Genomic DNA, 144,179 nt, shown 5'->3' on the forward strand with positions numbered 1-144,179 from the left:
AGGTAGGAGATTAAATAGTTTTGATGGGTTGTAATTTTTAATCTCACACACACCTGTTACATACTTAATCGGTAAATTTTCAATATATTGTATAACCTCTCTTTTCGTGAAACATTTATATAAAACGTATATTAAGATTGTAGTGTATATTATAGTATATTATATATTCTTTACAATCAATACTTAATTGTAAACTTTAACAATAATTTAATAAATCTTATTGTAAAGTAGGTAATTCATTGTGGTAGTAAAATGATCACACGTTTTAGCTAAAACTAATCTGAACTAGCAGTATTACAGTTCACCTGTCTATAATATTCATATTCTATTAATATTCACTTTAAGTACGTAAATATATTAGCGTCTTAAAGTCGACAATATCGTAATATTAGGCTTTCAAGTCGTGGTCGTATTGTGTTAATTGTACAATTAATTATAATCTAGCGTTTATAAATAACAAGAATTATAACTCTATTGCTTTTTATTGAATTATTTGCAAAATTCTAACAAAACCTGCCAAATACTTTGAAAATGTCAAAGGGGTCTTTGAAAAATCACAAGGTGTCAAAAATGAAACCAAAAACGGAGTGAAAAGTTTCTGAATGGACCCAATTAAGATTGGCCAGTTAATTGAGGGAAGTATTAAACGTCCGATCGCATTCCGGATGAGAGATGAGCTTTTGTTTACTGTCTCGACCATAAACCCCCCTCATCCCCACCACTCCTACAGGACAGTGGGAGTGATGGGCGGGGGTGGGGGGAGTAGGAGAGGCAGTCTTCACTCTACAGAACAGTTCAGTGTCCCCGGAACCCCCCTGCAGAGTGAAGGTACGTACCTCGCTATCCTTATATACGTAAACTTTACACCATATTGTCACAGGGAAAACTATTTCGGAAAATTGCATGCGTTTCAGGTAACTTTCGCCCAAAGTTTCGTCAGATCGCTGAGAAAAAGTTTTAGAAGTTGATAGAATTTTAAGTTACATTAAAATATCAACGTAATTTTCTGCAACCTACTGCTCTGATTTGTAAAACCATTTCACAAATATAAATAAAAAAAAAACTCAATAATATACTTTTTTGTATCTGTGAGGCCTTTCGTACTCAAGGAGCTCATCATCAGACCAACATAACTGAATAAAAGTGGTTACAATAATAATATAAACAATTTTGTAGTAAACAAAACATTTTGTCAGAAAAAATTTAGTACAAAATTGTTGATATTATTATTGTAACCACTTTTATTCAGTTATGTGGGTCTGATGATGTGTTCCATGAGCACGAAAGGCCTCACAGAAGTAAAAAAGTATTTTATTGGGGAGTTTGTTTTAAATTTATAACTGATTCCAATAGGAAAAGAGCTTCTAGAATGTATTTCCCAACTAGTAAAAATGATCGTGGTATTAAAATTAACGAGTGTTTGGAATATAATTCTTCAAAATTCTACAGTTGTCAAAACAAGCTGTAATTTACTTTATGATAGCACGAAATTTACATAGATTAGAAATAATTTGTGGCACTATTTCCCGTTATTTTCATAAGTAACAGATCATTATTCATGCTCACAGATCTTACTGAACAGCTGCAGTAATTCCATTATATTCTAGGAAGATTTCTATAAACTTATGGAAGTTCACAATATGTTTTGTGTGCGTAGGTAGCATAGCAATATCATTCTTATCAACTCAAAGAATTAAATTCTCATAGCCTTTTAAAGTAGAAAATGCTTCCTCTAGGGAAGCAAATATCGAGTAAATTAAATATTTCATAATGTTAAAACTTAATTATGTAATACTTATATACTAGTTTACACAATTTAGTCATACATTCAAAAGTTATTTTGAATGAGACAAATTATTTTTATTTAGTTTAATTATTACTTATATCTTTTCATGTGTTTCTTTCAATGTTCTATATGAAATGGCTTAGTTGTCTTTCATCAGCCTTTTATTGGCTAGTTCAACAGTAGGTGGCTGTTTTATAATTGTGTTTATATATTATGTATGACGAGTATTTATTTTATAATTGCTTGATTATGGGACCACACGTTTGGGCCTTGTATAGGCCTTATTGTTGCCTTATTATTACATTTTATATGCATAAGTTTGAATATCAATATTCTTCATTTTCATTTACAATATAATGGTAGCAGTGTTTTATTTTGTCTGTATTTTAGGAAACAGTGGATCTTATGTACAAAATGAAATAATCGATACAATATTGACAGGATTGCCTGTTGAATTGGATATACGACCTTTCATGAACCTGTGTCTACCTTCTACTTCAGGAGTCAAATCCTAAAACTCAAGAGTGTTTTGAACGTAAACAATTCAGACACGTAGGGATGAACACACAAAACACGAACACGACATATGCATACGTGTGGTGCAAAACACGAACAACTTAACTTTTTAATACCTTTGAGAGTTATTTACTTTTTACGCGTGTCTCAGAGAAAGGGAGCACACGCTAGCTCTCAAAAAGGTGATTTTTGTAAACGATTACAAATGCCTATATTGCTTTTATTAATTCAAATCAGCTATTTTTAATTTCATAATAACATCTTCATAAGCACAACCCATTAAATTCTCATAGACTCCATACTTGAAATAAATTATATGACGATGAGGCTAAATTTTAAGGCTAAACGTAAATTAAATTGTTAATGTACAAAATGCTAGAAGGAAGAGCTTCAACTAAAAAATGTTTAAACTTATCGAATGCTTTATACTAGCATTTTGTCTAAAATTATTTGTACCTTGCTGAGCAGTAAAATAAATCAATCAATTTTGATACAATATGTACAGATTTTGTACGTACTACTACTAAATAGGAATTATTGTGTCAAACGTATAAGGAGGGCTTTTTTAATTATTAATGTAAAAATGTACGAAAATTCCCTCAATGATAAATCTTAAATGACTAGCATTTAGTATCGTATACCCTCTAGTCTGTAGATACTTGAATTAATAAAACTTCATAATAAATACTTAATAGGTCATGAAATATGATATTAGATGTGTTCCAAATGTTAACACAACAGATAAAATCGTTTTTATTTCTGTTCCCTCGTTCCTACAGACATACACAAAGAAACGAATATAAAATTGCCCGAACGACAGAAAGTTTAATTCGATTGTCAATCCATGTTTTAACGTAACCGATTCAACAGGCAATCCTGTCAATATTGTATCGATTATGTCATTTTGTACATTAGATAAAGATCCATTGATTTCCTAAAATTACACACAACATTCACCAACATTCTACTCTCATTTTCACGAAGCTTAATGTTTGACATCAATGAATCCGTAAATATGTGGAATTTACCTTACAGCTATTACCGACTTTCCTTCTTTATTTATAAAATTAAATAATTCCCTTTATATAGAAACTACTAGACACAGGGTTACTAATATTGTAATCATACATCGTCTAAGATATTATGATATTGACGAATTTTACATAGTTTAACAATGTCAGTTCCTCGTGAATTTTGATAGTAAAAATATGTACACTTGTAATAAATACGCTTGAATCTGAAAGCGTTATCAGCGATTCTTGGCTAACTAATAAGTTCTTTAAATTATTTTAGATAATTTGACACAAGCTTCAGTATATAGTTAAAACTTTCGAGTTTTTGTAAAGATCTGTTTAAATTTTATTTACAGATTAAGTGCCTATTTGTGTTACCGTTCTCGAATATTTCATGGTTTCTTCGTTCATGTTCTCCATACCTCCAAATTTCTAAATAGGATTTTTGAAAATCCAGATTCAATTAATGGGGAGATAGAGGTCGCACAAATTTATATAGATTTACATCTTGGCTACAAGCGACTATTTAGGCCTGTAGCCTCTGAGACATTGATAATTATTGATTTGGAAAATCTCACTAAGCACCAGCAAAGTAATATTTTGAATTCTATTCCATTAAGCTAGAGAATTCAGTGCATTCTGAATACTATTGACAGTGTTAGAATTCGTTGCTGACAAGTGTACTGTGAGTAAACAGAGGCTCACGTAACAGCAATTCTCAGTGCACCACTTTACAAACCAAAACACCAAGTAGATTTTCAAAACAGTAAGAATTACTATATTCTCACAACTATTTTCTTCATTTCCTGTGGCTACAAAACGAATTTTAAAATGTATTGATATTAATCGTGATCTTTGTGTTGCTTACAAATTGAAAATAATTTGTAATATAATAAAAATAATAATTGCACCCTTGTGCAAATCTGGGAACATCCATTTCTTTTCCAATCGGATTTGGTAAAGTTATTGTGGATTTGGGATGAGGTTAAATAGCAAATCCATTATTTGAGGGGGGGTGTGTGCTTTTTTACATGACACAATCCTCAATTTTCATGCACTACCGTGATTGATGGAAACGGGATAGCGGACATTGATGTTAAAATTATGAATACGTTATAAGATATGACGTATCGACAACTAGAACCTCCAGTATACGAATCTCGTGCATCAAGAAGAAGGAATTGTGCTAGAGGTTATATGATTCCTGACTTATACACTAGGAATACATTAAGCTAAATCAGCTCTCAATGTGTGGTGGTATGTAGAACAGAGCATCTGTCTTGTCTGATAACACTAATCATTGATCTCTACGACAGCTTTTATCGCTTTCGATCGGGAAAAACATCCAAATTCCATAACATGGGGCTAGGAATTGTGATTCATCCGTTTAAAATGTACTAACACTTTTAGAACGAAGTAATTCTAGGTAAAACATTAGTGATAAGCATAATTTTTCAATGCTTTTCTATTTTAATCCATTCATTATATACAATTTTATTATCTCTTTAATTGAATCATTCTGAAAGATAGGCTTATGTCAATCTGTATCGGCCCACATTTCTTTTATCGGTACTATGTCTTACTGCAAAGACATCACAATTACAGCAATTTATTTTTCTATTAGCATTCGCTAACAAATTTCATAAAGTCTTTAATTTCCAATGTTTTAAACTCAATTATATAAATTTCATTATCCCTTCTATTCTTTAAAATGTGTCTTCAGTTTCCTTAATGCAATTATGTTTTGTTCCTTTTTTTCCTGGAAATTATAAAAAGTATGTGTTATATGAAATTAATGAGTACAGAGTACGTAATCTTTATTTTACGGCTCACAGCCAATAGCTAGCAGATTAGTTTGTACCGGAGTATTTGTAATCTTAAATGATGAAAAAGTATAAAAAAGAAGCGCTCACCAGTTTTTGAGCGGTGCGACGACTGGAAGATTCCCAGTAAATGAAAAATTCACACCGTAAATAAATTGTCTGGTGATTAAATGAATTTAGAGCTTTTCATAAGAAGAAAGAATTATTTCGTTGCTTTAAAAGCTGTTTACGGTATTTAAAAAAAAAGTCATGCAGTGACGAAATTAGTTTCCCTTAGTCTCGGGTTTGAGTTGAAAATGCAGTTTTAGTCACAGCATAGCCAAGTGTTTGGATACCTGTTCTCCAAGTCACACGATACATATTTTAGTTTGCTCCCAGAAGGTTAGAGAAATGTCAATTAGATAAGGTATTGAGATTGAATTGCAATTATTTTCGGCTTCTCTCACTTCTACTTCAATACTTCAAGTTACTCCAGACCATGTGTCGCGTAACGGGCCTAAATAGATTTCAAGGCAATGGGTGTTTCCTTAACTGTATCCTGATTGGATGAGGGACATCCATTAAGGAAACGTGTACCATCATCAGACTTGATCCAGACTATTTAAAAATAAAGTTTCATCCAAACTTCAAGCTCATAGCTTAATTAACTCTTAACTTACTTGTGGGTGATACACGCTTAATCTGAAATCCTAGAAGGTAACATGCACCATCATCGAATTCAGTCTTGTCTATGTAGAAATGGTGTTTTACCTAAAATTTAAAATCGGTAGCTCAATTTGTTCTTAGATATCACTTTGCATGATAGGCTTCGCTAAGACTCAGCTAATCCTATGAACTGGTTTTGCACCATTATCAAAGTTTCAAGTCCATAACTCATTCCGTTGTCGAGATCCAGCGGAGAGTTAGTAAATCCAAGCTTCACTATTATTTTTTGACATCATATTCCAACTTGTGAGACAGTCTACCAATTTTCATAATTTGCTGGCAAAATAAAGATTTCCCACGGATGAGATCTGTACGCCCCCCGCTTATTATTCAAGCCAGGTTCGCAGTTTAAAATGCATGAAGAGTGACAATGACAAAAATATTTACTGCCTTTAAAGATCACTCACTAGAATATTAACTCTCCCTCGAAGCAGTTTCAGAGAAGATATCAATAGAGTTTTTACATTTCTTTACGAAATTAGGGCAATGGCAATCAACACTTTATAGGAAAATAATTTATAGCTGTCAAATGACTTCATAGCTTTTAAATAGTCTTCAGATTCTAAATTCGGCGAAGGAAGGAGGAGATCGTACTTAAGTTCCAGTAACCTCAGGTATAAAAGTAGTTGGGTATTCGAATAGTAAAGTGCTCACTAACACGAGTGTCCGTTCTATTCGAATACTCGATTACTTTGAAAAATAATTCGAATACTTTAATGAATGATTTTAGATACTAGTTTTTATTGAACAATGTTTAATAAATACTACTTATGAATAAAGAAAATACCTTTAATGAATGGGTGTTAGAATATACTATGTAATGAATGATCGCCGTGTATTCATTCACCTTTAACGAACTTTTGATACATTTATCGTTATAAAAAAAATTGAGACCTGTAAATATACATTTGTTTCAAAATGTTTTCTCAATGAATATTTTGAAGTGTAAATAAGTATAGTTTGCAAGATTATTTCACGAAACTGAAATATTTCAAGTATAATAATCTAATCTAACGTAAAAATAAAAGTACTGTAGAGGTATTACTTTAGAAGACTTTTTAATTATTAAATTTAATCCAACACATTTAACACGTTTTCTCTTGTTTATTTAAATAATTTTCAATAATTTTGTTAACTGTAAATAAAAGGGAATTTAATTAATATATCTTATTAATATTTTTATTTGGATTACATATCCACAATGGGAAGAACGAAGAATGAGAAATAACTTTATTTGTTATTGGATTGTTATTCACAGTGCCTTTTCAGGCACTGTGAATAACAATAAATTGAGAGAAATGAATGAATGAATGAATTATATAAATGATTCGTAGTTATATCAAAACATAGCATCAATTAATATCATTATGACATTATTTCTATAATTGTTATTGATAATTAGGTGCATGAAATGAAAGTTATTTTTATGTGAATTATGTAAATGAAATTCCGTTGTTAATTTAAATTCTAACACGATCTCACTGCCTTCATTACAGAATGTGTTTCTTCATAGTGATACAAGAAGACAAGTGAACTAGATGGCAATGACCTGAACAATTGTTCAGCATTTTTCCTCCTCCTCCTCCAACAGCAGAATAGAGAACCGTTCAATCTTAAACCTCTTCGAAATTAAAACTTAACTTGAATACACTGAACTGCCATTGTCTTTTTTTTGACACCGAGAAAAATTTCAAACCGATCACTACCAATTCATTGAGAACTTAAGGTATAAGTGAAATCTACTCCATATTATACTGGTCCAAAAGAACAACCAATACCACATTACAAATAATTTAAATCTTAAACTTTTGTATTTAAAATAATAAAACAAAATTTATTTTTATTGAATGTATTATTAGACTCGCTTTTGCATTAAAAGCTAGATTTGTGTTAATTTAGATGCATTGACATAACGTCGTATGTTTGATTCCTAACGCTTACAAGTTAGTGCTTTTGAGTGTGTTTTGCTGCAATTTTTTTGGTTATTTTTACCTGGGATATATTGAATCACAAGTCTCGAACCAGAGTGTTTCTGGACTTTTCTTTCTGGTAAATCTTAGTAATTATTCTGTCACTAACTTTCCTGTTTCTAGATGAATTGTCTGCAGCGAAGCTATCGAGTTTCAATCTTTCCGTTTTTTTTTTTATTTCAGGCAATGGATGTCACTAAAGTTACAAACCCTAGTCACCAAGTTACCATCCTTTTGAATGATTAAGAAACGTTCTCAGTTTTCCTTAGGAAAATCCATAGAATTTTCCAATCTCATTTGTATGGATTAAAAATGTCACCAGAAGACATGTTTATGGATTTCAAAAGTAGTACTTCTCTCACTCCCAATTTTGGCAGTAGGATGGGGGAAATTAAAAAAATAAAATTTAAATTTATTTCAAAATGACTGAAATGAATGTATTTCAAACTTGAAAACTTTCAAGTGATAGCTGAGGCGAAACGAATCTAACGGCAGCAGTAAATTTCAATTTTTACCACTTGAGATCTCCTAGCGAAGCACCCGTCATGTTAACAGCTTCAATTCCGAAAAGTGGGGTTAGAGGTGGGCAGGAGAAGCTTCTCTTACGTCGGTCCCACCATGTATAATGATCTCCTGAAAGTTTAACGGATCTCTCGAGTTTAAAGTTTAAGAGCCATCTAAATGCGTTGTGTCAGTCTAGCTGATAAGGATGATTTATTTTACTTAGTAATCAGGGCTGGATTTACATATGGGCTGAATTGGCTATAGCCCAGAGCGGCAGAATCCAGGGGGCGGCAAATTTTTGTAAAAAGGTAAAAAATAAATTATTTCAAAAGTCAAAAACATAATTTTCAGATGACCTAAATTCTAAATCTAAGTATTATTAAAATCACAGTCCAGTTATTGTATTGTAATTCCTAAATTTATCTTCTTTAAATTGATTGTTCTTTAATCCAACAGAAATATTTCGACTTTATTTTCATGATTCTTTAGTAATTTTCCAGTTGATAAATGTTGTGACATCTCATATTTTATGTTAAAAACAATAATTGCAACGATAATAGTAGCGTAACTTAATATTGACAATTCAACCTATTTTATTTGAGTTTTATTCCAAGCTTAGCGTGGCCGTCTCGCTGCGCCGCGTCGACCCACCGCGGTACCAAGGTAAAGTATACATGCTTGGTGGGAGGGGGTGGGCGGCAAATTGTGGATAGCCCAGGAGCGGCAAATATTCAAATCCGTCTGTGTTAGTAATAATATTAATCATTAGTCTGATGTTTGACATTGAGTTGGTCTGTAAACCAGAACTATTTATGAGAAAAGGTTGCAATAAGAGGCATTTGTATTTATTTATTCATCCAATATTAGGACTTTTCACGAGGATACAACTATAATTCCTATTGGAGGCTATGTTGTATTGACTGCGTAAAGGCGACTAACTTACATTGTTCTTCTTCTTCTATCGAGATTTTCAAGTGCCGCAAGAAATACCCATTCCCAAAATTGTTGCAAAAGATTTTGACACAACCCTATGGTGAAACACTAAATTTTATGGGGACACTCCAGTATTTACACCTGTGGTTGTATTCATCTGTTTGAAAAGTTCCAAGCTAACACAGATAGGCTGGATATCAAACCAGCGTCACGTGAGTCGAAAGAGGGAACTTTTAATCAAAATGGGAACGAAAATTAGATATGTTCACCTAATAGGGGAATTCATTCCTAATATGATACTTTTCTCTTTTTGAAAACTCTTTTTGAAAACTAGTCTTGTTCACTAAACTAAAAAACTTTCAAAGTAGGAATTTAAATAACGGAATAAATTAAAATAAAATATTTTCCTATGAAATACAGACATAGGACGGTAAGCTAAGCAATACAAGACTGCACTTTAAATGACGTATCTTTATACTAACCTTACAAATCAAATGGTAATTTCCGATAGAGTAATTTATGGAAATCCCGTATAAACTTAGAAACGGAGGTAGGTTTAGGTTTTGGGAGCCATGTTCGATGAATTTGTGTAGAAAATCTTCATACGTACTCTCATGAGGAGAGGACAATTGCAATAAACTGATTTTGTAAACAAGGACCTAAAACAACTAAAAACAAACCTTTTAACACATACAGAAGAAAGTTGTGATTTATAAATCAAATATGCATTTATGTTTTCATGGATTTCATAGCTTGACTGTACAAAATTTGAAGCTATGAAGAGGTCTCAATGGCTGAGATGATAGATATCATCCAAAAATGCATTTGAATAGATGTACCATACTTCTAGTAATAAAAACCTTAGGCTATATCGAAGTTCTTATCAAAGACTGTTCTAAATTTTTCATTTATCATTAATTCAAACATTTTTCAAAAGTGTTTGCTTTTGGTTTCGAGGAGTTGGATTTTATAATTATACAGTATATACTTCTGACATAAGCTAACAGTCTCTCCAATAAGATTAAGCCAGACAGGATAACAACATTATTCTGAAATCTTAAAATTTCATCATTATCATTCCTATAATTAAATTTGCTAATGAGAGGCCGATCTCCTCTTTTAAACCTTACACTGTCGTTCTCAAAAGAAGATTGTTGGTACATCCAATAATCCAATATTTAATTACTCGTCAATTTAATTTTCACTAATGACTTATGTATCGCTGTTTTAATCACGAAACGGGTTGTAATCCAGACCTTACTTAAATCTTAAATTAAATCCAATTAAATTCCTCTATATCTGACGACACGGTACAGTTCTTTCAGTAGTACCTAAAACAAATTTACAACCATTTCTTGATATTAAATCAGACATTTAGTGTTAATTGAGTTATAAATTAGACAGTGTATAATGCAAGTTTAGTTACTAGTTAGACTAATGATCGTTTGTTTAACTAACTGTCAGAAGTTAAAGTAGGACAAGCCTGGAATACTTTAATAAGGCAGGACATTAGTCAATTGTTACTACTACCACTTTGTGTATAAATGTAATTTGGTTGAAGTTCGTTTGTGATAATATTGGTTTTAAGTTCGTAACATTATTCAAAGGTCAACTATTGGATTAAGTTGGATAAAATAAATTATAAGTCACGGAAATCCCGTTGGAAACGAAAATAATCCTGTAAGGTAACTATTTGAAATAAAAAAAAACACGTTTCTCATTTCAAGAGTCGACACCGTAATGTTATGTAGACACTAATGATCACGTTTTCCTATATATATATATAGTTTTTTATATATGTTATATTATTATATATATATATTACAAGTTGCTTTGATTTAAGTCGCATTTAAACTTTATCAGGTAATCAAAACGCATAATTTTGTTTGACCTGGAAGCCAAAGTTACGGGACGCTCTATTAAAAATCTCTCTGCGCATTGAGATCACTTGCGAGTTTAAATCTCCTGTGAATCGAACGATATAAGAAATGTCCAGTTAAATTTTAAGAACCTCAATGCCGTGTGATATGTTTGAAATGTGTTCATAGAGATCTTGGTTTAATTTGAGAAGGGCTTCCCAACAGAGCCTATTGCCTGGTAACAGAGATTAATCAGGCTGATTGGCTCTGTAAGTAATGATCCTGACTTCTTTGCAGACCATCTCAAAAGCGTCCAAGTAAGTGTTCAAGACTAAAGATGGTCCTAGGGCAGGATCTGAAACACGGACACAATCATCGCTCTATGGGAAACTGAACTTGCATCTTTCAAGGGAATAGACCGATGGAAATGTGCAGTATCACATGAAAGGGAGGGGGAAAGGATTGCTGTCATTTCTTAGAGCCAAGCTGTTATTAAATATCTGAGTTCCTCTGTGATACGTTCAAACATGCACAGCATCAATCGTCATAAGTAATGAAATATTCTTGGCAGGAAAAATAAAGTTTCCCTCATAACTGTCATATATGACCACACTGTTTCAGTAAACAATGAAAGGGGTATCAAACTAACTATCTAGTCAGCTTTATATTGGGCCACAGAATTTGGATGTTGGTCACCTTCTGAAAATCTGGAATAATAGATATTCTACCTCAGATTACCACAAGCTGAAAAACCCCAGCTTTGGGTTTTTGGCTTGGCAAGAATGAACTAGTGATTGTAAATATCTCTTCTTATAGATTATCGCAAATTGAAGAAAATAAATAAATAAGGAGACAAAAGCAGGAAAAAGACTTTCTATTGATTTTGCCTAGAAGAAGAATATCTTTTGGCATAATGTGAGCTTTGGCATCAAAAGCGCTTAAATCTTTGGAAAACGAATCCTGAATTCACGTAACGCACAATATCTCTCATTTATATAGTTCAGTGAACTATATAAATTTAATATATAACTATATAAAAATCCATTTCATCCAAGAGTCGGGTTTGTTAGAACAAGAAGCAATGGCAGGAGGAGTAAAATGTATCTAGAATGATAATTTATTCTCAATTCTCCCTCATTAATATGAATATTACTGGTTAAAGTAAGAAGATACAAATGCGAATGATTTACACCTTTTCGCGACATTACTAGTTGCGAATTACACATTTTATTGATCGAGCCTACTTAAAAAATATAATGGGCAATTGTTATCAACTAAAGCACGAATATTTCCAATGTTTTTAAACTGTACAGGACCAAACACACTTATTGTATCTGTTGGCTTTTAGCTTTAGTGTTCTAGCTACAATTAGAATTTCCTCGAACCATTTTATACTGTTTACCACTAACTGAATTGTTCGCGCCACTTTTACAAAATGAAATATCAAAGTATTCATAGCAAATATTCCACGCCAATAATAAGTTTGTTTGAACTTTATGCCCCTGCGCGGCTATATAAACTACATCACAGATCTTTAGTAAAGGCTGTTGTCATGGACGTGCAACATAACATAAAGGATGCTACTTCACAGAGTTGGAAGTGACACACACAACGCCACATTTACTTCTGTTATCGTCCAAGGTTAATTTTAAACTTTAGAGCAACCTTCTTGATTTAAAGAGTATACAATTTGTAAATATAAGGGCCGTGTGTTTTTTTATACATTAAAACAGAAGCAAAGATAAATCCTTTCGCCTCAACGGTTCACGTCGTTTATAATCAGTTGATTTTCTGAACCGTGTTCATAACTTTATAAAAATCTATAAAAATTTAAAATCGATTTAAATGTAATTAATTTTTTTATGAGTATCAGAGTTTACCCCACACACGCGCGCGCGCGCGCACACACACACGCACCACGCACACACACACACATATATATATATATATATATATATATAATATAATTTGAAAAATATAGTGAAATAGATAAGTATTCCATTAAATTTGTATAAGTGGCAATGTATATATGGCAATGTATATATATATATATATATATATATATATATATATATATATATATATATTATATATATTGCCACTTATACAAATTTAATGGAATACTTATCTATTTCACTATATTTTTCAAATTCTCGATAACCCAGAAGGGTTTAATGATTTAAATGAGGTTAGATTTAAATCATTTAGCTTTTAAATGATTAAAAGGCCATAGAAGAACTATATTACGTTCCTCAACGTCCTAGAGAGATGAAATTTGACATATCCATGTCTCATGCTCTCAATAGATATATACAAGATATTTCTTAGTCATCAACCATCCAATAGGCTTTAAATGGGGTTGAAATTAGAAGAGCTGTATTTTTTCCAAATTCCCAATATCTTGGAAAGATTAAATTTGACACACGTTCCTGCTCACGCTCAGCAAATTCCCATGGAGTGAAAGCCTCCCATCATCGAACTTAGTATTGCTCATACAGAAGTGAAGCTTCATGCCAAATTTCAAGGATGAAGGTGATTTCGTTTTCGAAATACCGTACGAACAGACAGACAGAAATACAATTTTTCCAGACTCTCGAGTGATAGGCTTCGCTACAGGTCAACCAGTTATATTACGTAAATACATTGTCAAGATCTGTTTTAAAGTTAAAAAGTCTCGTCATATTAATAAAACTGCTGTAAAAAAATTAGTTTCCATAAATTGTATTTGTAAGCCTACACAATAAACGTAAATACTCGATCTGTGGTTACAATAACCCCCCCCCCCTCTCTCTCTCCCTCTCATCAAACCCTAAGTATATCCAAATGATTTGAAATGTGGGATTCTCTATTTACGGGCTTTAGAGAAAATAGATATGATACCAGCTCCCAATTTTAGTTTCAAATATACTCGAAAGCTCCAAGAAAGGTATACTAGTAATTAATATAAAATAAATTAACTCCAACTCTTTTGTGGGGATACGCAACGGGTCCCTATCATTTTAATTTTCACAAATCATACATAGCCGATGATGGCTTGATGCCGATGCATGATGGTTGGGGGATGGCGGGGGTATCTTCACCCAACATAACTTCTGAATAAATTGATGGTCCACATTAGAACTGACCATCCCTGCCAGAACACGGCTGAGCCAACCTTGCTGATATACGGCGAGGAGGCACTTGCTTAAAGAGTGGTGCCATTATCTGCAGAACCTTTTATATTTCTATTCTTCCTCACAACGAGAAATCGTTCCAGTTCAGAGAATTTTTATTCACAGCAATAACTTTACTGCTATGAATAACTTTTCTGTTACAATTCCTTACACATGACAATTTTGCACAAGGTCCCAGTTTTTTTTTTTTTTTTTTTTTTTTTTTTTTTTTTTTTACTACAAAATAAATTATCAACAAATTTCAACACACAATTGATCCAATACATTTTATTCAACCAGAAAAGGACACGAAGTCTGAGTGAAGTACTAGAGAAAAATTGATGGATAAAATGAAGTAGTGAGTGAGTAACAATACATAATATTATAGAAAAAAGTGAAACGCAGCAATTTCCACAGTAGGTTGAGTACTTCACAACTTCCTTTAAATCATTCACCAAGAATGAACGCAGAGACTGAGAGGAAGGTGGTCTCACAATATGATACGCGATTATTGTGGTATAGCCAATAAAGTGTGGTACAGGTAATCCAGGAAAAACATACACCATCTAAAGAAAATTCAGTTTTCAATTATATTCGTTCAGTTCGTTTATTCTTCTTTTGAATACCTACACCCACCGATAAGTATGTTTACTTATTGCGTCTCCTTTAAAACCTTATATTGTTTTTTCTTGTAGACCACTATGAATTTTATCTATATTTATACATTTTCCAAATTCCACATACTTCTGGAGTTTTTTTAACGTAAACAAAATGTTTAATTGTCTTATTTCCCTAAGGAACTTATTTTTGAATGAATGGGACTCATTCTCTCACACATAGATTTTGATTGATTGATATTTACATCTGAATAAATACCAAACAAATTCTTTCAGATACTAAAGATTCTAAAGATCTGCACTCTCACAAGCAAAAATATAAACAAAGTATAGTATAAGTATAAGCAAAAATGCTAACAAAGAAATACTTTTGTCTGCTAAAACTGCTAAAACTCTTGTTGGCATTGGTGAAATTCCAATTCATCTATTCATAGTTCCAAGAATTCCTCGAGATAAAAAGTCAAAATAATACTGTGGAATTGCCAGTCTCTGACAGTACGGGTGAGAACTATAGCGGACATAGTTATGCAAGAGTTGTTTGCACAAGCACATATAAAATGGAAGAACACTTTAAAGACGGGATTTAAACATATTCTAAGGCTCACTTAAGATCGAAGTTGTCTTCCTTCATCTGGCCCTCAACGATCGTGTACATTCTAAATGTCTTGAGATTGGAGCAGAAATCCAGCGTTCACCTTGTCTCACAAGCCACCTTGATTGGCGCGAACTTTAACACCCACAAATTGAGTCACTTTTAACTGAAGGATATTATTTAGAGATAAAGGCTATTAAGGAGTGTTCACAGTGGCAGTCGCATCATCACGTTTGTCAGTCTTTGTGTACTTCTACGACACCAATCCCTCAGCGCTTGTATCAATGCGGTTTGTGTATTTTCCTAAGCCTTCGACTAAATCGTGTCTCTCCTCCGGGAGCGATCTGAGAAACTGAAACAGCTGTCTTGTTATTAAATGGTTCTAGATGTTCCACACTATTCTGAATATTTCCTTTTTGTCAATCCTATTTAGTAGAATGCGTTGTTGGTAGTATCGATGGTTTTAAAATCATCTAAGAAGATGCAACAGAGAATTTTAATACAAAAACAAGATATTATAGTATGGTTCGGGCCTGCCATTATTTATGGATAGATGACCAGAGCCGCATCTGGAGGGGACGCAGGAGGGTCATTTGCCCCCAGCGGCAAATATAATATAGAAGACTGCGTCGTTGCATCAAAATTAATTGTTTACGCGTAGTTTTGTCGTTCTACTTACGCCAAAGTACATGTACGAGTACAATGGCTATAAACATACACTTCTGACAGATTTTCTTGATCGTGGCAACAAGGTTGGCGTTGGAAATATAATTCACTTGAATCAGAAGTGCTCATACACGGGCAAGACTTACGAAAAGCGTGCGAAACCGCGGGAAACAGCTAGTTGATGGATATTATTTATAGATCAGGCCGTAAAGAAATGAACGCACACGTGCGTCACAACAGTAACGACGTGACGATCATCCCATCATCGTGATTACCTCATCTACTCTTATGTTGTCCCGTAGGACGCCAGCCCCTCAGTGCTTGTAATCGATGCGCAAAAGCCTTGTGTATTTTGTGGCTAAGCTAAATCATGTCCACCCTTCGTGTTTAACCTGATCAACTGAAACTGCCATTTTATTTAAGTTCCAGCAGTCGCCCTTGAAAAATAAATTTATTGTGATCATATTATTTTCAGTCTTATTTGGTACGTTGTTGAAAGCTTTACAGCCAGATAAAACAGCGAATGGAACCGGAAACAAACGAGGACTTATAGGATAGTCGTGGTCTTGCCATTATTTATGGATCTGACCCCAATACCTACGTGTTACATATACGTGCTACATGTACGTGATCCCCTGGAATAATGTTGTGTCTGTTTACCTGTATTTATTAACTTAGTGTTTTTTTTTTTTTTCTCATTGTATTCAGTTTCAGAGTTACTGATTAATAATATTTTATCATAATATCAAGCTTTATAATGTGTTATTTTTAAATTTATAGTCACAACTCCAAGGTACCTTCCTAAAATGCAGGAAAAATATACAAAATGATTTCACGAGGAGTCTCAAATATTTACAGTAATTCGGAACACGTTCAGCAAATCAGTCTTATGAAAAAAGCTCAATAATATTTCTTTGAATATTTTCTTGTATGATATATAACTAAAGTAAAATACAATTTTAAAAGTTAAATATCCTTAAGTGATATTTTATTTTAAAAGTATATAGTTAAGTAGAAATGTTAATGTTTAAAAATGTACATACTTGAACAAATTTACATTTTTATCTCTTCCAGTTTATACTTAGGTCTTGTAATAATTCCTAATTTTATTACACAAAAATTTGACGTGAAATGATAAAAACTGTCTATATTTTTCTAGTCTTCAGGGAAGTTTTTGCCTTAAAGGACTGACGTAGTAAAATAAAAACTAAAAACTGATTACACCAAGTAATTTTTTGTTTAACATAGTTATATCTCATAAATATAAATAAATCGCAAAATGTGTATATTGAGAACGGTGGACCAATTCGCTTTTTGAAGGAAGTAGATTTCCGAGAGCTACATACTATTTTTTTACCGGAACAATAAGGAAAACTATACTGTGACACAGTAAGTGAATTCAACCGGCCGGAAGTAGACTTCTTTTAACCGACGTAAGCTTCTCTGTCCTACGTATGTATATATTGTTTCTTCGTCCGGATACTAAGTGAATTCAACCGGCCGGAAGTAGACATCTTTTAACCGACGTAAGCTTCTCAGTCCTACGTATGTATATATTGTTTATTCGTCCGGATAACAAGTGAATTCAACCGGCCGGAAGTAGACATCTTTTAACCGACGTAAGCGTTTCAGTCCTACGTATGTATATATTGTTTCTTCGTCCGGATAACAAGTGAATTCAACCGGCCGGAAGTAGACATCTTTTAACCGACGTAAGCTTCTCAGTCCTACGTATGTATATATTGTTTCTTCGTCCGGATACTAAGTGAATTCAAACCGGCCGGAAGTAGACATCTTTTAACCGACGTAAGCTTCTCAGTCCTACGTATGTATATATTGTTTCTTCGTCCGGATAACAAGTGAATTCAACCGGCCGGAAGTAGACATCTTTTAACCGACGTAAGCTTCTCAGTCCTACGTATGTATATATTGTTTCTTCGTCCGGATAACAAGTGAATTCAACCGGCCAGAAGTAGACATCTTTTTAACCGACGTAAGCTTCTCAGTCCTACGTATGTATATATTGTTTATTCGTCCGGATAACAAGTGAATTCAACCGGCCGGAAGTAGACATCTTTTAACCGACGTAAGCGTTTCAGTCCTACGTATGTATATATTGTTTCTTCGTCCGGATAACAAGTGAATTCAACCGGCCGGAAGTAGACATCTTTTAACCGACGTAAGCTTCTCAGTCCTACGTACGTATGTATATATTGTTTCTTCGTCCGGATACTAAGTGAATTCAACCGGCCGGAAGTAGACATCTTTTAACCGACGTAAGCTTCTCAGTCCTACGTATGTATATATTGTTTCTTCGTCCGGATAACAAGTGAATTCAACCGGCCGGAAGTAGACATCTTTTAACCGACGTAAGCTTCTCAGTCCTACGTATGTATATATATTGTTTCTTCGTCCGGATAACAAGTGAATTCAACCGGCCAGAAGTAGACATCTTTTAACCGACGTAAGCTTCTCAGTCCTACGTATGTATATATTGTTTCTTCGTCCGGATAACAAGTGAATTCAACGGCTAGAAGTAGACATCTTTTAACCGACGTAAGCTTCTCAGTCCTACGTATGTATATATTGTTTCTTCGTCCGGATAACAAGTGAATTCAACCGGCCGGAAGTAGAAATCTTTTAACCAACGTAAGCGTCTCAGTCCTTATATTGTTTCTTCGTCCGGATAACAAGTGAATTCAACCGGCCGGAAGTAGAAATCTTTTAACCAACGTAAGCGTCTCAGTCCTTATATTGTTTCTTCGTCCGGATAACAAGTATATTACGTGATATATTAAACACTTTTTGTCTGAAATAGGTTTCCGAGACCTGTATATTTGTATTCTCTTGATTGGGGTAACTAGGAAGATATTTGAACCAAATATTCTCCTACACGTGCAAAACAAGATATAAGAGCCGGTTAAATTCTGATACACTTCACCATAAACACTTAAATAATATCTACCTGATGTATACTTACTTACGCTTGAAACATTTAATGGGATATAATACTTCATAACTTTTTAATAAATAATATAAGAACTTTGAGTTTAAGAACTGCGAGCGAAGCCGCGGATAACAGCTAGTTACTAATATGGGACTCATTATATCATACAATTATCCAATATCCAAGATCGAATAAATAAATGGTTTAATGCTATACTAATGTACAGACTAATGTGTATATAAACTAAGTGATAGAATACTAGACAGGGAAACAAGTAATATGCGCAGAGTCTCTGTTTGCGAATTTCAAGTAATCGAAATATAATTGTCTATTCTCAGTCTCAGTTCTGGATGGTTTCCGTTCACAATTAAATGGGTGCCAAAGTTAATTTGGGTGGGTCATCTGCAATTGTCTAATGTATTTGGCGCGTCGACGACATCCTCTTATAGTACATTATACGAACATGTTGAGTAAAATTAGAATTAGTTTGGATGTAAACCAACCGAGTTGGAAATTAAAATTGGCGCTTTTTAATTTATGCTATCTTATGGCATCGAATGTCGCAATATTTTTTCAAAGTAAACTCTATCCTGAAATGTTGCCAATTAATATGTCGTTATTCTTAGAATCATAGAATATTTTATGAATAGATCTGTATATGATTTGGATACTGGATTGGAAATAATAATTTCACTTTGAAACAAGTCAGTATTGTTTTTTTTTTTTTTTTTTTTTTTTTTTTTTTTTTGTATTATTTAAGTTCGAAAAAACACTTGAATTTGTATTTAATTTGTAAGTACAATCTTTAAGTAATTATGAAAGAAAGCTCTTCAAAATATTGCATAGTGACTTTTCTAATATTTTAGGATTATATTTTAAGATATACTACTTACTTAAGATAGCATTACTAGAGAAAGAACCAATCTTTAATAATCGGTCTCGTTTCATTGTGTGTGCAATCTTATATCTTTTAACCTGTCTTTCAGGTTTTTTATGTGAAAGTTTGAAATATCATCTAAAAAGGTTTATTCATACTAAAATTTTTCTATATTTTAGATGTCGTTTTTCATCATTATTGTACTATATTACAAACAGTAATTAAATACGTAATGCAATAAAAGAATACTAGTATGAAATAGGTCAAACACAAAACCACGATCAGAGCAAACCAGTCGAGAATAATATGTACAAGAGAGTTGTAACAAATTCACATACTCTTTGTAACAGAAGATCTGTCATCTTGGCGAGTGTATTGCAGAATGGACTGGCAATGCTACCATCTCAATCGACGTCTGCCAAACATTTCACTCTCAATTAAAGTCTCATCTGTGCAGGTTCTGATTTAGTATTAAAACTTGTATAAGCGGTTGGCTGTCTTTTTAGTTAGAAAACTAACAGCTTAATAATGGTTGTAAATTGGCATTTTATCAATATCACTTTCTACTACACTCTAGGGTATATTACAGTTAACAAAGAATTTTATTCAGGGCAATCATGGTGTTTTTAAAGTAGCCTTTTGAGTAAACACGCATTGACTCTGAGATTTTGTAAGGGTCCTTGATGTGCAAGGATGAAAGATGCACGGCCAAATTAAATTACTTAAAAAGAAAGACCCGCCTAGTCCACCGTTGCAAATGGCCAAGGAATTCCTACAATGGCTTTCATTAAAAATTGCTATGGACTTGATATCTCGTAAATTCCATAGATCAGAAGGACGCAATATTTATTCCCAAAAGAAATTATTTTAAAGACCCGCCTGGTCCACCGTTGCAAATGACCAAGAAATCCCAACTATTGCAAGAGCGGTCTGTCTTTGACTAAAAATTGCATTGACCCTGAAATCTCGTAAATTGGCCAATGGTCAGAAGGACGCAATATTTATTCCCAAAAGAAATTACTTTACTGTTTACTTTAAAGACCCGCCTGATCCACCACTGCAAAAGGTCAAGAAATCTCTACACGTCCAAAAGCTGATTTTCCTCAGCCCGCCTACAATTCCCAACCTATTAAGTTTTCTATACTTAAGAAAGAAAATAAAAATAATTAATGTTAAGCCTTGTGCTTATAAAGTCCTGCAAAATAATTTATCGAGCCATTACATGTAAGCATTGGATCTATTTATGTGTACGTAGTCCATGTGTTTGTTGTCGCACCATTTTACTTCATCCATATATCTGGGACCTAACGGCAGTATATTCAATCCGGTAGTTTGTGTTTACAATCTATTCTAGTTAGGGATACGGATTAGATAATTGCCGCTGATCTCTATACTCGAGTGATTCGTTACCATACTGTCATTATTAAATAAATCTATCAAATTTGTCGTTTCCTGATTGTTCTATATAATATCAATTAAAACTATACTTATTTCGGTACTTTGAAATTATCTGGAGGCTACTATTAAAAAAATCTTAACGAGGACCTAAAAACCTACAATATTAAAAACAACAGACCTTATTTGACTTAATGTGAAAATTACATATTGTTACGACGATCGGTTCTTGTTTTATGTTCCCCGAAAAGAAGCGATATCGGCAAGAAGAATCCACTCTGTCCCTTTTCTACTATTTGTTACTAAGGCTCTACATGTATTACGTATTATAAATATAAAAAGTTTCAAGTTGACATTTACGAGCGCTCACGTGATCTGAGATAGAAATTAGGTACTATCTCGAAGGATGTTTTTCTTCTTTTGCCAGAAGTGCGAGGTAGCGACGAGGGTGTCACAGAAGCTGATCATAATGATAGCCAGGGGCATTTCCGATCAATTATTTCTCGACCTAAGATCATGTGCCAGATCGTCTAACGTGATCTGACGTCGGAAATTTTAGAATTTTGGAAATTCCACGGCCATCAGTACGGTTTCACGAAAAAAGGAAAACATTATTCGTGATTGTACCCATATTCAAACTCAGATCACGTGAGCGTTCGTAAAGGTTATATGTAACTTTGGAACCAGTAGTAACATATCTATGATAACCTAATCTAAACCTACTTATATATCACGTAGAACAAGAAGTAGATAGGATCAGAATCGCCTACTTACCGCTTCCTTTTTTGGGAGACAAAAACAAGAACCGAACGTCATAATGGGATGTAATTTTTACAGTCAAATAAAGTCACTTCTTTCTTATTAGAAAGAAGGGGGACATAGAAACTACATTATTATGTAGTTTCTATGTCCCCGGTAAGAAAACGTGTTCCAAAAATAGAAGCCTCCAGACAATACCAAAGTACTTTTATTTCAATAAATCTATAACCTTTAAATACCTTTTTAAATAACTAACAATATACTTGAATTCTTTAATGTCTCATATGGGCTCTCGCTTAAGAAAATAAGCAGTGATAACTCTACTGAAATAGATTTTATTTATAATCCACATAGTCTAATTCTAAAATAAAATTATGCTGTTTGTCATTGTTTATGTTCGTACTAGTGTTGCCACAGGAATCGAAGGTAAAAAATTAATAAATTTAGAATTATTTTGAAAATCTATTGATTTAGTAAAATTTTTGTAAAAGTTACATTATAAGGTATTTAAAATCAAACATATATTTACACAACATTGGCCATAAAAGATATGGACAATGTAAAACATAAAACATTATGTCCTTCAACTAGGACAGCTAATAAAGAAAGAAATTTAATTAAACATAATTTCTCCCTTTAATAATAAAATAATATTAAATGAATATAGTGATAGCATTCGTTCAAAGTAACGGTTATATCAAATAATAAAAAACAACAGAATGAAGATTATATGTTAAAGCATTTTAAGGGAACGGTCCAAACAATCAGAGTTCGCGATGAATAAAGTAGACTGGGAATAAATGCCATATATTTGATCAGCTAAGCCTTTCTCTGTGTAGCGATATTGAAATTCGTCGGCTTTGAAGCCTACAGAAGACTTATAAATAGAGATGATGTATCAGGTAAACACTGTTAGTAGCAATATTGGCGTTGGCTACAGCCGCAGCTGGCCTGACAGCAGCAGAGAGTTAACAAGTATGATCCATTGTTATGATGTCGCGCTCTCTGCGGCCGCCTGCGCCAAAACATTGTTTGATGAAGTTGCACAGTAAACATCCCCACAATACGAGAATCGACAATGGGCGAGATTACGACACACTGGAGTGTGCTTTGCGTCCGTGTCCGGTACAATAAAGCATAAAAAAGAGATATGCGCTTTTATATGTCGTAAAATATTAATGGGTTCTTTGAAACGAATCTTTGTGTCCGAAATAGTACAATAATTACACTTTGTAGGATTAGATTTGTGGTATTGTCATAGGAAGGATGATTACACAAGAAACAAGGGAATTACATATAACTTACGACTTTCACCTCAAAAAAGTAACGATAAGAAATTGAGCCATTAAATTAGTACTAAACAGAAACTTGTTGATTTTTATTAGTACTTTAGTTCTATTTGAAACTGCTGCTGTTTTTAACTAGTTTTGCTTTTTTTACATATTTTGTTTTTTATAATTCTGAACGTTAATATTTTTTTAGTGTGCGTAATGTAAGAGATATGTACAAACTAGTCATTACTCCTCTCTTACAGTTGAAAAATTCAAGATTTTTTTGAGGGGAAATGCCTTAGTATCAAACTCGGATTAACCATTTTGCATATATTTTGGAACACCTGATTGAATAATGGCTACTTCAGGTAAACTCTCACTTGTAATTACACTCTAAACTCTTTACAAATTATTTGAAATAGGAAGGACTTGAGGAAAAATAGTATTAGTAACAATGTTTTCCTAAGTGTTCCCATATGGCACATCCCTCATATAAGATAAACTAGTACTTTAGATAAAATAATACGAAATTATACTGGTAATGTTCATTTTATTTCATATTTTATTTCTGTCACAGCAAATGAAACGTGTTCAATTCATTTTTATTTAGACAAATTGTCATACTTAAATTGTATACTTTAATCGTTAGTTTGGTAGATGGGGTGTCTTCACCCAACATAACTTCTGAATGAATTGATGGTCCACATTAGGACTGGCTAACTTTGCCAGAACACGGCTAAGCCAACCTTGTTGATATACGAGGGAAACGTACTTGTTTAAAGAATGGAACCATTATCTGCAGAGAACCTTTTATATTTCTATTCTTCTTCAGAACCGTAAATTGTTTCAGTTCAGAGAATGTTGAAGTTATATTCACAGTAATAAATGTTATGCTATGAAAGAGTTTACAAACTGTCACATTAGTTTTTAATTATTATTAGCATTAAAAGAGTTTCATTTTTAACAATAATTTAACTCACTAATGTCTATATATAAAAAGCAAACACTTTACTCACACTCTTACTCATCACTATTTCTCAAATTTCACAATATCCCAGAATTGGCGTACGTGACTTAAACAGAAATACTAAAGCATTTTTATTAAGATATAACAATTATGAGGATTGAAATGAGGATATAACTCCTACGACAGCTTTATTTCGTTTCTTAACTTCTCAATGTCATTGAAAGTTGAAATTTGGCACATACGAGCCTCATGAGCTGTATAGAAAATCAAAAGGAATATGATCAAAAATAAACATCCACAGGACTTGGAAAGAAGTTGCAACCACCTAAAAGTGCTATATTTTGTTTTTCATCTCCCCTCATACTCTAAAAAGACAAATAATTGTTTCCATGAGGATTAACCACCCACGAGGTTGAAATGGGGTTGCAACACTTAGAAGAACAATATTTTTGTTTTTCCAACTCCCGATGTCTCAGAGATACACATATCATGACTTATATAAAAAATTAAAATAAAAGATTCTTAAACATCAAACATTTATAGGGGTTGAAATGGGATTGTAGGCGCTAGACTAACTGTATTATAACTTGTTATAACCATGTACCAGAAAATGGAATTAAAACACACTATCCTCATCGCCTGCATAGAAAAAATCATTTTCATTAAGGTCAACTACAAAGAAGTATGAAGTATGGGTTTAAATTCCAGTTGAAATACTAAAAAACTATATCTTTGTTTATTAAATATCCAGCTACCCTAGAAAGGTGACACTTGGCACACATTATGCTCTTAACAGACTACCGGTATACGAAATACCTTAAACCAGAAGTAGATTATAATGCCAGGAATTAGTCTATTTGTGGTCGAAGTAGACTTCACATCCTAACTTACTATTGTGCCAGAAACACATTAGACCAGAAGAATGTTATTTTATGTGTTATTTATACTGTTTGACCGAAGAACATATTTAAGGCCTATTAATGAATACATTTTCTTGGTCGGAACCTCAATGCTAATGCTACTACGCTCCATAAACATCTTAGACCGAAAGTAAATTGCAACAAACTGGGATCTTTTTTAAATTGTTATTATATAACAAAGCAACCCCTTTTATGGCACCGGGAATAACTTAGACCGGGAGAATATTAAAAGGGGGGGAAGTATACACTTTTTGACTAAAGTAGGCTTTCCAGATCGATAATATATTTTGATCGGAAAACAAATATAACTAGTATAGCGTGTATGTAATTAATCCGAATCAGAAATGCTTCCCCCACACGCTAAACTTGAATTAAGAGGCAGTGGAAATTTTTTGACCTTTTGAACCTCTTAGAAATGAACATTGAAATAATACGTACCATAACAAGTCTAATTCCGATTTAAATTATGATAGGGATCCATCATACTACACCATACTGTATGTGCTTCCACTAAGATATACTAGTACAATACATAAGAAAGTCGACATAGGAATACACTAGGATAGACTTAGTATTCCTCCCTCTGGCCTTAAATATTTTAAGTATTACTGAAATTATCGGAACTATTTGTTCAAATATTATAAAATGTTACAGAGAAATTTGTGTATTTCATAGGTAATTATAAAAATTACTTCACTCTCCAACTCTAAATTTTAGTTATTCTAAATCTGATCTGGAGGTTAGAAAATCTCCTGTGAATATCAGTCATTTTCAGGAATGTGTATTGTTAATAACGTCACATATTATTATAACGTACGGTATTGTTTAATATGAAGTCTAGTGTAAAGCCGCGGGTAACTGCTATGCTTTGATAAATTTCAACAGCTAACCTATGCACTATAGTACATGATTGGGTACGAGTGGGGAATGTGGTAAAAGACTAAAGTTAAATAGACTAGAGCAAACATTTGTGGATAGAATATAGTAATGGATACTCCATAACAAAACACATGGAGGTATATCAGGGCTGAAAAGAACAATTGCCACAGTTGGGTGAAGTATATCACAAGTTGCTACTAATCATGTAGTGTGATAAGATTTTGAGACAGAAGTCTGATATACCTACATGAACGAGATAACAAGAAGTATTTGTTAAAGAAAATTAAATAAGCTACCAAAGAAGTTAGGTTTGTTCTACAGTCAGTTGCCTGAATTATTCCAACTGATTTAATGGATATATTCTGACCAATTTACTGAATGTAAAGTCAAAACAGTAAACAAAAGTTGGATTCCTAGATCTTAAAAGCAACTTTAATATTAAGAATCAATATCAATACTAATTAAGAGTCAGCTGAACAAAATAACAGTTAAGCCTTGCAAGATTTCTTTCACAAGATCTCGTATGGAATAACAGAGCAAAGGCTTGGCACGAAAGGTTTTGTAATCTTGTTTTGTAAGGTACCATGACCTAAACTTATATTGACTACACGGTCAAATTTACAAAGGAACTAAAAAAAATAAGTCTTAATAGCTATTTAAGAAGAATTATTTGTAAGTGTGAGGTAATGCTAATAAAACGAGGTATGCCAGTCTATGTTCCACCTCTTACGTAAACCACTCTAATTGGTGCGAACTTTAACATAAATACAGTCTTTGTTAATTGAAGTACGTTATTTATACCAGAGACTAACGCCATAAAAGTGTGTACACAAGCGTGACGCAACGATTACGACGCGACAGCCTCATCGTCGTGTTTGTCAGTCTTTGTGTACATCTACGACGCCAATCCCTCAGCGCTTATAATCAATGCAGTTTGTGTGTTTTCCTAAGCCTTCGGTTAAATCATGTCCCTCCTCCAGGAGTGATTTGGCAAATTGAAACCGTTATCCTTTTAAGGGTTCTAGCAGTCCGCTCCGCGCTCTTGAGAAATTAATGTAGCCTACTATATGTTATTGTCGGTCTTATTAAGTAACACACGCTGTTGGAAGCTACCAAGAAAGATAAAACGATAAATTGAAACGGAAACAAACAAGGAATTATAGGATTGTCGTGGTCTTGCCATTGTTTATGGATCTGACCCAAATACCTACGTGGTACATATACATGATACATTGAAAGAATAATGTTATGATGGGTTTTATTAACTTTATTTTTTTATTGTATTGCGTCATAAGATTACTGATTAGCAATATTTTATTACCATTTAATACGGTGTAATCTGTTTTTTTAAATACAGTATTAGCCATAATAAACAGTACTGAAACTGAATCTGCTGTAGTTACCTTCTCGATCGGCTGATTCAACTGTCGATTGTTGCCACGGCTTCGTGTTCATTACTTCTTTCTTATTTGAGGTTAGTTTTTGCTAACATGGTGCTAACAACGGTAGACAAAATTTTTACCCTTGAGCATTATTTTCGCTCATACGGAACTGGACGTGCGGGTGGGCCAAGCTTCTCATACACTGCATTACGTTTTCAGGAACATTTCCACAAAAACCCGCCTAGTAATGCTGTGATTCTTAGTGTTGTTGAAACATTTCGAAGAACAGGTAGTGTTTTGACACAGCTTCTCTGGACGCCCAACTACTGTCTGTGTGTCAGCGCTGTGTAGGCTTCGTGTTCCGCCAAACCACGGAAGTGTTACAGCAAGTGTTACAGTCACCGAAAATAAGCCTAATGCGAGCTTCTCTTAAACTGAATATTAGCAATACGTCAATGCGAAGAATGTTCAAAAACATTGGTGGTTTTCCATACAGGATACAAACTGGACAACCTTTGAACTGCAGAAACAAACTAGCCAGAGTTCAGTACTGTGCTTCAATGTTAGCAATATGCTATGAAGAACCTGAGTTTCTGAGTGATGTATGGTTTACAACGAATGTCATGTGCACCTTAGTGGTTTCATAAACAAGCAGACAACACGTTTCCTTGGATTTGAACGTCCTGACATTGGTGTACAGAGGCCACAGCACAGTAAGCCTCTAACCATTTGGTGCGCTGTGTCTGGGAGGGGTATAGTGGGACCATACTTTTTTGAATGCAACAATGGAGAGAAATTTACTGTAAATCAGTATCGATATAGGGGCTATTTTTTGATCGTTTTGTGACCTCAAGACCTCAGGAGATTTTTTCGTGTACGAAACCTGCCGTTAAATTCACAGTGGCTCCAGCAAGATGGCGCAACCAGTAAAACTGCCGTTAACAACATTGCTTTCCTCCAACAAACCTTTGGCAACCGTTTCATCTCCCCTTTAGAACAAACTTTCCTTACCCAGCCCACTCCCCCGATCTTACAACACCGGACGTCTACGTCTGAAAAAAAAAAACATTTTCCGCAAGAACCATCCATCAACCATCGTCCAACTCAAAGAGAAAGTATCCATGTGTATTAGGAAAATGGACAACCCCTATTCATAAAAATGATGCAAAACCTACAAGAACGGTACGAGTGTTGCCTCAAACTGAACGGGGGTCATATTGAGTTTAACCAATTTTGCTTCCTTTGACTTGTATTTATTGGTAAAATCTATATGTAATGTTACTGAACGGTACGAGTGTTGCCTCAAACTGAACGGGGGTCATATTGAGTTTAACCGAGTGCTTACCTTAATAAAATATTACCATTTCAGTACTGTTTATTTTGGCTAATACTGTAAATGAGTAAAGACCCAATATAATCTTCCTTTCAAGATAAGTAGTTAAATATATTCGTACATGTGGCACGATTAAAGGGGCTGTGACATTAGATTAATACCAATTTAAATCCTTAAATGGTATTTTATTTCAATTTTATTTAAAATTTCGTACTATAAAGATGCACACACTGAAAACACATACTTACCTGCACCAGTTTATTCTTTGGTATGCTAACAAAATTGCCAAAAATGTCCCTTTAAATGTCCCTTTAATTACAAGAACTCTTCATGAAATGTTAAAAATATTTTTTCAAATCCTCATGGAAGTAGCTATGGTTAACTCTATTATTATAACTCTATTTTATATTCCGCTTAGTGTTAGGGTCTTCGACAGCGTCATATTTGACGTTTTCCACGTTACGTGTAGAAAACTCGGTTGCTCCAGCGTCCTTTAGAAACGTGCCTAAACCAACGTAGTGCAGTCTATTGTGCACCTTATGAGACAATGAGATCATCTCTTCATCTAGATTACACTTGATTTTTGCATTTTAGGTGAGTCAGATGTCGAATGGTGTTTCGAGTTCATTTTGAGCTTCGTAACCTATTTTGATATCACTTCAAACTGACGTGAACTCCAGATTTCAGGAGTCAAGTCTATGGTAGCGTCAGGTTTCAGACGGTGCACTAGGCGGAAGGTGAAATGTAGCTGAAATTAACATGTGCATTTAAGGAACTCGTCATCGTAAAGTCTAAGACACTAAAATATAAAAGCAATAACTAAACTTGAAACCGATTATCTAACAATAATACAAAATAAAATAGGCATTTTAAAATTGACCTAATATTGTTATTTATCGTCCAAGAGATTACCTTAGACAATAATCCGATGTCAAAAATCGGTTAGATATACGAGGCACGTCCAGAAAGTAAGTGTACTGGTACTCTCACAGCTGTAGGGAATACATTTTTGACATGTTGGCAATACTGCCGCGTAATCTGAATCCTCCCCTTCAAAACGAGACCAATCCCAGGTTAGTGTGTTGAAAAATCTTGACACAGTAGCATCTCTCGCGAAAAATGTTGATCATATCTCCCGCCAAAGTGCGAAATTCGCGCCGTCATTCGCTACCTCGTTGTGAAGGGAAAACTTTAAAATAAAGACGCAGGCATTGACTGCTTATATACTTATACACTACGTAATTCATAGTAACACACAATGTGCGCAGTTAATTCTCTTTTCGAGTTTCAAGTAATTGAAATAAATTTATTCTAATCTCGGTCTCAGTTCTGGATGGTTTGTGTTCACAATTAAATCGGTGCCAAAGTTAATTTGGATGGGTCCCCTGTAATTGTCTAATGTATTTGGCGCGACTACAACAATCTCTTATAGTACGTTAGGTGAATATGTTGAGTAAAATTAGAACTGTTTATCATTTAAACCATACTGGTGGGGAAAAAAAGGGCATTTTATCATTTTAATGTCGAATTAAGTTTTATATTACAATTTTTTATTTATTTTAAAAGAAAGCACTTCAAAATTACGTAGAATCGATTTTTTAATAGTTGTGTATTACAGGTATATTGTAAGGCTAATCACTTAAGTTAAACCTTGTACAGAAGGCAACCAATCCTTAATAACTAGTCTTCTTTCTCTAAATATGCAATCTCGTATTTGTTAACCAGTTTTCTGGTACTCTGCTGCTTATTTGCAGGATTAAAAGGTCATATACATCATACTGTACTTTAAATCATTTTAGATATTTACTTATTCATAAAATTTATACATTAGGTGTTAAATATGTACTGAAATAAATAATCCTGGTAAGAAACAGTTCAAAAACAAAACCACGATCAGAGCAGACCAGTCAAGAATAATGTCTACAAGAGTGTTGTATAATATTCATATATTCTTTGAAACTAGAGATTGTCTGTGATCTTAGCGAGTCTATTGCAGAATGGACTAACAATGGACTCAATCGACGCCTGCCAAATATTTCATCACCAATTAAATATCTCTCAATCTGTGAAGCGTCTCATATATTATTAACACTGGTATAACTGGAGATGCAGCTAATAGCTTAATGATGTTTGTAAATTGGCTTTATATCGATATTATCTTCAGCTACACTCTAGGGTATATTGCAGTTAGCATGGAATTCAATTCTGGCTAATCATAGGGTTTTTTTAAGGAAGCCTTTGAGTGAAAACATCTTCACTCTTAGATTTTGTAACACTCCATGGGTTGCAAAAACGGAAGCTCAGCTCCAAATTAAATTACTTATAAATTTAAGTCCGTCTTGGCCATCGTTAAAAAGGTCAGGAATTCGTAATATTTTTAAGAGGTATTTCCAGGCGTTTTTTAAACCCAGAAAGAAAAATCAAAAGTTACCAAAGTTAAGTCTTGTGAGTAAAGTTCTAAAATAGTTACCATAAATCTGTTTGTGTGTACGTAGTCCATGTGTGTTTGTTGTCGTACCATTTTACTTCATCCTAAGTACTTCACCTAACGGCAGAATATCTTCCGGGAAGTCTGTGTTTATAACCTTTTTTAGGAAGGAACAAGGAATTGGATAACCTCCGCGAATCTATACCAGACTGATTCGTTACCATACTGTCATTATTAAAGAAATTTATAAAATATATCGATTCCATGATGAATCTGTACAGGGCTGGATCTACATATGGGCTGAATGGGCTATAGCCCAGGGCAGAAGAATTCAGGAGGGGGCAAATTTTGGTATGAAAGTAAAAAATAAATTATTACAAAAGTTAAAAATATGTGAAGAAATTACTTGTAATAAATTTTTAAACATAACAATTTGTAAATTGGAATTGTTTAAACAGTCATTCACTTAATATACTCAATTTATTTCGTAGTCCTAACATTAACGAAATATACTATGTTCCGGGCGCGACAGTATTCGGCCGCAAGTTTATTTAGGCTGACCTTTTGATTTCTGTTGTGTGTTTAATCTACATTACATTCGTAATGTTTAATTTCACATTATAAAAATTACAACTCAATTCATTGTCATCCAGAATTTTATTTCTCCCGTTTCCTTTTTTTTATTATTTAAATTTCTAATTAAATATGTGCAAATTACAAAACAATAAATTTTCAGATTTAAGAAATGACCTAAATCCTAGATCTAAGTATTATTGAAATCAGAGTCAAGTTATTGCATTGTAATTCCTAAATATATCTTATTTTAATTTCATTGGCCTTAATACAACAGACCAGGCCAAATTTTTCGACTTTCTGTTTATGATTTTTTTAGTAATTTGCCAGTTGATAAATGCTGGGACATCTCATATTTTATGGTGAAAGCAATAACTGCAACTATATAAGAAGCGCAACTTCAATGTTGACAATTCTACCTATTTTATTTGAGTTTTATTACAAGCTTTGCGTGGCCGCCTCGCTGCCGCCGATGTCACGTCGACCCACAGCGGTAGTAAGGGAGGCCTACAATATTGTAGGTGGGGGTGAGGGAAGGGCGGCAAATCTTCAAATCCGCCTCTGGTTCTGTATAATATAACTTAAAACTGTAAAACTTGTTTCACTAAAACCGTAAATTTTAAATACTTTTAAATGACTAACAATACATTTGACTTTTAAAATCAATCCTAGGGACTCTCACTCTAGCAAATAAGCAACGACAAATCTAACTAAATGAATTTTATTTACAATGCACATAATTTAATTCTACAAGAAAATTATGCTGTTTGCCGTTGTTTGTATAGGGCTAATGTTACTATAGGCAAATAAAAGTATAAAATAAAATAACAATATTAAAAGTATATAAAACAACGGTGATATGGTTCTTTTAAACTGTGGTGAATGAGTATCAGTTTATTTTAAATAAAGAGTAATGCACTAACTACAGTTGATTTCGTAGTCTAAAACTGTATAGCCTACTACATCCCACAAGTAACCATGTACTATATCCATGTTTTTTGGTAATAAGCATACTATATAGTTTTAAATAAACTTAACTTTTAAAAACGTGTAATTTTTAGGATTTTAACAGGGCATTAAAAGTTACTAAAGTTTTATTGGTCATCATTGAAATCATTGTGCAAATTCAGAATTATATACTTACTTTTTTATTGATAATTTGTAATGAATCGGGGTGTCTACATGAATTTCTATTTTTTTTTTAATCCTAACCTAACCTAACCAATGGCATATTATTATTACAGGGAATCAGATAAATTGATTAGGACTCTATTCGTTTTCCCGGATTTTATAGATTGGCTGATACATATTTCGTGTCCATATGATTTTGAATATGTGTCGCTACAAAGTTCATATTTTAATTGTTTCCCTCGTTGTTCACGTATATTCGATTTTTGTTATATTGCTTTAAGCTAATTAGGCACTCTATTTTGTTGTTTACATTTGTACATCATTTGTACATTTAAAACCTGTTAGTAATGGTTCAAATGTTTTGTATGAAAAGAGTTAAGTTTAAAAAACGTTACAGATTCCCAGTGTAGTTAGCTATCTACGTACGCCCATAAATTATATGCATAATTTCTGGCTCTACAGTAAGTTTATAATTATAATTAGGGCCTTTAATAATTAGGAAAATTAAAATAAATGTAGTTTTAACATTCACTCACATCTACCTGTAGATTATAGCTACCATGATGACTAAAGAAAGTTAATATACAATACCACAGTATCCTATATAGCTACCAGTAGGAAAATGTCGGTTAAGCTGTTGTCATTTACCATTTTAATCAAATTAAATAAAAATCGTCACAAATTTCCCTTATACACAATATTTAAATGAGTATAAGGGAACAATCCAAACAATACGTACGCGATGGATGAAGTACGCTGCGAGTGAATGCATGTTTGATAGCTAAGCCTTTCTCTGTGTAGCGATATTGAAATTCGTCGGCTTTGAAGCCTACAGAAGACTTATAAATAGAGATGATCTATCAGGTAAACAATGTTAGTAGCAATATTGGCGTTGGCTACAGCCGCAGCTGGCCTGACAGCAGCAGAGAGTTAACAAGTATGATCCATTGTTATGATGTCGCGCTCTCTGCGGCCGCCTGCGCCAACAAAACATTGTTTGATGAAGTTGCACAGTAAACGTCCCCACAATACGAGAATCGACAGAGACAATGGGCGAGATTGCGACACACTGGAGTGTGCTCTGCGTCTGTGTCCGGTACAATAAAGCATGAAAGGGTTACGCGCTTTTATATGTTTTAAAATATTAATGGGTCTGAAACAAATCTTTGTGTTTGTAGTATCCGAAATACTGCAATACTAACACTTTGTAAGATTGTTTCTGTTATTGTAATATAAATGGAGATTGGAAAAGAATGTAGGGAATTACATTTATCTTATAACGTTCACAGCAAGTTTATCTTAGTAATGTAGGCCTACTATAACAATGTACTCTTTAATTTCATTGTACTACATTTAGTTTAAAGAGTTTGACTATGTAGGTCTTGTAGGTTGTTATTTTGCAGAGTGGAAAGTTATTATTCTCTATACAACTAAGTGGTTTAGAAAAGTTTGATTCTTGCGAGTCAACATGGGTGTACTCACAATACCAATGTTAAAATATTCACTCAAACCCTATGGCGTGACATGCGCCTTGGTGTTTCATGTATAGAAATGCAGTTTCTTGCAAAATTTCAAGTCTATAGGTTAGTTTGTTCTCATTATATCGTGTGGACAGACAGATATATTGACAGACATAAATGATTTTTCCAATCCCTCTTAGGTTTAGCTAATGCTCAGCCAGAAATAGATCAATATTATTCAGCACTCGTATGACTCAACAGAATTTAAAAAAATGAAGTATAATTCGAAGGAAACACAACCACGACAATTATCTGTTAGGGGATCAAGTTATCTATAGTTACCACGTATATGACGGGGTCATATCCATAAATAATGGCACGACTGCGAAATTTCTATTATTTCTTTCCGTTTTAATTCTCTGCTTTATCTTGTTAGAAGAACTAAAACCACCGATGCTTCCAACAAAGCATACTACTAAATGATGCCGACAAAAACTATTCTGAATGACGCGGAACAGACAGATAGAACCGTTTAATAAAAAGACAGCTGTTTCAGTTTGCCTGATCGCGCTCTGAGGAGAGACAAGATTTAGCGAAGGCCAGGATGACACAAAAACCATATTGATAACAAGCGCTGAGGAATTAGCATCGTAGATGTGCACAAAGACGGACAACCGTTGCAAGCCTTGTGTATCATGATTGTGTACACCTGTTTACGGCCTTTATAATGTACTCACGATCGTATAGAGATGGTATAGTAATGACTAAGATATGTTTTCCTGTGGATGGACCCTACTCACCACTGTCTTGTTTAATCGGCATAACCTCTCTCATTGTTACTTCGCACGAATCAACTTGGCTTGTGATACCAAGAACGTAGCCAGAAAAACATTTTGAGGTGATCCAGGCAACTGATTTTTTTCCCGTAGTGGACATAGAGTAAGGCCCATTTTGTTCCTTAAAAAGTTATTGACCCCTTTATTTGTTGAGAATGATCTTTTAGTAGTACATGTCAGTAATACTGAATTATTTAAATAATAAACGTTTACTAAAAAAGTAATTGAAAAGATTAAAAATTGGGGGGGGGGGTCCTGACTCCTTTGGACCCACTCTCTGGCTACGACCTTGTGTGAGACAGAGGGTGAATGCTGTGCTTCTGCTCAAACTCAATAAATACATTTAAGCAGTGTACGAGTTTATCAAGACATTTAGAATGTACTTACGACCATATAAAATTGTTGTAGTAATGACTAGGAGATAGCGTACTGTGGACGAGGAGATACTTACCGCTGCTTATCTTTATATAGCTATTAATTCTCTCGACTTCATTTTACTGTTTTAGCATTACACAGCTGTGTCCTCCCTCAGCTGCGGTACCTACCAAAGACCTTATAAAACCTTTTGCTTAGCGATCGACCTGTAAACTTAAGTTAGCCCTAGATGACATTCTACAATCTTGAACGATTAACGAAGAGCGACTTGTAATTACAATTATATTGCTATTTGACATTACTTTAATCTCAAAGAATTTCATAACATTGGAATTGGGCCGTTGACATTTCCAAGTAATTTCTTGGCATTGCATAAGGGGGAGGGGAGGGTTAGTCGGTACAGTCAGTTAAGGGCAATAGCTCTGGTAAAAAGTGCAAGGTCACATACAAGATTTGAACTTCCTCTATCTCTAACTCGTTTCCTAAGTCAGTGGAGGTATTCAAATATTTAAATAAATTATATTTTTTTTAGATAAATTATATTTACAATATTATAATTTAATTTTCCTTGTAATCTGGCTCAGATATATCGCACCCCCAGCTGAACATCCCTGCATTTAATGTTACTTGTTCAAGAAAGTTGTAAAATACATGACCTAACTCTAGCTAATGTTCTTTTGCTGTATAAGTTATATTTACTTTATCCCAGCCAACAATATATACTCTAGTACTTTACTCATGTACTTATTTTGTTGAATAAAATGTATTGAAACGTCAGTGTGTCAACTTTATCAATGACGATTAAACATTTTTATTTTTAACGTATGATTTGAAAACTGATGTAGGACTTCATAAAAAATGTAAATGTATAACGAATTAAATAACAGTTCTGAGACATAATAATGGCATTATTCTTTAAACAAATCCCTCCTCTCCGTGTATCAGTAGGGCTGGCTTAGCTGTGTTCTGTCAAGGTTAGCCAGCCAGTCCTAATATGGACCATCCTGGAATGGACCATTCAGAAGTTGTATTTGGAGAAGATAACCAATCTCCCAACACATCATCATAACATCACGGTCATGAAGGATTTGTTCAAAAAAAATAATTGAGGGCATTTAATTTTCTCCGTTATAAATAAATTATAAATGAAGAAAGAGAATAGTGGTAATCTTGTATTGTTATATCAATTTCTAGTTTATCTTTCATGAGGGATGAACTATTATTAGAATACACAATACCATTGGGGGCTGGTATGACCCTGGTGGACAATACTACAGGGCCTACACTACATTTCAAATAATTTGGCAAGACTTTGGACTCTCATGGGATGAGACGATTATCTGATTAGGGATGTATCGTTTAAAATTATTACCCTTTTTTCCAAAGTGACAGAGATAGTTCCCGTTATTCCTTTTCATGACGTCATGGGATCTTGACATAAGGGTCCCGAATCCACAACCTTAGTCATCCTGAATCACTCACTTCGAATATATGCAAGTGCAATGAAAGTTTTCCCACATTTTCCTACAATAGAACCAAAACTGCACCAAATAGTTGTTGAAACCCGCAATTAATATAGTTCGGCAAAACTTTGAAATTTCAGGGAAGGGACAAGTATCCTAGATAAAGATTGATATTTTCAAATATCCATTATTTAATCAAGCTATTCCAAATATGAGAAAAAAGGTTGATTTGAGTTCGGTATCAATGGTGTCATTACTTTTTACCCTCAAAACTTTATACAATTTGTAACATTGAGAGGAATTATTAGTAGTTACTTTTTATACATTTCATACAAATACGCGTTAAACAATACAAAATCGATATCTTAATAACAAACTGAAAATTTAAAAACGCAAAAGCAGTTTCAAACGCAGTTACAGTACATCAGTTTTTATTTGATACTATTCAGCTTATTCCGTTTTAATTTATTTATTTTGAAAAGTCACAACATGTGTGTAACTCCGTTAATTCTTTTCCAGTCTCTCTTCCTGTTACAATACCAGAAATAATCCTACAAAGTTTTAGTATTTTCCTATTTCAGAAACAAGGAGTTGTACCAAAGAACCCATTAATGTTTTACGGCATATAAAAGCGCACATCTCTGTCATGCTTTATTGTACCGGACACAGACGCAAAGCACACTCCAGTGTGTCGTAATCTCGCCCATTGTCTCTGTCGATTCTCGTATTGTGGGGACGTTTACTGTGCAACTTCATCAAACAATGTTTTGGCGCAGGCGGCCGCAGAGAGCGCGACATCATAACAATGGATCATACTTGTTAACTCTCTGCTGCTGTCAGGCCAGCTGCGGCTGTAGCCAACGCCAATATTGCTACTAACATTGTTTACCTGATACATCATCTCTATTTATAAGTCTTCTGTAGGCTTCAAAGCCGGTGGATTTTAATATCGCTACACAGAGAAAGGCTTTACTGATCAAATGTATGGCTTTTACTCCCAGTCTACTTTACTCATCGCGAACTTATTGTTTGGACGAGGAAGGCATCGGTTATTAGCTGCATATCAGTATTAAATGCTGATTAGATTCGTATTAGTAAAATATCAGTATGAGCAAATAATCATTATTAGTAAAATACCATTCATGACAAATAATCAGTATCATAAAGTATTGATTTTAGCAAATTGTCAATATTTATATATTTGAAAATTAGGAAAAGGACTTCAACTGGTATTGCTTATTACTTTAATTCAACAAAATTGTAATGTGAGTGATGTTTTTGCGACATTAATTAATGAAAGAAAAAGTAACGAAATTACATTATATCTATCTAATTTGATAATAAATCCTACAATAAAATTGAAATACTTTAAAGTTAAAAGTATGTTTATAATACAATATCAGAACGTCCTAGAGAAAATGCCATCTAAGTTTAACTGCTAAATCTAATGGCTTAATGTTCACATGTCGACATGGATTTGGCTTAATGTTCCTTTAATGTCTTTACGTTACAAATAATTTGGAAATAATCAGTGAAATTCGCTGTCATACAAAATGCAAAAAGAGTGTCCGTTTATTACTCTACTCTAATGTTTTATACCCGAAATATATCTAATTTTAATTTAAGTCTACCATGTTTATCTAAAGTACTATAAAAAGCTGACGTAGCCCTTTTGACGTTGGCACATTGGACAATTGCGAATGGCTCACCCAAGTTATCTTTTCACCCATTTAATATTGTAAACACAAACCAAACAGAAATGAGGCCGAGAGCAAAATTGTTACTTTTCAATAACTGGGAATCTACAATCTAGTAACTGCGCTCAACATATCATTCGTTTTATTTTTAGACATTGGTGTAACTTTGGACTGGCTTAGTAAATATTTTGACCGTTACTAAAATTAGGGCTGACTGTCTCAAAAGAAAGAAAACGACATATTCATGACTAAACACGTAACTGCAGATGCGTGTTCTGTTCAAAAGTAGAAGCCAAATAACTGAAACTTAAAATAAATTTCAATTGACTTGGCTTCAGTTGACGGGGTTTGCAACAGTTAAAGAAATGTTTGCAATGAAAATGGTTGAGTTTCGAAATAAAAATATAAACTTAGAATAATAAAAAGTGAATAATAAATACGTCATTTTGTATTTAGGCTGATATGCTAGAAAAACATACACGCAGGATATTTTTGAATGTTGGCATCTTACATCATCACCAACAAGAAGTTTGAAGGTAACAGAAAAATGGATTTTACTATTGGACTGCCACCTTTACCAGTGGCGTAATTCTGACATCAATACAATTGTTTCCAGAGAGTAAAACTTTAAGTATTTGTTGTCGAAAACGCGATTTCCTCAATTCAGTTTGTCTTATTTCACCGTTATATATCAGCAAATTAAAAATTGTAATCGTCAAAGAATATCATTGAGCGCAAAATCTGGGTTTTTTACAAAGATACCTCACGTGTCCACCAGGAACCACAATGAAGATACAATCGAGCTTATACTGGTGATCCAGAAGTCGACAATTGCATCGACAATTTGAAATATATAATTCTTGGCAGCATAAATTACTTGCGTGAAAATTGTCTAAAATTTGGCGACAGCTGATTGATCATAACTGATCGGTGGTATACGTTTTTTTAAGCCGATCTCCTTTTATGCCTTATTCTGCCCGTCCTCATGGGCCACTGGCCTGTGCGAGGATCTTATCAAATAGAATAAGGGGGAGAGTCGATACGGTACAAGGTCGATGGTACTGATAAAAAGTGCAATGGTCGCAGACAGGATTCGAACCTGCGCTGTCTCTAACTCAGACTCAAATTCCAACGTCTTAGGACCACTCCCACGAGAGTACGTTGGTATACTCTTTGATCAAAAATAAGAACGTAAGTTGATTTTTGGACTGTTGCTATTTTTTTTTTTTTTTTTTTTTTTTTTTTTTTTTTTTTTTTTTTCAACAGAAGTATAGGCTAAAATTCTGAGTGACACTCGGAAAACAAATTTTAAACGAAACAAATCTTTCATTCTTGGTCACGTAATGGAGAACTGAAAACACTTAGATGGTAGTTATTCTTTGTGTAATGTTTACGTCACTGCTTTCCTAGTGATGGACAATCAACAGTGTGTTTGAAGGAGCGAGGCCAGGAATTGCATTGGACGCATTAGTAAGTGGTATTTATGGAAGTCAAGATGATGTAGCAATTGATATTCTGGACTTGTTTGTACGACCTAGAGTGTTGTCTGGTGAAGTGTCTCGACCCTTCGTACTTTATACTGAACATTGGTATTTTATTGATGAACAAGGGAAGAAAATTTAGTGGCTGGATCAGGTAAGTGATGCTTATGGAAATCGAGGTGATGATACAATTGATGGACTCGACTTTTTGTATGTTCTGATGTGTTATACTCTAATCAAAAATAAGAAGTTTTAAAATAACTCTTTGAAGTTTAAACATTGTTCTTATAGCATAAAACTAAAGGTCGTTTCATAGATGCTGAATTTTAAAACTATGAACCAAACCTGCTCAATTGGTTATTTGGTATTTTTTGCTCATAGCAGAAAAGTGCTTTGTTACTTTTATGTTTTTAAATTATCCATCCCGATTAAAAAAAGCGAAAAAGTATTATAGTTTAGAACAAACATAAGTGGTTTAGAGATTACAAATTGTTGTTACTAATATGGTAAACATAGGATATAAAGAATGGCCAGTCTCAAGTATTTGTTACAATCTCAGTTTTATATTAGGACAAAATCTAAGAATTTTTAATGGCCAACAACTGAATTTACGTTTTCTCTACTTCCATAGGTAAATAACAAAATACGAGTTTTGGTTACCTCCCGTTACTTTTAGGAGATGGAATGAGATAGAAACAAATACAAAAATTTAAAAAAAATTAATTTCAAAATATTTTAAACTTTTTTTTTTCAAAACAAATTTTAAATATTTAATTCACATATCTCAAGATTAAACTTCGCATATTACATATCTTTGGACAGTAACTATACCTCCACATCGGCACGCGCTTCTGCAACGTGATGTAAACATTTACAGCACCCATCTGGCTACAACACATTCAACTATTTACATCGTGTCTGTTCAACTGTTGGGCCACTAGCAAAGCGTCTACTTTTTCCTCCACAGCAGCACACACTTCTGCAACGTGATGTAAACATTTACAGCACCCATCTGGCTACAACACCATTCAACTATTTACATCGTGTCTGTTCAACTGTTGGGCCACTCAGCAAAGCGTCTACTTTCACTCCACAGCAGCACACACTTCTGCAACGTGATGTAAACATTTACAGCACCCATCTGGCTACAACACCATCAACTATTTACATCGCGCATGTTCAACTGTTGGGCCACTCAGCAAAGCATGTACTTCTTTCTCCGCAGCAGCACACGCTTCTGCAACGTGATTAAACATTTACAGCACCCATCTGGTTACAACACCATCAACTATTTATATCGTGTCTGTTCAACTGTTGGGCCACTCAGCAATGCATGTACTTCTTTCTCCGCAGCAGCACACACTTCTTCAGCGTGATGAAATATTTAAAGCACTTATCTATTTACATCGTGTATGTTCAACTGTTGGGCCACTCAGCAATGCATGTACTTCTTTCTCCGCAGCAGCACACACTTCTGCAACGTGATGTAAATATTTAAAGCACTTATCTATTTACATCGTGTATGTTCAACTGTTGGGCCACTCAGCAATGCATGTACTTCTTTCTCCGCAGCAGCACACACTTCTTCAGCGTGATGATATATTTAAAGCACTTATCTATTTACATCGTGTCTGTTCAACTGTTGGGCCACTCAGCAATGCATGTACTTCTTTCTCCGCAGCAGCACACACTTCTTCAGCGTGATGAAATATTTAAAGCACTTATCTATTTACATCGTGTATGTTCAACTGTTGGGCCACTCAGCAATGCATGTACTTCTTTCTCCGCAGCAGCACACACTTCTGCAACGTGATGTAAACGTTTACAGCACCCATCTGGCTACAACACCATCAACTATTTACATCGTGTCTGTTCAACTGTTGGGCCACTCAGCAAAGCATGTACTTCTTTCTCCGCAGCAGCACACGCTTCTGCAACGTGATGTAAACGTTTACAGCACCCATCTGGCTACAACACCATCAACTATTTACATCGTGCATGTTCAACTGGTGAAATACATAAATGGTGAAACTGTGTATTCCGCTCTTTGAACTAGTCTAATAATAATTAAAAGATTAACCTCTACACAAAATTATCAGTAGATTACTAAGGGTTATAAATATTTTGGTTCACTTCATTATTTATTAAAATTCGTAGCACATCACCTTTTCCACATATTTTAATAGAGATTTGCTTTTGCTTAATGGATTATTATATGAGTAAAGTTATAAAATTTAAGCATCGAATTGAAAAATATGGTCAAAAAGGATTAGCTTTGAATTCCTAATTCTTCGACCAAACATTAACTCATCAAACAGGCAAGAATTTTCAAAGCACAACAACACAATTTTGGAACAACACCCACATCATGGCTAAATAATTAAATTAATCCAACCAAGCTATCTATCTAGGTTCTGTTATCTTCTCTTTACAAAACTCACACGAGTTTATGTTTTAAAATCAGTACCACTTATACAGTAGATCAAAGGAATATTTAAACCTAAAATTTCGTGATCTAGCCTATAAACTAGCAGAGTCACGAAGTTCACATTGTAACAGTTATAATTATAAAAATGACTGTTGCAATTGTTTTTGTTTTGAACAGAAGTATAAAATTCTGAGTAACATTCGGGAAACAAATTTAAAACGAAAAACTCTCATTCTTTGTCACGTAAAGGAGAACTGAAAAACTTAGATGGTAGTTATACTTTGTGTAATGCTTACGTCACTTCTTTCCTACTGATTGACAATCAACGATGTGTTTGAAGGAGTGAGGCCAGGAATTGCATTGGACGCATTAGTAAGTGGCATTTATGACAGTCAAGATGATGTGGCGATTGATATTCTGGACCTAGAGTGTTGTCTGATGATGTATTCTCTGGATCATGTTTTCGTTATGGAAGAAGGACAATGCTGTAAGAGATGCAAGGCTAAGAAATTGAATACGAGCAGCACTGATGCTTTGGTCTCTACTCAGTAGGAACTGGAACAAGGTTAGGAAATTGAGAGGCTGGGCAGTAAGTGATGTTTATGGAAGCCAAGTTGATGTAGAAATTTATAGACTTGGCTTGTTTGTACTGTCTGTGGTATTCTTTAGGTCATGTTTTCGTTATGGAAAAAGGACGGTGCTGTAAGAGTGCAAGGCTAAGAAATTAAATAGGAGCAGTATTGATGCTTTGGTCTCTACTCAGTAGGAACTGGAACAAGGTTAGGAAATTGAGAGGCTGGGCAGTAAGTGATGTTTATGGAAGCCAAGTTGATGTAGAAATTATATAGACTTGGCTTGTTTGTACTGTCTGTGGTATTCTTTAGGTCATGTTTTCGTTATGGAAAAAGGACGGTGCTGTAAGAGTGCAAGGCTAAGAAATCAAATAGGAGCAGTATTGATGCTTTGGTCTCTACTCAGTAGGAACTGGACCAAGGTTAGGAAATTGAGAGGCTGGGCAGTAAGTGATGTTTATGGAAGCCAAGTTGATGTAGAAATTTATAGACTTGGCTTGTTTGTACTGTCTGTGGTATTCTTTAGGTCATGTTTTCTTTATGGAAGAAGGACGGTGCTGTAAGAGTGCAAGGCTAAGAAATTGAATAGGAGCAGTATTGATGCTTTGGTCTCTACTCAGTAGGAACTGGACCAAGGTTAGGAAATTGAGTGGCTGGGCGTAGTAAGTGATGTTTATGGAAGCCAAGTTGATGTAGAAATTTATAGACTTGGCTTGTTTGTACTGTCTGTGGTATTCTTTAGGTCATGTTTTCGTTATGGAAGAAGGACGGTGCTGTAAGAGTGCAAGGCTAAGAAATTAAATAGGAGCAGTATTGATGCTTTGGTCTCTACTCAGTAGGAACTGGACCAAGGTTAGGAAATTGAGTGGCTGGGTAGTAAGTGGTGTTTATGGGAAGCCAAGTTGATGTAGAAATTTATAGACTTGGCTTGTTTGTACTGTCTGTGGTATTCTTTAGGTCATGTTTTCGTTATGGAAAAAGGACGGTGCTGTAAGAGTGCAAGGCTAAGAAATTAAATAGGAGCAGTATTGATGCTTTGGTCTCTACTCAGTAGGAACTGGACCAAGGTTAGGAAATTGAGTGGCTGGGCAGTAAGTGGTGTTTATGGGAGCCAAGTTGATGTAGCAATTGATAGACTAGAATAGTCTATACGTTCTAGAATATCTTCATACTTATTTCTTCTCTACTTTCCTACTAAAAGCTACCGGACGTACATAATTAAATGAAAGCGAAGATATTTATAAACGTCTTCCCCGTTTTTCGTCATTGCATTAAAAATCTTTACCTTATTTCATTTACTGTGAGTATGGTATTGAAGTATGCGTATACTTCGTGTATTTTTACTGACACATTGTTACGTTTTTCTGCAGATTACCTCATCTTTTAAATCCAATTTTGTTCATGAGACTCGGTTTTGTGCAACTACATCTTTAAGAATTAAAGATTAAGAATGTTACTAGCTCATATTTAATGTATATATTATATAGTAATAGTTTGAAGGAGCAAAACCATAACATCAAGTATTATTATTATTGTAAAAAAATGTATAACTAATTATAATATAACGCAATTAATCTAGCACTACAAGTTAAAATATTTACTATTCATTTGGCTTGCGTCAATTATATGTTTAACATTGTTCAATTATACTTGCTGATATACAAAACTAAATTGTATATGACAATTTTTAATTAACAATAGGAATATACAAATTTAAAAAGTTCACGGGCTGTATTACTTTTACTGGTTAATTTATAAAATAACAAACCCTAATTCATTACATGACATCTCTATATTCACAAATTACATACATTGAAGGTCGCAATTTATTACCTCGAAAATAAGGATATTTATGAGAATATTTGTTTTAAGTTGTAACCTCTTGTATTTAATTACTTGGTAATATTTCAAGCGGGTCAATCTCTGTCGGTTGGCAAATGCTGACTTCAGGGGAAAGATATTCTGCAAATGTCAAACATATATTAGACAGACAAATCCCTCTGGACCTTGATATTTGCATTAAACGAAGATTGGAGAACATGAGTTAGAGCTCGGCTGCCAGCCAGCCCCGTACAAATGTCATGGCGAAGGCAAGAAACACAGTTCGTATATACCGACCAACATTCATAAGTGCCTTGTCAAAATATAAACATAGATTGAATGTCAATGTTTCTACAAAATGAGAACAATGTTAACGTTACCGTCCACGTTTTTAAAAGATTGTGTTCTTACAGAACAATATGGCTGTAAATCGTCTTTCTGGTCGCTTGGAGCTTCGTCCCCAAATTACTATCGTTGTACTCTCAATGCTGGGTGGACACCAGTAATCGCTGAGTATAGATCTTGGGGTTAAGTCGACACTGATTTTGCTAGAACGTAAAGTTGACAGGGAAAGGTTCAATTTTAAAGGAATTTGGAGCTTCGACTCAGAACCTAGACCCTAGAGGTAAAGTAACCAAATAGTTAAGAAGGCCAAAGAGAGATTAAGTTTAGCACGAGATTTAATTACCCAAGAGGTACCATTAAAATTAGATTACTAAGCAATTAATATTACAGAGAATTGTGTTCATCTGATGAAGGAGGAAAAATGTAGTATCGAAATAGAGATGTTAAAATTACAGAACAAAAACAATTGTCAAAGTACATTGTGAATAAAGGACAAGTGCGTAAACATAAAAAAGGGTTTTCAAACATAGAGGATTCTAACGTGGGGATTTTATAAATCTTTATCAGGAAAGAAAGATGTATAAAATGGTTATGAATCGCCTGTATAGTCTTATTTGAACCTAAGTCTACCTAGTGTTAGATGGGCCATTAATAATATACCTATAACCAAACAGAGACATTAAGATACCTGAACGTTTGAGCATTTATCAGAGTATATAAGTACTGAAGGAAACAGGATTTTTCCGGACATTTGCCATCGTTCAGTGAAACAAGAAATCAGTAACACTACGTTTCGAGATCTGCAATCTGATCTCTTCTTCAGGTAAAGAACTAACCTAATACATAATTACAAACTAGGTTAAAATAAACAAATCTTACCAAAGCGTTGTGGCACGCCTTAGTCAGGAATCACAACCTACTCCGTTACAGTCGTAGTCGTAGGTGGTTAGTAGACGAGTGAAGACGTATTGTGACCTGTATTCCGTAGTTCAGTTTTAATGATTAGTGTTTTGTATAGTTTTTTATTAAGTGCATGTTTATAGAGTTAGTGAATATGACAAACAACATGTAGGTTGTGATTCCTGACTAAGGCGTGCCACAACGCTTTGGTAAGATTTGTTTATTTTAACCTAGTTTGTAATTATGTATTAGGTTAGTTCTTTACCTGAAGAAGAGATCAGATTGCAGATCTCGAAACGTAGTGTTACTGATTTCTTGTTTCACTGAACGATGGCAAATGTCCGGAAAAATCCTGTTTCCTTCACAATCCTTCCATCGTCAAAAATAACCTTCAAAATTTTTGTTCTCTGAGGACAAGTAGCGTAGCAACTTCACTTAGTACTAAAAGGACCTTTGCGCTGCTTCTGGAGTTACAAGATATTCTGAATGGGTAAGGGTCGGAATAATAGGCACCTCTTGTCGAGATCCATGAGAAAGGATTTTGAGCATTAATCTGAGTGATGTATATTTGGAAGAAAGGGATGTCAACTCTGTACCATCCTCTCCAGTTAAAGCGGGCAGAGGGTGGCACGCCCTTACGTTTTAATATCTAAGGGGCTCTGCTAACTCCAACAGTCATCCCCCTATAGATAGACCTATCGATCTATCCTTTTCACCTCAATATCTCGAAATTTGCGATTAGTGATTGCCGTTTCTTAACATCCTTAAGATTGTCCAGATTTAAATGACACATCGGTTTTTGCTGCACCCAGAGAAGGTTCAACTGGAGGGTATAAACTAGCTAGAAGTTATTCCTCTTGGAGGACTGTACAGGTTACTTGATAAAGTAGACTTTAATTTCTCAAGTTTTATTATCTGGATGATCCATCTAAGGCAACCCAAGTTTCTTAACTGTTTCTTTACAACAGCCGTTTCTATCTATTGCTACCTAGTGCAAACCAATGCTCAGTGGTAACCAAGGTTGTACGAACCTTTTCTCGAGGACAGAACTCTAGAACTTAAATCTTTATTGCTTCCTTATTCTGCTGGAATTAACGTAAAAACAGCATTACTTCTTACACTAACCGATCTTGAAAAAATTGTTCCATCTCCATATTGTTCAGGAGTTAATTTTAAAACCTGTATAACCCTCATAACAATCTACCCTAAACATCCCAATCTCCAAGGTGGTGAATTCAGGTTCAACTAGAGCAACTGACCATTACATTTAATTAACATCATTAACTGTAACTGTAATTCACATCAGCAAGTGGTGAAATATTAGGAACTTTCACTGAAAGGTGCGATCCGATGGCTAGACCTAGGAGCCCCATTGGTAAGGCCTAGAACATCACTATCGAATTCCAATTATTTAACTCAGTAAATCGCCTTTGGTTTTGATCTACCTTTGGAACAAAGAAACCCACAAAGCATTGCGGCGACTCAATCAAAAAGGCAGAACTGCTTGAGGACTGATAGGATTGAGTTTAACCAGCCGCTACCCATCAATTGAGAACTCACCGGTAGCCCTATAAATACCACATTACCGGTAACAGCTCCTTCTATTCCTGGCCCATTGTTTCGCGTGGTGGCTACTCGTCTAACTTACTGAACTATTGGCCACGACGGCCTACTGCCAGTATTTTCAACAGTCCTTGTGTTATCAGATTTTTTAAGTATAAACTAAACCAAATTAGGAGTAACATTAACCACGTGTCACGTAACAGACTTCGCTGATGTTGTTTGGAAAAGTTTAAACCTATAGCTCTATTCATTCTCGAGATTTCCTGCGGATAGACAGAAGAGAATCATACAGAAAAGAATTTTTTACATCAACTCCACAGTACGTCAGCCATTCATGACGCTCAGCCAAATTTCATGGACAGACATGAATGATATTTTTCCACCCCCACAAAGACAGCCAATCACGTTACAGCTCAGCTTTTTCAACTCATCTATATAAGCAGATATATGTATTTATTGGCAGTTTGGTTGACTGAATACAGTAGAACCCCTCATATTCGGCCTTGGTTTTACCGCACCTCAGTTTATCCGGCCACTTCCCGGAAGCCAATATCGAAATTTATTTTCCCACGGCTTACAGACGCGCAGTTACACGCACTAGTCTCCCACGTCTCGTGCGTTATCTTGGTGTATCTGTTTGTTTACATTTTCTTGTATTTACTTTTCAGTAGCTGTGTTCTCCTCAGTTGAGCTAGTAGGTTTAACCTCTAAACAGTTCGTTGATTATTTCTAGTGCGGTTAGTACAGTACAGTACAATTGTTTTGTTTCGTCAAGTGTTGTGTCTTGTGTTGCAGTGTCGTTTTTGTGTACAGTATTGAAAAAGGGAAAATGAGTGCGTCAAAACGAAAACGTAAACGTGGTGACAGTGGAACAAAAACTTAACGCGATCGAACGAATTGATAAAGGCGAATCAGTGGCCAAAAATATGTAGTGAAACTAAACGTGGAAAAGAGCACGGTTAATGACTGGTGTCGTAATCGAAAAACTTTGATGGACTATTGTACACAAATAGAGAGTGAAAAAGGTTTTATCCGAACGGCGGTATTGAGAAAACCTGCCAATGAGATGGTTGATGACGCTTTGTGGCTTTGGACCAGTTTTAAAAGAGAAGCCCATGATTTTACATACAAAATTGGGAGTTCGTAGCCAGTAATGGCTGGCTATACCGCTGGAAAAAACACATGGAGTTACATTTGTAAATATTTGCGGCGAGACAATGTCAGCAGATGCACCATCGGCGAGTGAATTTGTGGTCAAACTGGAAAATAATGATACAAACAAGAGAAGCTTGTCCTAGATCAGGTCTATAACATCGACGAGACCGGGCTGAATTTCAATCGTTTGCCACAAAAGACATTCTCTGTTGGGGATTCAAGTTCAGCTTCAGGGTTTAAACTAAACAAAGAGCGCATAACGGTTGCCCTGTGTTCAAATGCATCTGGGGAACATAAACTCCCATTTATTTTTGGTCATCGCTTAAAATCCAAGAAACCCAGAGCCATCAAACCTATTAATGTTTCTTCTCTTCCTGTGGTTTTACCGTGCCAGAAGTCAGCGTGGATGGACTTAAAACATCTTTTTTGACTGGTTCGTAAACGAATTCATTCCTAAAGTCAAGAAATTGCTTAAAGGAGCATAAGTTGCCTGAAAAAGCTATTTTAGTGCTTGATAACGCTGGAACCCATCCCCATGAACTAGAGTGTGAAGATGCTCCCGGAATAAAAATTGTTTTTTCTACCTGCCAATGTCACAAGTCTTATCCAACCTATGGACCAGGGTTGTAATCGAATGTATGAAAAGGCGATATCGGCGCAAACTTCTGTCTGAGATTTTAGGAAAAATGAACACTGACGGTGTGGATCTCGTCTCGGCTCTGAAGCAAATTAACATAAAGGATGTTATCTACATGACTGCTGAATCATATGATGAAATCCCCAGTACAACATTTGTCAAGTCTTGGCGGAAGGCCTGGCCAGATATTGAAAAAATTGGTCAATGGCATAGTCAATGAAGATTTGATCCAGGTAGCAGCTGAGCAGCAAGAGAATTAGTAATGCAGAACTTTATAAATGACCTGACGAAGTTTAGCATTAACTGGCGGTGAAGAAATCTTAAATCAAGATGTTCAGGAATGGGTAACTTGTGATGATGATTTGGAAAAACGAATATCTAAGTGATGAACAAAATCGTGCAGAGTGTTGTAGAAGAGTATGAAAATGAAGAAGCATAAAAATAAGATGATGACACTTCGGAAGAAGATAAAATAAGCCATGAGGAGGCGAGAAATGCACTTCAGACATCACTAGCCTATATAGACAACAGGACCACTCAACAGCTGTTAACGTTATGTTATTCAAAAAGTGGAGAGACTATGCCTTCAAAAAAAACAATGGTCAACAAAGTTCAGCAGAAAATTACGGACTATTATAAGGCCTAATGTAATCTTCTAAACAAATTTACTGTGAGTAATTTTTATATCTCCATCTTTATTTAACATTAATTTATGTTATCTGAATTCACAATATGTAATGTATTTCTATGTTAATTATTTAACCACTTTTTCTTATACGAGTACAATACATTTTTTATTCGTTTTACAAACGTGTGTATTTTTATAAAAGATAATCCCAAAAGAGACTTAAATACTACTTTTGACTATGTTTATTAATTACATATTATTATTAGGTATAAATCATCGTTTTTATAATAGGTTGGTTTTATCCGGCGAATCGTTATCCGGCCATCGCCTCGGTCCCGTGGTTGCCGGTTATAGGGGGTTCTACTGTATTGCTCTTAACAGCGAGGCAAAAATCGTTCAATTTAATTGTGTTAATAATGTTTCAACGAAATGTGAACTGCAATAGTTACTAAAATAGTCACTGCACCGACCATGTAAGTCTAAGATTGAGTAAACATTCAGAATCTTTATAATTAATGTGTCGACTATTTTCCAACTTTGCATGGTTTGAAATGTGCCTCCGAAATAATGATTAATCTTTTCCCCTGAATTCACTGATATAATTGAAATTATGTTTGACCATATATTTATGAACCTTGCAGTGTGAAAGAATGTAATTCCATAAAAATGCATTATTATTAACACTTTTATTCCAAATTTCCGAACCTAAAGTAGAATCTATGCTTTATGATCAAACATTTATCATTGTGAAACTAATGTATTGGTTCAAATTTTTAATGTGCTTCTCTGTTTGACAACTATTTATCCAAAGAGAGAAAAATTAATTTTAAATATTCAAATTAGTATTAATAAGTTAAATTTTTTTAATGATTTCGGATATTTGCCATCGTTATATGTTACATGCATAAGGGTTAAGCATGCACAAGAAATTTAAAAAAATACACGAGAATTAAACCCACGGGTCCCTAATGAAGTAGTGTTTAAAACAAATTAAATCATTTATAGACATTTTAATGACTATTCATCAAATTTTAATTTAATGTTCAGTATTACGATGCCATTAGAAAGAGCTTTTGATTATGATTTTAAAAACCTTTGTGGTCAAACCTTCTTAAATCCCATTTTTTAAGATTTGTACGGATATTAATCTATCAGTAAATAAATAGCATTATGTTGTACTGAACATTATATCTGGATCTTCAACATACTTTAAGTTAAACAAATCTTGTAATAGTTAATCCTAATGTTGGGTACAAAATACTGAGAAAGGAGTTTCTAAAAACCACTCAAGTACTTATATAACGTCCAGGTATTCCTCTTGACGGAAGCATGTGTATCCACTAGAACAATGATGTATATAAGTAGAATACAGTCATAAATAGTCAGTATCTGGGCCAGAACAAGAGAGGTAAATATTTAGCACAGTGAAGTAATAACTAGGCTTTACCACCTGCTCTGGTCTTAAAATGGGATTATTTGGGGAAATAGATTACTTATATTTAGTGCACAAAAGGGTTACACAGCCTCTGTAAAACACAGAGTCTGTAAACAGCTTGGACTGTCTTACGCTAAGCCGACGCGATGCTAATGTATAAACGCTTTAATAAAAAAAAGGTGAACTGGAGCTAAATTCTACATTCAAATATAATCAACCCTTCCTACCACAGCTACTTTACTCCCTATTGTCTGACTCGCTTCATTATCTGGGCTGATAAGGGTTAAAGTAGCTAGGTGCATCATCTGTTTAAAGTAGCTAGTATATCATTTGGTTTAAAGTAGCTAGTATATTAATTGTTTATACAGTAATAGCCTGGTGGTGCCATTTGGACACATAAGTACGACAATATTTATTTCCTAGTGTGGTACTTTTACTTTATTGCCTGGGCTGATAAGGGTCAAGGACCATTTCACATTTCTAAAATCTGTTCGATAAACTTTTGTATTACTCTAAGAGGAATTATAGGCAATTGAAGTAGGAATTTTGGGTTATGTTGTAACTAGGTCTACAGAATTTAGGAATGAGAATTTTTACGGTATACATAGGAATTATACAACATTTGTTTTTACTGTACTAAAAGGTGTACAAGTTTTTATAAATAAACAATATGTAATACTTTTCTTCAATAATCTTTTGTGCATATACTGTAAAAGTTCAAATACTGTTACGTAAAGATGCTCACAAATACTACTTTAAACACTTACAATTTCTAATGGAATCATCAACAACGTTTACTCTATTTTTCCCATCTTCAGGAATGGTATCTTAAAAGGGCAGAGTTTAAAGTTTAATTTTAATCAACAAATTGAACGCCAATTGAACAACCTTAATCGATTGATTCACGAAACTATACTAAGGCTGTTTTAACAACTTCTAAACATTTTACAAATTTTACTAATTAGCAACGTTGTTGGACTACCAGTTTTATCTGTTTCTTTCACCCAGAAATTTATTCATATCTCTTTCACAAGTGTCTCGCCACCTTTTTTGTCAAATCATGTATGCGTTAATTGTTGGCGACGTTACATTTCTATCTTCCAGCCAGTAGGTCCCAGAGGTAAAATCAGGCCATGTCTTGTGTAGTTTAACACACAATTAGACTAGTGGATCCCCATCCCCATCGATCTCCTGGAACCGATCACCCTGCTCTGTCCACATCCTCTTGGCACTTCGCCAGTCAACCCACCCGTACATCCTCCCTTGACAGCTACTGTTGCCCAGCTGTTGAGTTAATTGAACTACTCTGGTAATTCAATTCAATTCAATTCCGTTTCACTGAGTCTAATTCCTTTTTTGAATTCTCGGCTAACTTCATCAACTGAATTTTCTCCTCTTTTTCTTTGCAATGCATCCAATTTAATTATGTACTAAACGTTTCAATTTCCTATGAAAATATTACCATGTAATTTAAATCAAAACGTCTGCACTCTAGACAGTTCAATTTCAAATTACAACACTTCCATTTATTTCAATTCACAAAAATATATCTTGTTTATGATTGGGTTTATAAAAAGATTAAATTGGATTTCATTGATATTAATACAGTTGTAAAAATATGTATGGATCAAATTAAATTTATTTATAGATTATTAATAATTTAGGCCACAGACAATACAAAAAAGAATACAAACCATAAGTCTGATTAGGAATATTATTCACAACGTGTTAATACGGCTGTCAGATCTAGCATTATCAGTGACGTGGCCTGGTGCTGCTACACTAGCGAATTTTGTTGACCGGTAATAATACTAACCTCAAAGAGACGTTTGGGTCTGGACTGTCTTTGATTCACGGGCTGGTTATGAATTAATTCGTTACGTTCATTACCGCATACTATGTTTATGCGTTGTATTATACTTTTATAAATGCCACATGCAGTTTGTAACTTAAAAAAAACTACCAAAGAGAATCAAAACCAAGGCCTCTCATTGAGATTAGTGATGAGAACCAGTCGATAGAATTCGCTATTACAGTGCAACATCCTGTCAACTTTAATACTTGGCCTCTCTGCTAGATGGCGCAGTAAACAATTATTGTAACCGGGTGGACTCCTGTGTTCTTATCTAATCTGTAATAACAAACAACATAAATCTGTTGTAGGAGATTAATAGTACTTAGAATAAATGTGACCGTCGCGCGTCGTTACTATATCCAGTGTCAATGGTTCTTAGAAAAGTCTAGTGTACAAAAAAATTATAAGGTACTTTTTGCTATATTTGTATAACCTGTTAATAGTTTCGTGTATAAGATAAGTTTACTTAGCTTTATTATATATTATTATTTTATATAGAAACTAGAGAACTGATCAAAAAAGGATTTGTAATCTATAGACGCAGAAATGACGGTAAGACTGAAGATTTTCGTGGCCAAACAATAGACAACCGGGAGATTGTACCATACAACCTATATTATACTGCTGTAAAATCATTACTTTATATACTTTTGGTATGTATCAAAATCTTTTACACTCTAGATATGCCTTTTGTGGTTTTGAAATACATCCGGATAGGCAAGACCAGACTATAATACAGACCCCCACCACCAGTTGCTACGTCATACAATCCATCCGGCCGACCGTATACTACTCGCGTATTTATTATAGATGGGCCAAGGTCTTTTCCAAAAACATTCGGTTTCCTTCGATATTCTCATGGCGCAAGAGGAAGGACTGGAATTTTTACTGATTTATTCAGTTGCTTCGTGGTTATATTCAAATCAAAGGTGTTCCGATAGTCCAGTTCTTTTAAATCAATCACACATTGACAGCGTGTAGGTGAGGTTAATGTTTTGTGGATGGCTAGTACAGACTCGGCCGTGCGCTCAGATCTCTTGGCCCATCTATAAAGATGATTGATTATAGGCGCACGAATATGTTATTAGTCAGCTACTACAATCTCTTTTTTTGTATAAGGGATTACAAAGAGAGTATGTCACTTCAACATTTAACGTTAAAAGGAAGTACTTCGTTATTTTAATTAACAATGAATGAAAATATAACCTATTGTTATGAATAAACTAGTGTAGGTATGAATAAGCTATTGTTATGAGTAAACAATAGTGGTTCAAACCGACTTGTCAGTATTCGTGACATGGTACTGTGATATCGCTACTTGTAGGGGCAACTACTTGGGAAATCTGAGGCTATGAGAAATGATCACGATATTACCACGTGTCTATACGTCAGCGTGTTGCCTCCAATCAATATAGACACGGCTAGAGAGGTCTAGGAGTGTTATTTAAACCTCAACAAGTTCGAGGATCACGCTCCAGACCTTTCATATGATAACGTGACATTCGATTGATAATTACTGTTTGCGTATTCTAGACATGTTGCCGTACTTTCATATTTATAACTGTATCTAATTTTTTGACCTCTTTGTTAAGACACCTCTGTGTAAGCAACTCGTATGCCTCAGTCATATTGCATATTAACACCATTTATGGAAAGGAATTTATTTATATTTTCAACAAAATTAACGGTAGAACTGAAGCGATTTTAGATTAAATGTAACAAAGTAATAATTGGTATTGGCAGAATATTAGTACCATTGATTATGTAATAGTCTAAGAGAAGATATTACATTCAGTGCTAAAATCGTAGCCACTTTGAGAAGTGACCGCACGCTATCTACCGGGAAACGAAAGAAACGGCCATTATAAATTCATTACAAAAAAGTGTTAAACATGTTATTTGGGTACAATCTTAACATTAAAAAAAATACTAAACATTATAAATTGTAATCACAATGTTGGGGTAGTCGCCTTAGTAAACAACTAATTTAATATAATAGCAATATTTACCTTTATTTATCTTTGGCGAAAAGAATTCTGCCACAAAATCCTCAAGAGAATACGAGGTCTACTCTATGTAAAGTCAAAGCATAGAGTAATGTATTTTATGTTACTCTGTGGTAAAACTTACTAGTAGACTTTGAAATTGGAGGCACGCTGTTGCTTCCGGGTGTTGCGGCCTTCCCTGTATGATAAGGAGGATACCATACCACCTTCTTCATTTTGTGCGTGGCAGTAAATTGTTGTTTACCTTATATTACAAGGAAGGTGCCACAACGCCTCCTTGATTTTGTGCGTTGCAGTAAATTGTTGTTTATGTTATATTATAAGGAGGGTACCATACCACCTTCTTCATTTTGTGCGTGGCAGTAAATTGTTGTTTACCTTATATTACAAGGAAGGTGCCACAACGCCTCCTTGATTTTGTGCGTTGCAGTAAATTGTTGTTTATGTTATATTATAAGGAGGGTACCATACCACCTTCTTCATTTTGTGCGTGGCAGTAAATTGTTGTTTACCTTATATTACAAGGAAGGTGCCACAACGCCTCCTTGATTTTGTGCGTTGCAGTAAATTGTTGTTTATGTTATATTATAAGGAGGATACTATAATGCCTCCTTGATTTTGTGCGTTGCAGTAAATCGTTGTTTACGTGATATTATAAGGAGGGTACCAAACCACCTTCTTCATTTTGTGCGTGGCAGTAAATTGTTGTTTACGTTATATTACAAGGAGGGTACCACAACGCCTCCTTGATTTTGTGCGTTGCAGTAAATTGTTGTTTATGTTATATTATAAGGAGGGTACCAAACCACCTTCTTCATTTTGTGCGTGGCAGTAAATTGTTGTTTACCTTATATTACAAGGAAGGTGCCACAACGCCTCCTTGATTTTGTGCGTTGCAGTAAATTGTTGTTTATGTTATATTATAAGGAGGGTACCAAACCACCTTCTTCATTTTGTGCGTGGCAGTAAATTGTTGTTTACGTTATATTACAAGGAGGGTACCACAACGCCTCCTTCATTTTGTGTTGCAGTAAATTGTTGTTTACGTTATATTATAAGGAGGATACTATAATGCCTCCTTGATTTTGTGCGTTGCAGTAAATCGTTGTTTACGTGATATTATAAGGAGGGTACCATACCGTCTCCTTGATTCTGTGCGTGGCAGTAAATTGTTGTTTATATTATATTCTACTCTAGATCTCATTCTTTACTCTATGCCGGAGACAGTCTCTGCGTGGGGTGGGTGGCATCCTGTTTATCTTGGAGCTGCCGCATTGCGCTCTGAGCCCGGGATGAGAATTCACAGCTGTTATCGCCTGACTCACCTCGTGCTGTTGAATGTGGAGAGCAGCTGATAACGCTAATGGCCATGTGTTCCTGCATTACAGCCACCGCATTTAGCCGGTCCCGGTAGCTAGCTGACGCTATGCCGCCTCGGTCACGCCATGCTGAGGCCACTTCTAGCCCAGCTGTTTGGTCGATACTACTGTACTATCTGCAACAGTTCCGACTACTATCGTGATCCGTAAATGTCTGCCATTTACAGTTAGTAGACTCTCGATTAACCGGTGTTCGGTTATCCGACCGTTCCTATTATCCGGTTCAGTCGCTGATAATTTTGAGTCATCAAAAGCAATTAAGAACTTTTGGAACAACTTGAATATTTTTACATAACATTTTTATCCGACCATACGTGATAAATCAAATCTCATTGGATACAATAAGTGTGATTAACAACTTAAAACGAGGATTATTTGCGAAGTATGTGCAAACTCAGAATGGTGGCAGCGACATTATTTTGTATTAGTTTTTTTTTTTTTTTTTTTTTTAAGAGTTTACATAAAACTCCGGAAAAAACGAGCTTTCGTTATTAATTTTAGCTTTTTTCGAACTAAGAGAGTCAGTTGGTTTGGAAAATCAAATGGATCAATTTGAAGGATTTTCAAATCGTACTCTCAAATCACTTGGTCTCGTTCATTAATTTGCCTTTAATCCTTAGTATTTAGTTGTCCATGCTTGTATTTTTTCAATGATCGTTAACTTTTCTGCGATCGACTATCACCTGCTTTAATATAGATGCTGTAGTCTGTAGACGTTTGGAAAGACCTACTACGCGTACCAACGCGAAAAGTGAATTGCCACATCCATGTAATTCATAAACATTTAGTGATAGTGACTTACTGAAAATGTGTTGCAGATCTTGCCAGAATGCCTCCAACACCTTCCACTACCGAAGAATCCACAACGGACTCCTCCCTGCCATGGGAAAACTCCACCATGAGTGACATCCTGTCCACCTTACTTCCGGCCAACTCATCGGCAGAATCCACCGTGTCCCCGATGGAGGAACAGAACCTCAAGAAACTGCACGAGTTCCAGATAATTAAGGCCGTTGTGTTGGCAACGGTGACGGTCATCATCATGTTCTCAGTATGCAAAATGGTCTTCCAGCTCTTCATCAGATACTCGGGAAAGCAGGACGATAGATGAACTTTTTAAAGCCGTTTCCATTTCTTACTCTAAGAACTTGTCAGCAAGTCTCTTCATTGTTCCTATAAAGTACTATTGTATATAAATATAATTTGTGTAAGTGAATTGTACAGCGTGTTTATTATTATTAACTCTTGTCATTATACTTTGAGAAGTAAAACAAGACGCTTGATTACTGTACCTCTTCAGATAAACAGAGTTTTCTTTCAGATAGAGTTTTTTTAACTTCGTAGAAATATATTGTAAAGGTTGATGAAATAAGGCTTGTTATCTATAAGCATGGATTTTAAAATGTTTATTTACAAATCCAAAATACCAGAAAATTCCAGAAACTAATACTTCGCTGTTAATAGCCGTGTGGCACATAATTTTTATTCAGAATTAAATTTTCTGCAAGTTTCTTTGTAAAAATGTGGGTCTTCAATGCCTATTTAACAAAATAATTGTCCGTTAAACCTTAAAAAAGTGTTTTCAAAATTATTTTATTTCTGTTTTTTGTAGTATAATAACAAAAAAAACTAAATGAGATACAGCTATGAGATGAACTTTATTCAATTTCTCATCTAAAAATCCGTTAGAAAAAGTTGCATTCACCTATAAATATCTCTTCATAAACACGCGGCAAATCATCATTTGACCTCCTGCACACAATTTTTGGTGAAATCTTCAATTGGCCATAACCCAGTAAGGAAGCATTTCCGGACCCCATGTTTATATGAACTTTTTTCTTTATTTTTTTATAGTACAATCAGCTCAGAAAGTGCCGGTAACACTAACCGAATCACCCTGTATAACCACACAGTTCTAAAGTTTGCCTACAAAAATCCATTGTTCGTTAATACTATTGTACTAATTATAGTAACATTGCAAATTTCAGCATTTATAGATATTTATAAATGCAAAATCCGGGTTGTTTTTTTGTCGTTTTAAACTTTCCTATTGCAATATTTAAAGCGAGAGTAAACAAATTTAAATAGTTATCGGTTTTAATTTATGATAAATCAGCTGCTTTGAGAAATTTAAGTTTCCAATCAATGGGAAGATTATGCTTTGGCCATAGAGTAATGATATTATTTTATCATCATAACGATATAAATATCATTATTCTATGGCCATGGCTGTTCGGGTCTAAGCGCTTCCCATTTATACACGATTGGAATATCAACCAAGTTTCCCAAGAATGGTTTCTTAGCATCACATGTACGAGTATACACCAAATTTTTTTCGCTAAGCTAGTCTCTAAACAATATAATATTAAGTATGTCTTATTAAATTAAATTTTCTCTTTCAACACTGAAAACATCCTGACCACACCAGAAAGAGTGACAGATTTTTACCCAAAATCTTGTACCATCCACTGTTAAATTATGCAATGATTTTATGTCTCGTTTCATCTCAGTCACGAAAAACTATTTATGTCAACTACCTTGGGAATTTTTGAAGCTTAGAGCCATCACGTGGCCTGTGTTCACAGAAAGGAAAACTATTTGCTTACATTAGTATTGCCAACTTAACTGTTCCAGTTAACTTTCATAATTGTTTATAACATATATTAATTTGTAGTTTGTTATTGACGATGGAATGTTTGACAGCATGACAGGATTTCGGACATTTGCCATCGTTATGGTTACAATATGTATAACACAATGTTTCGAAGATTGGAATCTATCGTTTTCGTCAGGTGGGAGAGATGTTAGTACATACAAAAATAAAGAACAGAAAGAAGAGAGAGAAACTAAATGGTTCAAACATACCCAAAAGCTGCTTCGAGTCTAATCCAGGCTTTAACACTGCAGAGATGCAAGTCCCATGTATCACTTTAACCCGTGCCGGTGTGATGTGTGATTGTGTTTCTCGTACTCGTGACTTGTGCTCGGGCATTCTCTACAGTGACTACACCTGGATTAGACTCTAAGCAGCTTCCTCCACCTGATGAAGAGGATAGATTCCAATCCTCGAAACGTCGTGTTATACCTTTTATAACCATAACGATGGCAAATTTCCGAAATCCTGTTATCCTGGCAACATAATTTGCTTCCATTGTGGAACGTGTCTTTACAATTGTTACATGAATTAACACAATTAAAAACTCAATATTGGCTAGTATTTCTAAACTTGTTTTCCAAACAATCGCTGTTCGTAACTCTTGCTCCAGTAAAACTGTATCTCGTGGTTTTAAATCGCCTCGTGTACGGCGGTTACTAGTATCGTGTCTGTCGACAATCTTCTTCTAAGCAAGTCATTGATCGCTTAGAGCTGCTTAATACTCTGACATTTCAAATGACATTGGTTTCATAAATCTAAATTCATGTTTTGTGATGATTTCTCTAGATGTAATAACCCTACGCCTGGAAGTCTTGCTAAACCTGGATTATTGTTAAAGTTCAGATGAAATAATTTACTCTATTCCTATACACAAAAGTTATAAAGCACACACCTCTCACGGGGTAAAAATTATTTCGACTTTTCACACTACAAGGGAAGTTCGGGAATACACGGAATTTCACGTGTACAATGAGCAATTTTAAATTGCACTGTATACAATATCAAAATTTGATATTTTTAAAACAGTGAAGAGGGTACAGTTTACGCCACTCTTTTATCGTCTTATTATCTGTAAATCGTGAAATCAGGCACGTTTCGTGAGCATCACTTTTAACCACTGTTCTGTCTGAGAAAACGGGAATTTTGTATAAAACGTGGTTTGTTTTGTACGAAAATGAAATGTTTTCTAATTTTATCGAATCAGATCTACGTACCAACATTTACAAGAAACTAGTCGTATGACCCATACGATTATTTCAATCAAAGTGTACCCAAACTTCAAATACAGTCCTGGATAACTTTGTAATCAGTAATTTTCATAGTACTTTAATATAAAGTACTAAAATGAAAATATTGTACAGTTTATGCAGAAATTCAGCAGTCTATTCAATTAAATGGATAAGATTCTATACACATTTAATAAGAAAGTGTAATATTACTTTTTGAAAATTAGCTTGGGTAACCCCGTGGTCGCTATACATGTACTCATAAATCCTTGGGATTCTTAAAATAAATGTCTGAAACAACGCTATTGCTCAATAATAATATTTTCTCTTAAATTTATTGTACAAGAAGAAAGTAAAAGATGTAAATCAGGTCAAACAATAGCATAGGTACCAACTGATAGCTTAATGTATAACAAAGCAAAAGAAACTCTGTTATACCTAGCTAATCATTTTGGACTCAAAAACGACTTCAGGACGCCACATTTCTGTTCAAGCTTCTTAACCATTTTATTGGTTCTCCTCGGTCGGATTGATTTCCGCATCCCTAATGGAAGTCACTCTAAAGACATTTTTGGTGGCAGGCAACATGATAGAAACTATGAGTACTTTGCTCCTCTGCCTTGGCAATGAACTTTCCCTTAAATTAAACTTATTTCAAGAAATGAGTGTCGTCACTTTAAGAGGATGGTTCTTCAGTTTTTGAATCGCACGTTGATGAAAACTCTTCCCTCATTGTGACTTGTGTTTTGTTGTTGTTGGAATTGTTGTAATGTCTGCCCCTTGAGCTTATTGTGTTTCACGTTATTCTTGTTGTATATAATATGTTTATTGTTTGTTATATATTGTTGCAAAATGGTTGTACCGTTCAGATAATACAGCAATTCTTAGTTTGAATTTGTTTTTGAAAATGGAAGGATTGTGAAGGAAACAGGATTTTTCCTTCACAATACATCAATATTGTTCACTTCACCTAACATAATATTATGTTTAAAAGAGTTCAATATTATTAAGAAGCAACGGTTCAAGGAAATCAAACTTGGACAATGCAACAAGATGAAATAGGACGAGACGCACAAGTGCTGGAATTTGATCAAACTACCACGTGGAAAGACAAAGACAGATCCATTAGCAAAGTGGCCAAACAAAGGGAGACGACAGATCTGCCGGGGAATATGACGTTTATATTTAGGTCAGCCATATGGCTCTCAGATAGACTGGCACACGTCAATCTCCTTCCCTTGTGAATCATCCATTAAAGAGGTCTGCTTGTTCAGAGAAAACTAAAAATAATTGTGAAACATATTTTGAAAAGGTTCAACTTTTAGATGTAACATATATTTTTACAGCTCTTCTTTGCAGCTTATCAGTGCAGGTTATTTCAAAACCTTGAGGTGACTAATATCTTTAGGTATCATCTACTACAATTATTGATGTGACTACTACAAGAGATTATGACTAACGAGTACTTTTGGTGATTTGGAGTCCATTTAGGCCTCAGATGGATGTTATATTTAGAAGGAAGTGTTTTGCTACAAGGATTATTGCGTCGTTGTTCTAGATAATTAGCTTAGAACAACGAATCAGAACAGAATAGGAAGATTTATGCTATGCAGATATTATATTATTATTATTACATGGTAGGAGTCTCCACACGAGGGTAGCATGCAAAATTTCTTATAACTCGTTTCATCCTTGATGAACAAATAGAATCATATAGATAGTAAATTTTTACATCCCCCCCTCCCAGCAGACGAAAGAGAAATTATGCCAGCGTACTGAGTGATAAGCTTCAATGACGATCAGCCAAACAGAGCCGCCGCGGCCGAGGCTACATGGGCAAAATTCCACAGGCTCTCGAAAAACCTTTTTTGAGACCCAATGAGTTTTCTAAATATAAAAATGTTATTATTAGACTATGAAGAACTATTATTTATTTTATAAAATATTGCTGCAATACTTTACCAGTTAATTGGATATATGCTAAAATATAAGTTTGATTTAAATTAGGAAATAAACTCCCGTAACATTTTCTTTGACAGGCAGTATACAGCGCTATGGTTTATACCAGGCCAACGATTTTGTTTTATTAGCACACGAGCTATAGTCTTACAACTTATGTTATTGATTTCGGGGTATACATTGTTGAGCAATTCTTGAACGCCATTTACCAGAACACAAAGTTTTCCATTGTTCAAATTTATTCTACCATTGGCTTATGGTAAATTTCCATTAAACCTTAAATCAAACCAAAACACCTATTTACATTCAGATGTTTTAAACCGAAAAGTAATACTACAAAAATTATGTAATATCTAACTACCACATAAATTACTATACCTACTAAAAACAACTGTAGTCAAAAATTAAATTTATTGTTGAAAAATAAAATGTTTTTCTTTACCAAGTTACGACAGTAAAATAACAATTACGGCTAAATTTGAGAATCTAAAAAAATACTAAGGTTGTACCTCTACTAATCGGTTTTACTTAACTTTAGTTAAATATTAGTTAATCTTGGTTTTTATTATCATATTTCGCAATAATGTGTGGTATGATGCCCGCTCGACCAATCAGAGCACAGGCGCCGTTCTTTGTTCATAAGTCGCGTAATCAAAACACGCGGGCTTTTAAACGTAATAACCAATATACCAAAATATTGATCGAAATTATTTGCTTGAAGATTAGTTTGGCCTAATCTTTACCTATCTTAATAGATTAATATGGATACTTCATTAATCTAAATAGCTTCAGAAATGCTAATAAAAAATGTAAACTTTAAAAGAGAAAATGGTTATTGTGGGTTATTCTTTGGAGATAGATATATGCCACCACTGTGGACTTTTTGTGAGCCTTATAGAAATGTAGGCTATGTAGGCTACAATTCCGTAGAACATTACTTTATTATAAGTCGTAAAATTTAGTCAGTATTAACAATGAAAGCGCTCAAAAATTACAATTTTCGCGTTATACAAACTTTTCTTCTCTTCTTGCATTATACAAACATCAATATTTTAATCATAGAAAGGATTTTCTATTAAAATATTGATGTATAGGAACCCGCCCTACTTCATAACGCACCTGACAGTGAAAACCGTATATAAATCCGATGAGTATTTTTGAAAATATCGATACACAAACAGACCAACATAAAAAGCGGCTTTAATCTATACTATGTATTGACCCCTAAATGTAAAACTATAAAAATTGAAATAATTCTGTTAATAACACGTGGATATTTATCAAAGTACTTTTAAAATACGTATACGATTAAGTATTTCGATTATATTAATATTGTTACTAATATAAATTTTATTTCGAATTTTGTTTTCTCAAAATATTTTTCAAAGTTTGGAGACACGTGCTCCCACCACCCAACCCCCTACCCCCCGACTTATGGAATCTATAATAAATCGACTTTCAGTCATGTATTCAAACGATTTGGTAAAACATTATTTTCTGGATGAGTTGAGAATTTATTCCAAATTATTGAAAGGTTCCTTGTTTTGACACAGAAAGAGGTTCAATTCTGCCTCACTATGCTAACTTTTTAGTAGCATCAGGAGAATTAGCCATTAGCAAATTACTCTAATAAAAAACAAATTAATATATAAAATGAGTAAACCATTTGATAATTTTCAGTATGGAGCACATTATAAAAAGTCTTTAAGTTTTGAAAAAGAGTGAGGAATCAATTCTGCCGCCAATATGCTTAACTTTTAATGGCATCAAGAGAAAGAGCCTTAATCAAATGACTAATAAAACACAAATTAATATCTACGATGAGTGAACCATTTGATAATTTTCAATATGGAGCAAAGCATTGTAATTATTGTAAAGTATATATATAGCCTATATATTTAAAAGCACAGTATTGTGTGAGATTTAAATTATTTCAGTGTATTTAATTTTAAATGGCAGATACAAATAAATCAATTTTTAGATAGGTATGTTATTATTTTCCTATTTAATAATGCCAAGAAGATTGTGTTCCAATTAGTTATACAGCTACTTTAACATTCATAAAACGATTTAATGTAAATTTTCAACATTTTTATTAAACAATTTATTTAAATACTAGCTGTTACCGACGGATTCGCACGCAATCCTTTAGAACTGAAGTCCTTAGTAAAAGCAATTATGATGTAATATGATGGGAGTCCTATTAAAATTTTAAAACGCAAGTAGGCATACATCAGGTAGATATTATTTACATTCATGGTAAATAGTATCAGAGTTTAACTTAATTATTATATCATGTTTTGTACGTGTAGGAGCATTTCTGGTTCTAATTAATTACATACATAACGTCACAGCTGAATCTGCCTTGTCATCCCGATCACGAAAACACAAATCTCAGAATCAGACAGGTTCTCGGAAACTTTCTTCGGCCAAAAAGCGTATATTTCCAGTCCTTGTCATATACAGTATTTCAGGATCTGAGATATTGTCCAGTACCATAGTAGAGTTTGCCTTGTTGTTCTCACGAAGAAAAAATGTATATACTTACGTAGGACCGTGATGCCTACTTTGGTTAAAAAGAGCCTTTAAGACCGTTTAAATTCACTTACCTACTGTGTCACAGTTTAGCTTGCCATATTGCCTCGATCAAATCTTATATAGCCTACGTTCGATTATCTAGTTCCCGGAAATCTACTTTGGTCAAACTCGTGTTGACATAGTTGAGTTTGCTAGGACTGAAAAGCCTATTACGACCTAGGGGGGAAGTCCTACCTACTTCTTATGCACTTTCCGTTATGCAACATTCCAAAATAATCGATATTAAAGTTTTGTGTTATACCAGTCTTGCTTTTTGGACTGTAGCCAGGGAAACAGTGAATTGTTGAGGCATGTTAGTGTTCAATTTCTCTGTTTTCCATAAGCCACTGTTAAAATGCAATATCACAATGTCAAGGAAGCCCACCAGTTTAAAGTAACTTATGTGAAAACATTCATAACTTTGTTCATTAAGGTTGGTTACATAACAGTGTTTAAATAATATTTAAAACGCATTAAATTATTTAAATCCTATTACTGGCGCAATCTTGATTAAAATTTATATATTAAATTCATATTTACTATCTGTATTACACTACTGATCAATCACCGTTTACTTCAAATTTAAATATAAACAGATGTTTCAGCCAATTTGTCGATATAAAACTGAAGGTTTGATCAGATGTTTAGTGCCACTTTAATTTGGATTATGAAACGTAAAAACTAAATTTTTTCTGAATTTCAAAACATTCAAGGTAACTTTTCTTATATTTTGCTTTATAAAAACCTTCCTCGGATTTCAATGAACATTTTACAAAAGGAATTAACCGTAGTGGTCCAGTCGTCATCAAGATTAGCGCTTACCAACACATTCAACGATTCATTTTTATTTTTAAGATAATTATTCTTTTAATGTGAATAATAAAGATTTGTGGTTGAAGCCCAAACAGACATGTACCCCTGGCCTCCTAATAATTGCAGCCAAAGGGCCAACGATGGACATGCACGATCATGAAACTCATTCTTGTGTATGTAGAAATGAATTTTCTTGCAAAACTTAAAGCCTAGAGATGAAATCTTTCTCCTGATAATTTGTGGACAGTTAGGCTACATGTTTGACTACGTCACAATATGATAAAATATCATATGATTGTACCATTATATTCATCGTAGTTAGTTTACAAATTTATTATTCTGCTATTTTCTCGTTGTCAACATAGTTGCCCATAAGACCAATTAAAACCCGTTCGCGAAGCTGAAGCAATAATACCATTAAGTTGCTTGCATCGATCTATAAACACACGGTTTCTTGCAGTGTGATCAAACTTAATGTTACGTAGTCTATCGAAATAAAGCTTCATGTTTTTCAGTTTTTTCAGTTGAGTTCTATTTCGATATATCGTGCGAACAGACCGAAAGACAATTGCTTAACACGTTGACTTCGGCAGACGCCAAAAAGTGCAGGTACTTTGGTGTTAGGTCACTCAGTATAGAGCCGCAGTGAAAGTGTTAACTCAGACAAATGTTCTGTTTTGCAGCTGAACGGGTCATCTTTGAATTGTCAATCACGTGTTAATTACATTAATCACTTCGTCACTTTAGATATCAAACCTTTGGTTATAGACAGTGCTCTAAAAATCCTTGGAGTCACTTTGGATTCCAATCTTGATTTTACGAGTCATGTAAAATCTATATGTAAAAGCGACGTGATCAAGTTGAAGACGTTATATAGATGTGTAAAAATACTGCCAGTGTTTGCTAAGTTGTAAATTGTCCGCTCAACAATTGCTCCTACTGTGCACTATGCTCTTTCATCTTTCGCTTGTTGCCTTACTCGGGAAAATGTAATGGTTCTCACTAGATTGCAAAACAGAGCCCTGAGATTTGTCTATAGTCTCAAAAAGTTTGATCACATCAGTGAGTTTAGGTTAAGCTCTAAGGTGTAATCGATTAAAGATTGCTGTGAATTCCAAACTGTTAAACTTATTTACAAAGTTATTCAGACTGGCAAGACTGAACATCTCAGGAAAAAGATTATTTTCAGGCACGAAATAAAAACTCGCAGTACTCGACAGGACGGACTACTTTATTTGTTAAGGGTCCGTCTAGAAATCGGCAAGAAAGCTTTTAGATACTTTGGACCGGAAATATACAGTACTTTCCCCTCTGCTTTGAAGAGTCTTAGTTACCGTTTGTTTGAAAATCATATCAAAAAGGTTCTTATGTAATTTTATTAAATTTTAGATTTGAATGATGATTATTTATCTGTATGCTATGACAAGAGTTGTCATGTAAAACAGAGTTGTCTTGTAAACTAGAGTCTGTCACTTTGAAGAACGCTTGCTGAATAAAGACGTTATTTAATTTAATTGGATTTTTTTACGTCCTCGAGTAATAAGTTTCGCTAACGCTCAGCCAGTTATAAGCAATGTTACTCAGGCGTCAATCACCAGACGCTGGAACTTTAGATTCAATATCGTGTATTGTAGGTTGAAAGATGTTGTTTAGTACCATAACGTTGTACAATTGTATTCATCACAGCTTTGTGGAGATTACATTTTCATAAGTATACATTTTTCTCTATGCTATTTTGCATCTTCTCGGAAACTGTTCAGCTTGGTCTGTTCAAAGTGAGTAACTCTATGTTTGGCTTGTTTTATACACAGGCTCGTTGTTTAGTAAACAGGTAGACTAACCAGCTTCGATTGAACGATACAAACTCTCTCAGCAGTCTTCATAGATCCGATATTATGTTACATCAGGGTGTTTACTAATTTTAGCCTTCTAAGTAACACAATCTTCTATCCACTGGCTGGAAGCTGTAATCTAAACACATCGCTCCTCTATTTCTGATACAAACACTCGCCACTTTGCTAACTTACTACATGGACAATAATTCACTCTGACGACGTTCATAGCGGGGCCACTGCACTTTTCGTTTTATGGGAACGCTGGAAAAGAACTGCAATCGTATTATTTTTTTATTTCATGGCACACAAAAGCCAGGCTGAATAATGCCCACATTGGGTTAGTCTATGGGAAGTTCGTTCCAGCACTTTTTTTATGCGGAATCTCTAAAATATAGCCTCACTCGAGTGGCCTTGTACTATTATGGATTATTCTATATGTACTTATCCTATACTGTTGTCATTTGGAATAAAGAAAAGTTCACGTACTTATCCTATAATGTTGTCATTTTGGGGTAGTAAAATGTTCACATACTTGTTGTATAGTGTTGTTATTTCGAATGTTCACACACATATCCATTACTAAGTAAAGTAAAGTTATGATGGCTTATTTTACCAGGTAAAATTAGGGTTAAGAAGTCCTCTCTAACACAACTTGGGGAGCAAGGGCTTAGAGGTGACTTCCAAACCACCACCAATAGCCGGGCAGGCGGGCTGCTTGCAAGGACAGGATCGCTCAGCGGTCACTCATTTGAGCAGCAACCACGCTCGACGTTGCTTGATCCGGTTATCTTGCGATAACCGTTGTACCCGCTACACTGCGCTATTGAATTATAACCACCTTTGTGGATATACATTATTCATTGTGGATTTAACGCCATTGTATAGCAATTGATGCTTTAACCAAATGAATTGTGCAAGTGTGCAATAACATAAATGTTAATACAGGGTGTTCATTTGAAAACTTCAAACTCGTATTAAAAGACTTATAGCCTAAGAATCAAACTCTGTAAACGTGAATGTATAATACTAATTGGGGGAACAAACAAAATTATTTTCAAAGTGGGGGTGATCACCCCCATGCCCCCCCGTACTAAAAGCCAATATTTTCAAATGGCAACTAATGCTTTGTGACACCTCAAATTGAAGCTCATCAAAAATGCTGTATTTTGATGAAAACAATTGAAATCGGCCAAGCCATTTGGTATCAGCAGCCAATAAAGTAATTTTGTTGTTATTAGCAATAATACAGTAGTTAGACTTATCATTGTTGTGTAAGAAATTACATTATTGGCTGCTGATACCAAATAGAAAAGTCACTATTCGTGGCCGGCCAAGTATCACTATTCGTTTATCTACAAAATTTCTAGTCAATTTTACATTAGCGCAAGCTAGAATAGCATATATTTCAGCCTGAAAGACTGTCCAATGCTCTCCCAGACTTTCACTGAGAACTGTTCTGGGAGATGAACTCCATACCCCATAGCCACCTCTGCCATCCATCAAGGATCCATCTGTGTACCAAACTAGATCACTTTTATCTAACTTTATTCCTTACTTCCTTCTCCAGTCCTTCCGGATCGGATGGTTACGACAACGGGTTTGCTAAATACAGACTTTGTGCATAGTTATAATTTCAAGAATGCTACTAACATGTTATCAATACAAAGCCTTGTATATAGACTCTTACAAGCTGAGTGATCCTCAACACTATGTCCAACCTGAATACCTGGGTCCCATTTATAGGTCAAAGCTTTGTCAACAAAGCACCAGTCGTGATGGGAAACTACAATTTCCTCAAGAGACGATGGAATTAACTTCATATTCAGTACAATATAATCTGTAACGCTGCATATCTCAAAAAGGACACAATCTTCCCAGTTTTTAAAAGGAAACTCGAAAGCATTCATCCCTACACAACTGTTCCTCACAATGACCAATGACAACCAATCAATTAATGTAGCTAAAGAAAGTAGTATTATATGAGGTTGTAACAGTCTTTTTCCTCCAGTATGGCGTCTGACCTTCTCTCACTAAGTAGATTGATGACTTTTTGGGTTATAGGTCTGATTACGGGATATGGTCACCTGAGGAAGCATCTTCACAGAGTCGGCATCCTTCGGGAGGATCCGCTCTGCAGAATATGTGATGAGCAGGTGGAAACTGCTAAACACCTGCTCTTTGATTGTCCTGCAATAGCAAGGGAGCGGTATGCCATCTTTGGTAGTTTGGACAAGGGTGGTGAATTTCCCCAGGAGGACCTGATAGGTTGTTTCCGGCGGTTTGATGAACTTCTGAAATCATAGACTTGTAGGCCTAATGGTGTGCTTCCGGAGTACGCAAAAGGCCCTTAAGGCTTAAAATACATGGTAATAGGCCTCCCCATAGAAGAAGAACCTCACCTCAAATAAGGTATCGTCTATGCTGGGTCTACATATGGGCTTACAGGGCTATAATCTAGGATGGCAGATTTTAGTGGGCAAACATTTTTGGAGGAATAAAAATCCAGAAATATACGTAAACTAAAAAGTAAAATTCAAAAGATAGTGATCAAATGTATTAAAGCAAACCTTTTGTAACAGAGCAATATAGATCCAAAAAGGTAGGTTCTACTAGTATCGTTGCTAGAATCAAAATAGGCTCTAGGTGCGGTTCGGCAATCATCTTTCTGCTGGCTGTAGTACAGGAAAATACATCGCACGACTAAAGAATATGAATTGACTCAACACTCGCAATTATAGTGTAAATCTGATGAAAATGTCACAGAGAAAAACTGACATCTTTATTCAACATGCGGGCATCAGACCAATATCTGTCTCTACAATTCTGTATCAGTTAATATTTCCCCGGATGAAATTAACCGCTACTTTGCTGGCTTGGACGGTGATAACAGTGTGAACCCGGAAAGGCTCGCTTTTTATAAGCACGCTACTTGCGAAAAGGTGCAAGATAAATTTTAGTTTCGGCAGGTGAGCGAGAGTGAGCTAAAAACATTATCAACAGTATCTCCACAGCGGTCTTTGGCATTGACGGAATTTCAATCAACATGGTCAGAGCAGTTAGTCCTTTCTGTATCGGGGCTATCACCCATATCATTAATCTCTCTCTCTCTCCTCTGGCCAATTCCCCTCTGGATGGAAAAAAGCCTGGTCATCCCTCTTCCCAAAAATAGTAATCCTACAAGTGTGTCCGAGCTTAGGCCCATTTCCATTTCACCAGTTCTTTCTAAGGTATTGGAAAGAATTGTGACAAATCAGTTGGTTTCCTTCCTGGAGTGCAGCGGTGTTTTGCCCGATAGTCAGTCTGGTTTGACAAACCAACTGTTTTCCGCAAGGGATAAGAATTTCTGTAGTAGTTTAACTGCTCTTGATTTCTCACATGCATTCGATTCAGTGAATTTTTATATGTTTTCGGCTAAGCTGCATTACTACGGTTTTGATCAGGTTTCAACAATGTGGTTTCGCTCTTATCTGATCGACAGAACCCAGGTAACCAGGGTGAATGATCGTCTTTCAGGGATTGCTCTCGAGGAGTCAGGGGTTCCTCGGGGTAGCTGCTTAGGTCCTATTATGTTTCTATTGTATACTGCGGATCTTAATCTTGAGTTATCATTCTGTTCCCTTTACTCCTAAGCTGATGACACTAAGCTTGTTTTGTCATATCCTCCATTACAGTCTTCCTTGGCAATGCAGCAGATTAATGCTGATTTGTTGAGGGTCAGGCTCTGGGCTGACGATCACAGGCTTCAGTTGAATCCAAGAAAGTGTTTCACTTGTTAATTTTTACCCCTCTTCAAATGCAGTCTTTCTTGGTAATGGACCCTTGGGAGTTTCCTTGGGAGGTGTTCCTTAGCAGGTTTCGGACACAGTAAAAATCCTTGGCGTTACTTTTGACAAGCAGTTAACCTTCTTGAACCATGTTCAAAATATCAGTCGTGGTGTAATGAATAGGTTAAGAGTATTGTTTAGGTTTAAAGGGTTACTCCAGGAGGAAGTGAAACTTGAAGCTGTGGTTTTCCCAGTTATTGTTTATGCTCTTCCTGTATTTGGGGGAAGATTGACCCTTGAGGGTGCGGTCCTGATTAATAGGTTACAGAACTCTGCTGTAAGATTTGTGTACGGCTGAGAAAATTTGATCACGTTAGCCAGTATCGCCGTACAGCTGGGATCCTCCCGATAAAGTGCATTTTCAAACTTCTGGTGGCTTGCCTTGTTCACAAGGTGTTGCTGACGGGAAAGCCCTCTTACCTCAGGGGGGTGCTACAGACCCGGGCTGAGATTAGGGACTGTCGGCAGGATGCCATGCTGGAGGTGCCCAGGGTCAGGCTAGAGATGGGGAGGAATGGATTTAGATACTTTGGCCCCCAGATATACAACAGCATCCCTCACAGTCTAAAGGCTTATGGATATTCCTCGTTTAAAAACAATCTCAGACTGGCTTTGGAGGAGGAGTGTTTCACCCCTAGCTGTTTAATGTAATATATTATCGGTTTGATTAGTTTAATTTTGTATTTCTCGGATGGTGATAGATATATTTGTATGTGCCTTGATTGAAAATGTATGAGTTATTTTGAAAAACAACAATGTAATGTTGAAAATCACTTCAAATAAAGACGTTATTATTATTATTATTAATCCCCAACTACACCTCACAGATTTAGGAATCTTGCCTGTGATGATTACATAAAGTGTGGCGCGTTGACTGATGTTGCCAATCACAAATCACTTTGGCTGTCACTCGCCACAGCTGCTACAATTGTCACTGTTGTGAAGAAAACTGCTTTATCATATTTTGTAACAAAAACATATCTTATTCATAATAATCAATATATTTTCTTTTTAAAGCAGTGCTACAGCTTACATGGAATGTTAAAGTTATAAAACTGGAAAAACGCTTTAAGTACTGTACTGTAATGCAATGCTGGCTATTATTTGTAACTATGTGTTTTTCACAATTCATGTAATACATATACTTTTGTTTATTGTGTAATATTAAAATTATGTAATATCAAGTTAAGTTCTGTAAAAAAACCACCGCCACAGTGCTCTAACATAGTTTTAGAGAAATTGTTAGTAGCTTCAACATTAAAAAAGAATAGATTTTTTCCCAAATGGAGATTGTAAAGCAGAAATTTTGTGAGGTAATAGCAGTTTTGTAAGGTGTAGTGGCGTAGCAAAGGGGGGGGGGCCGCACCGGGTATCACCTTTTTTTGGGATGATACCCACCCAGTCTCTCAACTTTAAGAACAATGTACAAACAAACAAAAAATAAATCGCTAGCACAAAAATTTCTTTTTTGGGGATTCCTCCACTAGCACTAGCTCAGCTCTACAGTATGTATAATTCTGGGATTCCCGAAAAGAGCCTGACGGCTGTTGTGGGGGATTCCCCGTCCCATACTCACACTTTTTACTTTCGATGGGGTGACACCACCAACTTCCACACCGGGTGCCACCCAAGGTAGCTACGCCACTGGTAAGGCAATTTGTATATAACACTACAATATCATGTTAAATCTTCACTAAAAGTTTTAATTATAATCTTCTAGTAACCATATCATTTTCATTAATTACGCTTAAATATTGGCAATTTTTTTTATACTCAGGGTGTAATTAATATAACATTTTTGATACCTTTTTGCAATACATTTATCGGTCCAGTTTTTTTGTTTGCCACTAGATAGCGCATAATTTGAACATTGAAGTGGCACAGATTTTAGTGATTGATGACATATCTTCTCATACACATCAAAGGTGGCAAGGTTGAGGGGGGGATTATGGCAGCCACCAATTGGTGGAGGGGGGATATATCGCTATAGCCCATGGGCGGCAGATTTTCATTATGCCTCTGAGTCTCATATAACGACTCCAATGTATAATTGTGCAAAAAGAATTGGAAACAAAAATCTCACTATATAGTTACTTAACAGTTGCCAATAATTTAATTCATATTTGACATAACTCCCAAGTATTAATTTTGCTGATGTTCCATTCTGCATGAGTACAAAATCCGGTACACCTCTCCCCTTTTGTAAATCTAGTCTGTGCCACTGAACCAACCATTAGAACTCTAAAAGATTCACGTGTCTATCCCTTATCTGAAGTTGAAGCATGCGACGCATAAAACATTCGCTTCGCCATATTTTAAAATACTCTAAATTATAGACTATGTGCAGCAACTAGATTCAGTCAATAGACTGCCAACGCACATTTGTGGCACTGTCCTCTTGTCATTCATAAGTGCTTTTTAAAACACATCAATTTAAAACATTAGACACACTTTACAGTAATTTTCTACTGCAACTGTGAATCGCTTGGTCTATGGATCTTACAATTAGTAATGCCACATTACAGATTGTAAAACTGTTCTTTACACTTTTCATTCAATACTTCTGTAACATACTACTTATTACTACCCGTTTATGAAAAGCTGCAATATCATTTATATTTATAAATTGAAGCTGACGTTTTCAACATTCACCATAAAGTTACCGTAAATTAGAAAAATATTCATTAAAAAAAATTTTTAATACTACGAGTATGGACTAAAAGAAAAAAGCTCAAAACATAAAAAATCCTGTAGACGAACATTGGTAAATACATTTTAGACAATTAAGAACTATGTTAATGTAAGTGAATAAAATTATTTTTATGATCTGTGGTGCATTTTCCACCAATTAATCTGTCTGTGTGTTATTTTTAGTATTTATCAAATAGTTTATGGGAGTGTACATAGCACCGCACATAATGTGCATTTTGTAGTGAATATCCTCCATTGATTAGTGTCAGTAATCTATAACAAAGCTTACATACGCTTTCACATATCATAAAAATTCAAACCTGTTTTTCTGGTGATAGTATAGTACATCTAATTACCAACAATACATCATCAAAGTAGGAAGAAATGGACTTTTATTTGTAAGCAACATTCCGGAACTTTTATACCTACATTTCTGCTAATACATCATAACTGTGCATACTCTATAGAAAAATAGGCCACAATACGAGCTGAAAGAATTAAAAAACAGTTCTCCTAATTCTGTTAAAGATTACCAAGGGTTGGTGACGTCAACAGCTACACAACAAGACGGGCAAATGATATATCCCTTCCAGCGCATAGAACAACCCTTTACACCAAGAAGCCTTCCTATAGCGGTGCAAGACTCTTTAACATGCTTCCAGAAAACTTCAAAACATGTGACTCTAAAACTCTGAAGAAAAGACTGCACAGCCTGTTGATAAACTCTACAATTTATAGTTTGAATGAGTTTTTTAATTCTGTTAATGCTATTATTTAAGACATGTATGTGTATGTATATGCATTCATATATTTTCTCCTCATGTATATATTATTTTACAGAAATGTTAGTTAATATCAAATTTTAAAGATATTTTCTCTTTGCATTTATAATAGTTTTAAACTAGTTTACCTACTTCTTGATGACATCAATTTTTACTGCATGTGTTGACTCTGTAACCATTCTTGATGAATGTGTGAATAAAGATATTATTGAATTGAATTGAATTGTTACTCTTAACATTTACAGAAACTTCTAGGCCATTTACCAAAAAAATATCCTGCGTATAACCTCAATTATTGCATCTATGTAACACGAGTCTCACTGATCCAGACAATGAGATATCCATGATAGCTCTAGAACAAGGTCCTGTAAAACAGCAGAAAACTAATCTGCCTTTTTGAAAAATTGATAAGATCCTAATTTCTTCTAGTTTTTAAAACGACACTTCATGTTTTCATTAAAGATGAGTTAGAAAACAAGAGATATCAAATTTGAGCATTGAGGCACTCCAGAATTTGAAACAGTTACTCCCTGCTCCTTTTTTTCCCCCCATTATAACAAAGATCTAAATGCAACCGAAATGTATCAAGCCAATCACTACACCATACTCACTATACAGTTACACTTGTCTATGCACATGCACTGACAAATGATTCTGCGTCTGCTCGTCACCACACATCTACCTGTATCTGTACATGTAGGAGTAAACATCTTATCTCCTACCATGGCGGACTGCTGAATAATTCTTTTTTACAAACTTGCATATTTGGATTTATGATAGAGACAATGTCGAAGACTTATCTTAGAGGCCAGACATGTAAGTGAGAGACTGTTTTCCTCATAAGTTTTTTGACTGTCATTGTTTCGCTCAAACATAAAAAAATCACACTTGGTGCTAGACACTAAAAAATTGAAACAAACTACTTTACCGTTTATATAAGGCATTTAGATGAAGAACTGAGACTTCTATTTTCTTTTATGGGAGAAGAATATAATTCTAATTTTAAAATTATTTAGGGGAAATAGGCAAAATTTGTACAAGCAAGAACAAGGAAATAATTCTTGAGGTTAGTGATATATACAGGGTGATTCAAAACTAAACGGCAATCTCTCGAGAGCTTATTCTATAGCTAAAAACAAGTTAAAAAAGTTCATATAACCATATGCCCGGAAACGCTTTCGTTACTAGCGAGTTACGCCTAGCGAAAGATTTTGCCCGGGATTTCAGAACCCTTGGTGAAGTCAGGCCGTTTATAAAAATAGTAAAGGTAGTTACAAAGATACAAATACGATTGTTTTTTATGTTTTTATATCTGACAAATTTATTAAAATTCGTTCCCAGAGCTGTAAATGCAATATTTTCAGAGATATCTTACGTAAAAAAACACAAGAATTGGTGCAAAGAAATAACACATTTTTGTGTTTAACGTAAGATTACTTCCATAAATGTTAAATAAAGGTCATTTTTTTCTTAAAACAGATTTGTAGAACATTTAATTCTGAAAAGATTCATGTGAATTACTTAGGAAAAAAAATTAATAATAGGTATTGAAATTTAGCTTTATTTAAAAAATAAACAGACGCACAAAAATGCATTATTCTTATCTGCATAAAAATATTAACTAATGTTTAGGTTGTGAGTAACAGCTGATCATTTATTCAACACTTTTTATCGTCATATTTTCTTTGCAAAGGTTGGCAATATCAGCTGATCAACAATTAAGTTCATGAAGTAACATTTGAATAACCTTTATGGAGGGTTTTTGTATTGTGGCGTGTGAAGATTGTATTTTTGTGAGATCCTGTGATTATTTGGAAATATTTTATACAAGTGTATAAAATATTTTATTAAATATTTATTTTTAAAATATTTTATTAAATATTTTTATAAAAGTGTATGTAATTATCTTAGTAAATAATGGCAGATAATGTAAATGGTATGTATTCGTTTGAAGAGTATACGGACATGATACTGATTTACGGCAAAGTTAACAAGAATGGTTTAGCTGCAGTTCAGGAATATCGTGATACTTTTCCACATCGAAGAACACCTGATCGCAAAACATTTGAAGCTGTGGAGAGACGACTTAGAGAAAACTGGTAGCTTTAAACCGAAGCGAATAGATACTGGTCGTCAACGTAGCGCAAGGTAACTATAACAATGAACAAGCAATAATAAATGCTGCTGTAGAATTATCACCAACCACAAGCACCAGACGATTATCACGTCAGTTAAATATTTGCCAGTCAAGCGTATGGCGGACACTTCATGAAGCACAGTTGTACCCATTCCATATAACACGTGTTCAAGGACTTATTACGCAAGATCTTAATAAAACGGAAGATGTTCTGCCGCTGGTTAAGAAGAAATTGTTTACGACATCAGTATTTTCTTCGGCGTATTCTCGTTTACTGATGAATCCTGTTTTACTAGAAATGGAATTGTAAATTTTCGTAATACCCATACTTGGGCGTACGACAACCCACATGAAACTGCGACGAGGCATTTTTCAACATACATTTTCAGTCCAATGTATGGCTTGGTGTTCTGGGTGATAATTTGATTGGTCCATTTTTCCTCCCTAATTCGACTTAATGGAGTAGCGTACTTAAATTTTTTTAAGAACAAACCTGCCTACCCTTTTGGAAGATATTCCTGTTCAAAACAGAATAAATGCATGGTTTATGCACGACGGAGCACCTCCACATTTTTTCTAATGATGTGAAAAAACTATTTAAATGATTACATACGGTAGACAATGGGATTGGTCGAAATGGACCAGTAAAATGGCCACCACGTTCTCCTGACCTCACGCCAGCAGACTTTTTCTTATGGGGTTGGATGAAGTCAATTGTTTATTCAAAACGGATTAAAACCATAGAGGAGTTACGTAATCGCATTACAGAGGCGGCAGAAGAAACTATCAAGAATGCTCCAAACGTTATGAAACGCGCTAGAAAAGAGTGGATTCGTCGTGCGAAAAACGTGCATTGCTAACAACGGAGGACACTTTGAGCAACTATTATAAGTGATTATTTACAGTCTTATAAAGGTAAATACATTTTATGTTAATGTTAAGTCTAGAATAAATGATCAGCTGTTACTCACAACCTAAACATTAGTTAATATTTTATGCAGATAAGAATATGCATTTTTGTGCGTCTGTTTTATTTTTAAATAAAGCTAAATTTCAATACCTATTATTAATTTTTTTCCTAAGTAATTCACTGAATCTTTTCAGAATTAAATGTTCTACAAATCTGTTTTAAGAAAAAAAAATGACCTTTATTTAACATTTATGGAAGTAATCTTACGTTAAACACAAAAAATGTGTTATTTTCTTTGCACCAATTCTTGTGTTTTACGTAAGATATCTCTGAAAGTATTGCATTTACAGCTCTGGGACGAATTTTAATAAATTTGTCAGATATAAAAACATAAAAAACAATCGTATTTGTATCTTTGTAACTACCTTTACCATTTTTATACGGCCCTGACTTCACCAAGGGTTCTGAAATCCGGGCGAAATCTTTCGCTAGGCGTAACTCGCTAACGAAGCGTTTCCGGGCATATGGTTATATGAAACTTTTTTACTTGTTTTTAGCTATAGAATAAGCTCCCGAGAGATTGCCGTTTAGTTTTGAATCACCCTGTAGTAATAATAGTTTCCTAACACTGTGTCAAAACCTCACAATTTCCCCCTCTACCCGTAAGGCTGCCAAAAACCTCCCATCCCCCATGGAGCATTATGTAATTTAGGAATTCTTAAATAAATTTGTATGTGGATTCTCTATCCTACTTTAAAACACAAAATTGTAAAAAAATGTAGTATCTTTAATGTTTATTTCATAGCTAGGATTGCATAGTAAAGTAAATTCACTAGCGACAAAAACTATTCAGTTGATTACGAAGAAATGAAAAATGTATAAAGGTAACTTTAAACCTACATTAGACAGGATTCTGTCCACAAATAATGTAGTACCACACTTAAAATGCAAAAAACATTTATTTAACAGAATTGTTCAGCTAATTATAATATTTCTTTAACAATCCAGGTATAATAATCACATCAATATGTAATAAAGCGACTTTATTAATAATATTGTATTAAACCATGGGAAAATTCAGTGAATAGACAGCTTACTCTATTATTTACACGTTTCGCAGTGATTTTTTTTTATTAAGGAAAATTAAAATAAATTTTAAGGACACAGCTGAGATATGGATGCAAAGTAAGATATTTCCACTGACAATAATTAAAAAATGCAATAATTGAGTAAAAACAATAGTGTCACTGTAACAGTTAAGTCTGTTAAGCGGAATCGTGGATCCCCAGGCGAAATATGTCGTGCTGGCAGTAGAACGAGTTTCCGAGCGGCTTCAACACAAACACCTGTGAATACGGGTGAGGGGGATCATCGTCCGCCTGGAACACAACATCCGAAGTTAGTTTCTTTACTGAATCTTGTCCGTAATTTGTTAACTTGCAAATACATTCTCAAGGATAGAGATTGTTAATATGAAAATATTAACAAATTTCTAACATAATAAATTGTAAAAAGATTAAACTATAGCATATATGTCTAAGTATACAATCGTTTGTAGAGTCACCTGTAGGCTGCAAACCTGAGGCTCCGTTTTTTAACATGGGGTTAATAGATTCTCATACGAAAATCTATCTGAACATAAATTATAAATAGTTAGTATTAACAGATAATCATAATTTTTACAATTCATTACCATTGAGACACTAAAATATAAATTTCTATAGTGAAAGATTTATGGATTTCAATAAATCTGTATTCATAAGCATTTTTGTACTTTTTTAAAGAGGTATAAATCTTTTAAAACAATTATAAGTTCAGGAAATGCAATTGCTGGAATTAATATTCAAAATATTGGTACAGAACTTGTGCCTTATTTATGCCAAGTAAAATAAATTTCATGAGCTGTGTGATATTTTTTAACACAGTGCTTTGTTCTAGAGCAGCTATCAACCACTGGACAGGAACAGCAAACACAAGATAAGGACAGAAACACATCTGTAGTACAACACACACAATAAGAACAGAAGTGTTTGTGTAGTGCAATAGTTCCATGTGTTTTAAATAATTTGGGTTGTGTCCAATTTTAATTTATCAGTACAACAAACATATACTATAGTTGTCTATAGTATATGTTTTTACAGTATATGTCTATAGTATAAACAAACAATAATAGTTGTCTAAACGTTTCCAACTCAAAAAACACTAAAAGCTGCTACAAGGCTATATGCAAGCTAATTTTACATAAACAGTTTATTTTTGCCCCTGTTGACACATGTTTTTTACATTATTTTAATTTTATTTGTTCGTCCTATCAATCTTTCCAGCAAGTGGATTACTCTAGTGGAAAGAACATGATTACGAGTGCGTCACAACCGAACGAAGAAAAGCATAGCTTGGCTTCACAACCCCATACTTACGTTTTTATGTATTTATGTTTTTATGTACTCCTTATTGGACTAACTTGTAACCCAAAATAACTGTTTCACACATCAATATATGCAATGTAACTGTTTCATAAATCAATACATGCAATACAACTCATGATTTTTTTTCCACAACGATTTCTCAATAAACAAATCAGAAAGTAAAGATTTATTGGTTGCATGCAAATGTATGGGTGTGTGCATTCCAGTGTATAAATATCAATAGTAAGGGTTTACAATAAAGGTTATAGAATAAAACATATTTATGGTAAAAGCAGTCATTTTGATGCAATTGAAAAAGAAAGAAATTCTCTTTTGTGTTGGTATAGGTAATTCAGTAACCAAAAGCTATTTTAGAATTCTAGGCTAGTGAAATTTCAGTAAAAACGTTTGTTTTTATTTATTTGTTCTGTTCATTAAATCCTTTGATTGAATGCAAAACCAACTTATTTCTAAGCAATTGATAAAATATTCAGTTCATATTTTTATTGTACCTATATTAACCCTCCATCAGGCGCTTAAAATTAGAAACACCATCAGGCGCTCACGGAGGTTTCCTCCTGGTTAGCGAATAATGGATATCATAGTCGTTTAAACTGTTTTTATTTGTTTAAAAATTCATACTGATTTAATTACGATGTAATATATTCATTTTTAGAAATTAGATAAAAATTACTCTCTTATGTAATGAATTTTCCAAATAAGAAATTTAAAATCTTAAAAAATGTTATTGTATTATAACATCATGATTTATTTTAAGGAAAATGCAATTAATTGTAAAAATGTTTAACCTTCTGTAATAATGGAAATTAACTTAGTTTTTAACTTCTTACAAAAACAACTTACTTCAATTCTTGAGATATTATACAATTGTAATGACAATTATTACTCTGAAATAAAAATGTATTCTTTACTAAAATTTTTTTTAAACACTACACAAAGTTTCAAAACATCTTCCTTCTGGTTCTTATAACGAAAATGTTCACTCCATAAACAGTACTGAAATGATCCCTAGCACACGGGTACTGTACTGACAAGTCTCTCGTCTTCATTTTCCATTTCACAAAATTCAAATAAAATATATTGTAAAACTTAAAAAGAAACCATCACAGGTCACACATTTAGGCGCACACGGATTATTACTCCATAAAAACTAAACACAATAAGGCGCTCACAGAGATTTCGTCCAAGCACTACAAACACAACATCGGGTGCTGCTCACGGAGGAATCGTCCAGTCTCGCACGGAAGTAGACCTCACACTGACAGATTTTGATAAAGATAAGCGGGAGGCTATTGTGTCGCTTCCCCGAAAGATGCTCGTGAATTACACTGTGGGAAACGACTGCCAACATCAGAAAAGTAGTACTATTTTTAATAATAAAAAATACACGGAGGAAAACTCCGTTTAGCGCCCGATGTAGGGTTAAATATTACACCAATCATTATAACTTAAATAGTTTTTTAGCGATTGAACTTGCCCACGATGAGTACCAGATTTTTAAGAGGATCATAGTCATACGTACGTGTAACCATACCAGATCTATAGTTAATAATGTAGAAAAAATTAACATAGGTACAAAAAAAGGAATTAAACAATTTTTGGAATATGAGATAAATTTGAAATATTGTATGGTTTTTCACCTTTTTTCCAAACATTTCAATGTTTCATTGATACATTTTACTATCATATCTGATGTAATTCAGAGCGTTCTTACTTTCCAGTTTAATCAATCAAGGTTGCAAGCAAAAACTAAATAAAAGTATGTTCGTACAGCCAAGTTAACCCTTTTAACCCTGACCATTATACAGGCGATGTCACAAAACTCCTAAGCCATTTTAAGACGAAATGTACGAGTTTTTTGTAAACAACTCATAACTAGGCTATTTTTAAGTTTTTAAGCTAATCTTTTTTGGTTTTTAATTCTTAGCCTATTAAATGTAGTTTACAGAAAAATGGTTAAAAAAACTAAATTTGTACTATCTTAAAATAAATTTTTTATATTTATATACATATATATATATATATATATATATATATATATATATATATATATATATATATATATATACAGTATATATACAGTAGAATCATAATATTATTTACCACACCTCGGTTTATATTCTATAGCCAATATCGAAATTTATTTACCACGGCTTGCAGACGCGCAGTTGCACGCACTAGTCTCCCACGACTCTTGCGTTATTTTGGTGTATCTATATTGTTTACATTTTCCTGTGCTGTCCTCAGTTGAGCTAATAGGTTTTAACCTGTAAACAGTTCGTTGATTATTTCCAGTGCGGTTAGTACAGTACATTACAATTGTTTTGTTTCGTCAAGTGCTGTGTACTGTAGGTTGGATTATCCGGCCGAATCGTTATCCGGCCAGGGGCTCGGTCCCGTGGTGGCCGGATATGAGGTTCTACTGTACTTATATAAAATAAATAAATATTTTGAAATTTCAAGTTGTTGATGAAAACCATAGAACTAAACAATATGAAGACAAATATCTATTCCTTTTGTATTAAATTTAATTATTAACCTAAGGCAAAATATACAGGGTGTTTGAAAAGTATGAGTATGGCTTAATATTTTAAACCATGAGTGATAACACTATAAACTTTGCACAGTGTCATATGCTATGTAAACTATTTTTCCTTGCTATTACCATGACATGCCAACCATGGGGGACGGCCCACAGAGGAAAACATGGAAATCTTAAATTGAAGCATGGGTCGAGTGATACCTCATTTGAAAGGCTCACTTAGTAGAGTTGAATGCCGCAAACCGCATCTCAAAAGGTTTATCCAATCAAATGGCGGGTTGTTTTAGGTACACATTGTTAAGTACATTATTTGCCATTTCTGACTGGATCGTCGTATTCTGATGCGGTAGGCGGCGTTTCACTCTACTAACCAATGTGTTTTCACTGACTTTTTTTTCACAATAAATACCAATGTTTTTTTAGTTTTATTTATTGTGTTATAAATTTATGACATAATTTGCTAATTAAAAAAAAGTCAGTGAAAACACATTGGTTAGTAGAGTGAAACGCCGCCTACCGCATCAGAATACGACGATCCAGTCAGAAATGGCAGCGACGCGGTAAACAGCTAGTATATATATAAGTATATAAAATAAATAAATATTTTGAAATTTCAAGTTGTTGATGAAAACCATACAGCTAAACAATATTTGACACACAAAATATCTATTCCTTTTGTATTAAATTTAATTATTAATCTAAGGAAACAAAATATATATATGTCCACTGTATTTAAAAGTTGAGAAACGTAAATGTTTGTAAAGACGCGTAACTTTTCCTTTTTGCCATTTCTTTGCAAGAAAATGAAATACAAAAAACATAAAACCAAAGTTATTTCTAGTAAAATAATTAAAACTGTTTATAGCATATATATTTTTTTAAAAATGTAAGTACAACATTTACAGTAGCAGAAAATGTTTTCAGAAATATCAAGATAGCTATCACTCAAATCTTTGTCATTGACCACATCCACGCCACTTGCAGCTAAGTTACTAATCGGTTTATTTTCACTTACGGGAGACTTAGAATGATTCCAAAACTCATTTTCAAATTACATAAATAACAAACTAAAATTTAACTGTTGTGCTTTATACCATTTTAACCTAAAACCATGAAGCAAGTTCACAGAATAGTGAAATACAGCTGTCTGCGAAGATCAGCGAGCAGTCAGCCGAGATAAATTGCAATTTCTGAATCACAGACTGACAAAATACAAAGTCAAAGCTTTACAAACAAATATATTCAATGCTAGATATCTTTGTACACAAGTCTGTAAAATTTCAAAGCATTTGATAAAATAGGTGGCCAGTAAAATAATACAAAGTGCACTTCTACACAATACGGTTGTTGGGAGTTGACGCCATTTTTACGAGCTCCGTATTATACGGATGTCGGGGTTAAAAGGGGTAATTAATACTGTACTGTATAATTTAGTGCATTCTTACTTTCCAGTTTAATCAATCATGGTTGCAAGCAAACACTAATGTTTGTATTGCCAAGTTAATTAATACTGTTCTGTATAATTCAGTTGGAAATGAACAAAGTTACAATTACAATTAATATGAGACACAAACATGGGAATTTTATTCAATAGGTAACATTACTTGTTGTTAGTTGAACTAACAAAACTATATAATCCCAACATTTGCAATGGGACTAAGGTGTAAAACGGATTAATTGAAAAAGCTAAACAAGATTGTGCACATCTATCAGAGGGGAACCAAAAAGACAATGAGAATTAGATCGAGGTGAAATGGAAAACTACGGTACTACAAAGCCAGAGCAAGCTAAGACATGCAAGCGGCAAGCCAAGACAGCAAGTACCGTTGAGCCAGGAGGCTAGAGGGAATCGTGCAGCGCCAGTCTGAATAGATCGTGTTGGACGTAGAAGCTTGTGCCTATCGGCTTCAGAACGAATGTCTGACTATACGCGTGTGGCGGATCCTCATCCGTCTGTGAACAAACACAGTACTGCACACTGACTGACTCCCTCCTCAGCACTTAGGCTAACTGGACAGATGAGAAATAAGAAGGAGAATATGGTCAGTTCAGATTAGTCATTGTCAACCACTAACTTTTCTACATCTACATGATAAAAAAAAACAATACCTCGATAGTATGAAAAGCTCAAGACGACAAAACGCTAGATACATTAACGAGTTACCAGAATAGTACTACACTTGTCAAATGTTTCACAGTATGCATTTTCTCCTGTTTGACAGGTGATGCATAGCTTTTTAATTTTAAGTTCAGTGCAGTCAGTTTTGTTTACTTCTCTTTTTGTTGTACAGACTTAAATATACAAATCGTGCACTGCTATTTTATTCACTGTACAAGTGGCATGTGTATGTTCCTGTAGTGGCACAGTATTTTAGATCTACTGGTAGTATTGTTTTAAATCATGATTTGACATTTAAAGAATGCTCTAAATACAATACTTTATATATCTTTAGACTAAAAATAAGTTATAGAAAGAACAAAAATCGTTTCCAAATTGTACTTATAAATTCATTAACAAGTTTAGTAAATATAAATACATACATTTTTATATCTAAATTCTGGCCTATACGTAATTCCATATGTTTACTGAAATAAATCCAGAATATACATTTTGTCCCAGATATTTCGCTGATGTCAGAAATACAGGATCAATAACTATCACGACCGGTTCCAAAAATCAAAATTTATTGCAGGTATCATTACAATAACTTAATAACCTCAAAATACATTCCTCCTGCATCAATACAGTTCTTCATCCTCTTCTACTGGGTGGCCTATTGCCATGCACTTAATTAAGCCTCAAGGGCCTTTTGCGCACTCCAGAAGCACATCGTAAAGCCGACCAGTCTACAGTTTTTTTACCAGCAATTAAGATCGTTCCAGATGGCACAAACTCCTTGTGAACAACGCCACATCGGTTGAAAAAAAAAACAATCAGCATGGTTTTGATTTTTTATTTTGACATCTGAGCTTTTTCAGAAGCAGGGGACTCCTTAGGGTTTCATTCTGAAATTCAACCCTTTGTTTTCGGGTTGTACTGGAATACCCACGATTCATCGCCAGTAATAACGTTGTTGAGAAAATCTTCATCTTCCAGGGACGCAGTCAAAAATTTCTTGCAAAATTTCCACCCGCTAAAGTTTTTGTTCCTCGATCAAGGCTTTTGACACCAGCTTTGCACACACTTCCCTGATCACAAAATCCTCTGTTACAATGGTGTGAATGGTTCCGACTGAAAGGCCGGTCTCCTTCCGATCGCAGAGGGTTTAGAACTTTAAGATTTGAAATACTTGCAGCTCAGTTCATCAAATATTGTCAGTCTTAATGGGAATGAGCTGCCAAGAAATTTGAGAGTAAATATTTTCTATTTTGACAATACACCGGATTATGCAACTACCTCAGCATGCTAAGATTTAGCTTGAAACCACCTGACCCCATTTCCCAACACCCACCTGATTTCACCTTGTATAATGTTTTTGTTTCTGAACATAAGAGATAAGGAACATGAAGAAGACAATTTTTTAATGACAGAATGTAAAAGGGACCTAATAGATTAAGCTCAACAAAAATGAGGAGAAAACAAATCGGCTTTTGTATTAACCATGATTAATATAACCTCAAGTACTGCCACTGACCGCACTGAACTCAAAATGTGGTTGCACCACGCAAATCTCCCCCAGTAAACTGATCTAGGAAATTTTTGTATACAGCTTCATTACAACAATAAGTTATCATTCCAGGGCTTATTATTAACACATTCCCCAAACTCTATTATAATACTTACTGTCAACTCTATACAATACACAAGCAAAGTACGCTTATATCGATTACCAGCATTTAAAACTGCACGAACACATTCGCTACAACAAATGTACAACCAGTGCAAAAGATTGCCATAAAGGGCAAGGACATTGCCAGACATCTTTGCAGACAGGAACAAAATTTCAAACCGATAAAATAGACCACCATTATGCCACTGACATATCGAACGTTAAAATATCGAACTTTCGTCTGTTTTACCAAGAACAAACAGTACATATCTAAAACGCTTATCAGTGACATAAAACATATGTCAAATAAACGCCTTGGTTAGTTTTGGAAAAGAATTGTATCATGATAGTAGCAAATGTGTTAAGCAACTTTTTATATTAGAACTATATCACTACTTACACACGTACGATGCAAACTGACCTGTAAACGTCCTAAAACATTTATAAGGACTCCTCCGTCAAACATTGGTTGTGAGTCCACGGCTGTGATGATTCTGTTTATTTTTTGAAATGTTAGGCTCTGCAACAAACGATAATACACTGTTCGTGGCATAGCACAATATCATGTTAAATCAATTTAAAATTATCTGTTGGTATTGAAATCACTTGGTATAATAGTTTAACTTCAGAGATGTAATATTGTATATGTGAGTGTAAATAAATACTTTGGAAATTATTAAAAACAAGAAAATTTTTAAATATACACTTTTATTTTCTTTTAGTAACACTCATACCAGAGACAATTATTTTTGTGGTTCTTGTAAGTTTGTGTGTATGTGTGTGTGTGCATCATAAATTTTCTTCTAATGACCAAATTTGTGTACTCATAGCAAGTAAATTTTCAAGTCTTATTGGAGAATTTTCATTTTAGATTTTAATGGTAATAAAGTGTATTAGCAACAATCAAACGTTTTGTATATTAATGACTTTATAGAGTAACATAATGGTATCAAACATACGGATATGCACGTCAAGGCATACTCATGCCTCATACTCTTCAATCAATGAATGCGTTTAATACGCCCTGGGGCACCTCGAAATCCTGCCAGTGGCTACGCAGTTGAGTGACAGTGATTAACAAATTAACTTATCGCATAGAAGATTTTTTCTAAATATTGCCTTTCTGCTAGGCTAGTTTAATAATGTCATATCGAATCACTAAATTACCATTAATACATTTACGGCTCCCATAAATTACATAAAATTACTTTTATACCAAACAAAAACGTGTCCAACACAGACTACTATGTGATTGCAATTGTAAATAATAAAAAAAAAAAAACAATATTTTATTTGAGATTTTTATGATGGTTAATTTACAATAATATGCATAAAGGCAAATATTTGTTACCAATGTGAATTAATTATTATGTGAATTGTAATGTCACAACACTTTATTGTTTTTATTCATCGACTCTATTGAGGTGAGCTGAGGGTGTGGGGTTCCATGGAAAGTAGTTCAAACCTAAAGGGAGCCTTGAGTGAGAAAAGTTTGAGAAACAATGCTATGAGCTACTAAGTGTTACAAAGGAAATTTGGTGTTGGAATAAGTAGTATATTTTACTTCATTGGTTTAGGAGATTTTAACTAGTAAACCGCAATCAGTGAATATTAGATATTGACAATTGATTAATATTTTAATTCACCAATATTGATTATCTGTGGTGTTCCATAGAGCTCTGTTTTGGAACCATAATTTTTTTAACACATTACAGTGGTGATGGCAATTTTTCAGGGTTTCTTAACTACCTTTGCAGATGATAATATAAAATCTAAGAAACAGTTGAAGTTAAAACATGAAAATTGATTAGATAAAGTAACGTTCACGTTTGATAAGAGTGATTTCATACTTAGTAATAAATAAAAAACCAAACATATATTTTGTCATCAAGAATCACTTCACTTATCTAATCCACAAAATTAATTGTTTTTAAACAGTCAACATGTAACGAGTTTGAAATTGGTCAGAATAATTGTGGTGGTAATAATTATTATACATTAAAACATATGTGTGACTAATTTAAAAAACAATAATTAAATACAGTACACCATACTTACATTTAGCTTTTCCATTATTTTCATAGCTCCTTGAAGCTGCATACCTTCAAATGTCATAAAGGAAGTCTCTGCCTGCAACAATTATTGCAAGATTTTCAGCTAAATGACAATATTAACTGGTATCTGGCTTGCTAGTTCTCTCTTACAATGTAATATTTGCCAAACTTTTTCACTGCTATGAGGGATATTTCTCTGGAGCTGAAGGTGTTTTGATGTGTTTTGCATGTGTCAGCACAACACATGTAATGATTGTGGTGCTACCTGTAAAAGCTATGAATGAATGACTAACGTTTATTCCAGCAGTTTTTATACACATATATACAATCTTTCTTAGATGAAATGGCTTTTATTATATATACAGCAGCTTATATATAGAAGAAAATGTAAGATAAGTGTAACGAATACCACAATAAATACTTCCATACTTTTTTTCCACCCTGTATAACAATACTGGAAAGCCTACATGGGCAATCTGCCTGTGCGTAGGCCTAGTTGCATCTAGCCGTCAATATAAAATTTAAATAATACGCTGGATATGTTAGTAATAGAGTAAGAATAAGGTAAAAAATATAAAGGGATATATTATGTCTATTGCTTCTTGAATTTTACTGTGTAAGTGATTGCTTTTATTCAAGCGGTGGAAAAACAAATTTAATAAAAATGATGGTATGTTTGGCTAAACTAAATAACTCATTTATGGAGGAGTGAGATGAGATGAGATGAGAGAGAGGAGAGAGTGTGTGTGTGTATATATTACATTGTAAAATTTCCTATGATTGCGTATACAATATTCCGTGAATGAATATTAATAGTAGAACAGGTTACAGTATACATTTTACTAAAGTAATGGAAGTAATTAAACATAAAACATATTATTGAATCTTATAAAACAGTGCACTTGCCGTATCAAGGTAAATACAAAATACAAAAAGTATAAAATATTATTCAATTTGGTTCAGAGTATAAAGACTACAAACATACATTGATCACATAAAATAACTATCTCTCTTTCACACATACGTAACATTCAATATTAAAAATAATATCGTGTCCAAAATGTTAGAACAATTGTATACAAACGACAGGTATTACGCTATAAATAAATTGTCAATCAATCGTACATGCTTTCACAATTTCTCTGTCATTCTCATCAAATTATATACCAGAACAAGGGGATTGATCCAATTTTTTTTAAATTTCATCCCAGCGGCTCATCATAAACATGTCAAAAAGTAAAAAAAAATCCCTTGACATAAAAAGGTGTCTCAATCGAGCTTTTATGTTTGATTGTCAGGGAGCCTGTAGATAAGTTTAACACCAACCTCTGATGCAAATGTTCAAACACGACAATTCTATACTGCCAAACACAGAGGTAGTCTCGGCCTCTAGTCACATATTGGTGAATATCCATGACTTGAACCAAGTTGCATTTGAATCATCAGTACATACAACCTCTCCAATGTAGATACAGGGCGAAGTCAGTAATTCCAGCCCCTGAGGTATTTTTGCATGAATCTCTAAATTTTATTTTAAAATAATTCGGACCGCTTTCTTTCAGCTAAAATTACCCTTCAAAAGTTGTATTTAGAACAGCTACTCCAAAGCCCTAACCTATATATTATAAATGGTACATAAGGCCAAAATAGCCTGTCCTTAATATATACAAGGAACAGAATTTTGAGAGGTTTTGTAAGACATAAACTTTCGATATGGTCGACCCAAGTCAGTCCCTGATTAAGATACATGCTAAGGAATTAAGTGGAGCCAGTTTCCTCCAGGTGGATATCATCTGTCATAACGGCGATGTGATCATTATGATCGTGTTGCCGAAGACAGAAATTAATCACGTCTGATTTAGACTGTAGATTTACTGATGAGAAATACTGAATACTCAAATTCAGTTCTAGAAAGGAATTCATTTATAATTCTAATGCATTGTATTTCTATTTCTTCTTTTGAATTTATGCTAATGCAAATAGTTTAATGAGTTCAATGTGTAAATGTATAAAAGAATTGGGATTGGTTCCAAGATAGAGGTACTTTGGGATTATACCGACCACACCAGTATGAAGAACACAAAAATATAAATTTATAGAAACAAACATGATAGAACGAAAAAACAACTGTTTAATTACAAAATTACAAACTTACAAGCATTTCCAGGTATTGTGATCGGTATTGTTGTCGCTGTTATCTTATCTTTCTCGAGAATCCCGATTACGGCAGGCCGCGCGGCATCACATGATTTGCACAGTACATAATTGCATTTCCATTACAATTCAATTTATATTTCTGATCAGCCCCTCTAGAATTTGATATTTTACTGATAGGTACTATCTTGAGGGATGTTTTTCTTTCGTCGACATCAGCGCGGTGCTGCCGAAGCCCGCGCTGATGGCCGGAGACACTCGCATTTTGGGTGGCGGAGTGTGATCAAGAATAAAAACAAGTTTTGAGTGTGTTTTCAATAAAGAGTTTAGTTTTAGTTTGGTAATGTTTGTTTTTGTTGAATTTTTGTGTTTGGAGAAATGTAGAGGTAAAACACGGAAGTACAACAAAGCGACGCACCAGCTGAATGGGCGGCGAGACTCTGCAATCACGTTATCTACTAGACCGCTCGACTTTGACCTCTGTCTGAGGATGGGGAGGGGTTTGCGATAAGACAATTCCTGTTTTATATTGACGAAATATTGTTCTACTACGCTAATCTAGTAATCAATAGAAGCAAAATGTCAAATAACGATTCATGTCTGGGCGTGGTCGGTATAATCCCAAAGTACCAAGATAGATTCTTGCAGTACACCATAAGCCATTGTTATATATTCTTACAAAGAATTCAAAATCGGCACAAACCGACTTCTGTTCCTGAGGTAAGATCCATTCCCACCGGTGGTGACCTGTTTTTCTGAGGTGATCTCTTCTGAGCTATTCAAGTAGCAGACTTCGAACACCACTTGTCATTAGCTGGTGATACAATGTCTCGTGTTGTACTTGGTTAAATGCTTAGGATAGGTCAATAAATTGCTTAGCATACATTCTCGCCTCTCCAGAACATCGACGATTGTTTCTATAAGATTTTTGACAGCATCAATAGTGGATTTCTACTTTCCAAAACTGAATTTGTAAACTAATTTGTGTTTACAAAATGATTCCAATCTTGCCAATAATATCTTTTCTAAAGCCGGAAGGATTGAAATGGAATGACAATATGCCTACAAGACCAATATTGTTTTTTTTTTTTTTTTTTAATGGGATGGCTTTTACTATGTTCAGGAGGGAAAGTATAATGCCTTGAGCAGAGGACAAGTTAATCAAATTTGTGAGTGGAGACTAAATTTGCTTTCAGATACGTTTTAGTAACAAAACAGAAAGCTGTTAATGTAACATGATATTTAGGTCACTGAATAAGATGGGCCACATTCTCACTCACAGTAGACAGCACCAAACTTCGATGATTCTTCACCACAGTTGGGATGGGTTGTGGTTCTTCACCACAACTGATGCAACGGGAGAGAAAAAAGCATTAAATTCACTTGCTATTATTCACAAATCTATAATTAGTTTTGAAATTTATGAACCAGTGGTCTTTACCATGGCAGCTTTGATAATGCTCTTAGGAGTTTTGGAAAAATGTTCATAATGTTTTAGTTTGTTTTGGATTTTACGTGATTTTTTCGTGTTTATTGTTTTACGATAATTGTTCTTAAAATTTCTACAAAAAGTTTTCTATAAAATAGTTTACTTTCTGATCATACATAAATTGAATTGTAAAACTTCAAACAAGCTGACAAGTTAAAAATTTCTTGGGTCATCAAGAAAATTAGTTTTGTTCATTTCCGTTGTTTGAAGTAGCATGTAACGTTCAAGTAATGTAACAACTGTAATGATCTCAAATGTTATTATAAACTTCACTTTGTAATCACGAATGCCTATCAGCAGTGTTAGGGTTAAAGGAAATATTGATTTTGTCTCTCAATGCCTTCTACCAGAGACGACTGTAAGTACTGAGATTCAAAATATCAGTCACTTTGATTCATTTAAGTTACATTGCAATAATACATCAAAACAAAGATAACCTTAACTATTTGAAGTCTGCTAATGTAACAAATGTTATGTATACATTGTTCATTATAGCACACTATCCCTATCTGGTTTTCCATCCAAAACAACTTCACCTATACTCAGCTTTGACCCTCTTATCAGTACACCTCCTTCCGGTAAAAGAAAAAAATTGTCCAAAGACAAAACTATGAATCCCAGTTAAGATTAGAAAATTATTGTCTTGTATAAAGTAATTATCATAATTTTAATTCTTTAGACGATCTTTTAAATAAAAACATAAATCGCTGGCCAATCTGTAATAATGCTAGATATAATGATAAATTTATTTGGCTTATGCATTTGAACATCCAAGGTAGATTAACAGAAATTTTTTTTTAATTAGCTTAATTAGAGATAATTTTTAAGAACACAAATAAATCAATAGTCTGCTTAAATGATCATTGGATTAAGAATGAAAATGTCCATTTGTTAAACAGTATCCTAACTATAATCTTGCTAAGTTTTACTTCAGAGAAGCTTTATTCCATGGTGGTATTTGCATCCAAAGTTACGATTTTAAATGTACACTAGTAAGTTATATTTTTGAAGTTACAGTGTACACATATGATGTATGTGATTGTTAAAAACTCCAAAAATTCAACACTGTATGTCTCTAAAATATGAAAAAGGTGATGTTAAAATTTGAAATTTGGCAAATATGCCAAGGCTACTTATCTCTCTGTGTAAAAGTATAACCATAGTTTCATTACTATAAAAGTATTGAAAGTATTTATTAGATGTGGAATGAGCCAGGTATATAATGACTATTTATACCCAGCAAATAACAACTTACTTCTTTGCAATAGCCTTAAAATGTTCGGTACTTTGGGATTATACCGACCACACCCAGACATGAATCGTTATTTGACATTTTGCTTCTACTGATTACTAGATTAGCGTAGAACAATATTTCGTCAATATAAAACAGGAATTGTCTTATCGCAAACCCCTCCCCATCCTCAGGACAGAGGTCAAAGTCGAGCGGTCTAGTAGATAACGTGATTGCAGAGTCTCGCACCGCCCGTTCAGCTGGTTCGTCGCTTTGTTGTACTTCCGTGTTTTACCTCTACATTTCTCTAAACACACAAAAATTCAACAAAAACAAACATTACTAAACTCTTTATTGAAAAAACACTTAAAACTTGTTTTTATTCAGAAGCTCCGCCACCCAAAATGCTGATGTCGACGAAAGAAAAACATCCCTCGAGATAGTACCTATCAGTAAAATATCAAATACTAGAGGGGCTGATCAGAAATATAAATTGAATTGTAATGGAAAGGCAATTATGTACAGTGCAAATCATGTGATGCCGCGCGGCGGCCGTAATCGGGATTCTCAAGAAAGATAAGATAACAGCGACAACGATACCGATCACAATACCTGGAAACACTTGTAAGTTTGTAATTTTATAATTAAACAGTTGTTTTTTTCGTTCTATCATGTTTGTTTCTATAAATTTATATTTTTGTGTTCTTCATACTGGTGTGGTCGGTATAATCCCAAAAGTACCCAATGTTCATTAATACATACTTTAATGCTAGAACTAAGAACATCAATGTGCCGCCATGTAGGTTTCGACAGTTCAAAAACCCTTCTCTGGGTGTCGGCTAATAAGTTATTTGTTGTATCCTAGTAGATTGGAGTCTGTGCATAGGGAAGTATGGGAATGTGGTTTATAAGCTTATAAACATGACAATGTATTCGAGTGTTGAATATGCCACTTTGATAAGTCTTTCAGATCCCACAAATTAAATTTTACAATAAGAAATCTGTCTTTGTCATATGTTACAGCTTAATGTATTGGGCTAATCAGATCTTCAATAGCAAATAGCATATTAAACAAAATTACACAAAAAACATGTATTGATTTTTAACTTGTTAAATTTATTTTGAATAAATACTTGTGACACTATCTATAAATACTAATCAAGGATAAAGTAGGCCTAGTCAAATATAAAGCTAGTTTCAAGTACTTAAAAGTCATCTCAGGTTAGGACCAGGTTCAAATCAGTGTTCAAAAATGTAAAACAAAAATAGGAATGGTAAGATAGATATAACGTTAGACAATTCTTGGTATACTTACATTGTACATATTTACCAAATTCGGCCTTTGGGCAGGGTCATCAAATAGCAAATAGTATTGCTGAACGAATCCCTTTCCTATTGCCTCGTAAGCTGGATTGAGATTTAGAGGTACTGCCATATTTAAATTTTAAGTAAATATACTACTTTTCTATAATGTTAAATAATAATTTAGATTAAAGATAAACTCAGTATAATTACAAATGCCGATATTTTCCTATTATCAAACTTATCCACAGCGTTGATTCACGGAAAACCTCACTTTCCATGCGAATTCATTAAAAATGCCCGTTCCGTTCCTGATCTAACGTAACTAACCATACCTAACCTTCTAAACCAATGTTCCCTCTTTCTTGATGCTTCTACACAAATCCTATGATTATAAAGGCCGTGGGAATACTGTAAATTGTAAATCTAAGTTTACACTGACAAGAAATTGCAATAAATTTGGTGTCATATAGTAAAAATAATGCTAGTCTAAAAGGGTGCAAGATCTCTCCCGAGCAGTGTCAATGTTGAACTTTTGACTTTCACTTTGTCCATTGAAATTTCTTTGTCCGAGAATTAGAGAACATTGTCGGTCTGTAAAACAGTTTAGTGTAAACAGATCTCTACCGAGACTACTGCCGGACAATCTCGTATTTAAAAGAACTATTAGAGCAGTGTTATACATTAAATTTTTAATTACAAGCATTGTCGAGATTTCAGTGAAGTGTATGGACAGATTTTGTATTTACTTCAGCAACAACCACCTTATGCGATGCAGTTGTCACAAGTTCGTGTTATCATGATTACAATTTCTTATCATTGCACATATTAGCCAGCAGTAGCTAAAGCACTCTCGTTAGTGTAGACTTAGCTTAAATGCATTTGTAACGAGCCTTAACCAAAGGCAGGTTATGATATTTAGTAGTCTAAGAACCCAGAGCAAATTTGTAAAAGGACACAACCTGTTTGTTCGTGATATCAATAAAGGAATTTCTCCCAGGACATAATGAATCATCAACCACGCTAGTTTTGTTGGAGGTCGAAATGGGAGGGTATCGAAAAGATAACAAATGCAAAACTATAGGTTTTCTCTAGTGATAATTTTCTTAATTAACACCTGACCGTGAGACACACAAATACTAGTTATATTATCACGTGATATACGAACACATACTTAAACTATACAAGAAACCACTAGAGTTATACCTAGTGTCAAATTTACATCCAAAAATACCTCCAGTCAAATTTCTCCTGGTAATCAAAATACTGAAAGTGTATTTGTCAAAATGAACTTTGCACAGTCTGGCATGATACTTGGGTGTGTATATATTCCTCCGAGTCTTCACCATTCAGTATATAGTGACTTTTGCCAAACAGCAGAAGAGGTTTGTGGCTTCAGCAACGACAAGTTATTACTGGTAGGGGATTTCAATTTGCCTAATACTGATTGGACGAAATCGCCTCGACCTACTGACGAATCCTCACGCTGTATCATTGATCTGGCAAACTTGTATGATCTCAGGCAGTTCAATAAGGTCCTTAACTTCCGTGGTGTTTCACTGGATGTGGTGTTCTCGTCAATTCCTGACACTGAAGTTGCTCCAGTCCTTGGCTCCTTTCTTCCTGAGGACCGACATCATCCTGCTTTAGAAATAACTTGTGTCGTCCCTGAACCAGCACGTGCAAGTTGCATCAGGCTCGTTCCTTACTTTAGGAAATGTAACATGGGAGCAATATTCAATCGACTGCAGGCCCTCCCATTGCCTATCACTGATGATTTGGCGAATTGTGAGCAGTCTTTTAGCCTCTTCTGCAACCAGCTTTCCCTCATTATAAGCCAGAATACACCTATGAGAAGAGACTATACTTCAAGTTTCCCTAAATGGTTTACCAATGACTTAAAAAGTCTTGTGATCAAGAAGAAGACATCTCATAGGAGATTTAAAGCTACTGGGTGCCCATTGGATCTGGATATTTTTCGAAGCCTGAGAAGCCAATGCAAAGCTCTAGCTACTGAATGTTATGATAATTATATTAGTAGGGTTGAGGACAGTATTCCTTATGGCATAAAATCCTTTTGGTCACATGTCTCGAGCCTCAGAGGTACAACTGGCTTTCCAATTACAATGACACTGAATGGTAAGATTGCTCAAGACCCTGTCAACAAGTGCAATCTGTTTGCTGAGCATTTATTTTCTTCGGTTTTTTGTGTTGAAGATATCCCGGTTCCATCCTTTGACTTTGCCCAAGGTGACTCTCTTTCATCGATTGTGGTCTCTGCAACAGAGGTTCAAAGGAAGCTCGAAAATCTTGACCCGTCCAAAAGTGCTGGCCCAGATGGCATACCTCCAGTTGTGTTGAAACTCTGCTCCCCTGTCCTTGCTGCTCATTTAGCCATCTTCTTTAATGCATTGCTGCATGCTGGTATCTTTCCATCTGTCCTGAAGCAGGGCTTTGTCGTACCGATCTTTAAGTCCGGTGACCGTGCTAGTATATTGAACTACAGGCCTATTGTGATTCAACCTGTATTGGCTAAGGTTTATGAATCCTTGGTTTTGGACTACCTTCATAACTACCTGAAGAAATATATAACAAGTAGTCAGCATGGTTTTCTTCAAGGCCGCTCTACTATGACGAATCTTCTATCACTTTATGAATACGTAACTTCAGCTTTCGTCAACTCTAACGAAGTTGATTGCTGTTATTTGGATTTCTCGAAGGCCTTTGATAGGGTTCATCATGGCCTGTTAGTTGCAAAACTTGCAGGCTATGGTATCAGCGGCTACCTTGTCAAGTGGTTGACCAGCTACTTTGAGAATCGTTTCGTAATTGTTACGTGCGAAGGGGCCTTCTCATCACCATTTAAGGCTCTTTCTGGCGTCCCTCAAGGGTCACACCTTGGTCCTTTACTATTTAATGTCTTTATAAATGACATTACTGCAGTACTGACGGTTGATTGTCTGGTGTTTGCCGACGATCGGAAGATATTCACCCAGGTCTCTTCATCTTCAGACCAGGAGAACCTTCAACGATCCCTAACAAGTATCGAGACCTGGTGTGTCGAGAATGCTATGGTACTTAATATATTATCCAAATGCTATGTGGTCTCATTTCAAGACGTGCTGTTTGCTTTACTTTGACCTGTTACCTTACTATTGTTATATTATTTTAGGATTATTTATTGGGGTTAATGTTAATATTTAAGTTGTTGTTTTATCTAATGTTTACGCTTATATGTAATTATTGTTATGTTATATTATATATATATATATATATATATATATATATATATATATATATATATATATATATATTATAGTTATTGTTTATTGTGTTATTTATTTATATATTGTTATATTATTATGTTATTATTGTTGTTATTCTTATTGTTTCACTATATTCATTTGCTGTTAAATAAATTGTATAGTAACTGATTGGTTGAGACAAAACTTATAAGTTATTGAATATATTATTGGTCTATTATGACCAGTTAATTATATGCTTGAGCATTTTGTCAGAACCGGAGTTTTCTATTGAAGCAGCGATCATTTTTGCGCATAGAGTGTCAGATCAATGTATATTAATATCAATGTATTTATTTTTTTATTGTAAATTGTAGCCTGGTAAGTTTTTATATTAATTATTTGTATGTTTAAGTTATTTAGATTAAGATATTGAAATTGTATAATGGATTTGCCGTTGGAAGTGAAAAATAAAAAATAAATAAAATAAACTACAGTATTGGTGGTGGGACCTTGAGAGGAGAAGTTAGTGTCAAGGATCTGGGAGTAATCTTTACTTCTACTCTAAACCCTGCTGAACACATAAATCATGTTACCTCAAGAGCCAATTCAATCTTAGGCTTCATCCTTAGATCCTCGAGGGATTTCAGATCACCACAGTCACTACTGGTTCTCTACAAGACCCTTGTACGCCCAATCCTGGAATACGGATCAATCATCTGGTCGCCTTATCAGCTTGGCCAAATCGAATTGTTGAATAAAGTCCAGACTCGTTTTCTTCGAGTATTGGGTGTTCGGTCTTGGATACGACTACAGAACCCCTCCATTTCTTGAGCTCCAGGTCCGTTTTGATGTCCAACCTCTCCACCTTAGACGTCAGTTTCTCGACCTAATTTTCCTTTTTAAGCTGATCAATGGTGGAGTTGATTCTGCTCACTTGCTGCTGCAGATCAACTTCCTTATACCAAGAGGAACCAGATCTTCACACATGTTTGCACGCAAATATCAGCCAACGAACTATTCGCTCAATAGTGGTCTTGCCAGATTGCAGCGCCTTGGGAACGAAATTTACTCAAGAATAGATTTTTCAGTGAATCTTTGCTGTCCTTCAGGAAGAAATTATTTTATTTGATCTTTGAGCAACACTAAACTAATCTAGATGCTTAGTCTTGGGTAATATATTTGTTTTTCTGGTTAATCATAGTTGTACTGCCAATTGTTCCTGTTTTCTTACTTTATCCCTGTTAATGTTTTCTCTTAGTAAGCTCTCACCATTGTTGATGTCTTTGCTGTTGTTTTGTTTGTTATTGTTGTTACTGTTATTTATTATTATTGTATTGTTGAATTATTTAGCCACTAGTAGAATATTGTATGTAGTATAGTATTTGCCATCTCGAAAATGTTCCTTTAATTTATATTATTATTGTAAATGGTGTATCCGTTGGAAGAATAAATGGTAATTAACATATTAACGGCCGGGGCGGAAAAATACGAGTTTTGCGTTAAAAACTTATTGGAATCGTCATATAGAACAAAAAAGTAGAAGGTTTGATGGGGTGGAAATAAGAAATAACGAAGTTCTAGAAAATGAAAAATTAAATAACTTTTCAGTAATATCTCCATGTTCTACATCCACGTCTAGCGTCACGTGACCTTTTGTGGCCAATGATTGAACCTCGTGATGACGCCATCGGTTGCGCCGCCATCTTTGCAAACGTAAATGAAAAATAATACAGAAATGAGCAGAATTTTGATCAAAATAAATAATGTTTTTTCTTAATTTCAAGAAAAAAAATTAGTGCCTCCGGCCTGATGTAAATAAAAGAAAAACATCCCTCGAGATAGTACCTATCAGTAAAATATAAAATACTATAGGGGCTGATCAAAAATATAAATTGAAATGTAATGCAAAGGCAATTATTTAAAGTTAAAAAACTAAATAAATCATGAAAAACTCAAATATATAGATGGATCAGAGAACACATACCATTAGTGTGTTGGCGGATACAGCTGAGCAGCAGCAACAAAAAAGTCGTCTATCACAACGAAACGACAAAGTCTCCCGGTTTAAAAACACCACTCGACCGCACGACGAACACATACACTCATTTTTTTAAAATTCCATGTTCAATTAAAAAAGAGATAATTGCGTTTCGGTTAAAACGTAAACTCTTTACGTGTCCTACGAAACACTCCGACACACACAATTCACTAGGGTTGGTTGAACTAGTGGATGGTTTCATCATTGTAAAAATCCGACCTACTGAACACGATATCTTGAGTACAACTGACCCATGCCCCGGAGAACTCAGATAACAGGTACGTTATCAGGCTGCTATCAGTCCCGGCCGCAGATAATATTCAAGTAAACAGATTATCCAGACACAGCACACAAACTGAACATTAAAACATTAGAAACTTAACCACTTATCAATATACCCCCCTAAAATCATGTTATTTGTCATTTGCACCCCATAGTACTATATATATGTTTTGTTCAGGAGGGTGAGCAGAATACGTTGGTAACGTCAAATTCGTGATTTGCCGCCCCGGCGTTTAATCTTACTGGTACGGAATAAATAAATAAATATAGTTGAGGGAGGAGTCTATTTGGCCCGTGAGCAGCCAACCAGGACTGAGCGATGTTGCTGAACTTGCTACCTGCTGTAACCGCTAACCATGCGAGTGCTAGCTTACTGAAAGAATTGTTAGGGCTGTCTTAAACGTATTACACAATGTAATTTTACGGCCGTTAAAAAGTACATATTAATGTTCCGTTTTTCATTTACCTCAAGATATTCAAAACCAAATATCGCAATTAAAAAATGTAATAACAATCGTATAAAGCCATTCATTTTAAGAAGATAAATTATTTGAAAATAAAGAGAATTATTTTCATTGTTCTTAAACGTCAAATTTTAATTGTGCTTATATTTTTTGGAACATTTCAATCACTGAAATCTTTGCGTCGTTGTTCCAAATTCACTATAGGTTAACACTTTACAAGAACAAGGATAAAATACTTGTTTAATTTAAATTATTTTTAGTGAATCCATCATGTTCAGATAATGTTAAGGTAAACATAAAATGAAAATAAAAACAGATAGTTAAACTAAATTAACATGTATAAAACTACTCTCAAGGCTAGATTTGACTTTTAAATTATGTTTGATTAATTTAAATGATAAGTATTCAAAATAATACATGTTTTGTTCAAAACATCTTTGTAATTCAATATCAAATATAATGATAGGATTAATATGGGCAATTTATAAATGTCTTAATGTTCTAAAGTTGGCATTAGGTCACTTTTCCTGTATGTAAAATTTCAATATTATATTAAATATTTGTAAATGTATAGCCAATATAGTTTGTGTGATATGATAATACAATCTAATTTTAAAGGAATCAGCCAGTTTGTACAGTATAGTGGTTAGGTGTTCATTGCATTTTGATTTAGTATATTCCACTGCTGTTAAATTTAGTATTTTTGATTTTGGTTTATTGGATTATATCTATTTTTTATTATAATGCTGAGGTTGTTAGAAGTTTTGAAAGGTAATTTATATCATTGATTCACTATAATTTGGCAATTGTGGCAATATTTACCAAGATACTCTTATTTAATATATTTAATTTCGCTATTTCTATTTTTTATCTTCTATCTTATTTTATCAATATAAATAGTTTCAAATAATATGATCATCACCAACCACACCATAACCTCCATCGTTATCAGCCTCCAACCAAGTACTGTATTCACATAATATTATCTTCTGAAGAACTGGCAACATTTGTAAACATTTTCTAAAGTTATTGAGGTTGAATGTCATCATTATTGTAGCCACTTTGTCGATGCTCCCCTTCCCGATCTACTTGGTTTAATGGCAAATCACACTCATTGACCCCATAGTTTCTTACGTAGTAAAGTGAACAGTCTCCCGCGAAAGTGGACTGCAATGAAGACGCATTAAATCAGCAGTGTGGAAGCTGCGGAGCCACCTTCTGGAACTCCCTATGATCCCATGGCACCTGATCCGAGGATTCCTCTTTTGACTGAGTTTGTAATTTAAAAAATTCCATTGGAGAGTGACTTCATCTCGCATATTCCATGTAATTTCTTTCACATTTCCTCTTGTGTATAATATCTGTCAGATGTGGAATATCCCGATTAGTCCTCCAAATATCTTTTTAATGCTTGTTTTGTTTAAATTGTCCTCTCTTAAATTGTAACACGAGAGTTGTTGACCGTTGCACTTCCCTTAATTGGGACTTGTAGGGTAGGGTAAGAGACTATTGATTTCAATAGCTGGCGTATTTTACAACTAACTTAAGGCTGGTTTGATAAAGTTTCCGGTGGATTTGTAATACCGATGGTATAGAAAGTGAGACACGAAGTATATTTCCATAATAACGTATATTGCAAATATATTTAGTATGCAGAATTTTATTGGAAAGATTCTTAAGCGTATTCCTAACTCGGGGCTAGCAATGTAGAGGTATGGTGAAAATATACATTTTTTAGCGTATTAGTGAAATATGTATTATCGTTTGAGTTTAACTGTGTGACGCTTGTCAGCCTTCTAGGATCATGATTCCTATAATGCTTACTGGCAAAGTTTTGGACGTATGATCAATCAATAATTCTTTATTGCCATTAAAAAAATAATAAAATACTTTTAAAATGGGAATAAAAATCATTTCGCACTCACGCGCGCGCACACACACACACACACACACACACACACACACACACACACACACACACACACACACACACACACAGAGTGTTTCACTTATTGAAATAAAAAAAGGCATAACGCTTCTATATTTCGTGGGATTTAATACCCACATCTTTAGGAAGCAAAATAGTAATATCAAAAGAACAAGAAACTCAAATAAGAAGAAAATATCAATATATAAATACGCAACTAAAACATTCAAATATCCAGCTGTTGTATCATTAATGGCACAGAAGGAAATTTGGAAAAGTTACTCATATATAATTCTGGAACCATTTTTTAATATTATTGTGACTCAATGATTAATTCGGAACATAAAATGAGAGTGATTAAAATACAGAGTAAAATGCAACAGACTTTCACAATTACAAGGGAAAAGGGTACTCTTTTATTATAATATGAGAAAATTGTGTTGTGAAACGTGGCAACACTGCAGTATAGTTGTCTGTTTGTCGAGTGTGCGGGCGTGGGGTTTTAGAGTTTTTTTTCGTATTGAGTTGTGTTAGTACTGGAGTAGTGTGTGTGTGTACATACGTTGTTCATGTTGCGGCTGTTGGTAATGGGAGGTTGTGTCTAAATGCGTTGATATATATCAGATATTGATATAGTGGAGAGGAGATATGTTGGCTGTGATATTTGTAATTAATGTTTGACTCAGTTTTTGTATTTATTGTGATAAGTGACTAAACCTCCAAACTATTTAACACTTGAAATATTTATTTTAATTGTTCTTTTACTACGAATAATGATGTCTAGATCAGTGAGAGCTGAAACTAGAAGCCGTGCCAAAGATGACATTAAGCGGGTTATGCAAGTAGTAGATAAAGTTAGACATTGGTAAGTATACAAATAATGTGAAAATATTATCCTGTTGATAAACTTATATGAGAACATGACATTGTAGAGTAAAACTGTGCCGACAACTGACGTGATCAGACCCGCCTTCTACCAAACTTGTTATGGTGTCCAGATATTGTTTTCAGTGCTTTTGGTCTAAATTGGCTTATTTTTAATAATCAGTAGGCTCTACAATAAATTTGTATATTAAATGTTAACTTTTCTCTCCCTAGATTTGCCTAAGCGTGTCTGCTATTTCATAGTTTTACATAGTATACAACCCTTACATAGTAAGGTATTATTTTTGTCTCGGTATAGTACCAATTATGTTTGGTAAGGAATAGATACATACTAAACATGTACAATTTCTTATGTTTTAAAACATTTTACATTAAAAAATATATTGTCTATAGTAAATGTGTTGTATACTTCATAAATACAGATGAGCAATCAGTAGCAGTTACAATCAATATAGCTAGATGTCCTTAAAAAATAAATGCTAATATTTATATTGGGGGGGGGAGACTTTAATAAGCGGCCTAGAGTAGGGTACGATTAGTGGACCCGGTTTTTATATTGAAATTGGTAAACAATATTAATCATAACCATCGATATAAGTTAATCAATCAATACTGATTAATTATTTTGAACTATTAACTTAAATAAATAATCTATATCAACAGCTGTAAACACTTTCAAATAATACACGTAGGGAATAAGTAATTTTGATTATTAAAAATAGCAGTCAATTTTAGAAAAATTGCTTTGAAAGATGATAAGATATGTTTTTCGTGGCTTCAACATGTTGGACTCGTACCGAAAAATCCATTATGTGAAATTTGTGGGAAAGAAACAACTGTAACTGTGAGAGGAGCAAATATGGTCGTCTTCAGGGGTAGGGTACGATAAGAGGACCCGGTTTTTTATATAGAAGAATGTAATCATCAATACCTAAATATTCGCTTCTCAAATCCTAGATTATCAACAGGAAGAAGGATCTCCCAGGAGAAAATGTCCGTTTTAGAGGGTGTCAAATGGATTCGAGTAGAAGAGTTTGGGTTTTACTTTTTCAAGGAGTCATACGACCCTAACACTCCATTCAAAAAAGTTAACATAAAACGCTATGTTAACCAGGAAACAGGAGCACAAGACATTGTCATACCTCGTTTATTTAATAAAACAGGGGAACTGTCTAAAGAGAAAAAAGATAACTTATTTGACCAGCTACCATTTATCCCTGAAGAGTACAGGTGGTTCTATTCCATGATCATCAATGGATGATCAAATGGGTGAATAACAAAGGTCCTGATAGGAGATAGTTAGAGGTTTAAGTTATTTAATTTTTTTATTTCAATTTAGAAATGTTGCCTATGAGGAATGTATATGTTGTAAACACCTTGAGTTTGATATTCATAAAAAATAATGAATTGTTTCTGTTTAATTTAATACTACCTTTTGAATAAGTAGTAAGTTTATTTTGTAACTAATTACATTTTATTTTAATACAATAATGGCCTGTTTCAAGTATTTTTTGTGTACTCTCATTATACATTATGTAAATAAAAAGTAATGCAAGTATAAAAGTGTGTATTTACATAATACTACCTTCATCCTTTGGATTATTTATTGTAAAACATCTGAATTCCGTGGATGAAGGAGCTATGTACAGAATTTGTATTATATACATATATATATATATATATATATATATATATATATATATATATACAGCAAATTAAAAAAAAAACACACTTTTACATTGAATATAATCATTTAGAGAACCAATTTCATGTACTAATTACAGAAAAAAATTAAAGGAAAAAAAATTGCAATTAAAAAACTTTGAACTTCAATTACTCAGAATGTATAATTTGTTACATAACCCCTTCATCTACCAAGCCCTTCAAATATTAAATTTTTATTTTAATTTAAAACATACGATTGTTATTGAGGACTATAGATACTTTTACATCAATTGAAGTCTAGGATTTGAGATGCGAATATTAGGTATCGATGACAACATTCTTCAATATAAAAAAACCGGGTCCGCTTATCGTACCCTACCCGCGAACTACACTCGTTATTATCGAACTATTCCATATATTATCCAAGTTCGTTATTATATATTAATCATACGAAACAAGATTGATAATACGTTTACAACAAGAATAATACATTATAATTTTTAATAACATAAATTTAACAGTAACATTACAAAATAACAAAACCAACTATGGCCTAGACCTACACATCAGAAATACGTTACAATATTTATAGATTACGCGGATATCAGTGAGAAACCGCTTATGTGAAGGCAGGAGCCAAACCCATGTATAACTAGAAATTTATCACATAATTTCCTCATATTCTCCGTCATTTTCAAATTCTTAACAAATTAGTTACTTCTCTTGTTAATTGTTTACATGACAAATGACTGTAACTAATAAGTAGGAATTATATGTTTTGTTAAATAAATTTTAATATCGAATTATTCATTTGGATAAAAACAATCAAACCATTCGATAAAAACAACCGAATAAAGAGTGTAGGCTGCTTATTAAAGTCTACCCACATTGGGTATCAGTGAAGTAAATGACCGGAGTAGCAAATAATAATTTCCATGTTATTAACTTATTCTTCTCTTCCTCCTCTACAAAAGTATAGGTGTGGATTTAGGGAGTAGTGATTATGAGTAACAATAATTTTTAATATTGGAAATGGAAATGACCAGAGGCACTTGTGTTCAGTATGAACTTGTATTCTGGGAAAGCCATTGTAATAAAGATATTGTTGTTCTTTTGAGCCAAGCCCCCCTGAATTCACTACTAGTAGTATTATTATCTTAGTATCCAAAGATGACATGATGGCTCATGTCAGAATTGAACAAACTATGTTGGTTCACTGTTACAAGATTTTAAGATGCACAGTGCAGATGTAGGACGAGGAAATATTGCTCTGCACGAGAAAAATAGTTCCACTTTTAATGCTTCTCAAATTTGTTATTTGTCATTTCCACCCGTTTAAACCTTGTACATTTTTATTCAGGAGTTTAATTGTAATCTTATTTCAAAAAATGAATTACAAAATGTGTTGCTAAGCCCTAACCTTGAGAATTATACTGGACCAATTTGGCTGCTTCTTTTTGTAAAATATTTGTTAAAGTCCGAGGAAGGTTTATATAAAAAGAAAGATCTGAAAAGTTATCTAGGATATTTTAGAATTTGGAATAAGGGTGATATTTATGTTTTATAATCCAAATTTAACTGATACTAAACAGCTGTTTTTGACACGTTCTAAAAATGTGTCAGTCAGAAACATTTCTTTAGGTGTACAATTTAAATAGGTATTAGAACTGTGCTGAATCAGTAGTGATGGAGATATCAAATACAAAGTTAATATCTACTTTTACTCAAAATTACACCAGTTATGAAAGTGAACCATTTTTGTAAATATTGTTAAAACGCTGTTATAAAACTAACATTAATTAATAAAACTGTGAATGTACTCGAAACTAGTAGGTTTCTTTGACATTGTGATATGGCATTTTTACAATGGCTCAAGGAAAAACAGAGAAACAAACACTAACATGTTTCAATGATGCATTCTTTCTCAGAATACAATCTGAAAAACAACAAGACTTTTATAACCCAAAACTTTGTAAACAAATATTGTGAAATGGTGCATGAACTTAAAAAGGATTTCTCCCTTATACCGAAAACGATTTATCCCTAGATACCTAGTCTTCTCAGTCCAATGTATGTATGTATATTTTGTTCATCGGGATAACAAGGCAAAGTCATATATGCCAGTGGAAATACTTTAGATCAAAAGTAGATTACAAGAGCTGTAAATAGTCTCTTTTGTTCGAAGTAGATTGAATCCAGTTTTTAGATCAGGACAATAAGGCAAACTTATCTGTTTATATTGTGATTGATTTAACATGTTCGGGCGTTGATACCTTTAAACCGAAGTAGGCTTCTCAGGCTGTACCATTTTCGTTGGGACAGTAAGGAAAACTACTAAGAAAATATCTTGGACCAGAAGTACTGTACCTACAAGACAAGGATTTAAGTAAACGGTTTTTAAACGAAGTAGGTTTCCTAGATTTATGTATTTTTATTTTTGATTGAGGAACAAAGCAGACTCAGCTGTGTCAAATATCACAAGACCAAATATGAAAATATTACTGTATATTTAAAGTACGTAATACCTAAGTTCTTTATAGCATAATACTATGTAGGAATATGCAACACCATATGTCGCACAACAGGCTTTACAGTGGTTGTATACAAAATGTCACATGGTTTTACCTAGTCTGTTTACAAATTTATTTTGAAATGTTTTTATTGCTGAGGATCATGGTACCCATAAGACCGATGTAAAAATGTATGTTATATGTTAATGCTCAGCCAAATCCCATGCAGTAACATGCACCATCATTGAAATGCTAAATTTTAAGTCTATAGTTAAGTTTTTTCTCGAGATATTGTATGGACTGACAGAAAAGAGAAGTGGAATTTTCCAAACGCCAACTTTGCTAACACTAAGCCAACTATTGTTTCAGGGAAAAGAAATGGGTGACAATCGGAGAAACTACAGTGAAAATTTATAAATGGGTACCAATACTAGGTAGTGAACATGTAAGTATTTATACAGCTGTTAAAACATATTTAGGATATTGTATGGAATGCAAATTATGTGGTAGGCTATGTGTACTAGGGTTTGAATTGTATTTATGGTTGTAACTAGTAATTCGACTAGTTACCAATTCTGTATTAGCACATATCAGCAATTTTTAATAGCTTAGCGAAACTCAATGTCAAATGATATAGCGATAGTTTGTATTTATCTCATAGGCTTTTAAAATGTCTTAATTTCCACAACATTTTATTTACTCTTTCTACTGCGTGTAGGGAACATATCTAAGAAACATGTTTTATTCTCTACGATGGATTTTACTCTTTTAATTACAATCCGTGGAATTGAAGTTGTTTACATCTATTCAGTTGTAGTCAGTTCAGTGCCTTGTGCTTACTCTAGGTTTATATTTGATTTATAGTATTATTTTCTGTTTTTCTGGTATTTATAAACAACTGTAATTCTTATTGTTATGTTCCTTAGAAAATGGGCAAGAGGGGGATCAGTAAAGTGAAGGTATTTTAATAAATAATATTCTACAGGGTTTGTATATAATATTTCTGATTCTCAAAATGAATCTAATTGTAAAAGTATAACATTCTGTTAATAACTAATTGATTCCGTTTTTCTGTATTTTGAGACCTTTGATAAACTGGAAATTTTATCTTTCGTTTTAAGATATAAAATAGTGACAGTATTCATATTTTAAAAGGATTTAAAAACCCATTAGAGCATATTTGTTTTCATACAAAATATCTTAAATTCTTTATTTCTTATTATTAATTACCTTGTCCTTTGTTTTGTATATACACACATACGCGCATACATGCCAGCGCACATCACACACATTTGGAAAAAGTTGCAAACGGCTTCTACATTTATATAGGAAAATGCTTAAAATTGCATGTGTGTGCCAATAATTAAATCTGTTATAAGGTAAACTATTAATACTTACCGGTGGTGATTTGATGTTGAACCCCCATGTGTATTACACGAAATCTCGTGCTGTTAAGTTACTCAAAATGCGTATGAGGAAGAATCACTTCGAAGTTCAGTCAGATTATCTGAAATTCTTGGTTATTAGTGACTGATTGCCATGGCTTTATATAACGTGGAAGGTGATATTAGGATGTATAACATGGAATTGTTTTGAATTAACTTATTAACTGAATTAACTGTTATTTTGCAGAAGAAAAAATCAAAAGACCATGGGAACAAGGAAAATGGAATGCTTAAACGACCAGCTCTGGACTCCTCTAATTCAAACTTTGGACTTGCCGAGGACTCAAACACATGTAAGTGTTAAAATTTTGCTCCGTAATTTATTAAATGTTGAATTAAAAAACCTCATAGTATTGCTTAACAATGTTGAATGGTTTTATTTATGTTAGTGAAACTTTGCTCATCAATATAGGTTATACAATACTGTTTTCTTTGTGCCATCTTTGGCTTTATTCCATTTAAGATTAAATCTTATTTCATAGTCTTAGTGAAATTTGCACATAATTTTATATTTCTATAGGAAACAATAATAAAGATGTTAAAAATGAAGTTTGGAGATCTGAAAGATGGTACAATTAACGGCTGATAATCCAGCAAACTGGCACTTTTCAGTGTTCGAATATCAATAAACACAGTTTCATTATATTTTGTTGTTAATGGTTCACACAATTAACTGAGAAAGCTTGGATGTACTCAACTGCATTTGATTAGCCCGGTATAGTTCGGACCAAGAACAGGGAGTGGCATAATGATCTGACGTTTTTGGCTGCTGTACTGTGTGGCTAGTAAGTTATGGAGGGTGGTGGGGATAGGTGTGTTCTAGAGTCTACATACGGGCATTTTTAGTTGCCATAGAGCAATGGTCACTGAGCACCGAGCGTTTGTTTTAAAATTGTTTCTTAAGTGGCGATTCCTGCGTTGTTCAGCAGTAGTTCCATAGACTTTTTAATGTGGCTCCGATAGGCCCGAGTTCCTACTTGTTCACCATTATGCCCTGGGCGAGTAACTTCAGATCTACTAGTTCAATGTTAAAACAGAAGTCGACAGGAGTCGAAATTTGGAATTTTTCAGGAAATCAAGCAAAAGAGAAAATATTGTCTTTATTCAGACAACATCAATTCCAGGCCTATAAAGCCCTTATTATTCTTTCAGTGTCCAGCTTCCTCTTCTTAGTTCTTGCTGCTGCTCTGGCATTTTTTATCTCTCATCAGCTTTTTTATCATGGCATATTGGCTCAAATTTTTGGGTATCCACTCGTTACGTCACAGCTTCTGACGTTACGATATTTTATTTTTATATCTCTTGATAATTTTTAAAATATTTGTATAAAACGTGTACTTAGTCAAAATGTTTCTTTATAATTTGTTTTAGGTTTTTCAACAGTAAGTGACTCTCAGGGTCCGACGGACTTCTCCGCACAGTTGGGCTTCTCCGAGGACTCCAACTCGCAAGGCAGTGAACCAGTCAGTAAAAGACTTAAAACTGATTGAATCTCTTGTAATTACCTTGATGATGTTTATAGGGCGCAGTTTATATTTAATTTTGTACGTTTGTATTGATAATAGTTTGTAAAAAGTGTTTGTGTTTGAAGAAGAAGAGAAATTAGTTTACCTTTTATGTAATTGAAATGTTTACTGAAGTTCTTGTATATTATTTTACGGTTACTGTATTTTATTTTAGAATTACTAGTAGCCATAGCTTTTATTGAATTGAACTTTTTGACAATTTTATTTGTGTTTTTTCCTGAGAATTTTAAGAACATTTGTTTTATATCATAGCACATTGGATGACATTGTTGTATAAATTTATCTAAGCTCATAAAAAGATTTTTATAATTTTGTGTATTATTAGCCCTCTGGGTGCCACGATTTTTAACTTTGAGCTCCTTCCAGAATACTATGTATGGTTTAAACAAAGCCAGGTTATAATATAGGCCAGATTGATGCCCCCACCACAGTCACACTATTCGTCCGGCTGGCCATATACTCATGTATTTATCACAGCTGATTGTATATAAGTACGCGAATCATCTGTCTGCTACAAACTTTTGTTTTATAAAGATTTACACAAAATCTAAATCTAATGTTAAAAGAAAATATAACCCATTTTAATAAACAAACTACTCTTACAAACACAAAATGTTTTCTAGCAAGTATGGCATTTAATTATTTTCAATAGAAAAATAAAATTATAAAATATTAAAAATTATGAGGCTAAGTCTACGAATATTCCCTGTGAGTGAAGCGGAGTGGTCGGGCGGGCCTTGTGTCGTCATAGTGGTAGAACTCCAGCCTGTATTATAGTCTGACCTTGCTTAAGTCAGAGTAATTATAGCAGTACAGTAACTACTCATCTAAGACAATTTCCATCACAATAAAATACCATGTTAGGTCAGATATGAAGATGTTTCGCCAATAAATGAACCTAAAATTGTCACCCGAGTGAAATTGAGAGATAGTTGTGACAATAACTTAGATGATTTAGGGGATTTCAACCAGTTTATCTGCTTGGAAAATGTGCTGAATGGACAGAATGAAAGCAGAAAAGATTTAATAAAATTATAAACAAAAGCCTACTTGTGACTTGCATGATTGCTTAATTGTTTCATATGATTGCACTGTTTTAATTTATATCAGTCTGTTTTTAGACATGTAAAACTCAAAGGGTTAATATTTTATAATTGATAATGTTTTCCCTTTGTATTATGATAATGCCATTTCAACATGCTCTCCAGCCGTGAACTATGCTATAGTCATTCTGGACATTACTGCTTAAGTGCTATGAACTGAACTTTTTGAATAAGAAAAGTTGAACAAAATGTTATGCTAGATTTATTTTTATTATTTAAAAGTGTAAAGAGGTCAGTAAAGCTTGCAAACTATTAGCTTTGCATCCAACATTTGAGTGATCAGTAACAGATACCAGATTATTGCATTTTAGGTCAATTTGAGGCCACTGTTACAGGGTATTCTTTACAATATTTCATTTATTAATATTTGTATGCGATTGTTCACAAGTTATGTTGAGGAAACAACTACAAACTGTGTTCTCACATGATGCAATTACTGTGTGTTGGTGGTAAATAACATGAACAACAATCTCTAGATATGATAGTGGCTTGGCAGTGGACATTGCAATTTGTGTGTTCTTGTTGGGAAACAGTTAATTCTCACTAACCATTAAGACCACTTTTCAACATAAACCAAACTGTTTTTGTCCTCTTAAACCATACTAGTACGGTTAATAGCAGGACATAATACTCACTCTCTGATTTTCAAAGGATTTTGATAGCTAAAATTACAAACCTCTAGCTCAATTGGCTGGAATCTGTCAAGTTAGTAGTGTGATAACATCACTTCAAACTGATAATTTTTACCTGTGGAGTGCCACAAGGATCAATTTTAGGTGCTCTACTTTTCACATTTTACCTGAATCTGTAGTCAAGTACTGCAAATACCACTGCTAATGAAATGCAGATCAATTCAATTCAAATTCTCTTTATTCATGAATGTACAGTTCATACGAGTGAATAGCGTCATAAATAACGCTATTCTATTAACATCTCACTAACTAAATATTTACGTTAATCTAAAACTATTTAGCAAACTATACACAGGACCCAGCAGGGATCACTTCTGGCTGGTTTATATTTTCCAGTTGAACCCACACTGGGCACAGCAAAAACCAATGTGTCAATGTGGGTAACCTTATGGATGTCCAGGAGCGGCACATCACTAACTGCAAATGTTAAGATTCTGGGGTGCAAGGGTAATTCGATAGGTCTAGTCTACTGTGGGAGATGACTGTTGGAGTTGGTGGGGTTTGTTTACTGTTATGTCAAAGGTTCTTCCTAGCCTAGACATAAGGGTGTGCCACTCTCTGCCTGCTTTGACTGGAGAGGCTGTTTCAGAACTGGCTTCTTCTTCCGAGTGGACGTGACTTGAGATTAGTGCCCTAAATTCTTCCTCTTGGATCTCGACAGGAGGTGGCTCCTACCCCAGCCTTACCTATCCGGAATATCTTGTCAATCTGGAAGCAGCGCAGAGGTCCTTGTAGGACTAGGTACAATTTCTAAGCTTCTTGTCCGAAGAGAACAAAAAAGAAAACAAACTACACACAGTTCTATACATATTTAGTAAATTTAAAGTATAGATCTTCATTTACTTTCCCTACATCCACATCAGAATCATTGCTATCAAAAAAATTGTGGTTTAAAATCCATGGCCTGAAACGAAATGATATTAACACTTTGAATGCTGAAAAATAAATATATACAATCTCATTTGGCTAAAAATATTTTATGTCATTTATTTTAATTTGTCTGAAACCAATATTTGTCTGTATACACTGCTCGGCAGCGCTGGTGAAACTGACTAAAAGCAGTGTGAGCAGCACTTGTGTTAAAAAGTTAATATTCATAATATACCAATTATGTTTACAAAAAGTTATCAACAATATTAAGATACTAGTTGTTAATGAAATCTTATCATAGAATTATTAAAATATGAAAAATCTTGATTTTATTATAAACTTTACTCATTTCCATGATCACACAAAAAATCTATCTCAACACTTATAGCTAATTTTGAGTAAATTGTGTTGTAGGCATACTTTATCACTTATTATATAACCATTATAACTTTTGATCATTCATATGAAAGTAATACTTATATCAGTTGTTAATAATTGTTGTAATATTATTGTAATATGTTTATGATTTGTATTTTATACAGTGTCAAAAACGTCCCAGAAGATTTGTTTAGGATTGAATATATGGGAAGCTTTGAACATGACCATAGGGCATATCTATTGTACCATCATTGATATGATCATATACCTCCAAACTAAAAAGTTTGATGTAAAAAGAAATTTTGTTAGTAAATATTTTTTTTATTTCAATATTTAGGTAGATTTGTTATTATATGCATATATAAAATGCAGCAGAGTGGCTTATTGCGTATGTAACAACCGAACTTCTAATAAATAGTATATTTTGAAAAGAGGAGGTAAGTAAACAACTAAAAATATAGCTAAAGAAATTATATTCTTTTTTATCTCATCATTAAGCAATCTGTACATGGTGTTCTTAAACTGTACAGTGATATTTTTTATACTTTTATTTCTAGTATAAAAAGTAAATTTTTAATAAATCATGAAATATAAATATCTTAAACACAGAAATTATGGCACGCTACTTTGACGTTTATTAAACTGCTTGCATTGAACGTTAAAATTTTATATTGTCCATCAACTCATCTTAAGATGTATAATGATAAGGTGAAAAGTTTTACTGTTTGGTGAGTTTAAACCATTAAAAAATTGCTAAACTACAACTTCTATGACACTATGTACATTGTTTTTGTTTTTATGTTAATATCTGTATACTTATAAATTTATGAAATTATCTTTTTAAAAAATGTATGCTACAAACTGTCAACTCATAACAATTTGAGTTCTCTTTATGTGTGTGCAAAAATTATTTTATTTCTTTAGATCATATTTAAATGGTGAAGAATAATTATAATGGATAAAATGATGAAGCCAATAAATTTGTCACATGTTCCACCCGACCAGTTACTCTTATTTTATCACATTGATTGTTATGCAAAGATAACAAGCATATTTTTGAAGTTTTATATAGTGAACATTATATTTTTGTTTCAAGACTGTACATATATATACTGTATTTCTATGTATTGTGAAAATAAAACATGATACAACCTGCTTCAGAATTTATTGCTCCGACCACGTCTTCCTGAAATAAATTTTCCCGCAGTTGGGTTGGGGAAGGTGAACAGCATGGCGTTCAGTTGGAATAAAAGTAGAAGAATTAAATAATTATTGTCAAACAACTGCCCTTCATCCATTATGTTAGGTTTGTACTAGATGTGTGCCAGAAAATTTTGGAGCTGGAATGGTTCTGTTCAGACTCTTCTAGTGCTACGAAACATTTCATGGCATTCCGTTCCGACATATTATTTCATATATTATTACATCTTTATATATATATTTCGTGTGTATGTCACTGAACTCCTCCTAAACGGCTGGACCGATTTTAATGAAATTTGTTTTGTGTCTTCAGGTGGATTCGAGAATGGTTTAGGTTTACAATTCGGTCCAATTTAAATTGTTTATTTAATCACTTTTTATTTCTAAACTGTTGTTGATTTTGGAGTGTTTTATATTTGATCCGGCAGACTGCACTACAACACATAATATAAAGTGAACTGATACTTAACCGCTGTAGAAAATATTTTATTATTATAAACTGCTTGACCAGTAGTGTAATGCAGATTGCAAAGACAAAGGTATTATCTCATTTTAAATTTTGATTGTGCCAATGATCAATAAACCATCTAATGCCATAGAATTGATATTTATACACTGTTATAAAAACTACCTTATTGTACAAAGCTGTGAATGTCTGCTCATAAGGTAATCGAATCTGGTTAGCTCCTTTGACATTATGAATGGCATTTTTACTGTAGTTGAGGGAAGCAAATGGGGATAACACACTCTTGCTCTTATACTAGAAGCATATACCCTTATACATATTTATTAATCAGTAAAAATATCAAAATCACTTAAGCATCAAAAGTTAATCTAAGTTGGATTCTGAAACCAACATGAGACCATTTTTTGGTTAGTGCAACAGCATAATTCAATTGTGGAACTGTAAATAGATTAGACTGGGAGTGAATTTAAACGAATGGAACAGACTCATATTGACCGCAGCAACATTTTAGTTGTACAATACATTTTGGTCATTGAGGCAAACTGCTATTGTTATTGAAATCGTCGGAGAAATTCAATAAATTATTATGGCATGTAGGAGGGAAATACGAATCTTATAAAAACTGTTTCACTTTACGACTTCAGGATCCCAAAACACTGTTCTTTAAACTGAAATCTAAAATGGATCAGGAGATTGGAATAGCTTTGAGTGACTAACGATTATCTCAGGACTGTTTATTATGTCATAGAAAAAGAATACATTGTCCGGTTTTTCAACAGGAAATTGCTTGTGAAGCCGTGGGTACAAATAGCTAGTGTACAAAATTATTCCCCACCCCCCCCCCCCCCCACCCCCCCCCCCCCCCACCCCCCCCCCCCCCCACCCCCCCCCCCCCCCACCCCCCCCCCCCCCCACCCCCCCCCCCCCCAAAAATTAAACTGTTCCTCTAATACCTCGTTTAGTGACCATACCAACCCAACTGTGATTCACTATTCTGGACTTATTCCTTCGATAGCCCTAGAACTTGACTGTTTGTCTCTAATACCTCGTTAGTGATTATCCAACCACTGTGATTCACGTATTCTGTACTTATTCCTTATATAGCCCTAGAACTTGACTGTTCGTCCCTAATACCTCGTTAGTGACCACCCAACCACTGTGATTCACTATTCTGGACTTATTCCTTAGATAGCCCTAGAACTTGACTGTTCGTCTCCAATACCTCGTTAGTGATTATCCAACCCACTGTGATTCACTATTCTGTACTTATTCCTTCGATAGCCCTAGAACTTGACTGTTCGTCCCTAATACCTCGTTAGTGACCATCCAACCACTGTGATTCACTATTCTGGACTTATTCCTTCGATAGCCCTAGAACTTGACTATTCGTCTCTAATACCTCGTTAGTGATTATCCAACCACTGTGATTCACTATTCTGTACTTATTCCTTAGATAGCCCTAGAACTTGACTGTTCATCCCTAATACCTCGTTAGTGACCATCCAACCACTGTGATTCACTATTCTGGACTTATTCCTTCGATAGCCCTAGAAACTTGACAGTTCGTCTCTAATACCTCGTTAGTGATTATCCAACCAATGTGATTCACTATTCTGTACTTATTCCTTAGATAGCCCTAGAACTTGACTGTTCGTCCCTAAATACCTCGTTAGTGATTATCCAACCACTGTGATTCACTATTCTGGACTTATTCCTTCGATAGCCCTAGAACTTGACTATTCGTCTCTAATACCTCGTTAGTGATTATCCAACCAATGTGATTCACTATTCTGTACTTATTCCTTAGATAGCCCTAGAACTTGACTGTTTGTCTCTAATACCCCGTTGATTATCCAACCACGGTGATTTACTATTCTGTACTTATTACTTCGATAGCCCCTAGAACTTGACTGTTCGTCTCTAATACCTCGTTAGTGATTATCCAACCACTGTGATTCACTATTCTGTACTTATTCCTTAGATAGCCCTAGAACATGACTGTTCGTCCCTAATACCTCGTTAGTGACCATCCAACCACTGTGATTCACTATTCTGGACTTATTCCTTCGATAGCTCTAGAACTTGACTGTTCGTCTCTAATACCTCGTTAGTGATTATCCAACCACTGCGATTCACTATTCTGTACTTATTCCTTAGATAGCCCTAGAACTTGACTGTTCGTCCCTAATACCTCGTTAGTGGACCATCCAACCACTGTGATTTCACTATTCTGGACTTATTCCTTCGATAGCCCTAGAACTTGACTGTTCGTCTCTAATACCTCGTTAGTGATTATCCAACCACTGTGATTCACTATTCTGTACTTATTCCTTAGATAGCCCTAGAACTTGACTGTTCGTCCCTAATACCTCGTTAGTGACCATCCCAACCACTGTGATTCACTATTCTGGTACTTATTCCTTCGATAGCCCTAGAACTTGAACTGTTCGTCTCTAATACCTCGTTAGTGATTATCCAACCAATGTGATTCACTATTCTGTACTTATTCCTTAGATAACCCTAGAACTTGACTGTTCGTCCCTAATACCTCGTTAGTGACCATCCAACCACTGTGATTCACTATTCTGGTACTTATTCCTTTCGATAGCCCCTAGAACTTGACTGTTCGTCTCTAATACCTCGTTAGTGACTATCCAACCACTGTGATTCACTTATTCCTGTATTTATTCCTTCGATAGCCCTAGAACTTGACTGTTCGTCCTAATACCTCGTTAGTGACCATCCAACCACTGTGATTCACTATTCTGGACTTATTCCTTCGATAGCCCTAGAACTTGACTATTCGTCGCTAATACCTCGTTAGTGATTATCCAACCACTGTGATTCACTATTCTGTACTTATTCCTTCGATAGCCCTAGAACTTGACTGTTCGTCTCTAATACCTCGTTAGTGATTATCCAACCACTGTGATTCACTATTCTGTACTTATTCCTTCGATAGCCCTAGAACTTGAACTGTTCGTCCCTAATACCTCGTTAGTGACCATCCAACCACTGTGATTCACTATTCTGGACTTATTCCTTCGATAGCCCTAGAACTTGACTATTCGTCTCTAATACCTCGTTAGTGATTATCCAACCACTGTGATTTCACTATTCTGTACTTATTCCTTAGATAGCCCTAGAACTTGACTGTTCGTCCTAATACCTCGTTAGTGACTATCCAACCACTGTGATTTCACTATTCTGGACTTTTCCTTATGATAGCCCTAGAACTTGACAGTTCGTCTCTAATACCTCGTTAGTGATTATCCAACCCACTGTGATTCACTATTCTGTACTTATTCCTTAGATAGCCCTAGAACTTGACTGTTCGTCCTCTAATACCTCGTTAGTGATTATCCAAACCAATGTGATTCACTATTCTGTACTTATTCCTTAGATAGCCCTAGAACTTGACTGTTCGTCTCTAATACCTCGTTAGTGATTAATCCAACCACTGTGATTTCACTATTCTGTACTTATTCTTAGATAGCCCTAGAACTTGACTGTTCGTTCTCTAATACCTCGTTAGTGATTATCCAACCACTGTGATTCACTATTCTGGACTTATTCCTTCGATAGCCCTAGAACTTGACTATTCGTCTCTAATACCTCGTTAGTGATTATCCAACCAATGTGATTCACTATTCTGTACCTTATTCCTTAGATAGCCCTAGAACTTGGACTGTTTGTCTCTAATACCTCGTTAGTGATTATCCAACCACGGTGATTTACTATTCTGTACTTATTCCTTCGATAGCCCTAGAACTTGACTGTTCGTCTCTAATACCTCGTTAGTGATTATCCAAACCAATGTGATTCACTATTCTGTACTTATTTCCTTAGATAGCCCTAGAACTTGACTGTTCGTCTCTAATACCTCGTTAGTGATTATCCAACCAATGTGATTCACTATTCTGTACTTATTCCTTAGATAGCCCTAGAACTTGACTGTTCGTCTCTAATACCTCGTTAGTGATTATCCAACCAATGTGATTCACTATTCTGTACTTATTCCTTAGATAGCCCTAGAACTTGACTGTTCGTCTCTAATACCTCGTTAGTGATTATCCAACCAATGTGATTCACTATTCTGTACTTATTCCTTAGATAGCCCTAGAACTTGACCTGTTCGTCCTCTAATACCTCGTTAGTGATTATCCAACCACTGTGATTCACTATTCTGTACTTATTCCTTAGATAGCCCTAGAACTTGACTGTTCGTTCCCTAATACCTCGTTAGTGATTATCCATCCAAACCACTGTGATTCCACTATTCTGGACTTATTCCTTAGATAGCCCTAGAACTTGACTGTTTGTCTCTAATTCCCCGTTGATTATTCCATCCACGGTGATTTACTATTCTGTACTTATTCCTTAGATAGCCCTAGAAACTTGACTGTTCGTCTCTAATACCTCGTTAGTGGATTATCCAACCACTGTGATTCACTATTCTGGACTTATTCCTTCGATAGCCCTAGAACTTGACTATTCGTCCTAATACCTCGTTAGTGATTATCCAACCAATGTGATTTTTTTACTATTCTGTACTTATTCCCTTCGATAGCCCTAGAACTTGACTGTTCGTCTCTAATACCTCGTTAGTGATTATCCCAACCAATGTGATTCACTATTCTGGACTTATTCCTTAGATAGCCCTAGAACTTGACTGTTCGTCCTCTAATACCTCGTTAGTGATTATCCAACCACGGTGATTTCACTATTCTGTACTTATTCTTAGATAGCCCTAGAACTTGACTGTTCGTCTCTAATACCTCGTTAGTGATTATCCAACCACTGTGATTCACTATTCTGGACTTATTCCTTAGATAGCCCTAGAACTTGACTGTTCGTCTCTAATACCTCGTTAGTGATTATCCAACCAATGTGATATCACTATTCTGTACTTATTCTTAGATAGCCCTAGAACTTGACTGTTCGTCCTAATACCTCGTTAGTGACCATCCAACCACTGTGATTCACTATTCTGTACTTATTCCTTCGATAGCCCTAGAACTTGACTGTTCGTCCCTAATACCTCGTTAGTGAATATCCAACCACTGTGATTCACTATTCTGGACTTATTCCTTCGATAGCCCTAGAACTTGACTGTTCGTCTCTAATACCTCGTTTAGTGATTAATCCAACCACTGTGATTCACTATTCTGTACTTATTCCTTAGATAGCCCTAGAACTTGACTGTTTGTCTCTAATACCTCGTTAGTGATTATCCAACCACGGTGATTTACTAATTCTGTACTTATTCCTTAGATAGCCCTAGAACTTGACTGTTCGTTCCCTAATACCTCGTTAGTGATTATCCAACCACTGTGATTCACTATTCTGGACTTATTCCTTCGATAGCCCTAGAACTTGACTATTCGTCTCTAATACCTCGGTTAGTGATTATCCAACCACTGTGATTCACTATTCTGTACTTATTCCTTAGATAGCCCTAGAACTTGACTGTTTGTCTCTAATACCCTCGTTGATTATCCAACCACGGTGATTTCACTATTCTGTACTTATTCCTTCGATAGCCCCTAGAACTTGACTGTTCGTCCTCTAATACCTCGTTAGTGATTATCCAACCACTTGTGGATTCACTATTCTGTACTTATTCCTTAGATAGCCCTAGAACTTGACTGTTCGTCTCTAATACCTTCGTTAGTGATTATCCAACCAATGTGATTCACTATTCTGTACTTATTCCTTAGATAGCCCTAGAACTTGACTGTTCGTCCCTAATACCTCGTTTAGTGATTATCCAACCACTGTGGATTCACTATTTCTGTACTTATTCCTTCGATAGCCCTAGAACTTGAACTGTTCGTCTCTAATACCTCGTTAGTGATTATCCAACCAATGTGATTCACTATTCTGTACTTATTCCTTAGATAGCCCTAGAACTTGACTGTTTCGTCTCTAATACCTCGTTAGTGATTATCCAACCACTGTGATTCACTATTCTGGTACTTATTCCTTAGATAGCCCTAGAACTTGACTGTTCGTCCCTAATACCTCGTTAGTGATTTATCCAACCACTGTGATTCACTATTCTGGACTTATTCCTTCGATAGCCCTAGAACTTGACTGTTCGTCTCTAATACCTCGTTAGTGATTATCCAACCAATGTGATTCACTATTCTGTACTTATTCCTTAGATAGCCCTAGAACTTGACTGTTTCGTCTCTAATACCCCGTTAGTGATTATCCAACCACGGTGATTTACTATTCTGTACTTATTCCTTAGATAGCCCTAGAACTTGACTGTTCGTCCCTAATACCTCGTTAGTGATTATCCAACCACTGTGATTCACTATTCTGTACTTATTCCTTCGATAGCCCTAGAACTTGACTATTCGTCTCTAATACCTCGTTAGTGATTATCCAACCAATGTGATTCACTATTCTGTACTTATTCCTTAGATAGCCCTAGAACTTGACTGTTTGTCTCTAATACCCCGTTGATTATTCCAACCACGGTGATTTACTATTCTGTACATTATTCCTTCGATAGCCCTAGAACTTGACTGTTCGTCTATAATACCTCGTTAGTGATTATCCAACCAATGTGATTCACTATTCTGGACTTATTCCTTAGATAGCCCTAGAACTTGACTGTTCGTCTCTAATACCTCGTTAGTGATTATCCAACCAACTGTGATTCACTATTCTGTACTTATTCCTTAGATAGCCCTAGAAACTTGACTGTTCGTCCCTAATACCTCGTTAGTGATTATCCAACCAATGTGATTCACTATTCTGTACTTATTCCTTCGATAGCCCTAGAACTTGACTGTTCGTCTCTAATACCTCGTTAGTGATTATCCAACCAATGTGATTCACTATTCTGTACTTATTCCTTAGATAGCCCTAGAACTTGACTGTTCGTCCCTAATACCTCGTTAGTGACCACCCAACCACTGTGATTCACTATTCTGTACTTATTCCTTAGATAGCCCTAGAACTTGACTGTTCGTCCCTAATACCTCGTTAGTGACCATCCAACCACTGTGATTCACTATTCTGTACTTATTCCTTCGATAGCCCTAGAACTTGACTGTTCGTCTCTAATACCTCGTTAGTGATTATCCAACCACTGTGATTCACTATTCTGTACTTATTCCTTAGATAGCCCTAGAACTTGACTGTTCGTCTCTAATACCTCGTTAGTGATTATCCAACCAATGTGATTCACTATTCTGTACTTATTCCTTCGATAGCCCTAGAACTTGACTGTTCGTCTCTAATACCCTCATTAGTGACCACCCAACTACTTTGACTCACTATTCTGTACTTATTCCTTAGATAACTCTATAACTTGACTGTTCGTGGCTAAAAACTAAAAACAGCAACCTTCATGAGATTATTTTGGAACTTAGTTCACTATTGTTTTCTATGATCCAAATGAAAATAAAGAATTCATTTAATAAAAACGTTGCTAAGAAGATGTGTTCTTCAAAATAATTAATGTTAAGTTCCTTTTGGGGCAACTAGTTATTTTTCTTCAGGTGCCCCAAATCAACTTCCCGAAATCATCTATTTTGTAATTAGAAGTTAATAGAGTAAAGTGTTGCTCTTAATTCATCTGCGTGTTTAATACATCGTTATCAATAAAAATGGTCATTCAGTTTTTTGTTTACATTTCCAAAGATTTCTACAGTATTATTTACCCTTTCATTGCTACTGTCCAGTTATTGTTTTAAATGAACGTGGAATACAATACGCAGATATATATTTACAACTTAACGAGGGTTAACTATAAAATTGGTCACTGTTTTTCGGTTACCGAGTACACCTTTGGTACACCCCATCAGTTTATAGTGTGAAAATCTCCAGTTCTCTTCCACAGTCCATGTCATGGCAAATTTCCAATTGTATGCAGTATTTTTCGCACGCTATTTTGTAGAGGACTGACGTGTTCTAAGGTTAGCGAAAATAGCGAGGGTGGTGGCACCTAGTGGAGATTGCAGTAGACCGATGTGTCTACTAGGAAAAGTACGTGTTTTATGTCGGGTGGCCACTTACCAGAAAGGCCAATGGCTGACGCGGCTTGTTATCTTCTCGCTCTTATCAGGCGGAAGCTCACCACCTGGTGTACTGCTTCGACGAGAGGTCGCTTTCACTCGGAACGGAATGTTTTTCACGTTTACAGGCGGTACGTTCTAACAGAATCAATGTGTTTCTCAATACATTATTTTTATTTTATTTCCTCCCTGTGTCTAACTAGACTATACATTTAAATGATAATATTTAAAGCTGAACATCTATGCGAATGTAGGGTTGAGCTCTATTTTACCTTCAGTTCAGTACAGGGTCCAGGTTCCCGTTTATTTTCACCCCATGTTTTTTTAAATCGCTACTATAGCCACGGAATTGATTGTTTTAACTATTTATGATCATAGATGAGTACTGAGGTACTAAACTAGATAGACACTGTTTGTTTTCCTTGACGACGTCTTATCTTATCAGCATCAGGCATGCCCAGACTGTTCTTGGTTATCGAAGTGAGAACGAGTGCCTCCGAAGGTGCTGCCGAAGCCCGCGCTGATGTCAATAAAAGAAAAACATCCCTCGCGATAGTACCTATCAGTAAAATATAAAATTCTAGAGGGGCTGATCAGAAATATAAGTTGAAATGATTAGTGTCACCTCAAACAATCAATTCCGTGGCTATAGTAGCCCGATTTAAAAGCATGGGGTGAAATAACGGAACTTGACCCAGTACAGAGCTCTGGCGGGGTGGACTGCCTCAAAAAACTCGGGGCTAGATTTTTGGAAGCTCCCCAGTCAATTAAAAAATATAACAGAAAAAACAATTTAAAAAAAAAAACAACTAAAAGAATAACTTAGAGGGTTGTTTTTATTCGGTTAGGGAGGTTCTAGCCTAAACTCTGTTGTATTAATCATTTTTATTCTTTCATTATTTAATGTTAAATTTAGTTTCTTCTTCTTGACTTTCATACAAATATTCTATTTTTTATATTTTAAGTAACAATAATGTACTACTGACTTTTGTCATACATGTCTACTACAATAAAAAGATTGAAATTAAAATTGAAGAATTGTTATATGCGACAAACTACAATCAACAGACTGGTAGAACCTTTCTATTTTTATACGCGACAAACTACTATCAACTGACTGGTAAAACTTTCCATTGGCATATGCGACAAACTACAATCAACAGAGCTGTAGAACCTTTCCAATGTTATATGCGACAAACTACAATCAACAGAGCTGTAGAACCTTTCCAATGTTATATGCGATAAACTACAATCAACAGAGCTGTAGAACCTTTCCAATGTTATATGCGATAAACTACAATCAACAGAGCTGTAGAACCTTTCCAATGTTATATGCGACAAACTACAATCAACAGAGATGTAGAACCTTTCTATTTTTATACGCGACAAACTACAATCAACGGACTGGTGTAACCTTTCCATTGTTATATGCTACCTGGGTATTTAGCAAAGCTATTACTGGTGTTATTAAGGCGAGATATGATTACTGCTATCAGTATCGTAGTTGATAAGTTTAAACATTTTATCTCTAAGTGGTATGACATGAACTTGTTAGTCTATAGATAAAACCTAGCAGCCTTACTCAATTTTGTGTTTATGACATAAGGTTTGTTTAATTACAAGGAAAATTTGAAAACCTGTTACCAGCTACTGAGCTGTCAATTTCAACTTGTGTCAGCCCTCACCACGATTCGTGACTGTGAATATGAAACTAAAGGCATACCACATGTGCAAAATACAGATTATACATATATGACCAAATCTTCTACATTTCTAAATATAGAAATCATGGTGCTTAACTGAAACTCATGCAAAGCAATTTGTTTTATTAAATGATAAAATTATTTTCAATACGAGAAATTGTTTGGCAGATAATGTAAAACTTTTTCAAATTCTTAAGTTTTTTCTGGAAAACATTTTTTTTATATTGCACTTAGATCGTTTGAAATTGTAATTGAGCCAAGCTAAGTGGGTTTGTACACATGTTCAGCTCTTTAATAGTTTCAGTTTTGGAAAACACAATATTAAGAGTATAATTCGTCAAAAGTGTATTCGGGATCAATCAGTCATCTTTGGAAGCTATGGGTGGGTGAGGAATGCGGCCTGCACCCCCCCCCCCTCACAACGAGAATATGAAAGGTCGTAATGAATTTGTTATTGTGATATTTTTATATTTAAGTTGTAGGCCTTTAATTTAATGTTCCTAAAGACAAAAACGTAGAAAAAATAGTTTATTATTTCCATGAGGAATTAAGTTAAATACATTTCAAAAATAAATTTTGTAACCAAGCCAAAATAAAAAATTGTAATATAATTCTTTTAGAGTGTGTACATGAGTTTATAATCGTAGCATCAGGGAGTTGAGTTTTGGATTTATTACTTAAAGGATATTATATATTGAAATAAAGTATAATATTAAGAAAAATAACTATTTGTTTGTAATAAATTTATTTGAAAGTTAATTGTGGTGTATACATAAAAAACATCACTCGTTCCAATCATTGATCATCTTATCTACATACTGCAAAAAGGGTTAATTAATAAATGTTTTTGTATAATGTTAAAAATTGGAGGACATGATACACATCAAAATGGTCGATTGAGAAAAATGTAAATAAAAGAGCTCGTACAATATTAGCAGACTTCACGGAAGGCCTGTTTATTAATATTGTAAATGTTGCAACAGAATATTTGCGACAATATATTATCAGTACGAGAAGGTTCAAGTGCATCTAAAGTTTCAAAACAAGCAAACATTTTCTGGCAGCAGCATTTTCCAGTTAATTTGGCTTTATTGATGGACTTCTTAGCCCATTTACTTTTTGTACCCTTTTAGGTTATGTCGTGTTATACGTGTTTTTGTCCGTGATCGGATACAATATATGCAGTAACGAGCGTTAAGTTGAATCAATGGCTGACAAGTTTATGTCTCACTTAAAAGATAAACATTTCAAACCTATCAAATCTGACACCTGTTATCTTATCTCTTCTTTATTTATTAACGCTCAACACTGCAAAGTAATACACATATATTGTAAGATTTGTGAACATTTTCAATGGCGTTATCAAATGCAGAGTGGGTGGGTTACAAGTGAACAGAAATTGCGATGGTTAAGTTTCTTCATAAAATCTACACAATTGACGATAAACAGAAAATGTCGTCTTAACTAGTTATTGACGCCACAATGGGTATCACAGAGACAAAGGAAAGATGAACCAGGTCTAGGACTTGTAACAACTAACAACTAAGTTCCTCGATTCACACTTGTTACCAGAATCAAATGTCTGAAATATTACACCTTCGCTACGGAGAGCAATCTTCAGCCTACAAATATTAAACCGCAAACTTTTACATCGGCGCGAAATGAAAAACATTCATTTTTTTGAGAGCAAAGAGCATAAAAACACCAAATACAAAAATATTACTCAATAGCCACTATAGTAAAATGGGCGCACTAAGAAAGAAATTACATTGAAGGCTCTGTCGGAAACAAGATGAGTATTTCAGAACACACCAATCGGATAGTGAAAAACATAACCTAATTTCGATCGAGGTGCGATCTCTCGGCAGAATGGCGAACCAGATGAGCTTCCTGCTGATAAGAGCAAGACGACGACAGATCGTGTCGACGATAGGCCAATTTGGCACGCGGCCACTGCCTCACGTACAATATACAAACACATTCGTCTTCCTCATAACGCAAGGTGTGGATACCGCCGTTTGCCGCCATTTCCGCCATAACCTCAAAACACGCCGCTCTGCTGCGTCGTTGTTAAACTAGCTAATTCTTTGCTAACGAAGACAGCACAAAAATAGCGAGGGACAGGACAGAATGACTGGCAATCTGGCAAGCGATATGAAAACAAACCAGAAATAATTGGGCGTTTTAACAACGTTTGTTTCCCAGAGAGTATTACGATTATATTAATTCTTTTAGGGACAACAAAAGAGGTTACTCATTAGCCCTTGGTGTGACCTGTAATGATAACTACTTTAATAGTTTAATTTAGGTTCTTTTTGGGAAATAATTACAAGGTAGGAATAACGCTACACCACAGCATATGCTTCGCTGAGTTTGCATGCAAAATTTAAATCCTAAAAATTAAATACTTTTTAAATATCTACATCCACAGTTTTGTTCAATATGTTTCACAAAAGTGCTTAAATAATAAAAGTCCCAGCGAACTAGGTAGGCAGATATCGTAATCTAATCTTTCACAGACTTTCCACATTGACTTTCTACTTTCTGAATAAAAAATTCACCATAAGAACAGAAGGTCATGAAAAGATTATGTATGTCTTGGGGTAGGTGGTAGGCTACATGTCAATATTTCACATGCTAAAATCTCATATGGTTGTACTCGTCTGTTTAAAGATTTAGCTATTTTCTCGTTGCCATTAAGGTCACCCATACGACCAATTTAAAAATATTCCTCAACGATCAACAAAATTCCATGGAATGGCAAGCACCATCATTGAAGTCAGTGTTCATGCGAAATTTCAGGTCCATACGTAATTTCGCTTTCACGACAGCGGACAGATATACAGAAATGAAATTCCCCCACGAGCGATTCCCCCTTTGCTTACGCTCAGTCGATAAGGGCCAGAATTAATTCCAAATTTCCTTTTCCTACTAGACCCAGAAATAACGACAGACAATCTCGAGTGTCGGAAGTGAGCCGAGTGTTGGCCACGCGCCGCGACCGTTGATATTTTTACTGACGGCTATACTTAACAACAAAAGCACCCAGTCGGTATCGTGTCTAATTGCTGTGATATCGTGTCCAAGACCACACGCTAGTAGACCATGTAGCCTTACTCTCCGATACCACAGTCAACTTCCGGTTCGAAGGAAAGATGAACATTAATTTAAGAAAAGATCACCCAAAAAAGAATAAATAGGATATGATCGTCCATAATTACCTTTGACGTGAAAACTTTGACTCACTTGTTACTAATGCAGGTGATGATGGTGAAGAAGCACTTCGTGTGTGATCTTACTTATGAACTTCAAGGTGATCATTATGATCTAACAGTAATGTTTGTACAACTGGAAAAGAATTAAGAATTTGTCGAGACCAACCCCAGGCTTTTCAACGTTGAAGAATTGATCAACTGTTCATTGGAATTGGATGATACTTGGTCTGCCTGGAAATAAGATCCAATTATACTTCCAAAACATGGCGGTGCAATTCTGCAAAAGTAAAAACAGTGTAGTCTTGTAGTTAAAAAATTTTTGAAGCAGAATTGCAATGGGAAGGAGGAAGATGAAGACGTTATCAGTTTTGAATTTCTCAATGACAAATTCTCCTCTTTTCATTTTACAAATTTATTTTAGATGGGTTTGGTTAGCCCGCTGAGTTCCTTTCCTTGTGTAAGAGTGCAACAAGGATCTGGCCTGGTCTAACCAGACGAAGCTATTACCCCAAGAAAATTTCCTGCCGAGTGAGTTTTTAACAGTTTCTTTTATTTAGCCTTATGTAATCAAAAACGTTACATAAAATAACTTACCTCTGAGATCCCCAAGAATTTTTCGTCGGAGGTATTTTCTTCGTTTTTCTTCACAGAATAAAGAACTCGAACATGTGAAAACTAAAATACGTAAATTTGAGTAGTGTTCCTTAAATTTCGTTTCATTTTTCATTTTACACACAATATAAATGAAGGAATAAAGGACAAATCTAGGGTAGTGGGTGACCTCACATTGCTTCTCTCATCATCACCCTTCACCAAAAACAAAACAAAAGAGGATGCGGTTTTTTTTTATTCTCTTCATCTCTTGAAATGAAATGTCCGATCGTACCTTTCTCAGAAAACCCTTTATACTGATTTGCAGCATTTACAGATGCAAAAGTCGAAGCATATGATGCTACGTGACAAACGTCAATTCTTTCAGACTGTTAGTCTAAAAAGCAATTAAAAAGCCCGTTAGATCCAGGGCCTGCAATATCTTTTCTTTCAGTCCCTAAACCAAGTATCAAACATTCCAAATCTACGCCAGACATTTCTATTGACAGAAACAAAAAATATATCCAGTTAACAGAATTAACTGACAATCAATGCCTAGTCTCACAGGATATTGGCGCATATACGGGTGTCTATAGTATATTTGATATAAACTGCGCGTCTAAGAGGCTGCTAAGCGGAAGGAAGAAAAACGGCATTCCTTTGAAGTTCTTTACAACTATATACAATACGCTGTACCAGTAATCTTGTAACTAAGCTAAAATCCCTTCTGGAGGAAATTCTATTTTATGAACGGCTGTAATATTTAAATGTCAAATTGAAAATGTGTTAATTTTTTTAAGATCTCTTTATACAATACTAGCGATTTCCAGCAGCCATTGTACACGTACATGTACTTTATTATAAAGTAGTCTAACACTTAAGCTTTAAGTTCAACCGGAAATTTATTTTAAATACAAATATACATCAAAACTTAGCACCTTAAAATAGTGTTTGGCTATTTAATATACGTAACTGTGTCTTAAATGCAGTTTATAATTTGCAGGCGCTTTGATAACTTTATATCTTGCAGCGCCGCCTGGTGGTGAGTTCCATTAACGGGCATAGCATATTATTAACCTTCTAAGTGGAAAAATACATATACATACAAATTCTCATACTGATCTGTCAAATAGATTCTGAGTCTATAAAGGACACACAGACAAACATTAATTAATTAACTTATATATAGATTGGTGTTTGGGCGACGTTAATTCTAAAATTTAATCATCTTGAATCGTTACACGAAATAGTTAGGGGAATCACATGAGTGGTTTCTAAAAATCATAATGTCGATACAAACGTTCCAACATAAAAGGATCTTTTTGATTTTTTATTCCTTTTTTTATTGTTATTATTAATAGTAGATATTACAATACATGACTGAAAAAAGTTGTTTTGATAAGACGAAACTTTACATGAATACATAGCCTCATGGTATATTAAGTACAATCGTGCCTGGTTTGGTTGCAATCATCTATAACTTATAGTAGCCTGTACTGTTCTGTCGCACTTTCGCTTTTCTACTACAGTACAACTTTGTATGGTTGCTACCACCTTAACCCATTATGAAATATGAACGCTTTTTTGGAGAAATTATATTAACAACTTGAGACATTTAAAACCCCTTTTTCATTTGTGTTCGATATTTAACAACAGAAATATTGTTACTCATTTCGAAACTTTGGACAGCCAACCATGAGAGACATTAAACATGTATAACAATAAAAATATTGGGTTGAGTTACTTACGATTAAAACAAACTACCCTAGTAGAAAAATTAAAAACTTTCTGAAAATGTGAACGGCTACCATATTGAGAGCAGCCTTCAATCGAGTGAGGCTGACCTCAAAACTTGTTCACGTTCACATTTTTTCGAACTGGGGTGGGTTTCTACGTGATCGGCGAAGCTGTGAGCAAATTTCTGTGAAATGCACCCAAACAATATCGTACCATCATTGTGAGAGACCCAGCAGCCGTAGTTGTTGTTTTGCTCAGGCGCCACCACAACCTCGTTAGTGCCTCGCAAATCAAGCTGGCAGATATTTGGCAAGCGGTCGCGTCACCGCACACACACACACAAACACATCACACAGCACACAGCTGATCACACATACACGGGGCAGGTGTACAACTGTATCGAGCAGCTAGATACTCACATCCAGGCGATGAGCAGCCGTTCTTCAACGTGCACCTGTAGGGCTGGTAGGTCCCCGGGGTGATCTTGCCGTACATCGTCCTGTCGACCATCCTGGCTGGCACCGTGGCGGCACTGGCGGCCGGCGTCGCGACGGAAATACACAATCGGGCCACGCGCCGCCACGCTAACTGCTACCACTGTGCCGGCGTCCCAGCTGGAGATCCAGAGGAAGCGCCTTCTTATCACCCGCGCTGGCGGGGCCGCTAAGGAACAGTGGAACGTGGGAACGGTGGCTTTGTTAACAAATAACGCGAATTTGATATTTTGACCAGTTTTGTTGGACCTAAAAACGTGGAAAATCGATTACGTTTAAATTCCATCAATGTCAAGCTCAAATAAAAAAGGAATTTTTTCTATCGTCAGCGTGTTTAATAAATCCCTTTACGCGTCACATTTTTCATAAACATCGATATACTCTATACCAACCTGAGGCGTTCTAACTCAGGAAGTTATACAGCAATACGTCACTCGCTCCATTAAAAAAAAAACTCACGATTCTGTTAACTTATCGTTACGTTCAGGACAACTATGTATTAGCCCAATAATTTTCACTCGAGGAGATAACGCTAATGTATAACGTCAACGTAATGTATAATGTCTGATTAACAGTAGGTGTGGGTGTGTTACCTAGGAGACTACTAATCCATTCAAAACCGAGCTTCTACAACTCTATAAAGGCCCACTACAACTACAGTCCAATCTTGATAATCCGACATTTGCCAGTCCGACACGTTCGGTAGTCCGACACGAGTCCGACACGCTTGAAAAAGGACACGGCAGTCGGCGCTGGCCGCTCAGGCCACTGTAGTACTGTACAAGTGTACAGAATCTTTAAGTAAGAATAAGCAAAAAACTGTTTTGATTATTTTTTTTAGTGTAAAGATGGTATATTAAGAGTTTTCACTTGTGTATTATGTATGCACAGATTGTTCATTCTACTATTATTAGGTACGTACAATAAAATAGTTTGATCTTACAGTATGGTGTTTGCTTATTTTTCACGTTTCTTACTGATTATAGGTTATTTATGCATTGTGTAAATGGCACCCTTGGTAATCCGACAGTGTGTTGGTCCCATATCTGTCGGATTATCAAGATTGGACTGTATTCGTGTTGCTTTACATCAGCAATGGCATCACATAGCATGATTACATCAGTGGAATTATGGAGCGTTTGTCCTAGGACAAGTACTGTAATATTTGGTAATCGAAGATTAAAAATAGATATACGGGTATACAAAAAGAAAACAGATGAAAAGGTAAACTATAATTTCGGTACGAAGCACAGGCAATAAATGAGAAAACCGTGGAAGAAAATCTACAGATTTCATTTGACATTAGGAAGGTCTCGTAATACCAAATAACGGTTATACATATGTGTAGTGTAAATAATCTTGTTGCAATTCGTTTTGTCAATTGGAGCCAGGAGAATATTCCGTACAGATAAAATACCGGCTCTCTATATACGGCAGCAGTAACAGTATGATTGGTTTTTCACTTTCAAAATTGTGTGAAAAAATGTTTACAAAGTATTTAATTGGATTTGAACAAAGTATATACATAGATTGGAGAGGTTGATAAACCCAATGTTTATGTAAATCCTACAAATTTTATAAATGTAACGTTTTTAACTCGAAATGTTAAAAGTTCATAAAAGATTTGGAACTATTAAGACTTCATCACTTTACACTAAAGAACCTAGCATATTATTTTAAATACACGTCCAACTAATTTACATACTGGATACTTATTGAATGAACAATTATCAATAATTTTTTACGAGCAATATATTTGTTATAGTTAATTGTTTTAACCCAGCAGTTTATTGGCATTATTATACATTACTTGAGTACAATGAACTACTGTATACAATATTGTTTTCATAAGACACAACAGTGGGAACCGAGGTAAACACAAAAACACCGCTGACAAATGTTGATTTATCAGAGCCAAAAGAACAAAAATAAAGAATAAACCTATTTTATTCTATTCTAGGTTGTGGAGAAGGAGAAGAAAATTTAAGATTTTAATTTAATCAATGTGGAGTTCCATGAGGTTCAGGTTTGAGACCAACAATGTTTCTGATAAAAACAACAAATTAATTTGTATGGTGTTCATGTAAGGTTTTGGATGACAAAGTACTTTTGTTTTTGGAATATTTATGAGAAAATGCTAGTAAATTGATATGTAGGTGTATCACTGAAATATTTTGTGAAAAAAAAAAATATTTTCATTTATTTATTAACGGCAGAAACCAATTTACAATGAATTCACAACATATTTTACGTTGGCATTAGGAGAAATTTAAAAAAAAAAAAAAAACAAATAATTTAAAAATCGTTGTTAAACAAACGGTATATGTTTTATAGTTTACTATTTGTATTGTTCTCCTCTAAAGTTACATAGACTGTTCCAGTTCGTCTAAAGGGAACAAATGCAAGTATGAAAACAAGCAAACCGAAAACATTCTGTAGCATACATAATTTTAGATGCGGCTGTTACGTGTTCATATTTACTCCTGTTATCTCGAGGTACACGTTACCTCGACAACATAGAGATAAGGACTGTTGGAACTACAACATTTGTCACTTCCTCGGTAAATATCTGCCGGTTTCAGGGGAGTAATAAATATCTAAAAGCAGATCAAAAACCCCATTTCTACAGGAAAATTGTGTTAACTTTTACTGTTTTATAAACAATCAATAGTTCAAAAAAATAGCTGTCAAAGTGAGCTATTTTCTGATAGCAAGTTAATAACATTGAGATTAAACATTATCGTCCGGTTGGAAAATCCTAATCCAATAGCATCAATTCAATCTACAATAAGAATGTTATATGGTGTTATAATATAATAAAACTAATTATCGTAATTATTGATGCTAAATTTCACTCAATTGTATCTTTTCACAATTAAATTTGATATTTGTATCCAATCACAATTGATAACGGGTTCGGAATTGATAATTCCATATCAAATAACGCATATACGGTTTACAAACAAACAGTGTTTGAACTGCAAAAAATTTCTAATAAAACTGGTCTTTGCAAACCTAAAACTTCTCTTGATTGTTAACATTATTGTAAGGAATTACAAGTCCACCAACTCATAATCACCGTCTACAAATTATGGATACAATAAAAATAAAAAATGATTTTTTTTATAAGTTAAATGTATATTTTATTTTTAGGACTACCTCAATCGACTGGCCGAGCGCCCGCACTAGACTTATCAAACCACTTCAATCCTGATAGTTGTAGTATATTTCACAGAAAACGTTGACGATGACGGCGCAGATAACGAAGATAAGTATGGCGACCTCTATCCCGAACATGACTCGATAGCAGCACGAACCGCACAGAACCGCAGCGCCGCGCACACTATGGCAGCCACAGCACAGTGCGGCAGCGCGCGGTTATGCAAGCAACTTGGTCAAGGTCACTATTAACACCTAAATTGGCGAGGGAGTTGGCTCTCTTCCGGAGGATCTCCCCTTCACAATTGGCCTTTGTCGCCCCAAGCTCCTGTACTATGGAGCGGCTTGCAAATGTAAACGTGGCGGCAAGTTCTGGCTGCCAGCTGTTCACTTGACATTTCTATCTCCAATCAGCTGATCTAGAAAACCGACTGGACTTTCATACCTCTAAGGATTGCCATCCATGCATTGGTGATTTTTCGCCATCTGCTATGTAAAAAAAACTATTTATTAAATCTAAACAAGGAGTAAAGAACTATTTAGTGAACTAATTCCAAGAAGCACATAGTATTATTTCAACATTTTAGTAGCCTAGGGCTTGTTGGAAAATAAAAAATATATCACATTTTAGAGTAATTTAGCATAGTTAATACTGAACTGGTACTTAGAAATACAGAAAATAAAAGTTGAAAGTATCTACTAAGCAATAAACACAGTGCTACAATCAATGTACACGGTGTTTTGATGCTTGTGAAAAAACAAAACTACAAGAACAGTAGTGTATATTACAGTAGTCCAGAACTAAATCCATTCAGACCATTGTTAAGGAATGAGTTCTAGTCATGTCAGTACCTTCCTTGCTAGTTAGCCATAACGTATTTCCGTACACACTGGAAGGAGCCTTGGAAAACCACCCGGCCAAGAATAAAAGTTAAGATGGTAATTTGATAACAACTTTTATCTGATCGAGGGTTGACATAGAATAATCACATTGACCAAAGTGTGCACAAAAAATGTCCTCAGGAATATATATGTTTTTGGGGTTCTTGGGTCCGATACAGGTCAGGTGATTGCGGCATATTACGGTCTATGGGCTAATTCACCCCCCACCTTTCCTAAGGAGTGTTGCTGTCGGGACCTGTGCAAGCAAATCATTTCAAGTGGGTGTTAAAATTGCAAAAGAAAGCGATTCGTACTATCGCCATAAAGTTGAATTTTCAGAGAGTCGTGCAGGACAGCCATTGAAAAATTTGCAAACTGTTGACTTTGTCCAGTCTCAACATTTCGGAAACAACTTTGTCCTGTTTGTCTAAATGTGCCCTAACCAGGGGACGTGACATACACGGGTATGGACACTAGAGGCAAAGATAACTACCGTACTGGAAGACACAGATGGGTGGTTTATGAGCACTTATGAACACTTTGCCTACGCAGGCAGGTGTTCATTTCATCAAAAATATCCAAACGCCAAAGGACGTCAAAAACTCGTTTGAAGCGCCTTCTGGTGTCAAAATGCATTCTATAGCATTGACGAGTTTTCTGGCGTTTTAAACTGGGAGACCGCCCAATTCGATGACTGATTCCAGCGCTGGAAGTGGGTTGAGATTGGGCGAAGGATGAATGAGACTGGAATGTATAAACAATTTTGAACGTGGTGGTAAATGTGGTTGGAGAGTTTACAATTTAGAATAAATTATGAAAGTTTTGCCATACAATGCGCAATTGTTACGAGCAATAAAGGATTTCATTTGATTTGATATTCATATAATCCTAAAATTAAACAATCAAAAACAACTAACCAAATTACCTTGTAAAAACGTTGTCTTAACAGGATCCCAAATTTCCAAAGTCATGAACTTTCAAAGCTACAAATTGAAGCCAACAGAATAATTAGGTATTTGGCACAATCAATGCATTATTAATTAAATTGAAATTAGTGCCACGTGGGTAGTGCCGGAAACTTATAACGAGAGTGGAATGGGAATACAATTTTCTGTATCGACTCCAAAAATTGTCCACTCGTTCTCACGTCTAATTCGATTCTACTTTTCTTCTATACAGTATATATTTCCAATTCAACCTGGTATGTATAAGACGAGTTTTTATCGGGTGAAAACGCACGCTAAACTATTTTGAAGAGTGAGCCAAACTATAGCTAAACGGGTGAGTATAGAATATGCTCTAATCCTAGCCCACTGTGAGAAAGCACTACATTTATCATAGGCTAGTACGGGCAGCCTACTAATATCACTGATGTTTAAAGTTTGTTATCGACTAGATTTGAAAGGATAACAGGATTTCGGACATCTGCCATCGTTATACCCATGTGTAACATATAACGATGGCAAATGTCCAAAATACTGTTATCCTGTCACTGATGTATTGTTACACCTGCCTAACGTAGTTTATTGAAACTTCTTCAGTTATCCAGATGGTGTCCCCCCCACCCCCCCCCCCCCCCACCCCCCCCCCCCCCCACCCCCCCCCCCCCCCACCCCCCCCCCCCCCCACCCCCCCCCCCCCCCACCCCCCCCCCCATAAAAAAAACTTTTGGCCCCATAGATTTTTAAAAATTCATTATTTGTTTACGGTTATTGATGAAACATTCAAAACGATTTTTGGGGTTTACAGAGTTTTCCCCTGAACCGTGTAAATTTCACTGTTTCTGTAGCAGAACAAAAAACTAATTAAAGGTAACTTACCTAAGTTTTCATTGGTATCTTTAAAAAATTAAAGGGGTACAAGAAAACTTTTATGCCACTCATTTGTTTATAATATTAAAAAAAAAACCCCTTACAGTATTTTTTAGCATTTTTTCCAAAATGCTGTATTGTGTTTAACAATCCCCCGGAACATGCTTATAAAAATAAACTTTTTATAGGGGTTTGAGTTAAAGTATGGATACACTCTGTTTATCTTTGAGGTAAAAGGAGATAACTCGGGACACCTTTCTAAGAAATTAAGTGAACATTTTAGTCACTGTTAAAAACTTTCCCAAAATTTCCCACAAAAGGGGTTTTGGGAGAGGGGAGGGGCAAAAAATTTTTAAAATGTAAATCAAGATATTTAATATAGTATTAAAGTATTTTAAAAAACGATAAAAATGATGACAAAAATACCAAAATAACAATTTTGGGGAACATTTCCGACCCCAAAAATTTATGAATTTAGCATAGGGGCATCGGTAATTATCGATGCCCCCTGGTAAACGGGGGCAAAGGCAATTTTTAAAATAAACAACAAAATGATCCACCTAAAATCTTTTGTAAACAAATTAAAAACCTACTTTGGGTTCACTTTACCATTGGCCCATTTTAAAAAATTTTTCTTTTTTATACAAAAAATTGTTAAAAATTTTTGTCAGACATTAAAACTAATACCTTCTTGTTAAGTGAAATAAGACTTTTAATGTCTCATTTATTTTTCCATTTTTACAAAATGGTTTTCATCCCAAATACTGAGAAACTTCCAATTTCTTTTTGGGGTATTAAAAAATAAATACTTTAAAGAATTCAGACAATATGTTTACTATAATATAAAACTTTCTAAAAACTTAAAATGAAAATACTTCATTCGTAGATATTGTACATTGAAATTTAAGGCCACATTAAAAAGGGTTAAAATTTACTCTGAACCACAAATCTGCATATTTTTTAGCTTTTTTTTTTGATGCTGTGGCCCCAATGTTCATAAGCTAGGGGAGTTTTAAAAGTGTTTTATGAAAAACTTAAGAAACCATATTAGCCCAGGTCAAACCCACGTATGAAAAAAATGTGCACAGTATGTAAAAAGTGTTCAATTAAAAAAGTCTAAATTAAACTTGAAGTTTTTTGGGTTTTTAATTTTTTGAGTGCCTTACTCTATCATATTAATCATTTATGGCATACCAAATAAAATTGGAGGCTTTGAGGTTCCCCCTTTGCTCTTTTTTAGAAATTCCATTAAGGCAATAAAATCAAAAAGCAACACTTTTTTTAAAAAACCCCAGGCCGCTAAAATGGACCCATAATTTCTTTAAAAAAGATAAGCACAGCATGTTAAATCAAAAACTAATTCAAACAAAATCATATAGAATATGATTATATGGTAAAAAAAAAAACTTGTTTAAATTTTATACTGGTTCAAATTGTCACTGTTTGATTTATTATAGCCAAAGTACTAAAAATATCCATATACTACTAATATTTATACTAATGTTTTTATTAATTTATGAACGAAAAACAGTGGTAATGAATCAGATTTGTATGATATATTATCGTATTTCATGTATTGTTTAGAAATATTTGGGCATTTTAACAATTACTTGTTTGTATAGTCCTTTTAATAAACGATTCTAACCATTAACAAGGATTTTACAATCTATCAAGGAATGCCACAGTGGATATCTGCAATTTCACACTCATATTGTTTGGACCACTCTTATTTGAAGTTGAACGAGCACAACTAGAGAATCTTCTCATCGAAGCCAGCATAAACAGTATTTTAGTGTTCCAATAGAGACATGAATACAAAGTAATCATTCCAGTTTGAATAAATTAACACATTTAAATTATAATTATAAAAAATACACAAATATGTTTATGATAAGGGCAATGGAATCCAGCCACTTTCAGATTTTGAAATCAAGTTTTTCTCTTGCCTGGTAATTATACTGTGCATATCTAATCCTTTTCATTGATGCCTGAAAGCTTGGCGTATAGTACAGGTCCATCACCCAACCCTTTATTGGGACATATCCGAGTATATCAACGCCACCTAGGCTAGCAAAAACGGCTGCTATCCACAAATTATATCAGGACTGGCATTTATTAAGGTCTCACTATATTTATTTATTTGTTTGTTTTCATTTCCTACCATCCAAAATATTGTAAAATTACATAAAATATAATTTATTTAAAAAACAATTCGTGTTTTAGCTTGCGGGGGCTATTTTTGGCATTTCTCTTATATACAAGAGAATGTTTCAGTACCACTTCAGCCCATTCAAGTAGCTCAATGAAGGTGCTGTTGCCTAACAATAAGCCTCCCATGAGAAGATATCGCATTGTCCTAAACATGTTATCCCAAAGCCTTGGTGCCCTCAAAGCTCAAGCCAGTCGCCTCATGCCCTCCCTCAAGCTCAGCAGTCTCCTCATGCCACCTTCGCCCTCAAAGCTCAGCTGTCTCCTCATGCCTGCCATACATCCCTACACTCAGGTTTTCTGTCAGTCCTCCTGTCCTGTTGAAGGTGGCTTGCTCAGATGATAGTGCCCTGTTACAAACCCTTTTGTATCTCGCAGAACAGATGTCCACAGCTGAAGTGCCTCAGAGACAAACTCTCTCGAGAGAGGTGAGCTGTAAAAACAAGCTTACTTGCTCTTGAAGCTCCAGAATTCGTGGTCCCTCTACTTTGAATTGCCTTTTTCTTTGCCTAGGAGTATTGAATGGGTATTGTCAATGCATGCGAAAACAATCCATTTTCTCAGCACACCTCATTGTTCTTTTTCTTTCCTAATGTTAATTACAAGTTTTTAGTTTTTGTAATGCCTCAAGAGTGAATTATGGAAGTGTATTGTGTTTTCCACAGGCTTTTTCATTCTCTTACTGCGTCATACCTCCAGTGATTACTGAGAATAGTTCCATTCCATTCTTTGTCATGACACAATTTCTTCACCAGTCATTGGAAGGCCCTACCCATTTGCTTACTATTACATTACTCATAAGGTTTTGACTGTATACTTCACCAATCTGACAGTGAATTATCAACAGCTTTCACGCCTTTTGCATCAAAAGAAAAAAAAATTAATTATGTGGTATTTCACAGCCTCCAGAATTTTCAATCATCAGTGGCAATTTGAAATATGCCATAAAAATGATTGAATATGTTTGCTGTAGTGAGCGTGTGGCATGCCTATCAGATATGTGTGTTGTCCACTTCAGCTGCAATACTTTCAAAACAAAATATTAGTTTTTTATATTTCACTAATTGTATCAAAAAGAGCATTGCATATAAGCATGCTGTTAAAAATAAACAGAAATACGAGATCTTAACTATGAGAAAGTGTTTAGTGCAATCTGTAGTATAGATAAGGAGTTATGGAATATGGAGTGGTGGGTAGGGGGTTTTGAAGAATCAGGAGCTACAGTTGAAATGTCAGAGGATACTATCCAATTTTTTATACTATATTCCATTATTGGTATCAGTGACTCAGCTAGTACATGGTTAACGGTGGCAATTAACACAACAGTACTATCAAACATCCCTGTTCTTCGTATAATCTACATTGGTGTTTAGTCAAAGAATCCCCTACTAAATATATGTTAAAAAATAAATTAATTGACACACACACACACACTATCTGCTTGAGCATAGTCATAATTTCTGTTCTCCAGAAACATCTAAGGATAATGGGCATGGATAAAAATAACCGTTGTGTTTAATGTTTTGAATATCCAAGGATAACCTAGTCAAATATTCCAGAAATCAGAAGACTTTATTCATGAACTTAGAGTACAGAATTGGTGTCAAGTAGTTAACAAAATTAAACATAGTACAATAAAATGGTAGTCAATATCATTTCTTGTTAGAAGGCAATAGGGGATGTTCTCCAGTTCAAGAACTCTTCTATGGTGTAGAATGGTCTATCCAGTAACCATGTGGTGAGTCGTCTTCTCATGGTGTGTGCACCTTCTCCTTTGGTTGCCTAGGGCAGCAGATTGAGGAACTTGGGCCCCATGTAGGAAGGCTTCTCTTCAAAGATGGTCAAATGATGTGTCTATCGGTACCTCTCTGTAGCTGTAGAATGCTAGCATAAGTGGCCACCTCTAACATGTACAGGCAAACCCCAGTTAGAACCTTCAGTTCCTTAAATTTCTGTCGACAGCTGTCTCTGTTGTTAAGATCTGCAAGCACTCTAATAGTTTTTTTCTGGGCACCAGGGCACTGCAAATTTTTGCCCCAAACTTCCGAATCCTATGAGGTGTGATTCAAAGATGCATGATATGCATTTTTGCTACTCTGGTACTACCTATGACTTTATCTCTTGATGACTAGAGCTGTACTAGTTTCTACTTGTTTTTGTCAATATGAGGGGTCCATGTTGCCATCAATAGTTATTCCCAAATACTTGGCCTCTTTGGATGCTTCTAAATCTGGAAGTCGTCCTGCTTCGTCTCTTTTCCTTGCCAAACACCAGTTTCGTATAATAAATAATAAATTTATATTGATATGCAATTTATCTGGGTTAATATTAAACGTAAAATATTTTATAGATAGTATATCATGAAAATGTATTTCAAGTAATCAATACATTACTTGATGCTTGGATTTAAAATTGGATCTTCAGAAATAAATACAAATCTTTTAAAGCCTAAAAATAAAATGAATTAAAGAAAAATTTTCTCAACTTCTCTTTTAGCCTTATGTTACCCCAATGCTTTCAGTTGCTACTGGTATAGTGTTGTAAAGACCAGCACCCCTCCTGTACATTAGCTATTCATACACTTTCTCTGATGTTTCTGTGTTTGAAAGCAATCTGTTATTGTGTATATATTTACAAGAATATTAGTGTTTCAGTTTCTTCTCGGACCAAATTCCATGTCTGGTAACCTTGGACCAAATATGGCATTGACTTCTCCACGGTAATTTCCTACCTCTTCTAGTCAGACAATATCAAGACAAGTTTCAAATTATCAACGTAGCATAACATAATAACTTCAGTGAAAAATGAAATCGTGTAGTTGTTCAAGTGACTTAAGTTTTGGATGAAATGCATTTTGTATTGTACACTGTAAATATTTGAGTATTTTTTTGTAAAATGCTTGAGTGCTAACTGCAGTATCACAGTAGTGTGTTATAATAAAATGTTATACAGTACTGACTCTTCTTATTTGTAAATAAATTATTGCTTGTGTTACTCACTTCAATGTCTATTCCTCCCCATCCTTATTTAGCATCCTTCCTGCAGCCAAAATTTTAACTTGAGGATTTTGTCAAAGAGAATATAAGGTGTGCAAGGTGTATGTGATCCCCAGGGGTTTGAGTTTTGTTGCTAGAATTTACAGGAATTTCAAATTTCCATTATCATCTGTCTACCTTCCAACTGACTCCAGTTCGAATGTTGAGTTCAGCTCCAGTTCATTTTCCTCTTAGCGCAGCGTCGGATCCGATGCGAGATTGACTCTTGGAATCTTTTGTACAGGTGTTTAAAGGGTTTGCACGAGCACGAGTACATCCAAACATGGGAGTTCCACCCAGCATCACTGGACATGAGTTAGTTAACTGGTCTTGTCTTCTTCTTCTAAGGGGCGGCGGCCTATTGCCATGCACTGTATCAAGGGCCTTTTGCGCACCCCGGAAGTGTACCATGAGGCCAACCAGTTCACAGTTTCAGCAGTTCTACAAATCGCTAAAAAAAAACAGATCCTCCTGGGAAACCCCCCCCCCCCCCACCCCCCCCCCCCCCCACCCCCCCCCCCCCCCACCCCCCCCCCCCCCCACCCCCCCCCCCTCCCTCACTCCCCCCCTCCCACCCCCAACCTTATGAGTAATGTAATAGTAAGCAAATGGGTAGGGCCTTCCAATGACTGGTGAAGAATTGTGTCATGACAAAGAATGGAATGGACTATTCTCAGTAATCACTGGAGGTATGACGCAGTAAGAGAATGAAAAAGCCTTGTGGAAACACAATACATTCCATAATACACTCTGAGGCATTACAAAAACTAAAACTTGTAATTAACATTAGAAAGAAAAAGAACAATGAGGTGTGCTGAGAAAATGGATTGTTCCGCTGCATGACAATACCCATTACAAGCAATACTCCTGGGCAAAGAACAAGCATCAAAGTAGAGGGACCACAATTCTGGAGCTCAGAGCAAGTAAGCTTGTTTTACACTCACCTCTCTCGGAGAGATTGTCTCTGAGGCACTTCAGCTGAGGACATCTGTTCTGCGATATACAAAAGGGTTTGTAACAGGGCACTATCATCTGAGCAAGCACCTTCACAGTACAGGAGACTGACAGAAACCCTGAGTGTAGGATGTGTGGCAGCATGAGGAGACTGCTGAGCTTTGAGAGCATGAAGACTGCTGAGCTTTGAGGGCATGAGGAGACTGCTGAGCTTTGAGGGCACAAGTCTTTGGATAACATGTTTAGGAA

General features: G+C 34.7%; 3 protein-coding genes across 4 annotated transcripts; 2 read left to right on the forward strand and 1 right to left on the reverse strand.

The window, feature by feature from the left end:
• The first annotated feature begins 741 nt into the window (after nucleotides 1–741).
• On the forward strand, nucleotides 742–58,305 carry LOC124367767. Its single transcript, XM_046824869.1, has 2 exons — nucleotides 742–828; nucleotides 57,853–58,305. Exons 1-2 carry the CDS (start codon nucleotides 744–746, stop codon nucleotides 58,143–58,145), a joined length of 378 nt encoding a protein of 125 aa, XP_046680825.1. The 5' UTR covers nucleotides 742–743; the 3' UTR covers nucleotides 58,146–58,305.
• Nucleotides 58,306–79,472: 21,167 nt separating this feature from the next.
• On the reverse strand, nucleotides 79,473–95,753 carry LOC124367768 (probable nuclear transport factor 2). 2 transcript variants are annotated; one of them, XM_046824870.1, is made up of 5 exons: nucleotides 95,426–95,753; nucleotides 89,241–89,312; nucleotides 87,604–87,702; nucleotides 85,237–85,365; nucleotides 79,473–79,823 (listed from the first exon to the last, which is right to left on the reverse strand). In XM_046824870.1, the coding sequence occupies exons 1-4, from the start codon at nucleotides 95,543–95,545 to the stop codon at nucleotides 85,252–85,254; spliced, it is 405 nt and encodes a 134-aa protein (XP_046680826.1). In that variant the 5' UTR covers nucleotides 95,546–95,753; the 3' UTR covers nucleotides 79,473–79,823; nucleotides 85,237–85,251. The 2 variants fall into 2 exon arrangements, with proteins under 2 accessions (XP_046680826.1, XP_046680827.1); XM_046824871.1 differs by lacking the exon at nucleotides 85,237–85,365 and having other exon boundaries at nucleotides 95,426–95,751.
• An 8,145-nt stretch (nucleotides 95,754–103,898) lies between these two features.
• LOC124367770 (B-cell CLL/lymphoma 7 protein family member B-A) lies at nucleotides 103,899–115,598 on the forward strand. Its single transcript, XM_046824872.1, has 4 exons — nucleotides 103,899–104,233; nucleotides 108,798–108,873; nucleotides 110,061–110,166; nucleotides 111,245–115,598. The coding sequence occupies exons 1-4, from the start codon at nucleotides 104,142–104,144 to the stop codon at nucleotides 111,361–111,363; spliced, it is 393 nt and encodes a 130-aa protein (XP_046680828.1). The 5' UTR covers nucleotides 103,899–104,141; the 3' UTR covers nucleotides 111,364–115,598.
• The last annotated feature ends 28,581 nt before the right edge of the window (nucleotides 115,599–144,179 follow it).

Source organism: Homalodisca vitripennis, chromosome 8, assembly GCF_021130785.1.
Source record: "Homalodisca vitripennis isolate AUS2020 chromosome 8, UT_GWSS_2.1, whole genome shotgun sequence".
Lineage (NCBI taxonomy): Eukaryota > Metazoa > Arthropoda > Insecta > Hemiptera > Cicadellidae > Homalodisca > Homalodisca vitripennis.

What these genes read in the sequence shown, in the direction of transcription:
- LOC124367767 (XM_046824869.1), top strand. Translation starts at nt 744, where the DNA reads ATGGGCGGGGGTGGGGGGAGTAGGAGAGGCAGTCTTCACTCTACAGAA. An exon ending in AACCCCCCTGCAGAGTGAAG is followed by an intron (nt 829 to 57,852) that starts GTACGTACCTCG and finishes AATGTGTTGCAG; the next exon opens with ATCTTGCCAGAATGCCTCCA.
- LOC124367768 (XM_046824870.1), bottom strand. Translation starts at nt 95,545, where the DNA reads ATGGCAGTACCTCTAAATCTCAATCCAGCTTACGAGGCAATAGGAAAG. An exon ending in AAATAATGGAAAAGCTAAAT is followed by an intron (nt 87,703 to 89,240) that starts GTAAGTATGGTG and finishes CGTTTGTTGCAG; the next exon opens with AGCCTAACATTTCAAAAAAT. An exon ending in ATGTTTTAGGACGTTTACAG is followed by an intron (nt 85,366 to 87,603) that starts GTCAGTTTGCAT and finishes GTTTGTTCACAG; the next exon opens with ACGGATGAGGATCCGCCACA.
- LOC124367770 (XM_046824872.1), top strand. Translation starts at nt 104,142, where the DNA reads ATGATGTCTAGATCAGTGAGAGCTGAAACTAGAAGCCGTGCCAAAGAT. An exon ending in GTAGATAAAGTTAGACATTG is followed by an intron (nt 104,234 to 108,797) that starts GTAAGTATACAA and finishes CTATTGTTTCAG; the next exon opens with GGAAAAGAAATGGGTGACAA. An exon ending in TGCCGAGGACTCAAACACAT is followed by an intron (nt 110,167 to 111,244) that starts GTAAGTGTTAAA and finishes AATTTGTTTTAG; the next exon opens with GTTTTTCAACAGTAAGTGAC.